Source organism: Rhinoderma darwinii, chromosome 5 (assembly GCF_050947455.1).
Source record: "Rhinoderma darwinii isolate aRhiDar2 chromosome 5, aRhiDar2.hap1, whole genome shotgun sequence".
Taxonomy (NCBI): Eukaryota; Metazoa; Chordata; class Amphibia; order Anura; family Rhinodermatidae; genus Rhinoderma; species Rhinoderma darwinii.
Genome location: NC_134691.1, coordinates 11,498,551 through 11,642,729, shown reverse-complemented (window position 1 = coordinate 11,642,729; position 144,179 = coordinate 11,498,551). Strand labels below are relative to the sequence as shown.

At 42.1% G+C, this 144,179-nt stretch overlaps 1 protein-coding gene across 1 annotated transcript; it reads left to right on the top strand.

The window, feature by feature from the left end:
- The first annotated feature begins 33,603 nt into the window (after nucleotides 1–33,603).
- On the top strand, nucleotides 33,604–107,742 carry KHDRBS3 (KH RNA binding domain containing, signal transduction associated 3). Its single transcript, XM_075827956.1, has 9 exons — nucleotides 33,604–33,902; nucleotides 74,127–74,254; nucleotides 75,460–75,576; nucleotides 75,893–76,039; nucleotides 89,345–89,484; nucleotides 90,223–90,406; nucleotides 97,278–97,360; nucleotides 104,738–104,796; nucleotides 107,102–107,742. The coding sequence occupies exons 1-9, from the start codon at nucleotides 33,818–33,820 to the stop codon at nucleotides 107,191–107,193; spliced, it is 1,035 nt and encodes a 344-aa protein (XP_075684071.1). The 5' UTR covers nucleotides 33,604–33,817; the 3' UTR covers nucleotides 107,194–107,742.
- The last annotated feature ends 36,437 nt before the right edge of the window (nucleotides 107,743–144,179 follow it).

The following is a 144,179-nucleotide window of genomic DNA, read 5'->3' as shown; positions in this document are numbered from 1 at the left end:
TCACCACTACAAAGAGAGAGATAGAGAGAAGAGACTCACGACTATAGAGAGAGAGAGAGAGAGAGAGAGAGACTCACCACTATAGAGAAAGAGAGAGCAGAGACTCATCACTATAGAGAGAGAGAGAGCAGAGACTCATCACTATAGAGTGAGAGAGAGGGCAGAGACTCACCACTATAGAGAGAGCAGAGATTCACTACTATAGAGAGAGAGAGAGCAGAGACTCAAACCTATAGAGAGAGAGCAGAGACTCACCACTATAGAGAGAGCAGAGACTCACCACTATAGAGACTCACCACTATAGAGACAGAGAGCAGAGACTCGCCACTATAGAGAGAGCAGAGACTCACCACTATAGAGAGAGCAGAGACTCACCACTAGAGAGAGAGAGAGAGAGAGCAGAGACTTACCAATAAATATAGAGAGAGCAGAGGCTCACCACTATAGAGAGAACAGAGACTCACCACTATAGAGAGAGAGAGAGAGAGAGCAGATACTCACCAATAGAGAGAGAGAGAGCAGGCTCACCACTATAGAGAGAGAGAGAGAGAAAGAGAGCAGAGACTCACCACTATAGAGAGAGAGCAGAGTCTCATCGCTATAGAGAGAGAGCAGAGACTCACCGCTATAGAGAGAGCAGAGACTCACCACTATAGAGAGAGAGACTCACCACTATAGAGAGAGAGAGAGAGAAAGAGACTCACCACTATAGAGAGAGCAGAGACTCACCACTATAGAGAGAGAGAACAAAGACTCACCACTATAGAGAGAGCAGAGTCTCACCACTATAGAGAGACTCACCACTATAGAGAGGAAGAGAGCAGAGACTCACCACTATGGGGAGAGAGAGAGAGAGAAAGAGAGAGACTCACCACTATATATATGGAGAGAGAGCAGAGACTCACCACTATAGAGAGAGAGAGAGCAGACTCGCCACTATAGAGAAAGAGACTCGCCACTATAGAGAGAGCAGAGACTCACCACTAGAGAGAGAGAGAGAGAGAGAGAGAGACTCACCTTTATAGAGAGCAGAGACTACCACTATAGAGAGTGCAGAGACTCAATACTTTAGAGAGAGCAGAGACTCACCACTATAGAGAGAGAGAGAGCAGAGACTCACCACTATAGAGAGAGCAGAGACTCACCACTATAGAGAGACTCACCACTAAAGAGAGAGAGCAGAGGTATCAGATCAGATATTTATGAGGTGTTAGAATCTGGTCAATTAAAATCTGGAGTTATGGAAAACGTGTTGACAGCACAACTCCTGCATGAATGCTGGAATAGTTTAAGAAATATGACTGGTCGAAATGGTTTTTTATCCTTTTCCCCGTTATGGCACAATCTTAATATAGAAGAATGTAAGGCTATCCCAGAGTTACCATTGTTAAAGCTTAGAGGGATTAGATATGTATTAGATATAATGGAAGAAGGAAAAATCAAAACATGGGAAAAATTATCAGTTGATTTTGACTTGACGGAGAAGGAAAGATTCTCCTATATCCAATTAAAGCACGCATTTGATAAATTTAAAGATGGCAATCCTCTCAATAAAGACCATATGGATGACTTCTACAAAAAACTGAGAAAATACAAATGTGAAAAAAAACCTCTCTCCAGGTTGTATAAATCCCTGATGGAAATAAAGTCAAGGAAAATAAAATTTAATTGTGTTATTAAATGGGAGAAGGAATTGAATAACGATTGTGTTCTTGATTGGAACATAATATTTCAAAATATTTCTAAAGTATCGATAAGCATGAACCATCAGCTTATTCAGTTCAATTTGATACATAGGCTTTACTATACGCCAGTCCTTTTGAGTAAGTTCTCGATTAATAAAGCTTCTAACTGCCCCAGATGTGGTGCAGCGGAAGCAAACTATTTGCACATGTTATGGAATTGTATTAAGATTGCTGATTACTGGGATAGAATTTTTAAAAACATTTTGGAAAAAATAGATCCAGATATAGTGTTTCAACCTCAACTGGTGTTGCTGGGTGATGATTACAAATTAAAAATTTCTAAGGAAAAAAAATGTGGATTAATAAAACTATTATTTATTGCAAAATTACTAAGAGTTAGAAAGTGGATATCTAGCTCCCCACCGGAGTTTAATGTTTGGGTAAATAATGTAAAAATTATAATGAAATATGAGAAAATCTATAATCAAGGCAAACACTGCAAAACCTATTGGGGGGAGTGGTAAGAATTTTTGTTCTTTTTGTTTTTTTTGTTTTACCAAAATCGGTCTTGAAAGGGTGGGGGGTGGGAGTAGGGGGAAAATGTAAAAATGTGCATAATTGTATTTTCTTTATTCCTTACTTGTATGGAATTTTATATTGTATTGAATAAAAAAAAAAAAAAAAAGAGAGAGAGCAGAGACTCACCACTAAAGAGAGAAAGAGAGAGAGAGCAGAGACTCACCACTATAGAGAGAGAGAGAGCAGAGACTCACCACTATAGAGAGAGCAGAGACTCACAACAATATATTGAGAGAGAGAGAGCCCAGAGACTCACCACTATAGAGAGAAAGAACAGAGACTCATCCCTATAGAGAGAGAAAGAGAGAGCAGAGACTCCCCACCATATGGAGAGAGAGAGCGAGCAGAGATTCACCACTATAGAGAGAGTGAGCAGAGACTCACCACTATAGAGAGAGCAGAGATTCACTACTAGAGAGAGAGAGAGAGAGAGAGCAGAGACTCAAACCTATAGAGAGAGAGCAGAGACTCACCACTATAGAGAGAGCAGAGACTTACCACTATAGAGACTCACCACTATAGAGACAGAGAGCAGAGACTCGCCACTATAGAGAGAGCAGATACTCGCCACTATAGAGAGAGCAGAGACTCACCACTAGAGAGAGAGAGAGAGCAGAGACTTACCAATAAATAGAGAGAGAGCAGAGGCTCACCACTATAGAGAGAACAGAGACTCACCACTATAGAGAGAGAGAGCAGATACTCACCAATAGAGAGAGAGAGCAGGCTCACCACTATAGAGAGAGAAAGAGAGCAGAGACTCACCACTATAGAGAGAGAGCAGAGTCTCACCACTGTAGAGAGAGAGCAGAGACTCACCGCTATAGAGAGAGCAGAGACTCACCACTATAGAGAGAGAGACCCACCACTATAGAGAGAGAGAGAGAAAGAGACTCACCACTATAGAGAGAGCAGAGACTCACCACTATAGAGAGAGAGAACAAAGACGCACCACTATAGAGAGAGCAGAGACTCACCACTATAGAGAGACTCACCACTATAGAGAGGAAGAGAGCAGAGACTCACCACTATGGGGAGAGAGAGAGAGAAAGAGAGAGACTCACCACTATATATATGGAGAGAGAGCAGAGACTCACCACTATAGAGAGAGAGAGAGAGAGAGCAGACTCGCCACTATAGAGAAAGAGACTCGCCACTATAGAGAGAGCAGAGACTCACCACTAGAGAGAGAGAGAGAGAGAGAGAGACTCACCACTATAGAGAGAGCAGAGACTCAATACTTTAGAGAGAGCAGAGACTCACCACTATAGAGAGAGAGAGAGAGCAGAGACTCACCACTATAGAGAGAGCAGAGACTCACCACTATAGAGAGACTCACCACTAAAGAGAGAGAGCAGAGACTCACCACTAAAGAGAGAGAGAGCAGAGACTCACCACTATAGAGAGAGAGAGAGAGCAGAGACTCACCACTATAGAGAGAGAGCAGAGACTCACAACTATATATATAGAGAGAGAGAGAGCCCAGAGACTCACCACTATAGAGAGAAAGAGCAGAGACTCATCCCTATAGAGAGAGAAAGAGAGAGCAGAGACTCCCCACCATATGGAGAGAGAGAGCGAGCAGAGATTCACCACTATAGAGAGAGTGATCAGAGACTCCCCACTAGAGAGAGAGAGAGAGCATAGACTCACCACTATAGAGAGAGAGACTCACCACTATAGAGAGACTCACCTCGATAGAGAGAGAGAAGACACCACTATAGAGAAGAAGAGAGCAGAGACTCACCACTATGGAGAGAGAGAGAGACTCACCACTATATATATGGAGAGAGAGCAGAGACTCACCACTATAGAGAGAGAGAGCAGACTCACCACTATAGAGAGATAGAGCAAAGACACAACTATAGAGAGAGCAAAGACTCACCACTAGAGAGAGAGAGTAGAGACTCACCACTATAGAGAGAGAGAGAGAACAGAGACTCACCACTGTAGAGGGAGAGCAGAGACTCACCACTATAGAGACTACAGAGAGAGAGCAGAGACTCACAACTATAGAGAGATAGAGAGAAGACTCACCACTATAGAGAGAGAGCAGAGACTCACCACTAAAGAGAGAGAGAGAGCAGAGACTCACCACTATAGAGAGAGAGCAGAGACTCACCACTATAGAGAGAGAGCAGAGACTCACCACTATAGAGAGAGAGCAGAGACTCACCACTATAGAGAGAGAGCAGAGACTCACCACTATAGAGAGATAGAGAGCAGAGACTCACCACTATATATATATATATAGAGAGAAAGGAGACTCACCACTATAGAGAGAGATACTCACCCCTATAGAGAGAAAGAAAGAGAAAGAGAAGAGACTCCCCACCATATGGAGAGACAGAGAGAGCGAGCAGAGACTCACCACTAGAGAGAGAGAGAGAGAGCGCAGACTCACCACTATAGAGAGAGAACAGAGACTCACCACTAGAGAGAGAAAGAGAGATAGCAGACTCACTACTATAGAGAGAGCAGAGACTCACCACTATAGAGAGAGAGAGAGGGAGAGAGAGCAGAGACTCACCACTATAGAGAGACTCACCACTATAGAGAGAGAGAGAGAGCAGAGACTCACCACTATAGAGAGACTCACCACTATAGAGAGAGAGCAGAGATTCACCACTATAGAGAGAGAGCAGAGACTCACCACTATAGAGAGAGAGCAGACTCACCACTATAGAGAGAGAGAGAGAGAGCAGAGACTCACCACTATAGAGAGACTCACCACCATAGAGAGAGAGCAGAGACCCACCACTATAGAGAGGAAGAGAGCAGAGACTCACCACTATAGAGAGAGAGAGCAGAGACTCACCACTACAAAGAGAGAGAGAGAGACTCACCACTATAGAGAAAGAGAGAGCAGAGACTCATCACTATAGGGAGAGAGAGAGCAGAGACTCATCACTATAGAGTGAGAGAGAGGGCAGAGACTCACCACTATAGAGAGAGAGCAGAGACTCACCACTACAAAGAGAGAGAGAGAGAGCAGAGACTCACCACTATAGAGAGAAAGAGAGAGAGAGAGAGACTCACCACTATAGAGAAAGAGAGAGCAGAGACTCATCACTATAGAGAGAGAGAGAGCAGAGACTCATCACTATAGAGTGAGAGAGAGGGCAGAGACTCACCACTATAGAGAGAGCAGAGATTCACTACTATAGAGAGAGAGAGAGAGAGAGAGAGAGAGAGAGCAGAGACTCAAACCTATAGAGAGAGAGCAGAGACTCACCACTATAGAGAGAGCAGAGACTCACCACTATAGAGACTCACCACTATAGAGACAGAGAGCAGAGACTCGCCACTATAGAGAGAGCAGAGACTCGCCACTATAGAGAGAGCAGGGACTCACCACTAGAGAGAGAGAGAGAGAGCAGAGACTTACCAATAAATATAGAGAGAGCAGAGGCTCACCACTATAGAGAGAGAGAGAGAGCAGAGACTCACCACTATAGAGAGACTCACCACTATAGAGAGAGAGCAGAGATTCACCACTATAGAGAGAGAGAGCAGAGACTCACCACTATAGAGAGAGAGCAGACTCACCACTATAGAGAGAGAGAGAGAGCAGAGACTCACCACTATAGAGAGACTCACCACCATAGAGAGAGAGCAGAGACTCACCACTATAGAGAGGAAGAGAGCAGAGACTCACCACTATAGAGAGAGAGAGCAGAGACTCACCACTACAAAGAGAGAGAGAGAGAGACTCACCACTATAGAGAAAGAGAGAGCAGAGACTCATCACTATAGGGAGAGAGAGAGCAGAGACTCATCACTATAGAGTGAGAGAGAGGGCAGAGACTCACCACTATAGAGAGAGAGCAGAGACTCACCAGTACAAAGAGAGAGAGAGAGCAGAGACTCACCACTATAGAGAGAGAGAGAGAGAGACTCACCACTATAGAGAAAGAGAGAGCAGAGACTCATCACTATAGAGAGAGAGAGCAGAGACTCATCACTATAGAGTGAGAGAGAGGGCAGAGACTCACCACTATAGAGAGAGCAGAGATTCACTACTATAGAGAGAGAGAGAGAGAGCAGAGACTCAAACCTATAGAGAGAGAGCAGAGACTCACCACTATAGAGAGAGCAGAGACTCACCACTATAGAGACTCACCACTATAGAGACAGAGAGCAGAGACTCGCCACTATAGAGAGAGCAGAGACTCGCCACTATAGAGAGAGCAGAGACTCACCACTAGAGAGAGAGAGAGAGAGAGCAGAGACTTACCAATAAATATAGAGAGAGCAGAGGCTCACCACTATAGAGAGAACAGAGACTCACCACTATAGAGAGAGAGAGAGCAGATACTCACCAATAGAGAGAGAGAGCAGGCTCACCACTATAGAGAGAGAGAGAGAAAGAGAGCAGAGACTCACCACTATAGAGAGAGAGCAGAGTCTCACCACTATAGAGAGAGAGCAGAGACTCACCGCTATAGAGAGAGCAGAGACTCACCACTATAGAGAGAGAGACTCACCACTAGAGAGAGAGAGAGAGAGAGAGAGAGAAAGAGACTCACCACTATAGAGAGAGCAGAGACTCACCACTATAGAGAGAGAGAACAAAGACTCACCACTATAGAGAGAGCAGAGACTCACCACTAAAGAGAGACTCACCACTATAGAGAGGAAGAGAGCAGAGACTCACCACTATGGGGAGAGAGAGAGAGAAAGAGACTCACCACTATATATATTTAGAGAGAGCAGAGACTCACCACTATAGAGAGAGAGAGAGAGAGCAGACTCGCCACTATAGAGAAAGAGACTCGCCACTATAGAGAGAGCAGAGACTCACCACTAGAGAGAGAGAGAGACTCACCACTATAGAGAGCAGAGACTACCACTATAGAGAGAGCAGAGACTCAATACTTTAGAGAGAGCAGAGACTCACCACTATAGAGAGAGAGAGAGAGCAGAGACTCACCACTATAGAGAGACTCACCACTAAAGAGAGAGAGCAGAGACTCACCACTAAAGAGAGAGAGAGAGCAGAGACTCACCACTATAGAGAGAGAGCAGAGACTCACCACTATAGAGAGAGAGCAGAGACTCACAACTATATATATAGAGAGAGAGAGCCCAGAGACTCACCACTATAGAGAGAAAGAGCAGAGACTCATCCCTATAGAGAGAGAAAGAGAGAGCAGAGACTCCCCACCATATGGAGAGAGAGAGCGAGCAGAGATTCACCACTATAGAGAGAGTGAGCAGAGACTCCCCACTAGAGAGAGACTCACCACTATAGAGAGACTCACCTCGATAGAGAGAGAGCAGAGACTCACCACTATAGAGACTATAGTGAGAGAGCAGAGACTCACAACTATAGAGAGATAGAGAGAAGACTCACCACTATAGAGAGAGAGCAGAGACTCACCACTAAAGAGAGATAGAGAGAGAGAGAGAGCAGAGACTCACCACTATAGAGAGAGAGCAGAGACTCACCACTATAGAGAGAGCAGAGACTCACCACTATGGAGAGAGAGAGCAGAGACTCACCACTACAAAGAGAGAGAGAGAGAGCAGAGACTCACGACTATAGAGAGAGAGAGAGAGACTCACCACTATAGAGAAAGAGAGAGCAGAGACTCATCACTATAGAGAGAGAGAGCAGAGACTCATCACTATAGAGTGAGAGAGAGGGCAGAGACTCACCACTACAAAGAGAGAGAGAGCAGAGACTCACGACTATAGAGAGAGAGAGAGAGAGACTCACCACTATAGAGAAAGAGAGAGCAGAGACTCATCACTATAGAGAGAGAGAGAGCAGAGACTCATCACTATAAAGTGAGAGAGAGGGCAGAGACTCACCACTATAGAGAGAGCAGAGATTCACCACTATAGAGAGAGAGAGAGAGAGAGCAGAGACTCAAACCTATAGAGAGAGAGCAGAGACTCACCACTATAGAGAGAGCAGAGACTCACCACTATAGAGACTCACCACTATAGAGACAGAGAGCAGAGACTCGCCACTATAGAGAGAGCAGAGACTCGCCACTATAGAGAGAGCAGAGACTCACCACGAGAGAGAGAGAGAGAGAGCAGAGACTTACCAATAAATATAGAGAGAGCAGAGGCTCACCACTATAGAGAGAACAGAGACTCACCACTATAGAGAGAGAGAGCAGATACTCACCAATAGAGAGAGAGAGCAGGCTCACCACTATAGAGAGAGAGCAGAGTCTCACCACTATAGAGAGAGAGCAGAGACTCACCGCTATAGAGAGAGCAGAGACTCACCACTATAGAGAGAGAGAGAAAGAGCAGAGACTCACCACTATAGAGAGACTCACCACTATAGAGAGAGAGAGAGAGCAGACTCACCACTATAGAGCGAGAGAGAGAGGGAGAAAGAGCAGAGACTCACCACTATAAAGAGAGAGCAGAAACTCACCACTATAGAGAAAGAGAGAGAGCAGAGACTCACCACTATAGAGAGAGACTCACCACTATATATAGAGAGAGCAGAGACTCGCCAATATAGAGAGAGCAGAGACTCACCACTATAGTGAGACTCACCCCTATAGAGAGAGAGGGAGCAGAGACTCACCACTATAAAGAGAGAGAGCAGAGACTCACCACTATAGAGAGAGCAGAGACTCACTACTATGGAGAGAGAGCAGAGACTCGCCACTATAGAGAGAGAGAGAAAGAGAGAAAAAAAGGGAGCAGAAACTCACCACTATAGTGAGAGGGAGATGTAGACTCACCACCATAGAGAGAAAAAGAGACAGAGCAGAGACTCACCACTATAGAGAAAACAGAGACTCACCACTATACAGAGAGAGACTCACCACTAGAGAGAGAGAGCAGAGGCTCGCCACTATAGAGAGAGCAGAGACTCACCACTATAGAGAGAGCAGAGACTCACCACTATAGAGAGAGAGCAGAGACTCACTTCTATAGACAAAGAGAGACTCACCACTATAGAGAAAGAGAGCAGAGACTCACCACTAAAGAAAGATAGGGAGAGCAGAGACTCACTACTATAGAGAGACTCACCACTATATATAAAGAGAGAGTCTCACCACTATAGAGAGAGCAGACACTCAATACTATAGAGAGAGAGCAGAAACTCACCACTATAGAGAGCAGAAACTCACCACTATAGAGTGAGAGAGAGCAGAGACTCACCACTATAGAGAGAGAGATAGCAGAGACTCACCACTATAGAGAGAGAGCAGAATCACCACTATAGAGAGAGAGAGAGCAGAGACTCCACACTATAGAGAGCGTGGGACCAGAGACTCACCACTATAGAGAGAGATAGAGTCACCACCATAGAGAGAGAGCAGAGACTCACCACTATAGAGAGGAAGAGAGCAGAGACTCACCACTATAGAGAGAGAGCAGAGACTCACCACTACAAAGAGAGAGAGAGAGAGAGAGAGACTCACCACTATAGAGAAAGAGAGAGAGCAGAGACTCATCACTATAGAGAGAGAGAGAGCAGAGACTCATCACTATAGAGTGAGAGAGAGGGCAGAGACTCACCACTATAGAGAGAGAGCAGAGACTCACCACTACAAAGAGAGAGAGAGCAGAGACTCACGACTATAGAGAGAGAGAGAGAGATAAACTCACCACTATAGAGAAAGAGAGAGCAGAGACTCATCACTATAGAGAGAGAGAGCAGAGACTCATCACTATAGAGTGAGAGAGAGGGCAGAGACTCACCACTATAGAGAGAGCAGAGATTCACTACTATAGAGAGAGAGAGAGAGCAGAGACTCAAACCTATAGAGAGAGAGCAGAGACTCACCACTATAGAGAGAGCAGAGACTCACCACTATAGAGACTCACCACTATAGAGACAGAGAGCAGAGACTCGCCACTATAGAGAGAGCAGAGACTCGCCACTATAGAGAGAGCAGAGACTCACCACTAGAGAGAGAGAGAGAGAGAGCAGATACTCACCAATAGAGAGAGAGAGAGCAGGCTCACCACTATAGAGAGAGAGAGAGAAAGAGAGCAGAGACTCACCACTATAGAGAGAGAGCAGAGTCTCACCGCTATAGAGAGAGAGCAGAGACTCACCGCTATAGAGAGAGCAGAGACTCACCACTATAGAGAGAGAGACTCACCACTATAGAGAGAGAGAGAGAGAAAGAGACTCACCACTATAGAGAGAGCAGAGACTCACCACTATAGAGAGAGACAACAAAGACTCACCACTATAGAGAGAGCAGAGTCTCACCACTATAGAGAGACTCACCACTATAGAGAGGAAGAGAGCAGAGACTCACAACTATGGGGAGAGAGAGAGAGAGAAAGAGAGAGACTCACCACTATATATATATGGAGAGAGAGCAGAGACTCACCACTATAGAGAGAGAGAGAGAGCAGACTCGCCACTATAGAGAAAGAGACTCGCCACTATAGAGAGAGCAGAGACTCACCACTAGAGAGAGAGAGAGAGAGAGACTCACCTTTATAGAGAGCAGAGACTACCACTATAGAGAGTGCAGAGACTCAATACTTTAGAGAGAGCAGAGACTCACCACGAGAGAGAGAGAGAGAGCAGAGACTCACCACTATAGAGAGAGCAGAGACTCACCATTATAGAGAGACTCACCACTAAAGAGAGAGAGCTGAGACACCACTATAGAGAAGAAGAGAGCAGAGACTCACCACTATGGAGAGAGAGAGAGAGACTCACCACTATATATATGGAGAGAGAGCAGAGACTCACCACTATAGAGAGAGAGAGAGCAGACTCACCACTATAGAGAGATAGAGCAAAGACACAACTATAGAGAGAGCAAAGACTCACCACTAGAGAGAGTAGAGACTCACCACTATAGAGAGAGAGCAGAGACTCACCACTATAGAGAGAGAGCAGAGACTCACCACTATAGAGACTATAGAGAGAGAGCAGAGACTCACAACTATAGAGAGATAGAGAGAAGACTCACCACTATAGAGAGAGAGCAGAGACTCACCACTAAAGAGAGAGAGAGCGCAGAGACTCACCACTATAGAGAGAGAGCAGAGACTCACCACTATAGAGAGAGAGAGCAGAGACTCACCACTATAGAGAGAGAGAGCAGAGACTCACCACTATAGAGAGATAGAGAGCAGAGACTCACCACTATATAGAGAGAGAGAGCAAAGAGACTCACCACTATAGAGAGAGATACTCACCCCTATAGAGAGAAAGAAAGAGAAAGAGAAGAGACTCCCCACCATATGGAGAGACAGAGAGAGCGAGCAGAGACTCACCACTAGAGAGAGAGAGAGAGCCCAGACTCACCACTATAGAGAGAGAGCAGAGACTCACCACTAGAGAGAGAAAGAGAGATAGCAGACTCACTACTATAGAGAGAGCAGAGACTCACCACTATAGAGAGAGAGAGGGAGAGAGAGCAGAGACTCACCACTATAGAGAGACTCACCACTATAGAGAGAGAGAGCAGAGACTCACCACTATAGAGAGACTCACCACTATAGAGAGAGAGCAGAGATTCACCACTATAGAGAGAGAGAGCAGAGACTCACCACTATAGAGAGAGAGAGCAGACTCACCACTATAGAGAGAGAGAGCAGAGACTCCACACTATAGAGAGTGAGAGACCAGAGACTCACCACTATAGAGAGAGAGAGTCACCACCATAGAGAGAGAGCAGAGACTCACCACTATAGAGAGGAAGAGAGCAGAGACTCACCACTATAGAGAGAGAGAGCAGAGACTCACCACTACAAAGAGAGAGAGAGAGACTCACCACTATAGAGAAAGAGAGAGCAGAGACTCATTACTATAGAGAGAGAGAGAGCAGAGACTCATCACTATAGAGTGAGAGAGAGGGCAGAGACTCACCACTATAGAGAGAGAGCAGAGACTCACCACTACAAAGAGAGAGAGAGAGCAGAGACTCACAACTATAGAGAGAGAGAGAGACTCACCACTATAGAGAAAGAGACAGCAGAGACTCATCACTATAGAGAGAGAGAGCAGAGACTCATCACTATAGAGTGAGAGAGAGGGCAGAGACTCACCACTATAGAGAGAGCAGAGATTCACTACTATAGAGAGAGAGAGAGAGAGAGAGCAGAGACTCAAATCTATAGAGAGAGAGCAGAGACTCACCACTATAGAGAGAACAGAGACTTACCACTATAGAGACTCACCACTATAGAGACAGAGAGCAGAGACTCGCCACTATAGAGAGAGCAGAGACTCGCCACTATAGAGAGAGCAGAGACTCACCACTAGATAGAGAGAGAGAGAGCAGAGACTTACCAATAAATATAGAGAGAGCAGAGGCTCACCACTATAGAGAGAACAGAGACTCACCACTATAGAGAGAGAGAGAGCAGATACTCACCAATAGAGAGAGAGAGAGCAGGCTCACCACTATAGAGAGAGAGAGAAAGAGAGCAGAGACTCACCACTATAGAGAGAGAGCAGAGTCTCACCACTATAGAGAGAGAGCAGAGACTCACCGCTATAGAGAGAGCAGAGACTCACCACTATAGAGTGAGAGACTCACCACTATAGAGAGAGAGAGAGAGAGAAAGAGACTCACCACTATAGAGAGAGCAGAGACTCACCACTATAGAGAGAGAGAGCAGAGACTCACCACTATAGAGAGAGCAGAGACTCACCACTATAGAGAGACTCACCACTATAGAGAGGAAGAGAGCAGAGACTCACCACTATGGGGAGAGAGAGAGAGAAAGAGAGAGACTCACCACTATATATATGGAGAGATAGCAGAGACTCACCACTATAGAGAGAGAGAGAGCAGACTCGACACTATAGAGAAAGAGACTCGCCACTATAGAGAGAGCAGAGACTCACCACTAGAGAGAGAGAGAGAGAGACTCACCACTATAGAGAGAGCAGAGACTCACCACTAGAGAGAGAGAGAGAGAGAAGAGACTACCACTATAGAGAGAGCAGAGACTCACCACTAGAGAGAGAGAGAGAGAGAGAGAAGAGACTACCACTATAGAGAGAGCAGAGACTCACCACTATAGAGAGAGAGAGAGCAGAGACTCACCACTATAGAGAGAGCAGAGACTCACCACTATAGAGAGACTCACCACTAAAGAGAGAGAGCAGAGACTCACCACTAAATAGAGAGAGAGTACAGAGACTCACCACTATAGAGAGAGAGAGAGAGAGCAGAGACTCACCACTATAGAGAGAGAGCAGAGACTCACAACTATATATATAGAGAGAGAGAGCCCAGAGACTCACCACTATAGAGAGAAAGAGCAGAGACTCATCCCTATAGAGAGAGAAAGAGAGAGCAGAGACTCCCCACCATATGGAGAGAGAGAGCGAGCAGAGATTCAGCACTATAGAGAGAGTGAGAGCAGACTCACCACTATAGAGAGATAGAGCAAAGACACAACTATAGAGAGAGCAAAGACTCACCACTAGAGAGAGAGTAGGGACTCACCACTATAGAGAGAGAGAGAGAGCAGAGACTCACCACTGTAGAGAGAGAGCAGAGACTCACCACTATAGAGACTATAGAGAGAGAGCAGAGACTCACAACTATAGAGAGATAGAGAGAAGACTCACCACTATAGAGAGAGAGCAGAGACTCACCACTAAAGAGAGAGAGAGAGCAGAGACTCACCACTATAGAGAGAGAGAGCAGAGACTCACCACTATAGAGAGAGAGCAGAGACTCACCACTATAGAGAGAGAGAGCAGAGACTCACCACTATAGAGAGATAGAGAGCAGAGACTCACCACTATATAGAGAGAGAGAGCAAAGAGACTCACCACTATAGAGAGAGATACTCACCCCTATAGAGAGAAAGAAAGAGAAAGAGAAGAGACTCCCCACCATATGGAGAGACAGAGAGAGCGAGCAGAGACTCACCACTAGAGAGAGAGAGAGAGCGCAGACTCAGCACAATAGAGAGAGAGAGAGCAGAGACTCACCAATAGAGAGAGAAAGAGAGATAGCAGACTCACTACTATAGAGAGAGCAGAGACTCACCACTATAGAGAGAGAGGGAGAGAGAGCAGAGACTCACCACTATAGAGAGACTCACCACTATAGAGAGAGAGAGAGCAGAGACTCACCACTATAGAGAGAGAGAGAGCAGAGACTCACCACTATAGAGAGAGCAGAGACTCACCACTACAGAGAGAGAGAGAGCAGAGACTCACCACTATAGAGAGAGCAGAGACTCACCACTATATAGAGACTCACCACTATAGAGAGAGAGAGAGAGTAGACTCACCACTATAGAGTGAGAGAGAGGGAGAAAGAGCAGAGACTCACCACTATAAAGAGAGAGCAGAAACTCACCACTATAGAGAGAGAGCAGAGACTCACCACTATAGAGAGAGACTCACCACTATATATAGAGAGAGCAGAGACTCGCCACTATAGAGAGAGCAGAGACTCACCACTATAGAGAGAGAGACTCACCACTATAGAGAGACTCACCACTATAGAGAGAGAGGGAGCAGAGACTCACCACTATAAAGAGAGAGAGAGAGCAAAGACTCACCACTATAGAGAGAGCAGAGACTCACCACTATGGAGAGAGAGCAGAGACTCACCACTAGAGAGAGAGAGAGAGAGGGTGCAGAGACTCACAAATATATATAGAGAGCAGAGACTCACCACTATAGAGAGAGTGAGCAGAGACTCACCACTATAGAGAGAAAGAGAGAGCAAAGACTCATCACTATAGAGAGAGCAGAGACTCACCACTAGAGAGAGAGAGAGAGAGCAGAAACTCACCACTATAGAGAGAGAACAGAGACTCACCACTACAGAGAGAACAGACTCACCACTATATATAGAGAGAGAGCAGACTCACCACTATAGAGAGAAAGAGAGAGCAAAGACACCACTATAGAGAGAGCAGATACTCACCACTAGAGAGAGAGGGCAGAGACTCACCACTATAAAAAGAGAGAGAGAGAGAGCAGAGACTCACCACTATAGAGAGACTCACCACTATAAAGAGAGAGCAGAGACTCACCACTAAAGAGAGAGCAGAAACTCTCCACTATAGAGAGAGAGCAGAGACTCACCACTATAGAGAGAGCAGAGACTCACCACTATAGAGAGAGAGAGCAGAGACTCACAAATATAGAGAGAGAGAGCAGAGCCTCACCACTATAGAGAGAGAGAGCACAGAGACTTACCACTATAGAGAGAGAGAGACTCACCCCTATAGAGAGAGAGAAATAGAAAGAGAGAGCAGAGACTCCCCACCATATGGAGAGAGAGAGTGAGCAGAGACTCACCACGAGAGAGAGCAGAGACTCACCACTATAGAGAGAGCAGAGACTCACCACTATAGAGAGAGAGAAAGAGCAGACTCACCACTATAGAGAGAGAGCAGAGACTCGCCACTATAGAGAGAGAGCAGAGACTCACCACTATAGAGAGAGCAGAAACTCACCACTATAGAGAGAGCAGAGACTCGCCACTATAGAGAGAGAGAGCAGAGACTCACCACTATAGAGAGATAGAGAGCAGAGACTCACCACTATATAGAGAGAGAGAGAGCAAAGAGACTCACCACTATAGAGAGAGATACTCACCCCTATAGAGAGAAAGAAAGAGAAAGAGAAGAGACTCCCCACCATATGGAGAGACAGAGAGAGCGATCAGAGACTCACCACTAGAGAGGGAGAGAGCGCAGACTCACCACAATAGAGAGAGAGCAGAGACTCACCAATAGAGAGAGAAAGAGAGATAGCAGACTCACTACTATAGAGAGAGTAGAGACACCACTATAGAGAGAGAGGGAGAGAGAGCAGAGACTCACCACTATAGAGAGACTCACCACTATAGAGAGAGAGAGAGAGAGAGAGATCAGAGACTCACCACTATAGAGAGACTCACCACTATAGAGAGAGAGAGCAGAGATTCACCACTATAGAGAGAGAGAGCAGAGACTCACCACTATAGAGAGAGCAGAGACTCACCACTATAGAGAGAGAGAGAGAGCAGAGACTCACCACTATAGAGAGAGCAGAGACTCACCACTATATAGAGACTCACCACTATAGAGAGAGAGAGAGAGAGAGTAGACTCACCACTATAGAGTGAGAGAGAGGGAGAAAGAGCAGAGACTCACCACTATAGAGAGAGACTCACCACTATATATAGAGAGAGCAGAGACTCGCCACTATAGAGAGAGCAGAGACTCACCACTATAGAGAGAGAGACTCACCACTATAGAGAGACTCACCACTATAGAGAGAGAGGGAGCAGAGACTCACCACTATAAAGAGAGAGAGAGAGCAGAGACTCACCACTATAGAGAGAGCAGAGACTCACCACTATGGAGAGAGAGCAGAGACTCACCACTAGAGAGAGAGAGAGAGGGTGCAGAGACTCACCACTATAGAGAGAGTAAGCAGAGACTCACCACTATAGAGAGAAAGAGAGAGCAAAGAATTATCACTATAGAGAGAGCAGAGACTCACCACTAGAGAGAGAGAGAGAGCAGAAACTCCCCACTATAGAGAGAGAACAGAGACTCACCACTACAGAGAGAACAGACTCACCACTATATATAGAGAGAGAGAGCAGACTCACCACTATAGAGAGAAAGAGAGAGCAAAGACACCACTATAGAGAGAGCAGATACTCACCACTAGAGAGAGAGGGCAGAGACTCACCACTATAAAAAGAGAGAGAGCAGAGACTCACCACTATAGAGAGACTCACCACTATAAAGAGAGAGCAGAGACTCACCACTAAAGAGAGAGCAGAGACTCTCCACTATAGAGAGAGAGCAGAGACTCACCACTATAGAGAGAACAGAGACTCACCACTATAGAGAGAGAGAGCAGAGACTCACAAATATAGAGAGAGAGAGAGCAGAGCCTCACCACTATAGAGAGAGAGAGCACAGAGACTCACCACTATAGAGAGAGAGAGAGACTCACCCCTATAGAGAGAGAGAAATAGAAAGAGAGAGCAGAGACTCCCCACCATATGGAGAGAGAGAGTGAGCAGAGACTCAGCATGAGAGAGAGCAGAGACTTACCACTATAGAGAGAGCAGAGACTCACCACTATAGAGAGAGAAAGAGCAGACTCACCACTATAGAGAGAGAGCAGAGACTCGCCACTATAGAGAGAGAGCAGAGACTCACCACTATAGAGAGAGCAGAAACTCACCACTATAGAGAGAGCAGAGACTCGCCACTATAGAGAAAGCAGAGACTCACCACTATAGAGACTCACCACTATATAGAGAGAGAGAGCAGAGACTCACCACTATAGAGAGAAGAAAAGAAGAAGAAGAAGAAGAGAGAGAGAGGGAGAGAGAGCAGAGACTCACCACTACAGAGAGAGAGAGAGCAGAAACTCACCACTATAGAGAGAGCAGAGACTCACCACTATAGAGAGAGACTCGCCACTATAGAGAGAGAGAGAGCACAGAGACTCACCACTCTAGTGAGAAAGCAGAGACTCACCACTATAGAGACTATAGAGAGAGAGCAGAGACTCACAAATATAGAGAGATAGAGAGAAGACTCACCACTATAGAGAGAGATCAGAGACTCACCACTAAAGAGAGAGAGAGAGAGAGCAGAGACTCACCACTATAGAGAGAGAGCAGAGACTCACCACTATAGAGAGAGAGCAGAGACTCACCACTATAGAGAGAGAGAGCAGAGACTCACCACTATAGAGAGATAGAGAGCAGAGACTCACCACTATATAGAGAGAGAGAGAGCAAAGAGACTCACCACTATAGAGAGAGATACTCACCCCTATAGAGAGAAAGAAAGAGAAAGAGAAGAGACTCCCCACCATATGGAGAGACAGAGAGAGCGAGCAGAGACTCACCACTAGAGAGAGAGAGAGAGAGAGCGCAGACTCACCACAATAGAGAGAGAGAGCAGAGACTCACCAATAGAGAGAGAAAGAGAGATAGCAGACTCACTACTATAGAGAGAGCAGAGACTCACCACTATAGAGAGAGAGGGAGAGAGAGCAGAGACTCACCACTATAGAGAGACTCACCACTATAGAGAGAGAGAGATCAGAGACTCACCACTATAGAGAGACTCACCACTATAGAGAGAGAGAGCAGAGATTCACCACTATAGAGAGAGAGAGAGCAGAGACTCACCACTATAGAGAGAGCAGAGACTCACCACTATAGAGAGAGAGAGAGCAGAGACTCACCACTATAGAGAGAGCAGAGACTCACCACTATATAGAGACTCACCACTATAGAGAGAGAGAGAGAGTAGACTCACCACTATAGAGTGAGAGAGAGGGAGAAAGAGCAGAGACTCACCACTATAGAGAGAGACTCACCACTATATATAGAGAGAGCAGAGACTCGCCACTATAGAGAGAGCAGAGACTCACCACTATAGAGAGAGAGACTCACCACTATAGAGAGACTCACCACTATAGAGAGAGAGGGAGCAGAGACTCACCACTATAAAGAGAGAGAGAGAGCAGAGACTCACCACTATAGAGAGAGCAGAGACTCACCACTATAGAGAGAGCAGAGACTCACCACTATGGAGAGAGAGCAGAGACTCACCACTAGAGAGAGAGAGAGAGGGTGCAGAGACTCACAAATATATATAGAGAGCAGAGACTCACCACTATAGAGAGAGTGAGCAGAGACTCACCACTATAGAGAGAAAGAGAGAGCAAAGAATTATCACTATAGAGAGAGCAGAGACTCACCACTAGAGAGAGAGAGAGAGCAGAAACTCACCACTATAGAGAGAGAACAGAGACTCACCACTACAGAGAGAACAGACTCACCACTATATAGAGAGAGAGAGAGCAGACTCACCACTATAGAGAGAAAGAGAGAGCAAAGACACCACTATAGAGAGAGCAGATACTCACCACTAGAGAGAGAGGGCAGAGACTCACCACTATAAAAAGAGAGAGAGCAGAGACTCACCACTATAGAGAGACTCACCACTATAAAGAGAGAGCAGAGACTCACCACTAAAGAGAGAGCAGAGACTCTCCACTATAGAGAGAGAGCAGAGACTCACCACTATAGAGAGAGCAGAGACTCACCACTATAGAGAGAGAGAGCAGAGACTCACAAATATATAGAGAGAGAGAGCAGAGCCTCACCACTATAGAGAGAGAGAGCACAGAGACTCACCACTATAGAGAGAGAGAGAGAGAGAGAGAGACTCACCCCTATAGAGAGAGAGAAATAGAAAGAGAGAGCAGAGACTCCCCACCATATGGAGAGAGAGAGTGAGCAGAGACTCACCACGAGAGAGAGCAGAGACTTACCACTATAGAGAGAGCAGAGACTCACCACTATAGAGAGAGAGAAAGAGCAGACTCACCACTATAGAGAGAGAGAGAGCAGAGACTCGCCACTATAGAGAGAGAGCAGAGACTCACCACTATAGAGAGAGCAGAAACTCACCACTATAGAGAGAGCAGAGACTCGCCACTATAGAGAAAGCAGAGACTCACCACTATAGAGACTCACCACTATATAGAGAGAGAGAGAGCAGAGACTCACCACTATAGAGAGAGAGAGGGAGAGAGAGCAGAGACTCACCACTATAGAGAGAGCAGAAACTCACCACTATAGAGAGCAGAGACTCGCCACTATAGAGAAAGCAGAGACTCACCACTATAGAGACTCACCGCTATAGAGAGAGAGCAGGGACTCACCACTATAGAGAGAGAGAGAGGGAGAGAGAGCAGAGACTCACCACTACAGAGAGAGAGCAGAGACTCACCACTATAGAGAGCAGAGACTCACCACTATAGAGAGAGACTCGCCACTATAGAGAGAGCGAGAGCAGAGACTCACCACTATAGAGAGAGCAGAGACTCACTACTCTAGAGAGAGAGAAAGACTCACCACTATAGAGAGACTCACCACTATAGAGAGAGAGGGAGCAGAGACTCACCACTATAGAGAGAGAGAGAGCAGAGACTCACTGCTATGGAGAGAGAGCAGAGACTCACCACTAGAGAGAGAGAGAGAGGGTGCAGAGACTTACAACTATATATAGAGAGGAGAGACTCACCACTTTAGAGAGAGAGAGAGCAGAGACTCACCACTAGAGAGAGAGAGAGAGAGGGTGCAGAGACTTACAACTATATATAGAGAGCAGAGACTCACCAATATAGAGAGTGCAGAGACTCACCACTATAGAGAGAGCAGAGACTCACCACTATAGAGAGAGAAAGAGACTCACCACTATAGAGAGATTCACCACCATAGAGAGAAAGAGCAGAGACTCACCACTATAGAGAGGAAGAGAGCAGAGACTCACCACTATGGGGAGAGAGAGAGAGAAAGAGAGAGACTCACCACTATATATATGGAGAGAGAGCAGAGACTCACCACTATAGAGAAAGAGAGAGAGTAGACTCACCACTATAGAGTGAGAGAGAGGGAGAAAGAGCAGAGACTCACCACTATAAAGAGAGAGCAGAAACTCACCACTATAGAGAGAGAGCAGAGACTCACCACTATAGAGAGAGCAGAGACTCAATACTTTAGAGAGAGCAGAGACTAACCACTATAGAGAGAGAGCAGAGACTCACCACTATAGAGAGAGCAGAGACTCACCACTATAGAGAGACTCACCACTAAAGAGAAAGAGAGCAGAGACTCACCACTAAAGAGAGAGAGCAGAGACTCACCACTATAGAGAGAGAGAGAGAGAGCAGAGACTCATCACTATAGAGAGAGCAGAGACTCACCACTATAGAGAGAGAGCAGAGACTCACAACTATAGAGAGAGAGAGCAGATACTCACCACTATAGAGAGAGAGCAGAGACTCACCACTATAGAGAGAGGGAGAGCCCAGAGTCTCACCACTATAGAGAGAGAAAGAGAGAGCAGAGACTCACTGCTATGGAGAGAGAGCAGAGACTTACCACTAGAGAGAGAGAGATAGAGAGAGGGTGCAGAGACTCACAACTATATATAGAGAGGATAGACTCACCACTATAGAGAGAGAGCAGAGACTACCCACTTGAGAGAGAGAGCAGAGACTCACCACTAGAGAGAGAGAGAGAGAGAGGGTGCAGAGACTCACAACAATATATAGAGAGGAGAGACTCACCACTATAGAGAGAAAGAGCAGAGATTCACCCCTATAGAGAGAGAAAGAGAGAGCAGAGACTCCCCACCATATGGAGAGAGAGAGAGCGAGCAGAGATTCACCACTATAGAGAGAGTGAGCAGAGACTCCCCACTAGAGAGAGAGAGGGCATAGACTCACCACTAGAGAGAGAGAGAGAGAGAGACTCACCACAATATTTATGGAGAGAGCAGAGACTCACCACTATGGAGAGAAAGAGAGAGAGACTCACTACTATATATATGGAGAGAGCAGAGACTCACCACTATGGAGCGAGAGAGAGATACTCACTACTATATATATGGAGATAGAGCAGAGACTCACCACAATAGAGAGAGAGCAGACTCACCACTATAGAGAGATAGAGCAAAGACACAATTATATAGAGAGAGCAGAAACTCACCACTAGAGAGAGAGAGAGAGAGAGAGAGAGAGACTCACCATATAGAGAGACTCACCACTATAGAGAGATAGGGAGCAGAGACTCACCACTATAAAGAGAGAGAGAGAGCAGAGACTCACCACTATAGAGAGAGAGAGCAGAGACTCACCACTAGAGAGAGAGTGAGAGAGAGGGTGCAGAGACTCACAACTATATATAGAGAGCAGAGACTCACCACTATAAAGAGAGAGAGAGCAGAAACTCCCCACTTGAGAGAGAGCAGAGATTCACCACTATAGAGAGAGAGAGAGTGCAGAGACTCCCAACTATATATAGAGAGCAGAGACTCACCACTATAGAGAGAGAGCAGAGACTCCCCACTTGAGAGAGAGAGAGAGAGAGAGAGCAAAGATTCACTACTATATATAGAGTGCAGAGACTCACCACTATAGAGAGTACAGAGACTCACCACTATAGAGAGATCAGAGACTCACCACTATAGAGAGAGAAAGAGACTCGCCACTATAGAGAGACTCACCACCATAGAGAGAGAGAGAGCAGAGACTCACCACTATAGAGAGTTAGAGAGCAGAGACTCACCACTATGGGGGGAGAGAGAGAGAGAGACTCACCACTATATATATGGAGAGAGAGCAGAGACTCACCACAATAGAGAGAGAGAGCAGACTCACCACTATAGAGAAAGAGAGAGCAAAGACTCACCACTATAGAGAGAGCAGAGACTCACCACTAGAGAGAGAGACTCACCACTATAGAGAGCAGAAACTCACCACTATAGAGAGAGCAGAGACTCAATACTTTAGAGAGAGCAGAGACTCACCACTATAGAGAGAGCAGAGACTCACCACTATAGAGACTCACCACTATAGAAAGAGAGCAGAGACTCACCACTAAAGAGAGAGAGAGCAGAGACTCACCACTATAGAGAGAGAGAGAGCAGAGACTCACCACTATAGAGAGAGAGAGAGAGCAGAGACTCACCACTATAGAGAGAGAGCAGAGACTCACCACTATAGAGAGAGAGAGAGAGAGAGCAGAGACTCATCACTATAGAGAGAGAGAGAGAGTGCAGAGACTCACCACTATAGAGAGAGAGCAGAGACTCACCACTATAGAGAGAGAAAGAGACTCACCAGTATAGAGAGATTCACCACCATAGAGAGAGAGCAGAGACTCACCACTATAGAGAGGAAGAGAGCAGAGACTCACCACTATGGAGAGAGAGAGAGAGAGAGAGACTCACCACTATATATATATATATATATATATATATATATATATATATATATATATATATATATATATATGGAAAGAGAGAAAGCAGAGACTCACCACTATAGAGAGAGAGAGAGAGAGAGAGAGAGCAGATTCACCACTATAGAGAAAAAAAGAGCAAAGACTCACCACTATAGATGGAGCAGAGACTCACCACGAGAGAGAGAGAGAGAGAGAGAGAGAGAGAGAGAGAGACTCACCACTATAGAGAACAGACACTACCACTATAGAGAGAACAGAGACTCAATACTTTAGAGAGAGCAGAGACGCGCCACTATAGAGAGAGAGCAGAGACTCACCACTATAGAGAGAGCAGAGACTCACCACTATAGAGAGACTCACCACTATAGAAAGAGAGCAGAGATTCACCACTAAAGAGATAGAGCAGAGACTCACCACTATAGAGAGAGCAGAGACTCACCACTAGAGAGAGAGCAGAGACTCACCACTAGAGAGAGAGAGCAGAGACTCACAACTATAGAGAGAGAGCAGAGACTCACCACTATAGAGAGAGAGTGAGACTCACCCCTATAGAGAGAGAGAGAAAGAGAGAGCAGAGACTCCCCACCATATGGAGAGAGAGAGCGAGCAGAGACTCACCACTAGAGAGAGAGAGAGAGAGAGTGCAGAGACTCATCACTATAGAGAGAGAGAGCAGAGACTCACCGCTATGGAGAGAGAGCAGAGACTCACCACTAGAGAGAGAGAGAGAGGGCGCAGAGACACAACTATATATAGAGAGCAGAGACTCACCACTATAGAGAGAGTGAGCAGATACTCCCCACTAGAGAGAGGGAGAGAGCTGAGACTCACCACTATAGAGAGAGAGAGACTCACCATTATAGAGAGACTCACCACCATAGAGAGAGAGAGAGCGAGAGAGAGAGCAGAGACTCACCACTATAGAGAAGAAGAGAGCAGAGACTCACCACTATGGAGAGAGAGAGACTCACCACTATATATATATGGAGAGAGAGCAGAGACTCACCGCTAACGAGAGAGAAAGCAGACTCACCACTATAGAGAGAAAGAGAGAGCAAAGACACCACTATAGAGAGAGCAGAGACTCACCACTAGAGAGAGAGAGATAGCAGACTCACTACTATAGAGAGAGCAGAGACTCACCACTATAGAGAGAGAGAGAGCGAGGGAGAGCAGAGACTCACCACTATAGAGAGAGAGAGAGCAGAAACTCACCACTATAAAGAGAGCAGAGACTCACCACTATAGAGAGAGACTCACCACTATAGAGAGAGAGAGAGAGAGCAGAGACTCGCCACTATAGAGAGAGCAGAGACTCACCACTATAGAGAGAGAGACTCACCACTATAGAGAGACTCACCACTATAGAGAGAGAGGGAGAAGAGACTCGCCACTATAAAGACAGAGAGAGCAGAGACTCACCACTATACAGAGAGCAGAGACTCACCACTAGAGAGAGAGAGAGAGAGCAGAAACTCCCCACTTGAGAGAGAGCAGAGATTCACCACTATAGAGAGAGAGTGCAGAGACTCACAACTATATATAGAGAGCAGAGATTCACCACTATAGAGAGAGAGAGCAGAGACTCCCCACTTGAGAGAGAGAGAGAGCAAAGATACACCACTATAGAGAGTGCAGAGACTCACTACTATAGAGAGTGCAGAGACTCACCACTATAGAGAGTGCAGAGACTCACCACTATAGAGAGAGCAGAGACTCACCACTATAGAGAGAGAAAGAGACTCACCACTATAGAGAGATTCACCACCATAGAGAGAGATAGCAGAGACTCACCACTATAGAGAGGAAGAGAGCAGAGACTCACCACTATGGGGGGAGAGAGAGAGAGACTCACCACTATATATATGGAGTTAGAGCAGAGACTCACCACTATAGAGAGAGAGCAGACTCACCACTATAGAGAAAGAGAGAGCAAAGACTCACCACTATAGAGAGAGCAGAGACTCACCACTAGAGAGAGAGAGAGACTCACCACTATAGAGAGCAGAGACTCACCACTATAGAGAGAGCAGAGACTCACCACTATAGAGAGAGAGCAGAGACTCACCGCTATAGAGAGAGCAGAGACTCACCACTATAGAGAGACTCACCACTATAGAAAGAGAGCAGAGACTCACCACTAAAGAGAGAGCAGAGACTCACCACTATAGAGAGAGAGAGAGAGCAGAGACTGATCACTATAGAGAGAGCATAGACTCACCACTATAGAGAGAGAGAGAGCAGAGACTCACCACTATAGAGAGAGCAGAGACTCACCACTATAGAGAGAGAGAGAGAGCAGAGACTCACCACTATAGAGAGAGAGCAGAGACTCACCACTATAGAGAGAGAGAGAGAGAGCAGAGACTCATCACTATAGAGAGAGAGAGAGAGAGAGAGAGTGCAGAGACTCACCACTATAGAGAGAGAGCAGAGACTCACCACTATAGAGAGAGAAAGAGACTCACCAGTATAGAGAGATTCACCACCATAGAGAGAGAGCAGAGACTCACCACTATAGAGAGGAAGAGAGCAGAGACTCACCACTATGGAGAGAGAGAGAGAGAGAGAGACTCACCACTATATATATATATATATATATATATATATATATATATATATATATATATATATATATATATATATATATATATATATATATGGAAAGAGAGAAAGCAGAGACTCACCACTATAGAGAGAGAGAGAGAGAGAGAGAGAGAGCAGATTCACCACTATAGAGAAAAAAAGAGCAAAGACTCACCACTATAGATAGAGCAGAGACTCACCACGAGAGAGAGAGAGAGAGAGAGAGAGAGAGACTCACCACTATAGAGAACAGACACTACCACTATAGAGAGAACAGAGACTCAATACTTTAGAGAGAGCAGAGACGCACCACTATAGAGAGAGAGCAGAGACTCACCACTATAGAGAGAGCAGAGACTCACCACTATAGAGAGACTCACCACTATAGAAAGAGAGCAGAGATTCACCACTAAAGAGATAGAGCAGAGACTCACCACTATAGAGAGAGCAGAGACTCACCACTAGAGAGAGAGCAGAGACTCACCACTAGAGAGAGAGAGCAGAGACTCACAACTATAGAGAGAGAGCAGAGACTCACCACTATAGAGAGAGAGTGAGACTCACCCCTATAGAGAGAGAGAGAAAGAGAGAGCAGAGACTCCCCACCATATGGAGAGAGAGAGCGAGCAGAGACTCACCACTAGAGAGAGAGAGAGAGAGAGTGCAGAGACTCATCACTATAGAGAGAGAGAGAGCAGAGACTCACCGCTATGGAGAGAGAGCAGAGACTCACCACTAGAGAGAGAGAGAGAGGGCGCAGAGACACAACTATATATAGAGAGCAGAGACTCACCACTATAGAGAGAGTGAGCAGATACTCCCCACTAGAGAGAGGGAGAGAGCTGAGACTCACCACTATAGAGAGAGAGAGACTCACCATTATAGAGAGACTCACCACCATAGAGAGAGAGAGAGCGAGAGAGAGAGCAGAGACTCACCACTATAGAGAAGAAGAGAGCAGAGACTCACCACTATGGAGAGAGAGAGACTCACCACTATATATATATGGAGAGAGAGCAGAGACTCACCGCTAACGAGAGAGAAAGCAGACTCACCACTATAGAGAGAAAGAGAGAGCAAAGACACCACTATAGAGAGAGCAAAGACTCACCACTAGAGAGAGAGAGATAGCAGACTCACTACTATAGAGAGAGCAGAGACTCACCACTATAGAGAGAGAGAGAGCGAGGGAGAGCAGAGACTCACCACTATAGAGAGAGAGAGCAGAAACTCACCACTATAAAGAGAGCAGAGACTCACCACTATAGAGAGAGACTCACCACTATAGAGAGAGAGAGAGAGAGAGAGCAGAGACTCGCCACTATAGAGAGAGCAGAGACTCACCACTATAGAGAGAGAGACTCACCACTATAGAGAGACTCACCACTATAGAGAGAGAGGGAGAAGAGACTCACCACTATAAAGACAGAGAGAGCAGAGACTCACCACTATACAGAGAGCAGAGACTCACCACTAGAGAGAGAGAGAGAGAGCAGAAACTCCCCACTTGAGAGAGAGCAGAGATTCACCACTATAGAGAGAGAGTGCAGAGACTCACAACTATATATAGAGAGCAGAGATTCACCACTATAGAGAGAGAGAGCAGAGACTCCCCACTTGAGAGAGAGAGAGAGAGAGCAAAGATACACCACTATAGAGAGTGCAGAGACTCACTACTATAGAGAGTGCAGAGACTCACCACTATAGAGAGTGCAGAGACTCACCACTATAGAGAGAGCAGAGACTCACCACTATAGAGAGAGAAAGAGACTCACCACTATAGAGAGATTCACCACCATAGAGAGAGAGAGCAGAGACTCACCACTATAGAGAGGAAGAGAGCAGAGACTCACCACTATGGGGGGAGAGAGAGAGAGACTCACCACTATATATATGGAGTTAGAGCAGAGACTCACCACTATAGAGAGAGAGCAGACTCACCACTATAGAGAAAGAGAGAGCAAAGACTCACCACTATAGAGAGAGCAGAGACTCACCACTAGAGAGAGAGAGAGACTCACCACTATAGAGAGCAGAGACTCACCACTATAGAGAGAGCAGAGACTCACCACTATAGAGAGAGAGCAGAGACTCACCGCTATAGAGAGAGCAGAGACTCACCACTATAGAGAGACTCACCACTATAGAAAGAGAGCAGAGACTCACCACTAAAGAGAGAGCAGAGACTCACCACTATAGAGAGAGAGAGAGAGCAGAGACTGATCACTATAGAGAGAGCATAGACTCACCACTATAGAGAGAGAGAGAGCAGAGACTCACCACTATAGAGAGAGCAGAGACTCACCACTATAGAGAGAGAGACTCACCACTATAGAGAGACTCACCACTATAGAGAGAGAGGGAGAAGAGACTCACCACTATAAAGAGAGAGAGAGCAGAGACTCACCACTATACAGAGAGCAGAGACTCACCACTAGAGAGAGAGAGAGAGAGAGCAGAAACTCCCCACTTGAGAGAGAGCAGAGATTCACCACTATAGAGAGAGAGTGCAGAGACTCACAACTATATATAGAGAGCAGAGATTCACCACTATAGAGAGAGAGAGCAGAGACTCCCCACTTGAGAGAGAGAGAGAGAGAGAGAGCAAAGATACACCACTATAGAGAGTGCAGAGACTCACTACTATAGAGAGTGCAGAGACTCACCACTATAGAGAGTGCAGAGACTCAACACTATAGAGAGAGCAGAGACTCACCACTATAGAGAGAGAAAGAGACTCACCACTATAGAGAGATTCACCACCATAGAGAGAGAGAGCAGAGACTCACCACTATAGAGAGGAAGAGAGCAGAGACTCACCACTATGGGGGGGGAGAGAGAGAGAGACTCACCACTATATATATGGAGTTAGAGCAGAGACTCACCACTATAGAGAGAGAGCAGACTCACCACTATAGAGAAAGAGAGAGCAAAGACTCACCACTATAGAGAGAGCAGAGACTCACCACTAGAGAGAGAGAGACTCACCACTATAGAGAGCAGAGACTCGCCACTATAGAGAGAGCAGAGACTCACCACTATAGAGAGAGAGCAGAGACTCACCGCTATAGAGAGAGCAGAGAGTCACCACTATAGAGAGACTCACCACTATAGAAAGAGAGCAGAGACTCACCACTAAAGAGAGAGCAGAGACTCACCACTATAGAGAGAGAGAGAGCAGAGACTGATCACTATAGAGAGAGCATAGACTCACCACTATAGAGAGAGAGAGAGCAGAGACTCACCACTATAGGGAGAGCAGAGACTCACCACTATAGAGAGAGAGAGAGTGAGCAGGGACTCACCACTATAGAGAGAGAGAGAGAGCAGAGACTGATCACTATAGAGAGAGAGCATAGACTCAACACTATAGAGAGAGAGAGCAGAGAATCACCACTATAGAGAGAGCAGAGACTCACCACTAGAGAGAGAGAGTGCAGAGACTCACAACTATATATAGAGAGCAGAGACTCACCACTATAGAGAGAGAGCAGAGACTCCCCACTTGAGAGAGAGAGAGAGAGCAAAGATTCACTACTATATATAGAGTCCAATGACTCACCACTATAGAGAGTGCAGACTCACCACTATAGAGAAAGAGACTCGCCACTATAGAGAGAGAGAGCAGAGACTCACCACTATAGAGAGAGAGCAGAGACTCACCACTATAGAGAGAGAGAGCAGAGACTCATCACTATAGAGAGAGAGTGCAGAGACTCACCACTATAGAGAGAGCAGAGACTCACCACTATAGAGAGAGAAAGAGACTCAGCACTATAGAGAGATTCACCACCATAGAGAGAGAGAGAGAGAGCAGAGACTCACCACTATAGAGAGGAAGAAAGCAGAGACTCACCACTATGGAGAGAGAGAGAGAGAGAGAGAGAGAGAGACTCACCACTATATATATATATGGAGAGAGAGAGAGCAGAGACTCACCACTATAGAGAGAGAGAGAGAGAGAGAGAGAGAGAGCAGATTCACCACTATAGAGAAAGAAAGAGCAAAAACTCACCACTATAGAGAGAGCAGAGACTCACCACTAGAGAGAGAGAGAGCGACTCACCACTATAGAGAGCAGAGACTACCACTATAGAGAGAACAGAGACTCAATACTTTAGAGAGAGCAGAAACTCACCACTATAGAGAGAGAGCAGAGACTCACCACTATAGAGAGAGCAGAGACTCACCACTATAGAGGGACTCACCACTATAGAAAGAGAGCAGAGACTCACCTCTAAAGAGAGAGAGAGCAGAGACTCACCACTATAGAGAGAGCAGAGACTCACCACTAGAGAGAGAGCAGAGACTCACCACTAGAGAGAGAGAGAGCAGAGACTTACAACTATAGAGAGAGCAGAGACTCACCACTATAGAGAGAGAGTGAGACTCACCCCTATAGAGAGAGAGAGAGAGAGAAAGAGAGAGCAGAGACTCCCCACCATATGGAGAGAGAGAGAGAGAGCGAGCAGAGACTCACCACTAGAGAGAGAGAGAGAGTGCAGAGACTAATCACTATAGAGAGAGAGAGAGAGCAGAGACCCACCGCTATGGAGAGAGAGCAGAGACTCACCACTAGAGAGAGAGAGAGAGAGAGAGGGCGCAGAGACACAACTATATATAGAGAGCAGAGACTCACCACTATAGAGAGAGTGAGCAGATACTCCCCACTAGAGAGAGGGAGAGAGCTGAGACTCACCACTATAAAGAGAGAGACTCACCATTATAGAGAGACTCACCACCATAGAGAGAGAGAGCGAGAGAGAGAGAGCAGAGACTCACCACTATAGAGAAGAAGAGAGCAGAGACTCACCACTATGGAGAGAGACTCACCACTATATATATGGAGAGAGAGCAGAGACTCACCACTAACGAGAGAGAAAGCAGACTCACCACTATAGAGAGAAAGAGAGAGCAAAGACACCACTATAGAGAGAGCAGAGACTCACCACTAGAGAGAGAGAGAGATAGCAGACTCACTACTATAGAGAGAGCAGAGACTCACCACTATAGAGAGAGAGAGAGAGAGGGAGAGCAGAGACTCACCACTATAGAGAGAGAGAGAGAGAGAGAGCAGAAACTCACCACTATAGAGAGAGCAGAGACTCACCACTATAGAGAGAGACTCACCACTATAGAGAGAGAGAGAGAGAGAGCAGAGACTCACCACTATAGAGAGAGCAGAGACTCACCACTATAGAGAGAGAGAGAGAGACTCACCACTATAGAGAGACTCACCACTATAGAGAGAGAGGGAGCAGAGACTCACCACTATAAAGAGAGAGAGAGAGAGCAGAGACTCACCACTATACAGAGAGCAGAGACTCACCACTAGAGAGAGAGAGTGAGAGAGAGGGCACAGAGACTAACAACTATATATAAAGAGCAGAGACTCACCACTGTAGAGAGAGAGAGCAGAAACTCCCCACTTGAGAGAGAGCAGAGATTCACCACTATAGAGAGAGAGTGCAGAGACTCATAACTATATATAGAGAGCAGAGACTCACCACTATAGAGAGAGAGCAGAGACTCCCCACTTGAGAGAGAGAGAGAGAGAGAGAGAGAGAGAGAGAGAGCAAAGATTCACCACTATAGAGAGTGCAGAGACTCACCACTATAGAGAGTGCAGACTCACCACTATAGAGAGTGCAGAGACTCACCACTATAGAGAGAGCAGAGACTCACCACTATAGAGAGAGAAAGAGAATCACCACTATAGAGAGATTCACCACCATAGAGAGAGAGCACCACTATAGAGAGGAAGAGAGCAGAGACTCACCACTATGGGGGGGAGAGAGAGAGAGAGACTCACCACTATATATATGGAGAGAGAGCAGAGACTCACCACTATAGAGAGAGAGAGAGAGAGAGCAGACTCACCACTATAGAGAAAGAGAGAGCAAATACTCACCACTATAGAGAGAGCAGAGACTCACCACTAGAGAGAGAGAGAGAGAGACTCACCACTATAGAGAGCAGAGACTCACCACTATAGAGAGAGCAGAGACTCACCACTATAGAGAGAGAGCAGAGATTCACCGCTATAGAGAGAGCAGAGACTCACCACTATAGAGATACTCACCACTATAGAAAGAGAGCAGAGACTCACCACTAAAGAGAGAGCAGAGACTCACAACTATATATAGAGAGAGCAGAGACTGATCACTATAGAGAGAGAGCATAGACTCACCACTATAGAGAGAGAGCAGAGACTCACCACTATAGGGAGAGCAGAGACTCACCACTATAGAGAGAGAGAGAGAGCAGAGACTCACCGCTATAGAGACAGAGAGAGAGAGAGAGAGAGCAAATTCACCACTATAGAGAAAGAAAGAGCAAAGACTCACCACTATAGAGAGAGCAGAGACTCACCACTAGAGAGAGAGAGAGAGAGAGAGAGAGAAACTCACCACTATAGAGAGCAGAGACTACCACTATAGAGAGAACAGAGACTCAATACTTTAGAGAGAGCAGAAACTCACCACTATAGAGAGAGGGAGAGCAAAGAGACTCACCACTATAGAGAGAGAGAGAGAGAGCAGAGACTCACCACTATAGAGAGAACAGACTCACCACTATAGAGAGAGAGAGCAGACTCACCACTATAGAGAGAGAGAGAGCAGAGACTCACCACTATAGAGAGAGCGAGAGGAGACTCACAACTATAGAGAGAGCACAGAGACTCGCCACTATAGAGAGAGAGAGCAGAGATTCACCACTATAAAGAGAGACTCACCACTATAGAGAGAGCAGAGACTCACCACTAGAGAGAGAGCAGAGACTCACCACTAGAGAGAGAGAGAGAGACTCACCACTATAGAAAGAGAGAGAAACTCACCACTATAGAGAGAGAGGGAGAGAGACTCACCACTATAGAGAGAGAGAGAGACTCACCACGAGAGAGGGAGCGTGAGAGAGAGAGAAGAGATTCACCACTAGAGAGAGACTCACCACTATAGAGAGAGAGAGAGAACAGAGACTCACCACTATAGAGAGAGAGAGGGAGAGCAGAGACTCACCACTATAGAGAGAACAGAGACTCACCACTATAGAGAGAGAGAGAGAGAGCAGACTCACCACTTTAAAGAGAGAGAGAGAAGACTCACCACTATAGAGAGAGAGAGAGAGCAGAGACTCACCACTATAGAGAGAAATCAGAGACTCACCACTATAGAGAGAGCGAGAGCGAGCGGAGACTCACAACTATAGAGAGAGAGAGAGCACAGAGACTCACCACTATAGAGAAAGAGAGAGAGAGCAGAGACTCACCACTATAGAGACTCACCACTATAGAGAGAGAGCAGAGACTCACCACTAGAGAGAGAGCAGAGACTCACCACTATAGAGAGAGAGCAGAGACTCACCACTAGAGAGAGACTCACCACTATAGAAAGAGAGAGAAACTCACCACTATAGAGAGGGAGAGAGAGAGAGAGACTCACCACTATAGAGAGAGAGGGAGAGAGAGACTCACCACTATAGAGAGAGAGGGAGAGAGAGACTCACCACTAGAGAGAGAGAGAGAGAGAGAGAGACTCACCACTATAGAGAGACTCACCACTATAGAGAGAGAGAGAGAGAGAGAACAGAGACTCACCACTATAGAGATAGCAGAGATTCATCTATAGAGTGAGAGAGAGCAGTGGTTCAGCGCTATAGAGAGAGCAGAGATTTAGCGTTATAGAGAGAGCAGATATTCAGCGTTATAGAGAGAGCAGAGATTTAGCGTTATAGAGAGAGCAGATATTCAGCGTTATAGAGAGAGCAGATATTCAGCGCTATAGAGAGAGCAGAGATTCAGCGTTACAGAGAGAGCAAGGATTCAGTGCTATAGCCAGCGGTAGTTCAGCACTATGGACAGCGGTTGGCGGATGGATACTACACAATGTTACTGTCACTATTGAGCGATGTTTTCTTCCGCCAATGAACAGACTCTTTCTCGCTACGTCTCCAATGTGGGCAGTGCTGACGGCGGAGGGATACGTCATGACCCGCCCCTGGGGAGGAGTTCTGGGCGGGTGATGCGGCAGTGTTTAAAGCGCAGTACAGACGGCTGTGCACATTCCTCGTCAGGTGGAGATAGTGGAGGTTGTGGATTGGCGCTGTGTGTGTATCCCTCCGCTTCTCCCCTGTGGAGCTCTATGACTGTCCAGTGTCCTGGTAGTAGTGCAAAGCCAAGGAACCTTCACGTCTTCCTCGCTGCGTATTATTCTCGTTGTCGGACTGTTGTCGCCCCTTCTGTTTCTTGGAATGGAGAAGTATCTGCCCCAACTGTTGGCTGAAAAAGACGCCTTGGACCCTTCTTTTAGCCACGCACTTCGGATGGTGACTGAAGGTGAGGACCACCCGACTCATGCAGGGACCAGCCGCAGGTTCATAAAGGGGGCGCAACCCCAAGGTTTAGGGGGGTTCATAGGCTTTGCAATAGGTGAAGTCTTCGGACCTGACATTGTTCTCCGTGCATGCTATCTCTGACGGGAGGGGGTCCATGTTATGGGGGTCCTAAAAGCTGAGACTAGGGGGCTGCTATCTGATGCGTCACCCATGTAGCCCTGGGGGTCACTGCCAGCAGGAGATGAAGTCCCTTGAGTTCTCTATATCTTATTATTGTCTCTAGGGTCTTCATCTTCTGGGGTCCTGACCACTTGTCTTGTGCTGAAATCTGTAACTTTGCCTCGATTGCTTACCCCTAATTTTTCTTTTTTTAGGGTCCTAATATCAATGGATATTTCTCTTGGGCTGTATTCACACTTGCAAGTTTTTGTTCAGGTTTTGTTGCAGTTTTTAAAACCAATCCCAGTAGTAGATCCTATTTCTCCAATTTGTATCTGACCTCTATACCCCCCCCCCCTTTCCTGGCTGCTTAAACGGCATTAAAAAAAACTCACCTAAACCTGCATGTGTGAATACAGACTTACATGATATCCTCCCCTGCCTGACCGGTCTTGTATTCAGCTTTATAAGATGTTCAATGCAATTATTCTGTATGGAGTTGAGCTCAATGCTAATCTTATATTCTCAATAGATCCTTATATTAAAATAAAGGCCACCCCATGTGCCCCCTCCTTATGTCATCCTTGTATTAGTGGGGTCTGGGGGGATCATTACATCATGGAGATCTGTAGATGGCTGGAACTCCTCCTCTTTTAGGTTTTACTTGGGTGGGGGATATTTAGTTTCTCCTGTGTGGGGGTGGCAGGGTTTCCTCTATAATATACGCTGTTAGTAGGGATTTCTTGTAAGTTGGCGCTGTCGTGTTCCCAGAGCGATCGCAAGGAGTCTGAGGCAGAGGGGGTTAACTTGTCCCTATGCCGGTCCCTCATTATTTTGCCCTTTATAATGGGTGCCAGTCAAGTAGGGTCCCTGTTTTTGTTACTATTATGACCTCTTGTGGAATATTTATTATTTTCTCCATACATACAATAGTAAAATTCCATGTGTGTATAGAAAAACATCATCTATATATCTTATATTTCCACTATGCAGCAGAGCTGAATTTGTCATGTAACTGTTTCTCTCCATTAAGACAACAGACACATTGTGATAACCCTTCATAATATGTTGAACAACAAACTCTGCTCTGCTATTTCCAGATCTATGAGGTCCCCACAGATCTATTGTGATGACATTGCACAATCTGCTGAATAACAAACTCGGCTCTACTATATCCAGATCTATGGTGTCCCCATTTATTAAGGGTTATTTAGGCCCGTCCCGATGGATGTGTGTGTATTATTGGTGTAGTGTTCGTCGCAGGAGCGGCATCGCATTGGTTTTGTTGGATTCTGATTTGATACAATGTTATGATCTCACCTTTATCAGCTCTGCGTTATCTGTATACAATGTATCTTCTCACTATAGAATGTATCGTTTTGTATGAATTGGGTTTTTGTAGACCAATCAGAAGCCAAGTTTTGGGTTAGTCATCTGGAATTTGTGTCCCCGCATGAGGTGATATAAGGTGCAGTGTCTGGTTTATTGTTTTCTTACAGTGGGGGTTTCTTGAGATGAAACGGTTTACCTAATGGTTGGTTTTATTTATTGAAGTTTCCTTAGGGTTATTTTCCATGCTTGTATTTTGTGACGTTAATCAGATGTAGTAGAGCTGAGTTTGTCATCTAACCTGAAGTGGCTTCTCTCGGAGGAAAGTTAATAAATGAGGTTTAATGTGACGATATAAAAAGAGGATGCATAGTGGTATAGCTGTGAGCTGCACAAATGTACCACATGACAAACTCTGCTCTACTATGTCAAAAATAACATTTTTATATGCCAGGCATGGAGATCTGGGTTAAGAGTTCGCTCATGATAAAACAACCGACCATTAGGTGGTGAACTGTGTCAAAGGCGGTTTACATGTGGTCCTATAGAAACCAAATGCATTGTGGTATCGATGTCAGCTGTTCCATTGTAGCAGCACTGAGTTTGTCATTTGGTAGAGCTTATAGCGATACCAAAATGTGTCCTCTTTTCTATAGGATCACATGTAAACCTTTATTAACACTGTTCACCTAACCGGTTGTGTTATTGTCTTAGATATTTTAGTTTCCTTCGGGTCAGGAATTCTCTATTCCTAGCATTTATGCCGTAAATCTGATGTAGTAGAGCAGAGTTTGTCATGTGGTTCATCTGTACAGATCAACGCAATACCTCAATGTATCCCTTTCTATAGGATCGCACATAATCCTAATTTATTAACGTTCCTCAGAGAGCAGCTCAATCGACTTAAATGACAAACTCCGCTCTGCTACATCTGTACTTTGGTAATTGTCATTCTTCACTTCATACCAGCAGTTTGTATTGAAACAAATTCCCTTTATCTGTCCAGCGACATGTTGCCTTTCCCGGTTTTATTATTTTATGTTCCTTCCAGCTCGTTTTATGGCGACGCCATTAGTTCGGATTGCGGCGTTCCGGTATTTGTAGCCGCTCTACAGTATCACAGATGGAGGGATTTTAACTATGCAAATGATGCGCCTCTTGCCAGTGGAAAACATCCCCCTCCGTATACTGTTTCCTCTGCTGTATTGTGTTGTGCTCTTGGCAAGTCACAAACCCTCTACGAGACTCCTGGTTCAGGCTTCCAAATGTGCCATGTTGTATTTTCCCTCTGTCTGCCTTGTCTCCCCTGACGTTCTCATCAAGACCAGTTTATCACAAGTTGGAAAGGCTAAATTGGCATTTGTTGCATAATTCACGCGGCCTCGCTCTCCTCCCAGTGCGGGGATTTGGCGGTTCTCAGGATTCGGTTATGATTCTTTAGCACCAGGTTCTGCCGTTCTCCACGACTTCTTATAAGGACAGATATTGATGTATGGGGGATGGTCTATTTAGCAGCAAATGCCGTGTGTGACAGGTGGGACCCCATCTAGAGGGAGGACGAGGGTTTCCTGATCTCAATCCTACAAGCCGAGGTGGCGCTCTACTGTACAGCCAAGTGGATGGACAGGTGGTCGCTTATTGAAGTCTATGGCAAATGTGGAAATGATCAGGCAGGTGAGCTGGGCTTCTTCCATAGCTCCCGTCTTTAGATTTTAGTCTCCTCTTGTATGTGGCCATCTCAAACGACTTTGGCTTGCAGAATGGTGGTCCGAAGATCTCCATTCTCCTGATCGGTGGCGGTCCTGGGAGGTGGACGGGCCGTAAATTGTGGCGATCCTGGGAGGTGGACGGGCCGTAAATGGTGGCGGTCCTGGGAGGTGGACGGGCCGTAAATGGTGGCGGTGCCGGCATGTGGACGGGCCGTAAATGGTGGCGGTCCCGGCAGGTGGCCGGGCCGTAAATGGTGGCGGTCCCAGAAGGTGGCCGGGCCATACACTTAAGTGGGAACACCCTTTTAATATAAGGGTTAAATGTAAGGAGATATTGACTTTTGGGGGTAGTCATACATTATTAATTGAAGTGGGGGGAGATTTACCTAATCGTGGGTAACTGCTATAGACTCCAATGGTGGTAGCTATTCGGACTCCTCCTGGTTGTGGACACCTTGACTTGCAAAATGGGGGTTATTGGATCCTATCTTTCCCAATAGGCGAGGGCCCCACTTATTACATGTTTATAGCATATCCTATTAATTGATTATCTTCAGATTATATATAAAATCGATTCCTTGCATGGACCATACCATAAATAGTTGATTTAGGACCCGTTGAGTAGGTCCACCTTTGCAACCATTTTCCCCACTTGCTCCAGTGAATCCAAAAATAAAGAAGCAGATTTATAAATGGTGTACAGTAAAAATATCCTACCGTTTTGTGTTTACAGCTCTTATGCAAACCTATGTGTCTCCAGGGTTACAGACTGCAAACATATCATATGCAATTGTGTAGTCATTTGTTACTCAACTTCCCTCTCCCGAGGTGGAGTAACCCAATGACTGCAGGAACAGTTTACACAGGGTTTGTGTGTGTGTGTGTGTGGTCTATAACTATTGAGACTCATAGGTTTTCATAGGAGCTGTATACACAACGGTAGATTTGAAAAGTTGCTTCAGCCTTCATATTAGATGCATTGGAGCAAGAAAATAAAGGTTGCAGCAGTATACGTGCCCTTTAGGGCTGTAATGCTGTATTCAGTTCATGAATTTTACATGGTTAGTTTTTTGGGGTTTTTTTTGATTGATTTGTCCCAATCCTTAGATCTTCAGTTTAACAGACGTTCCTACAGATAAACAAGACACCAAGAATATTCTCCTAACACTAATTCTCAGCAGTCCGTCTTCTCCACTCTGCTGCACAGCTGAATTCTGCACTCCCCCGAGATCTTGTGTGTGTGTGTATAAAGATAAAACCCGCTTCTAGGCTGCTATTAAACACCCCCCCCCCCCTCCATGAGTGTTACTTCTAGATTTCTTAAGGATTTAAGTTTGTAACTGCATCTTAACGGGTTGGATAGACATTTGTATTATAAACCGGAGTACCAATGTAGCAAATGACTCATTGGTGGGATTGTCACTAGTTCTGTAGGAAGAGAACCATTTGATATCAATAGGGATTATGCCAAACTCCGCTCTACTATATCTGTAAAAGTGTCCAATCTTCTTGACGCAATGCACACTATTCTATAATCCATATCGGTGATCAGTGCCCAAGCCAGTTCTCTTTAAAAAAATAAAATAAAAAATAATTTTAAAAAATAAAATATATATATATATATATATATATATATATATATATATTAGAATCTTAAAGGGGTTGCCTGATTTATGATTTGTCTAACATAAGTAACCCACCCCCCCCCCCCCCCCTTCCCATTCTGAACCCTCATTGTCCTCATTTTAGAGAAGAGCAGATACAAACAGCATATCTTGCCCTGGAGGACCCAGAACCTCTGCACTATATAGACAGCCTGTTGAGTCCTGTGACAATTGTGTAATACTTCATTTCACCTGTGGTGGCACTGCAGGGGAATTAAACACTTGCTGCCAGTTCAGCTGTGATTTGTAAGCTGATCGCTGAGTCCCAGGAGAAGGAAACCCTATGATGTGTAATATTGAGGGACCCTTCAACTACAAATGGATTGTCCAGGGACAGACTCCTTTAAGGAGTTAATAAGTATAACTAATGTATCATAATCAGATCTCCTGTATCAGGTTTTCTAGAATTGCTTACACCACAGAATAAGGAAGAATGTTTCATTGCAATGCATTATAGATATTTATCCTTCTATTCTTTTATTGGATCATCAATATCTGGCTAAAGATGGAACTTTTTATTTATTTTTTGGACTCCGTTTTGGTCTTTTAGTCCCTTTTTTCTCAAAGTAAATTTTTCTATCAAAGTTAATATTCATTAACCGTAATCTTAACTTTTTTAGCGTGCCCGTAATGTCAGCAGCGTGCATCGCAGCCAAGAACCGTATCGCCTCTACAAGTCACGTGGCTTGAAACCGCATTGCAGCACGGTGCTTGGCTGCGGCACGCTACCGGCACACAGCTATTATGTGTACAGCCAGTTTTTTTTTTTTTTTTTTTTTTTTAGGTCCAATGGACTGTGCTGATTTCTTAAATCTATCTTTATAGTGGTCAGTCAAGTTTTTCTGAAACAGAGATCCAAATCTCCTGACCCCTCAGAATACGTCATCCTACATGCCCATTATGGCAAAGAATTGCACTGTGTGACCGGTTTACCTTAATGTGGTGGTCTGCTGCACCTCCTGGATCTGGGGGTCCCCATTGCTGCTTTGTTGCATCGTGAAGGATCCTCCACCACAAAACGACATGCTTGATTGTCATGATGATGTCACCAAAGTTGTTGAATTGCTCCTACGGTGACATCACGTGAACTGGCACTGGACAATACATCACCGAGCTGTGATTACAGCATGACTGGGTCGGGGTAGCGTGGGGTCCAGGCGTGTGCCGACCAAACCAAGTTTTACAGTTCTTATGGTATTTAGTGTTCGAAACCCATACATTTGTAAATAGGGGAGATTCATCAATAGAGCCGTAGGATCAATGTTCCTTCTAAGTCAAGGCAACTCCTGAGCGTAGCAGGCAGGGAGCAGGGCAAGTTTCCATCTTGGGCAAGTATCCACGGACTGTCACCCTTATCTGCGGACTGTGCTCACATTATAAAGTATGGGAGCATGTAAATGCAAAAAATAGGGAAAGTTAAATTCTATATATATCTAGCACATTTTTTACTTCTTACTCACACCCTCATTTCTGAAACATATGTAAAATGTAAAAAAAAAACCAAACCATAGTGGATTAAGCTGTGCCGTGTTCTGCGTTTTACTTCTCCCCAATGCCTCCAGACAGTAGTGAGCTGTATTACAAGATGCAGACTCCATGATTCCGGCTTGTTCAGTCGGTGTCTTGGCACTTCCGCTGTTCTTGCTTATCGTTTTCCGTTGCAAATATCACCTAAAGATGAGAATTAATTCTACGCTAATCGGAATGGGCTTGAATTTCCCAAAAGTTTTGGCAAATTCCAAAACTTTTGATTTTTGTGGTGTGCTAATCATGGTAAAATGGGGACGCAGTCTACAGATTAGGAGTACATTACCTCGGGCGGGCTTTCCCATAATGCCTTGCAGGCAGCCTTCCCAAAATGAACTGCAGTTATCCCTCCTCCTATATGTTGCTAGAATATCATAACTGACGGCAGGGAGAATGCTAGAAGCCTGCAATATATAGTATAGTATACCTTCTCACTTTAACGAGAAAATCTCATCTCAAAGTGGGTTCTCCGGGACTTCAGATAGGCCATCAGTTGGGGGGGGGGGTCAGACCACTGAGATCTCTGCTGATCAGGACCGGCGTTAATGGGACCTAGCTGCAGTACCAGGCACTGCCACTGTGTAATGGATGTAGGGGATGTGACGTTTGCTGGGACGCCGCTGCTCCTTCATTGTGCTGATTGATAAGAATCCTAATAGGCCATCAATGTGAAACCCTCTTTAATGCCGATTTCTGTAAATTATTCACATACTGTAACTGCACCGTGATCTGTTATATCCCCTACCTAGCAGATCTTGCATCGAATTGTACCGTTTAAATTAATCACGTCATGTAGATCAAATATCTGCACTGTCCTTTAATCCCTAGTGTTTTACCGGATGTCTTTATTTCTTTTTTTGCACTTTTTTCTGAATATTACAGAGATTAGAATCTGATTGTGATATAACATGGGTGCTGCGCTGTTATAAGAGAGCAGAACTGTAATGCCCTATAGTGTAAACCTCTTACAATATGAGAGGCGGATATGAACAACCCCTTTATCCCACAATGATGAGCTGATCAGCTGTTCTCCCCGTGTACCTGTATCTAAAAAATCTAAGGGCCAACCACATAATGCATGGACAAACCAGGTTCCTCAAGAGGGAGCGCGGCCCTGTCAGCAGATCCTTGCTCCGGCTAATAGACGTTAGGTGGAGGTCCTGAATGTAGATTTCACAATGGGGCCCAAGAGCTTCTAGCTACTTCTATGATAAGAGGCACTGCATTGTGACCAGGGAAAGGATTCTTCTCTATTAGGTCTTTGAGAAATGAAACTTATGCCACGTTCAGTGGCATCCCCACCATAAATGGTTGGTAGGCAACTGATCTTGCGCCCAGCACTAAACTGCTTCGCCAGCTTGCCATTACCCTGTCCTAGTGGTATTCTTGCGGCTGATACTTGGGGGAGCAGACAGATTTATGCAACTTCCATAGAGTTCAATACTACCTGTATATTAATCTATATGCAGTTTGCTCCCCCTAGTGGTAACTGCAGCCAGCCAGAATTGATCAAATTAAACAAACAAGTTCCGCTATGCAATTACTATCAGGATTTGAATCTAATGACTCCTCCTGTGTCTCGGTCACTAGCTCGACCCTTTTGACTCCTCTAAAAAGTTGTTAAGCTGCACTGCTAAATCTATTGTCCAGGTTCTTTACTCCTTGACTTAATTGGTCTCACCCTTTTGGCTCCTACATAGTCCTGGCCCTTGCACATTTCCTTTCCAAACTATTCAGCTTCCTACATCAAAGCTAGTTCATTGCTGCCTTTTTACAACTTGTTGCTACTTATCTGTCTACCGAGTTTGGATTGTTTCCTGGCCACGTCTCTGCCTCATGCTACAACCTCTTGCTGCTTATCTATGTAGCAAACCTAGGCTGACTACTCTTGCTATTAGCACCTTCCTGCCTAATTTGTTTCCGCCACTGGACTCTGCTACAGACCTTGACAGATACATGATGAAATTAATCAGCACAGAAAACAGAATATTGCATTTTTAATTATATTTTCAGCCGCTTCATGGCATATAACCCTGGGATGGGTCCAGGAGAGCTCGTGTCCGCTGATCTTATGCTTCCTTCATTAACTTTAATGTCACATCAAGTGTTTCATGTGATAATTGGGGACAATTAGTAATCCATACATGACTTGCTTCTTCTGTACACAAAGTTCTTTCCCCCCCTTCTGTCCTATACACCTAACGAGCTTCAGGCCCCATTAGCTACTTAATGTTAAGTTTCCAAATGTTCTCCACTTGAGGGTTATGTATACACAAGTACAGTTCTGTTGGTTATTGCAGAGGTTTGTGCTGTATGTCTTAATGGGACTGCCATGCACAGCGGTTTGCATGATGAAGAAGAACCACTAGAAAAGTCAAAAGCTTCTTGTGTTCAAGAGATCTGACATTGCAATCATTCCTTTATAATTGGCTTGGCGGGAAGCGAGAACACTTTACATAAAATAAATGTCACTGGAAATCTAAAAATGTTTGACTAACAAGATGCTCAAGACTTTTTTTGCAGAGAAACTTCATAAATGAATGTGATAAAGAATTAGGATGATGTCATCGCAAGATCAAGAGTTATATCTGTGGTCACTAAGATGCACGATACGTCTGATCAAGTGTAAATTGGCTAAATTAAGGAGGATTTGACATTGCAAAGAACTATACTTTGCGTAAACTTTTTTTTTATTTTTTTTTTTTATTTTTATATGATGTAGGAAGCCATACAATTTTGTCATATATTTGGGTGTAACGTACTGCTTGCATATACCTGTTTTTCTTTGTGCCAGTGCAGTACACCCCTGTCTTTACACAGTTGAATGGTATATTCTATGAATGCTTCCTGCATGGTGCACCCATGGGCTAATTGAAAAGTACTTAATATGGTGCCATTCACATGACCTGCTATTGTCATGTCACCGGCACATGTCCAATCTCATATGACCTGGTCACGTGGAGGGAAATAGGACCAATGCCATGTTTCATCAACTGATAAAATGCACGAAATATAACAGCCGTGATGTCATCAGACAAAGTTCATGCCAAAAAGTGATCAGAATAATCTTGATTGGCTACGCGTTTCAACGCTGAGCCAGTGTCTTCCTCAGGGAATTGAAGATGATGGTTCAGCGTTGAAACGCATAGCCAATAAAGATTGTTCAGATCACTCTTTGGCATGATCTTTGATGACATCCGTTATTGTATTTCCCGCATTTTATCCATTGTTATATTTTGTGGTGACATAACGGTCTACTGGTGAGGGAATAGCTGCAGTTGTCATCTCCCATCCACTTAACTGCCTACACCAGTGTTGTGCCTGTGGTTGCACAATCTCTTCAGGTGACCATACCCGCTAAATTCGGTCCATTTTTTTTATTTTATTTTTTAACCTGGGTGACCTGCACCATGAGGCGCTGTACATCTTTTTTTCGTCTAGAATCGATGCCATGTTTAGTCCTATTCTATTAACCCAAAAAGAAGAAAGACCAATGCTACTAGAGTCGTAATAAAGTAACAAATTGTTTTGGATGCACAATACACAGGAAAAAGTATATTCCTTTGTTTACCTATTGTATTAACCCATGGGTGCATCCGGTATAGTTAAACACATGTCCCTTTTCATACAACCCCCCCCCCATACCTCCCAACCATCCGGTTCTTTGCAGGATTGTCCCACAACAAGTTGCAAAGTGGGCGGTTCTATTGCAAATTTGCATAAAAGTGGGTGTTTTCAGATGGATAGGAGGAAGACTTACATTTTGGGTGAATAGAGATGCAAATGTTGAGGTGAGGAACGGATGCCGTGTTTAGTCCCTTTCTACAAACACAAGTGCATACAGTGTAAACTGTATGGCCGCACACCATATGGGGGGGGGGGATGTGCCAACAGATGGTATCGCAGAGGTCGCTACCTAACATCAGGCCAGTCTTGCAGTCATGTAGCTATAGGAGTAAGGGTATGTTCACACGCTTAACAAAAAACGTCTGAAAAATACTGGGCTGATTTCAGAGAATACAGCCTCTGATTTTCAGGCGTTTTTGAAGCTGAGAATGAAATTTGGAGCTTTTCAGACGTTTTTTGAGGCGTTTTTCAAAAAACGCCTCGAAGTGACATGCTTCTTTTTACGCTCCGTTTTTTGACTGAAGCATAAAATAAAGGCTCGTGGGAATAGAACATCGTAAAACCCATTGAAAGCAAAGGGCAGATGTTTGTAGGCGTATTAGGGACATTTTTTTCAGGCGTAAAACGCCCGAATTACATCTGAAACCACTGCGTGTGAACATACCCTTAGAGTTAGCATACAGATACATCCAGTTTCTGGTGGCTGTGGGGGCACTGAAGGTCCCTCTACCACATAGCACACCAGTATATATAAATCTCTGCCACCATGCATGGTAATAAACTCATCAAACCTAAACGTCCACTTAAACAAATTGACTGAATTACATGGACTCGAGTAGGAGAGGAGGATGCCCAGCAAGATGAATGATCATATAAATCACAAGCTTCTCCTCAGTATATGTATTCCAGCCTTGCCAACTCTAAAGGGTTACTAACCTGGAAATGTGAATGACCTTGGGTACCTCATACAATTGGTTAGGTGTCCAGTCTTGACCCATCATGACGTCACATACCGCCCAGCTGCATTGTCATTACTCTTCTTGCTATGTCTACATTGAATTGATGGATCAGATTTCTTCTTACAGAACCATTAAATTCCCCGGACTTATAAACTTCAATGTTGGCCATACGTTTTTTTTTTTTTATTTTTTGTTTTTTTTTTTTAATCCAAATATTCTTTACCCGAGTCTTCAGACTTCAAGTTCCATAAAAAAATAACAATCTTCTATAAATCTGTGTAACGACCAGCAGGTTTGTGGACCCACCAAGCTACTCGGCCAGATTGGCGTAGGGCCAACTCTAAGGGCATTGTCAAAGCAGCCTCCCCGGTCTTCAACCTTTTTAACCTCTCTACAGGGATCTGGTCTTCACTGCGGGAAGACTGCCAGGTCACTACCTCTTGATGTAGTCCCAGCGGACTAGATGCTGGCCAAATAGAGACAGGTAGATGGTACCTTGGTGGTAGTAGGCTGATGCTGGATTGCTGGAGGAAGGGCTCAGGCCAGGGGAGGCGGAGAAGAGCACCGGCATCCCTGGGAAAGGAGACACCAGCAAAGATGCACAGTCCTGCGGCTGCCAGTAAGAGGGGGATACTGCAGACGTGAGAAACTGGGGTCTTAATCCATGTAGGCTTAGATCAGAGATCTCTTCCCCCCCCCCCCCCCCCAACCATTAAATGTGACTCCTATTTGGTATTGTGCCACATTGGCACTAAAAATTAAAGCCGATGTCTACAAAGTTTGGTCAAAATCAAATTATCTGTTCAATCGCCCGTCGCTCCAGAGCTGCTGATCTAGTGGTCCCCGCCGATCCTCGACTTGTCCTGCAATAATGATGTCATTGCAGGGAAGTCAACAAGGAGCGTTGGAGCATCGCATCAGTGGTACTGGAGTGGTGGGGGATTAAATAGGTGAGTAATGTTTTCTATTTTATGAACTTTCCTGATAGTTTTTATTATAAAAAAAAAGTCCTGGACAACCCCTTTAAAAATGTACTACTGTATAAAATGACCTGCTGGTGCTGAGGTTTAGTAATGGTGGTTTTATTGGTGCATGATATCTGTAGCTGTCAACAGTTGTGATTTATGAACGTTTTGTGCATGGTTTTTACTAGACTTTTTGAAGTTTTTGGTATGTCAATGAACATTTTCTCTCTCAAAAAAAGGGGTTGTCCCAGCTTTTAATTTGCAGTTCCCTGAAGGGCGCATGTGTCCCTCTGCTGCTATCCGATGTAATGCAAATATTGTATCATCTGGCATTGAATTGGGCATCCATGTAATTCATGGTTAATCCAAGTCCTTGAGGGAGAGCAACCCTTCTCAGTGACTGTCAACTCTGGCTACTAGAGGGGGTCCTGAACCCTAATAGGGCACATGATCAGCGGTCGTCATGATTCGACAAACCCTCTAAAGCGTTGGTGAGCAACATAATGCGGCATTCAGAAGTTGTGCAATCAAAATCGGTTTTATCATTTCAAGTCCTGGGGAGGGGCAATGAGCTCAGCAGAAATGACTAACAGAAATAAGCAGCAATTAGACATTTTTTAGTTACGTTTCCATGTGGCAAGATTTTTGTTTTTTAGATATTTTAGACGCCTGAAGTTGGCAAACTCTCCTTATAGCCAAATTGTATCACAGGACTCCGTGTTCTGGAAGGAAGCACTAATATTTAGGCAATAGTATGATAAAGTATGTTACCAGTGCATACAAATCATGGGTGGATTCTATTTCTAGGATGAAGTGACCTATTTCTGTCCTGCGCTCCTTTTTTTTTTTTTTTTTTTTTTTTTTTTTTTTTTGATAGAGCTTCAAATCCCCTGCCTCTCTAAGGCCGAATTCAGACTACCGTAGTATACGTCCACGTGACAGCCGTCACACGGACGATGCATATTTAAATGGGGCCGTTCGCACTAGAAAAATAGAACATATCCTATTTTATTGCGTTTTCACGGATCCCTTGATAGACTTGCGTCTATGGGGATCCGTGAAAACCAGACCCACATGGGTGCAACTCTGACGTGAAGAACGGAAGTTTTTCACTACAGAGTTTACACTCGTTTGTGTGAATCTGGCCTAAAACCGTTTCATCAAAATTCTGGCTGCCTACAGGCACCACTAGGGGGTGCTCACTAGATACAGATTTATACTACCACTGGGTTTAACCCCTAAGCACTGTAGTCATTTTATTTTTGCTATCTTTTTCCCAAATTCCATAATTTATTTATTTTTTATACAATTAATCCACACAGCATTTTGGACATATTCAGATATAAATAAATTAAGACCATAAGTCAACTTTACTTAAATTGGAAAAGTAGTCCTAGTGTAAACTTCTGACTGGGTCCAGCAATTTTTTTTTAATTTTTCTTTTTTAATATTGCGCTCAGTCAGCAAAATGATGGACATGAATTCAATAGTACAGTTTTTTTTTTTTTTGCCTTTTTTACACTTCACACAACCCAATGAAGATGACTGTGTCACACACGGTCACCCGCGGAGATCATGATTGTAAGTTTTTGTTTTTTTTTGTTTAATTTAACTGTAAAAAAAATTACATGTTGGGTTTTCCCATACTTGTACAATAATTTTATTTTCAATTACGGTAAACGGTGTAAAAAAATGTCTTGTACATTTTTTTTTAAAATAAAACGAATGTTTAATGTGGTAAAACAAACTTTGTGGATTTTTTTTATTTTTTATTTTTTTTTACTTCTCGAGATGCAACTTTTATGTAAACCGGATCCATTGCAGTTGTATCTCAAAAAGTTGCCAGGAAAGCCTATTCCACCAGGTCAGCAATAAAATATTCGTCATTAGGACCGTGCCAAAAGGGTTAAATCGCCCTATAAATATCGACCATTCTTGAAATCCATTGTTGCTTGAGATCAGACTTCACCAATATGATCATGCCAAAGAAGTTCTTTGTGATTGGATTATAAGGAGGATATCTTCTATCCCGAGAAGCTTTAGATGCTATAAATTTCAGGTTACTCTTGGGACGGAGACCCTCAGATACTGAAAACATACTCTACCATCTCATGATCATAAGGCTATGTTCACACGGCTTCGCAAAAGATGTCTTCAGATACAGACCTGCTTTCAAGGGAAAACTGCTGCTGATTTTCAGTTTTTTTTTTTTTTTTTTTTAAGCAACTCGCGTGTTTTACAGGTGTTTTTGGAGCGGTTTTTCTATAGTCAATCAGACATGGCTCGAAGTGATATGCACTTCTTTTTCGCGGGCGTTTTTTAAACAGCCGTGTAAAAAAACGGCACGTCAGAACAGAACTCAGTTTTTCCCATTGAAATCAATGGGTAGATGTTTGGAGGCGTTCTGCTTCCGTTTTTTATTTTATTTTTTGGCCCGGAAATAAGCAGTGTGCACGTACCCTTAGTCTTTTTAGCCAGCATTGTCCTGCTATACCTGATTCCCCCAAGTTGGAGTTTTCATCATTTTGGTCTAACACACCACAAGATTTCCTATGATTACAGGTGAATTTTCTGGGTTATCTTAACTGGTAAAAGTCAAGGTGCACCATGAAAACCAGTGCAGCCGAAGACCCATAACCAGCATTTGGTTTGGCTCTGGTTTCGGTAAATGCACATTTTCTCACTCCATGCTTCCATTCTTTCTGATGGGCTGTGCGTTGAGCCAATAAGAGGTCTCCCCTTGCTGCTCCCCCTTCCCTTTCTCCTCTTGCTGTAGTAGGTACGCTTAAGGGCTATGTATGCCTTTGAAAATGTGTCTGTTAAAATAAAACTGTATTCGTGTGACTGATGCAACTTTGTAATTAAGATTTATAAAAAATAATTTTAATTTTTTGAGATACAGCTGCTTTGTATCCTGTATACAGAGCAGCTGTATCTAGCGCTGAGACCTGTATCCATCAGGTCAGCGGGACTGACTGGTTCAGTGTCAGCGGATCCTGTGTGTGGTGGCACAACTTCATTCCCTACCTATCCGCCAGAGCTGAAAGCTGTACCAAACTTGTGTTTCTGCCCTGGAGGTTTGGTGGCATGCCAAGTATTAAGAGGAGCTAAAAGAAAACCAGAACCGGTCGCGTTGAAAACGAAGTCTGATCTGCAGGCAACATGTTAGAGCAGGAGGAGCTGAGCAGATTGATGTATCGTCTCCTGGAAAGAAAGTTTCAGTATAACTTGTAATTTATTCATTTAAACCTCTGATCGCTCTGCTCTTAGGAGTCCAGTGGGCAGTCCTACCTAGTGTTTGACAGCCATTGCAAAATATAAAAAAAAAGTGTTTTTTTTTTGTTTTTTTTTCCTTTGTTTAATAAGATCAGAAAAGTTAGGCTCTAGTAGCAACAATCTAGGGTCATTGATTAACAAGCACCTGGGATAGTGTACAGTCCTGGTCTGCCTGACCTAATTACGGTAGAATTGAGTGAGTGTGTTTATATTTTTTTTTTTTCAGCAATGTCCTCTTTGTTCACCTATCATTTGTTTGTGCTTTTATGTAAATGGATCAGATTCATTTCATTATTTATTTATGGGGGTCAATATATTTTCAGCACCCAATCTCCTGCTTCCTATTAGTCAACTTTCTGTCTACCTGCATCCACCACTAGGGGGAGCTGATTGAAGGCAGATCTATTGTTTTAATAGGAACTGTTTAAGTGTGCACCAAACTGGACATCTGCTATTCCTTTTATATGATAGAAGTGATGGAATATGAAGGACATTATCTGAAAAAGGCATTCCCCTTTTTTGCACCATAATATGGCAATGTGACAGTTTTGTGATTTAGTTACTAAGGCAACCGTATGGCATTCATACTCTTGTTTGTATCCATTGGTCCTTAAACACGAACATACAAAGTAACATTTTGTTTTTTCACTTTGCATGTTTTTTATTCCTTAACTTTATTTAGACCTTGTGATACAATAAACGTCATCACTTCAGTTATAAATCTTTATCTGTTTTGTCGACTTCATGTATCAACGTTATGTTTGGACCTCGAGCCATATTGTTTAAAGAATATTGTTGTAGGACTTGTATTCAGAGAATGCCGTGTTTTATATAATCTATAGATTCAAACCCATTGATCCAGTAGAATGTATTATCGTTTCCACTGTTCATAAAACTCTAGACCTCGCTGGTCCTGGCGGATACAATGAACGGACTTTGTAAGCCCGCTGTGTCCCAATGAATCACTGTTAATATGATCCTAAATTAATTACAAATGATACATAATATCCAGTATGACAGATCATGTAATGTAGCCTTTAGAATTCTAATACATCTTAGTAAATTGATTGCTGATCCTTTAGGCTACTAGTAAGTCTCCAGCAGTGGAAACTGGAAGGTATGTTGTTAATCTACGAAGATTAATTTCTCCAATATAGAAAATTAAATATGATTTAAAGGCTACTTTAATTTTAAATGCGTTGTCCACGATTAGAGAAACCTTGCTGCTTCTAGAAACAGCTCTACATCGGTCCATGGATTGTTTGATATTCCAGGTCCGCTCTAAAGAGTGAATGGGGCTGAGCTGCAGTACCACGCACCACCTGTGAACAGGTGTGGCACTGTTTATGAAAGGCTGCTGTGTATTTATAATCCTAGACATCTCCTTTTAAGATTGGAGTTCCCAAAGAAGGTACAAATGATCAGGTTTTTTTTTTTTTCTTTCCCCTCAATTTTTTACAAATATTTAATCGGTTTTCAAAGTTTGGGTTGACAAAAGCAGACCTGCAGAGCTCTAACACCGGGCCTATTGAGATCCACAAGTTATAATGCAAAAGACCATTTTGTCATTGTGCTCCTCTTATGATGGGCGATTGTGTTGGGTTTTAAAAGATGTAGAAAAAAAACCCCAAGTAGTTCCAAAGAAGTCCGATCCTAAATTAAGCGATGGCTAGGATGCAGTCTATTGAGTATCCTATCAAAACACTATTAAAAGCACTTGCACCTCTTGCACACAAAGTTCGGTCCGTGAAAAATGATCCGTTTGTCAGCTGGATTGCCTGGCCCAACCGCGGTACAGGCGAACAGGACTCCTAGCATCATTAATGTCTACGTTTTTCACGGCCCGAACTTGGTTGTGTGCAAGAGGTGTAACCCATCTTCATTCCATCCTCGAGGCAATCCAATTTTTCATAGCTTTGTTTTTTTATTTCCTTACCAAAACGTTATTTTTTATAAAAAAAAAAAAAAAAAAAAAATTGGATGGTAAATTACTAACAAATGATTATGGAGTAAACAATTTATATTTTATTTACCATTCAATTTTTTTTTATTTTTTTTTGTAAAAAAAATATTTATTTTGTTAAGAAAATAAAATAAATTGAATTGTAAATAAAGAATTGTTTCCTCTATGAACATGTTGATTGGTTCCACTGTCTGCTTCACCCGCATTTGATACATTGTCTTTTCTGACTGCTGTTATGGGAAATCTTTACATAATACATGAACAGTGATTGTGTCTTCATTTAAACGGTCAATCCAAACAGGACTGGGAATTTTAGGGCCTGTTAAAAGGTGACATTGTGTAACTTACTGAAAAATGGCCTTTGTTATGTCACAGATCTACTGAAACCTTCATATGCTTCTCTACCTCCAAGCAAGACCGACTTACATCCCGAGGAAGGTCTCAAATCAGACACACTTGACAGAGCTCAAGATACTTCTGAGACCCAGCAGCCGCCCCTAATCAAGCACGCTGCGAAAATGCTACTCACGCTGCTGGATTCCATTACAGGTGACCGTTCACATACAGCGCACGTTCCTCACACATCTGATCATTGTATGCCAGGACCACCGGAGAGTCACACCAGTCTGGAAAGATATCACTTCATAATGACATGTTACTGTATGTGAAGGATAAATCACCCTGAGTAGAACACATTGATAGATTCTCCGGATCCATAGGCTTTTTATTTTGTTTTTTTGTTTTTTTTAAATATATTTACGGTAGATATTACACAGTTTACATAGGTGGTGCATGTTTAGACTTCAATAAAATTAATTTGACCAAAATAACATTTTTGTTGATGGACAGACGATCATTAGATAGATCGACATTAGATCATTAGATAGATCGACCTTAGATAGATCGACATACATTAGATAATATATATTAAAAAAAAAATAATAATTTGGTTTGACTGACTTCTTAGGGTATGTTCACACGACAGCGTCCGTAACGGCTGAAATTACGGGGCTGTTTCAGCCTGAAAACATCCCCGTAATTTCAGCCATAACGGCATGTGCAGGCGCTTGAACGCCGCGTCCATTACGGCCGTAATTGGCGCTGCTTTTCATTGGAGTCAATGAATAACTGCTCCAATTACTGCCAAAGAAGTGACAGGTCACTTCTTTGACGCGGGCGTCTATTTACGCGCCGTCATTTGACAGCGGCGCGTAAATATACGCCTCGTGTGAACAGACAAACATCAGCCCATTGCTTTCAATGGGCAGATGTTTGTCAGCGCTATCGAGGCGCTATTTTCTGACGTAATTCGGGGCAAAAACGCCCGAATTACGTCCATAATTAGTGCGTGTGAACACACCCTTAGGGCTTGTCCACACGTAACGGAGAGCTTCTGCAGCAATTCTGTTGAAAGTATCAGACTTTCCGCAGCAGCAAGAGACACCATTACCTGCATCTTTTTTTTTTTTTAACTACTGAAAATGGTGCAGATTTTGTTGTTTTTCACAATGTTGGGGGATGGTGACCTCTCCTCCTGAAAAACGCAGCAATTCTGTCCACTTTCCGCTATAGGAATTGACTTACGGTGGTACGAAAAATACGCACCGCAGTTCAATTTCTGCTCTGAATTTTTATGCAGCGTGTGGATCAGATTTGTTAAACCTCCTCCACTACGTTGCTACTGTATTCCGTTGTGTATTTTCCATCTGCAATTCCGGCAAAATACGCAGCAATTCCGCTATGTGTGGACAAGCCCTTAGACATGCCCACTGTCCCCTAACCAGAGCCATTGTGTCCTGAGGGTCCCATAGTAACAACTTCTTCTTAGACCTCAGATCTCCTCCTTACCAGACCCATTCTGTGTCCCAAGCAACTGGTTGTATAAAGCTCCTGATAGGATCATTGCAAACATAGAAGCCAAGGGCATTTATTCTATGTACAAAGGCATCAAAATTAGACCATCGTAAGCTCCACATGATATATTAGAAGAAAACCAGGGTGTTTGTACCATAAAGGCAGCCCATGCGGCTGCTATTTGGCACACCGAGGTACCAATCCCAGGTTGGCCTAATTTTTAATGGGTGAGAACCTGTGCAGGGTCACTACTCCAGACCCTACAATGTTAGTAACCTATGTATTTTGGAAAGGAGATTGGGCGGGAGGGGACATATCAAGTTCACCCGTCTCAGATGGTTAGGAGTGAGGTGGTGCCCACTAGCACCAGAAGGGGGTCCCATTCTAAACTTTTATGTAGCTCCCTTCCCTATATCTAGAGTAGACTTATTGATTGCACCATTTTGAGCAAAACAGCTTTGTCACTTTTTAGGCTGATTGGTCTTATATACAGTAGAGTCCTCTAGATTGGTGGAGTATAAAGGTCCTCTTACACAGCCAGTTCTGGGCCGTGTAAACAAGCGCCGATCAACAAGGCAGCTTGTTGATGGGCGCTCGTTTGCTCCCTTCACAAGGAGCTAGTCTTGGGACGAGCGGTCGTTACTCCGCTCGCTCATCCCCATACATTAACATGTCGGCAGCGCGGTGCTGCTAGCGATGATGATTTTCATTTTTAAAACTACAATCCGCAGATGAATGAGCGTTGACTCGTTTATCTGCTGATCGCTGCCCTGTTTACACCTGGCAATTATCGGCAATGAGCCTTCTATGAATGAGGGTTTGTCCAATAATTGGCCCGTGTAAAAGGGCCTTAAACCTCAAGGGTCATTGTAGATTGTGGACTTTTTTTTGCTAGACCGTCTATTCGATGTTTTTGTTTTTCGGACTTCACTGATTGCTTGAAAAGTTGGACCAAAAAGCTCCCAATTGATGAATAAGATGAGCATTTCTATGTTTTACAAATTGTGCATTTGAGCTGTATAACTTCTTGATGTGCTCGCATTCCTCATCGCCTGACTTTGACCTATAATACACATATTTGGTTTGTTGTGACTTGTTGGACCGTATCCTAAATAATTGACAGTATGGAAGCTGTTCGATGGAGTATAACCAATTCATAGCAAACCGAAGTCAAGGGTATTTATTTTATGGATGAAGGCATCAAACTTATACTGGTAGAAGATCCAATGCTTTATTAGAAGAAGGCAAGAGTGATAGTACCATAGAAACCTCTTGGGACTTATTCACACTAACGTTGAAATACGGCCATGTGACGGCCGTTAAAATAACTTCTGTCACACGGACCCATGTATTTCAATGGGCCCGTTCACATGGCAGTTGCTGTGAGGGGTCCATTGAAATATAGAACATTCTTTCATTTTTCACGGATCCCTCCATAGATTCAAGTCTATTGGGATCCACACGGGTAGAACGGACGTCGAAAACAGCCATTTTTTATGTCTGTTTCCCCACGTGTATTAGCCCATATGATTGCTATCAGGCACCTGTAAAGAACCAGACCCACCATGTGTCCTGAGGATCCCAGAGTAATTGTTGGACATGCCCATAGTACTCATCAGACGCAACATATGTCCCAAGGAACCAATAGAATGAAGCGGAGTTCACACGTTGCATATTTGGTTCTCACCCTTTGCATTGCAAGAGGTAGTCTGACAAATTTGCGAAGAGTGAACTTAGCCGTAGGCATATATCTGAAGGCATCAAAATGAGACTATGGTAAGGTCTACATGATATATTAGAAGAGAACCGGAGTAGATGTACCCTAGAAGGAGCCCATGTGGCTGCTATTGGGCACCTGGAGAGGGGCTTATCCTAGGTGGCCCTAATTTTAACAGGTGAGAACCTGATCAGGGATCCCTACTTCACGGTGTGGCAGGTCACACCTCAAACATAGAAAGGAGATGGGGGGGGGGTAAAAAAGCTGAAAAGTCCTCCTGTTTCAGGTGATTAAGGGTGTGGTGGCATCAACCAGCACCGGAAGAGAGCCCCATTTTAATATTGAGATAGATATATAATGAGAAAAAGAATAAAGCAGCACAGCGACCGCAGTGGGTGCAGGCCTCCTAGGTAGAGGCTAGGAACCCTTGTTAGGCCTTATTTACACCAGCGTAGTTCGTGTCGCACGGACCTGTGTAAGGCAATGGGGACATTCAGACACTCAGTTTTTCATGCAGTGTGTCCGCTGTGTCAAATTCACAACATGTCCTATCCTTGAGCATTTTTTGCCCATCACACACTCATTGAAGTCATTCGGTGCATGAAAATCACACACCGCACACGGATGCAGTTTTGTGTGCTGCACGTGATTCGCGCAACAATAGATCAAGAAATGTAGGGAAAAATAAAACCACCGCCTTAATTTCTCTTTCTAAACCTCAACCGCATGTCATAAGGATGCCATATGCGTGAAAATCATGCAATCACGCACCAAACACTGACACACGGAACTGCAATGTGCAAAAAGACGCACACGTTCGTGAGAATTTCGCCTTAATGAAATCCCAAAAAAAATGAAGAGGCAGCACTGCAAGGAAATTGGTGAAAAAAATGTGCTGTTTATTCACCCCAGGCAGGCAACGTTTCGATCCGTCTCTATGGGATCCTTGAAAAGCTCTTCATTTTTTGGGGATTATATATAATATATATATTCCTCCTCTACAGCCATGAAAGAGAATAAAAAGTAAATCAATGCAGATGTAGCTATGACATAAATTTGTTGGCAATGCGCCCACAAACTTTTTTTTTTTTTTTTTTTTTTTTTTTTCTTTTCTTCATGGTCCTAACTTTGTTGCCAAGATATTTTCGAGCACTCAAATCATTGATCACACCATTTTGATCAGAAAAGCTTTGTCACTTTTTGGGTTCCTCGGTCTGATTATATAGTAGTCATCCAGGTTGTACAGTGTAAGGGTATGTTCACACTGCCTATTTTCGGCAGTTTTTCGGGCCAAAAACTTGGAAGCAGAATGCCTCCAAACATCTGCCCATTGATTTGGAGTGGGAAAAACGGTGTAATGTGCCGACGGGCCGTTCGTTTTGAAAAACGGCCGCTTTAAGAAAAAAAACAAAAAAAAACTGCCGTGAAAGTAGTGCATGTCACTTCTTGGGATGTTTTGGAGCCGTTTTTCATAGACTCCATTGAAAACCGCTCCAAAAACGGCTGCAAAAAAACGCAAGTTGCTCAAAAATCGTCTGAAAATCAGGAGCTGATTTCCCTTGAAAACAGCTCCATATTTTGAGACGCGTTTGCGTGTGAACAGAGCCTTAGCCTCAATAAGGTGGAGATCAATGTACAGTCGGTTTTGGACTTTGTTGCCAGTCGGTCTATCTCGCTGTAAGTTGCGTTTTCCGTACTTCAATGGTGTTTTTTTTGGCGTTGGGCAAAAAGTTCCTAATTGAATAAAATGAGAATTTCTGAGTTTTATTTACTCCATAGGCTATGTTCACACGGGGCATTTTGCCGAGTTTTTTGACGCGGAAACCGCGTCGCAAAACTCGGCAGAAACGGCCCGAGAACGCCTCCCATTGATTTCAATGGTCGGCGTCTTTTTCCCGCGAGCAGTAAAACTGCCTCGCGGGAAAAAGAAGCGACATGCCCCATCTTCGGGCGCTTCCGCCTCCGACCTCCCATTGACTTCAATGGGAGGCAGGAGAAAGCGTATATCTCGCTGTTTTATGCCCGCGGCGCTCAATGGCCGCGGGCTAAAAACGGCGCGATAATTGCCGCGAAAATCGGCGTGCAGGGAGAGGAAAATCTGCCTCAAAGTTCCAAACGGAATTTTGAGGCAGATATTCCTCCCCCAAAATACTCCGTGTGAACATAGCCTTACTGTTCTCACCCATGAAGATCCCTCGGTTGATAATCCTTCACTTTGATCTCCGCCTCAATTAATAATTTTTATATTTAATGACCAACATTTTGAGTTATCCGTCCTACCAGGTGATCACAACCTTTAAATAGTTCATACAGAAATTGAGACTAGATGCCATTCGTTTTTTTTTTTAATGAGTAGAGTCTGAACAGAACTAATCTCTATTGGGTCATTACTCCACCTAATCACGACTATTTTTCAATTCAAATCCGGGCAGATTTCTAATTGGTGGTTCTCTGGAGCTTGGTAATTGCACAATGTCTGGTCTTCTTGCTGTACGACTAATAGTCCGGACTCTGCAATTAAGGGAGAAATGTAGTTTAACCCTTCAGGCTGATGAGACCAAAAAAATCCATTATTCAATCATTAAGTATCCAGAATTTTGTTTTCACTGAGACATTGAAGACTTTTTTTGTAATATATTTTGCTACATCCATTATATATATATTTAGTACAGCATTTTCTAAGAGGAAGACTGGTGTCCTGCTTAAATTATGTAGCCAGTTGCTCTCTATTTTTAACAGCCTACATCTATACAAAGGCATAACTTTACGTTCCTGGGACCCAATACAAAATCTGTAACGGGGCCCCCCCATCTATCATGTGCCATATTTAGTACTGGTCTACTCAAATGGGGGAAAGAGCATTTTAGTCCCCTCAGACTTCAGGGCCCAAGTGTGACTGCATCTTCGGCACCCCCTATAGTTATGCCCCTGCATCTATATAGAAGTTCAGTTAATATGCCCACTTGTGCAGAAAAATCTACTTTGTAATATACTTTGTGTTTGACTTTTTTTTTATTTATTATTTTTTAAGCTGCCTTGTTACGAAAATGCAGCCTCATGCAACTGTAATGAACTTGCTGTGTAAAACTGCTGCTTATTTTTATTTTTTATTTTTTTAATGACTTTTCATTGCCTTTTGTTGTGTTATCCGTCAAGATAAAGATGGCTACATCCATAGATTTACATTGTCGTTTGCTCCTTTCACAAGGAGCTAGTATGGTGACGAGGGCTCGTTAGTCTGATCGCTCTACCCAATACATTTCTATCATGTGGGCAGCACGTCTCCCGGTTTACACTGGGCGGTGCTGCCGACCACTATAAAAGTTTATGCATTTAAAGCCAATCAGCCGATTGAATTTAATTGACCGAATTTCATCGGTTGCTCGTTCATCGGATGTTCGTTGCCCTGTTCACACAGGGCAATGATCTGGAACGAGTGTTCCGTGACTCCTTTTTTTGGCCGGTGTAAAAGGGCTTTTTTTTTTTTTTTTTAACAGTCTGAGCATCAATGCTCTGGGACCCGCATCGATCTATAGCGGTGGTCTCCCGACCTCGGTCCTGCTGGCTGAGGCAGCTGCTGCATCCAAGCACAGAATGAATTGAGTGGTGGCCATGCCTGTCCCAGAGCTGGGACCCGCGTCTATCAGATATTAATGGCGTACCCAGTGAATGTAATGAGTGTCCAAGGTGGGGCTGCCCCTTCAACGTAAGCGTAGATGTCCCTGCCTAGCTGAAGGAGCCGTTCTGTGCTGTGCAGACGATGGCTATAGATCACAAGTAAACAAACTATTGGGGGTCGGGGGCTAATTGCAGAGCAGCTCCTCGCTAGGCCACTTTCACACTGAAATACTAAAGCAAAATACTGCAAAGCCGGGAGAGAGACAAAGAAAAGTATCATAATAAGAATTGTAGCACTTCCCATGTTTTGGATACATTCCTGGTTTACAAATACTGCTGCAAAATACAGAAGATGACCAAACCTTAAACGCCATAATATAAAGGATCCTACCATGTAGAATGTTCCATCCATATATACCATGGCCCTATAGTCACTGGCACTGTTAAATAGGCAAACATATACCCAACTTAACTGGAAAGACCATAGGGGAAAAAAAACATAGAAAGAAAAATGGTGGAGATGAGGGAGGGGATTATGAGAGTGGGTGTAAAATTGCATCTTCAGAGGGTTTACAAAGTCTGGGTGAAATAGAAGTGATGACCAAACCTTATTGAACAAGGATATAGCCTTTTTGGAATTGGTACACTTGGTTTTCTGGAAGGTTATTGGTTACAAGTTCTGGCATCGGAGGCGTTCTATACAGTATAACGTTACTCCAGTCATCTATCTGATAGCTGGGACATCACTTTGCGCCCGACGTGCTTTACTCATGAGACATAACATGGCTTGTTCACACTAATACGCCCTTATTGTCATCTGCCTTTTTTATTCTTCAAAAAGTCAGAGAAACTGATTAAATAAATCTGTCTTTGTGAAACCTTTTTTTAAAGCAAACCACAATTTAGGACAGATGTCTCCTTTTCGCTCTGGTAATGTTGTATGTAAAATCTGTCAACTGTGGATTTGGACCCTGGGTATTAATGGAGCGATGGATTGAATAATCTGGGTCCATCACTCCTGTCTGGCCGGGCTGCCTTAAAGTCAACGGGAACTGATGCCCCTCAAAGTCCTTCCTATTGCACTACTTGTATAACGCTTACAAAATATGGAGATCATTGTGTTTAGTGAATTATGAGGAAACTTTTGAAGACCTGATGAGAAATATTATTGAATTTATGGGATTTCTATCTTCATATTGATTGATACCATATTGTTGTCCTAAGTCTAGTAAGTGCGGTGTGTACATTTTAGGCTGGATTCACACCAAGTTTTTGTTGCAGATTTTCCAGCCAAATCCAGAAGTGGATTCCAAAGGTATGGGAAATATGGAAGACCTTCTACTTCTCCTGGTTCCACCTTTTGGCTTAAATCAGCATCAAATACTTGATGTGTTTTTCCAGCCTAATGGGAGATGAGTGATGGGATGAAGTGCTCGATAGAATGTTAATTATTCTCCTTTAGTTATAGATGTTGCATTTTTAATTGGGAATATAATGATGGTCTCATTAAATGGTAAAAAAAATATATAGTTTGATATTTTTATTTGTATTTAGTTTGACTGTGAGATGTTGAGGAATATTTAAAGGGGTATTCCCATCTCCAATATTTACAGCTTATCCACAGTGTGTCATAAAGGTCTGATGGGTGTGGCTCTCTATCTAGAGGACAAGGGTCCCCCAAGCCCACATTCCACCTAAAGTGTGGTGGTTGCCGTCAGACGCATCCAGGCATAGAATGAAGGAGAGGAGAGGTAGCTTCGCATTGTTCATTCTCTGCCTGAATATGGCATACATTTCTGAGACGGGAATATCACTTTAATCTATACTACTAAATTCATACCAGGGGCACAATGAGCTAAAAAAAAAAGTTTTCTTGTAATACCTTTCTTATGGAACTCTTTAATGGTAGAGAAGAGCAAATTGATTCTACACAAATTGAATTTGGTCCGAATTTGTTGCTTTTATGTTGAATTGCTTTTTTAAGAGCCAATCACAAATATTTTAGGTTATTAAAAATAGCTACTATTGGATGGAAGTTTCTCCGTCCGTTCAGTTATTTTGTATTATGATTTTGTTGCCTCCTGGAGGAAGTGCTAATGGAACTACTCCTCCCATCTTTCTTTACATCAGGAGAGTGATAAACCGTCGAACTTGAGATTGGACGGTGCCATCACCATTCCTCCCTAGATAACCCCAGTGGTGTAACTATCGAAGATATAGAGGTTGAGGGGGGTCTAAAAGGTCTCTGCCCTGCATGAATCAACCCCTACTATTAATGATCCATGGTTCCAAATGATTTTGGAAAAAAAGATCACTCTCTTGGTAGAAGGCGCTCCTGCGCTTGTATGAACCATTCAAGCCTGATGAAGACCTTAGTCCGAGGTCGAAATGCGTAGCTTCTTGGACCACCATTGAGACATATGCTGTCTTACTATGCGTGTTTTAAAGAAATACATTTCCACTTCCTTTGATACTCTGAACCAAATTCCCACTCGAGGCAATCGTTCATATAATCGTAGGAGTGCCTTATACCAAGAAATTATTATTTTATTTTTTTTCAAAATCATTTGGAACCTCTTCACATAGACTCCCGCTGATTCTCCAGCCGCCGGTGCTCTCTGAGGGCCAGCAGACTGGAGCATCAAGGCGCCATACGTTTGCTGGTCGAGTTGTGCCGACCACCTAGCACAACTCCAAAATGTGAGTGTATTTCGCACATACACTTCATTGCCATCACTGACCACCCTGTTTTCTGCAGCATCACCCCAGAGGAGCGCTCTGTCCCCCCCACCCCCTCCAATATCATGGTCATATTAATGATGCATGATATTTGGAGGGCCTGGTGTAAAAAAAAAAATTTGCATTTGGGCTCCAGGGCTTCACATTACGCCTCTAGATAACCACCCTTCCCCCTTCACTGTGCGGTGTGTTGGCGGTCTACACTCTATTCCTTTTGTGTCTTATCTGAGGCCGTGAAATAGACTTGACGTTCTGTCATTAATCCTCCGCTTGCCGGTCATATTGAAGTGATGACATTCATTTCACGGTAGGCTTTGAAACAAGATGCTGTTTTTAGATCAATCTGAAGTGCAGCTTTTTCAGCCCCTAGATTTCCGCACATTAAAATATTTTGCTTAGTTCATTTTACTTTGGTTTTATTTTTGAGATTTTCATTTGTTCGAAACGTGTCCCTGATTTTTGGCTAAAAACTGAGGTTGGGAATCCTGGCTTATATTGGATAATTTCAGAAATATTGGACTTAAAATTCCTATGTGCAAGTCCCTTTAATATTGAGACAGAATTCTTCTGCTTGGGAAAACTATTAGGCTGTGTTCACACAGGGCGGATATGCTGTTTAATAGCACACAGCGGATCCACCCTGTGCGCCGCAGGGAATACCGGGTGAAAAACTGCACCAAACTGTAGTGTCGTTTTTCACATGGAATGTCCGCTGCAGAAAACTGCAGACCGGACTCCTGGGATGAAAATTTCTGAGTTGCATTATTTTTGTGGCGGGATCGCTGCGAACCCTCTGCAAAAAAACTCAACTATTTGTTGCGGGATTTACCTCCCCATAGAACTCAATGGGGGAAAACCAGCAACAAATAAGCGGCGTTTACACAAATACAATTGACATAATGCGAAATAAATTTCTGCATCGCAGGTAATTTTCTGAACGCTTTTCCGCTCGATATTTACGCAGCGCGTGGATTAGATTTGTTTTCTCATCCACTTTGCTGCTACTGTGTTTGCTGCAAATTTTCCGCTACGAATTCCATTGCAGAAAAACCGCAGTATTTATGCAACGTGTGAACTGACCCTTACGGTGATTTTGAAATGATTTTTCTTCTCTGCAAGCAATTTTTGGTTATTTAACTGATCTCATTGCTTTTAATGGAGGTTCAGAGGTGGCAAACACTTCAAAATAGGGCATGATACTTTATTTTTTTTTTTTTTCTGCAGCGGAATAAACTGGGGGAAAAGTTTTTACCTCCTATAGTGGGAGATTTGGGTCATTTCTGAGTGCTGTTTCCATATCAAAACCTGTGTGAACAGGGCCTTAAGGCCGGGTTCCCACATAGTGTAAACACTGCAGAATTTCCGCAACGGAATTCTGTGTGGAAATTCCGCAGCATTTACAGTAGCAGCAAAGTGGATGAGATTTAGTAAATCTCATGCCCACGCTGCGGAGAAACCCGGTGTAAACGTTAATAACTTGACATACGGTGTGGAATTTAATTCTGCAGCATGTCAATTTATGCTGCGTTTTTCTGTTCATTTCCCATTACGGGTTTTCCACATAGAATTCAATGGGGATGCAAAACCCACAACAGAAAGCCAAGTATTGCGGCTTTTGCGACGTAATCAGAGTTGACGCCGCAAAAAAAAATGCAACGCCAGAAAATCATACTTGCCCAGAAAGCCCTCCTTCCTGCAGTCTGACCTCCTGGCATGACGTTGCGTTCCATGTGACCGCTGCAGCCAATCACAGGCTGCAGCATCACATGGCCTGAAACTTCATCCAGAGAGGCCGGAGCGGACGTCAGAGGGAAGGGGGTAAGTATGTACAGATTTCTTCCACAGTGGAATTTCTGTTCGAAAAATGTGGTGGTATTTTTTTTTTTTTTTTTCGGACTGAATGTCCTGGGGATTCCAGGTTGAACACGCTTCGAGTTTTTTGCGCAGCGTATATTCGTCCCATGGGAACCCGGCCCTAAGAGGTTTTCCGACCATAGCATATACTAGGGATATGAAAATCCCTTGCTAAGCCTCATTGCACTTGTGGCCCAACTGACCAGACTGAAGGCCGATGTGCAGTAGAAAGCCAAAAATACATTTTAAAGGGGATTCATTTAGACTCGAGAAAATGTCTGCTTCTCCTAGACACAGCTCCTCCACAGGCTGCATCTTGTATTGCAGCCTTGGCTTATTTGCAATACCAGGTAGAGTGGTGCTGTGTTTGAAACCCCCAATCTCCTACAACCCCGAATGCATTGGGTTCACCAGACTCTGCTACATGCCAGACCATGATTGCCCAGCTTACTTCTGAATATTTCAGTAATGAAACATTCGGTAGTAAGCGGCTTATACAAATATAAAGTATATCCAGCATTACATTGTACTTTGTTTAGCCGTGACAGCGAGTCTTATCATGAAGACTAAATTGATTAACCTAGATTACAATCCCAGTGCGGCTGGATCCCGTCCTATTAATGTACAGCAGATAGAAAGTATTTTATGCTTCTAATTCCCTTGATCTCCTCTGTAGTCCATGCATGGTTTTCTATAGACAAATTCAATGTCCCTTGTTTCTTAATGCACCGTCATAGACCATCTGTAAAGGTGCCGAGGATTGACCATGGTAATGCCCCATCACAGATTAATGCCAATGTTTTTGCAGATGAAACATCTGTATTTTAGGGTTTTAATCTTAACCTTAATCCTACATTTTACTTATAGTAAAGCCTCCCGTGTACTAAACCGACCTAGTGGGACAGACTGTAATCTGAGGATTAGTACAACACAAATCCCGCCACCCTCAACCTTCAAAATCTGATTACAGATCTGACGGTCACTTGTTCAAAAAGTAATTCTAATGTCATAGAATACAATGTGTTTTGTTTGTAAAACCTCCAGGAGGGTTAGATAATATGGGGGACCTCCGTCTAAGATGTAACGTGGCTCGTCTTTTCCAATATAAAAGTTTTTATTCATGGTTTAATAAAGCAAAACAAATATTAGGACGGACTCTTAGGGTATGTGCACACACACTAATTACGTCTGTAATTGACGGACGTATTTCGGCCGCAAGTCCCGGACCGAACACAGTGCAGGGAGCCGGGCTCCTAGCATCATACTTATGTACGATGCTAGGAGTCCCTGCCTCTTTGCAGGACAACTGTCCCGTACTGTAATCATGTTTTCAGTACGGGACAGTAGTTCCACGGAGAGGCAGGGACTCCTAGTATCGTACATAACTATGATGCTAGGAGCCCGGCTCCCTGCACTGTGTTTGGTCCGGGACTTGCGGCCGAAATACGTCCGTCAATTACGGACGTAATTAGTGTGTGTGCACATACCCTAAGAGGACTGCATAGTTTTAAAGGAAATGCACATCTTTCTTTTTATATACTGATACAGATCTTATTTTATGTTTCTATTGAGGGCGGTCGTCTTGCCTGAGATTTGCTTTACGGCAGGCAATTGGACATTAGAAAATTTAAGGAGGAAAATTGGCCCATTGACTTCTATGGGAGAGTGTAGTGAGCATGCTCTGACTGCATGTAGGGGGGGGGGGGGGTAGGAGCGGAGCTGCCTCATCACCTATTCCTAAAGGGTCTTTCCTATTTTATTATATGATGGCGTATGGCTACAATATACCATCACTATGTTCATGGACCCCCATCCTCTGGGACACTCACAAACCTGACTATGAAGGAGTCGCAGTTTTGATGGTGCTCCCAGCCAAGGAACTGCTTTCTGACCCTATTAAAGTGCAGTAATACCCTGTAAAGTGTGTGGCCGGGGTGGCATTTTGCATGGTTTAAGTGAATGCCCACTGTGTTAAATAATTTCCCCATCCCCTTTATTCTTAGGTTCGTTTGGGGGCCCAGGGACTGCACTCCCAACTATTATAATATCCTAGCCATGGACCATCACTTTTTGAATGGGAATAACTCTTCAACAACTGCCCCCTGTCTTTTTGATGGTGTGTGGGTTCAAGTCCCGAGTCTACAACATCTTTTGATGTTGCTGCTTTAAAGCTCCTACTTCTTCAATCGAGCCGGAGCAAGACGGGTCGACTGTCACCGCTGGGGACCATGAGGAGAACATAGAAATGTTTTATAACTGCATAAGTCTTCTCTTTTGAAGCCTACATAAGGCCCAATGAGCGCTTTGTATTGGATCTGGTGATCGCTGGGTACCCTGGCAATGCCCCAATTAGTGGGAAACTAAAAATAAAGCACTAAAATGAGTGCAAATGTCCCCTAGAGGTCTTGACCTCTTCGGAGACAAATTGTTACAAAATATATACATATATAAGTGAAAAAGTATATATGAAATAAAGGAAGAAAATAAAACCCATTTGTTGCCATAGCTGCCCCGTTCCCCCAAGACTCTACACATGTTAGTGATCTTTAACATGACTTTATTCATTAAAGAGAACCGGTCATCTGCCCAAAAATCTGCAGCTGAGATCATAGTCAGATTGCAGGCGCCTCACAGATTCTGGTACTTCATTTGTTTTCTTCTAGCCCCCACCGTTGCTGAGATATCGGGGCTGTTGGTTTTGGTGTCGGATATGCAAATATGGCCTTTGACTGTCAAGTGGGCGGGGTAACACCTGTCGCTTCATAAGGGGTAACCGTCCACTTGACTGTCAAAGGCCTCATTTGTGTATCGGACGCTAGAACTAACGGCCCTGGTATCTCAGGAACGGTGGCGGCTAGGAAAAAAAAAAGCATCAGAATCTATGGTGTCCGCTGCAGTTTTTTAGGCAGGTGACAGGTCCTCCTTCAAATACACAGTACCAAGAAACTTTTACATGACTTGAGTCTAGATTTGGAGTGCTACATCTGTACGGATGTATCAAAACGTCCCGAAACCAGATGGGAAACCCATTTTAAAATCGATCCTTCATATTTTTAAATTGTTACTAAAATATAAAGAACTGTAAATTAAAAAAAATATGAAACTATTAAATAACCCTACGTGTCACAGATAAGTTAGGACCATTAAACCAACACTTGGCTAAAAAATGACCGTAACACTGGTCATTAATGGGTTAATTAGTGTGATCCTTTGTCTGACTCCAGCCATTCAATAGAGTCGTTACCGTTCATGTAATTCCACCCTCTGATATTGAGATGATTGCGGACTCCGTTTACACCGCACATGCTGAAAAGTGTTTTTGACTATATACTTGGTGATTATAATCATATTTTAAACTTTTTTTTTTATTTTTTTTTTTTATATATAAACACTTGATGTAGAACAATAGGTTCTTTTCTGATACGTTCAGTTTTAAGATACGCTGTAAATTTGTAGGTTTAGTAATTTTACAGGATTTCCTCTTTAACAGTCGCTATGTGTAACAGAGATGAATTAGTTTGTGATTGCCTTGTCGTCATTTTTCTCTAGCATTGAGATTTGTATTGCAATTTATTTGTTTTTGGCAATTTTGTTACAAACTTGTGTCAACACTCCTACACGCTGCTCTTTTTCATCGTATTTGATAAAAATCCTATTTTTATATATATATTTTTTTCTTCTATTTGCTTAACAATTTTCACGGATCTCCTAGTTTTCTTCGATCTCTTGGCCAGCTCGAGACTTTTCTCCAGTTGTATATATTTCAACTATAGCTCCCCCTGTGGCCTAATTGTGTCAGGCCCTATCCAAAGGGGAGTCCACTAACAGACTTCTAAAGCAGACCCATCACCCCTCCGGACATGTCCATTTTAGTAAATAATTGTACTCCCCATGAAACCATTCTGGAACTTATTTTCTTAGAACTCTGCGTTCTGTCATTCCTCTGTTATTCCTCCTTGAAATGTATGAATAATTTTACACCTAGGTGTTACCATTCCCCTTGTTAAATGGGGTGTGTCCCTACAGTCTCACTGTCAGTCTGTGTAGGGACACACCCAACTGGTAACACTAAGGCCTCATGCACACGACCGTGTTCGGTCCGTGATATACGGTCCGCATGTCGGCCGCTTGTCCCGGACCGTACAAAGTACAGGGAGCCGGGCTCCTAGCATCATACTTATCTATGACGCTAGGTGTCACTGCCTATCCACGTAACTACTGTCACACACTAAAACATGATTACAGTACGGGACAGTAGTTCCGCGGACAGGCAGTGACCCCTATCGTCATAGATAAGTGTGATGCTAGGAGCCCGACTCCCTGCACTGTGTTCGGTCCGGGACATGCAGCCGACATGCGGACCGTATATCACGGACCGAACACGGTCGTGTGCATGGGGCCTAAGGCTGGGTTCACACGACCTATTTACGGACGTAATTCGGGCATTTTAACCCCGAATTACGTCCGAAAATACGGCTCCAAAGCGTCGACACACCTGCCCATTCATTTGAATGGGTTTTACGATGTACTGTGCCGACGGTCATTTTTTTTTTTACGCACCGCTGTCAAAAGAACGTCAAAGTGCATGTCACTGAAAACCGCTCCGTAATTTCAGCCGTAACGGAGGCTGCCGTGTGAACATACCCTTAATTGTCAAATAATTCTTACATTTCTAGGAGGAATAACAGAGGAACGACAATGTAGAATTTTAAAGAAAATATATTTTCCAGAATATTTCATGGGGATAGCAAGTATTTTTAGCAAATTATAATATAATATTATTTGACACCTGGGTGTTACCAGTTTGGACAGTGTGTGGGGACACACCCCTAACTGGTAACAACACCCAGTTGTCAAATAATATTATTGGTCTAAGCCACTTACATATAAATTCAGGCTCCATTGCATTTACCACGCCTGTGTGAGGCTGCTTCACTGGTTTGACTTTTTTATTTTTTGTATTTTTTTTTTTATTTTATTCGTTCAGATTACATGTGAGGTGCGTGCATACATACATACACATATATATATATATATATATATACATACATACATACATTCACATGTTGGGTGATTCACCTCATTGTGGCTATCCATATGCATTCTTTTTTTTTTTTCGTTACCATTGCTCATGTCACCTTTATTAGGATCTTGTATCTTATGTGAGTGTTTTCATATTAATGGAGTTTTGACTGGTTTAGAGTTGTATCCATATCCTTTTATTCTGTTCTCTTAAATTCATCTAATAAAATGTATATTTTATATTTCCAATAGTCTGCTCCGTGTAAATTTGTGGATTTCTTGACTCCTTTTTTCGAGTAGGTTAAATGTGTGTGGAGTTTTTCTAAACCACTTTTCTAATATTCAAGGACCATTGTCTAAGTTACTCTCTTTAAGACCAGTAGTCTCCAACCTGTGACTCTCTCTCCTGGTGTAGTATGACTACAGTTTCCAGCTGGCTGTCCGGCATGCAAGGAGTTATAGTTTGGCAGAGACGTAGCTAGGTTCTCCAGCACCCGGGGCAGAGATTCAGTTTGGCGCACCCCCCCCCCCAATCTTTCCCGACATCTCCTTCCCCCTCGCCATGTTTGTTTTCCCTAACAAACAATGAGTTTTTTTTTGTTTTTTTTCCCCACATTTTTTTAAATGTAACTCTAGCATGAAGCCATTTGTACGTTTTACAAGCAATATAGTTCTATATACAGCACCAGAACCAAGCTCATTACTTGTATACAGCACCAGAACTAAGAACCGTACATAAATACAGCCCCAGAAACAAGCTTTGTACATATATATATATATATATATATATATATATATATATATATATATATATATTAGTGCCAGAACCAAGCTCAGTACATATATACAGCCCCTCAGAGGCAGCAGGCAGGCGTCATGGACGGTGCACTCCTGGCGCCCACCTTCCCTCTTAGTTGAGCCCGGGGCAACAGTTATGATTCAGTTTCCAAATCCTACTCGTCATGTTAAGTGTATTAGCATTCATACTTGATTCTTCACGTGGTTGTCTAAGATTTAACAAATGATAAGTTGTGAGTGTGTGTGACTTGTGCAAACAGATCAAAAATAAGAATTTTTAGAAACGCAGTCACTATGACCATTACAGCATATTTAATATTCCCTAACAGAACTATACCAATGAGTGTAATTGCACCCCCTAAACATCCCCCGCAAATAAAATAAAAAAAAAAAGCAAACTGCTACATAGGGCTGAAAGCACTTCCCGATTCTGTGTAGTCGCATAGAGTATCACATGATCCCTTTTGACCAGTCAGTAGCTCTGAAAAGAATCATGTGATTTCAATCTCATATATGAAGAGGGCTTGAGTTTGCACATGTGTGAATGGGGCCTAAGAAGTCCATTAAACAACTATAAAAAAAAATATCTGTAATATGGTCCACAATTACGGACCCGCCCAATTCTATTGGCCGCAGACACCTGTCCATATCGCTACAGATAGGTGTCCGGGCCGTAGAACCGTGCCGGGAATTATGGAGCTTGTCCTACTTGTTTTTTACGGGCCGTGCTCCCATACTTTGTATGGGAGCACGGCCCGAAAATGCAGCCGCGGGCCGTGATTACGGGCACAGCCGTGTGCATGAGGCCAAAAAGTGTAATTTCACTTTATCAACCGTTTTTGTCTCTCCCAAATGCATTTAAAATTTAAAAAAAAAAGCAATTTGTATTTAGTGTTGATTAGAAATGGCCTACCGTTTTGTGCATGCAGTCCCTATGCAGGCCTATGTCTTAAGTACAGAATACAAGCAAGTCCTGTATGTAGTCTAATTCTGCCGTCAAGTTAAATTTCTAATTTTTTTTCAAGATCTGTTTAATGTAAATAAACAAGTGCTCCCATTCGCTGATGGCAAGCAGAGATCTTAAAAATGGTACAGTCTACGTTAGAAATTTCGTAGACTGTTTTATTTATACAATACAAAACTGGAAAACCTGTCTAATGTCACAATTTGCTCTACCAAATGGCAAAGTCCTCTTTTTATTACGTTGACAAACCCAGCTCTGCTACATGTGCGTATCTACTAAATGTAGACTGAAAAATGGGCTTCAGACTAGAAGAAATCTATACTAGATGTTAAGGCTTTAGGTTAAATCTCCGCATGTCTCCAGTTCCGCTCCGCTGAATGCAGTAATGTAACTTCGCTGGTAATCAATGAAAACAAATCCCACTCTGCGTTTGGGGAATAAAATGTAAATTAAGTTCAGTTCAGAGTTTGTTACCCTGTTACTAGATTATTATTTAATAAAACCTGCTGTCAAACTAAAATTGTTTCCTAATACCTGGTTTATGACTGGTCGAATACAATCAAGAACACGTTCGTAGCTACTAGGGTATAAGTGGCCCCTTGGGTGATGGTCACGTTGGGCCTTTTGTCAAGGTTGTGGAGTCCGCTGGGCAAAATATACGGTGGGGCCAACATGCTCCATTAGCAGTGTGGCCAACTTAACCTGGCTATATGTATTAAATAATGGTCACATCCCTCTAATATCACCAGGACCTGTTTTTATTTACCGTACGTGGGACGCCCGATGATTCCCGATGGCTGTGGTTTGGGGAAACCAGGACTGAGCGTGTTTAACTTCTGATCTTTTATTGCCTTAGGGACTAGGGATAAGCAGATGCCAGACACCTCCAACTCTGCTTATCTCCAAGGTAACAAACCTGAATGTAAGGCCCATGGATTCCTCCTGGCACATAGGGGTTCCCAAGTTGAAGACCCCTGTCTGTGATGTCCATAGGGGTTGCCCCATCAGCGTCTATGAAGTCTCATTTCGTTTAATTTTACACTACACCTAGCAGGACCTAATCCTTCAACCTTTAAAGGGGCTGGCCCATGAAAAACATTAACTACTTACCCACAGGATAGGTGATGATAAATGTATGATCAGTGGCGGATTAAAGAGGCTCTGTCACCAGATTTTGCAGCCCCTATCTGCTATTGCAGCAGATCGGCGCTGCAATGTAGATTACAGTAACGTTTTTATTTTTAAAAAACAAGCATTTTTGGCCAAGTTATGACCATTTTTGTAATTATGCAAATGAGGCTTGCAAAAGTCCAAGTGGGCGTGTATTAGGTGCGTACATTGGGGCGTTTTTAATACTTTCACTAGCTGGGCGCTCTGAAGAGAAGTAACATCCTCTTCTCTTCAGAACGCTCAGCTTCTGACAGTGCAGATCTGTGACGTCACTCACAGGTCCTGCATCGTGACGGCCACATCGGCACCAGAGGCTACAGTTGATTCTGCAGCAGCAGCATTTTAATACCAAAATGTTGTCCAACTGAGAAGTATGTCCAGTATCTGCCCTCAATGCTTGGTCGGGGCTCCGACTCTGCATGAATTACTGCATCAATGGAGGCGATCAGCCTTTGGCACTGCTGAGCTGTTATGGAAGCCCAGGTTGCTTTGATATTGGCCTTCAGCTCATCTGCATTGTTGGGTCTCGTGTCTCATCTTCCTCTTTATAATACTCAGTAGATTCTCTATGGGGTTTAGGTCAGGCGAGTTTGCTGGCCAATCAGGCGCAGTGATACTGTGGTTATTACACCAGGTATTGGTACTTTGGGCAGGTGCCAAGTCGTGCTGGAAAATGAAATCAGCATCTCCATAAAGCTGTCAGAGGGAAGCATGAAGTGCTGGGAAATGTCCTGCTAGACGCTGCGCTGACTCTGGACTTGATGTAACACAGTGGACCAACACCAACAGATGACACGGCTCCCCAAGCAATCACTGACTGAAGGAAGAGCGGAGAGGCGTCAAGTGTGAAGTTTCCACAGACTCTGGGACCTTCATTTCCCAATTTGCATAATTTACTTTCATCTCAAAACAGGACTGTGGAAACTGAGCCACAGAACAGTCCTTGTAAAGCCTTAGGAAACCTTTGCAGTGTTTTGTGTTGATTTGCTGATTAGTCACACCATGAGTCTACAATCTTCAGCTTTTACCCAATATTCTAACTTTCTGAGCGACCTACATTTTGGGTTTTCATTCGCTCTTAGACATAATCATCAACATTAAATGATTAAGAGTTAATGAAAACAATCCTGGAAATAGATCACTCTGTGTGTGTGTGTGTGTGTAATGAATCTATATAATATGAGCTTCACTTTTTGAAGTGAAATACTGAAATTAACTTTTTGATCTGCTAATTAATTGAGAAGGACTAGTATGTGTGTGTTAATATATATATATATATTTTTTTTCCTCTGCAGTTTGTTTTTTATCTTATGGCTTCCAGTTCACTTATTGCAGGACTTTTAGGTTGTATGTTGGTCTGCAGGAAAGAATAAATAATTCAAACACAAATGTAGCAAAGGCAACACCAACAGTAGATGGTAATTAAATGTGAACAAACAGAATTGTAGGGGCAAGACAGAAAAAAAACATTCTACCAGGTCAGCGTGATCTAAAATCTGCTTTCCATAGAGTATATAACACAATATTCTGAACATGAATCTTACTTAGAAGTTAGGACTTTAAACACAATGTCGAAAAAAGAGAAACATTTCCTAATCATAGACAACCCCTTTAGGAGAGTCTGTGGCTGGTATTGCAGCTCTGCCGTGATACGGTACTGTTTCTGGGGGAGGGGTACAAACTTTTTTCTGATCATTGACCGACCCTTCTAATATCCTTCCTCCCAGGAAATTAGCAACAACACGCCTTCTCCCGAACCTGTGTCTGGTTTAAAGCAGCTGGCTACAGCAGAAGCCCCACTCCGTCGATAAGCCCCCCCCCCCATCTCAGATGTAAGGAAGTAGGAGGAAATGTAGAAATTTGACAATATAGGTATTAGACTGGAATAAGGCCTTTTTCAGACAGGCGAACACCATTGACCATTTTTTTTTGTTATTTTTTTGTTTACTTTTATTTAGTTCTAGTTTTTCTTTAAATTGAAGGTTCAGATTTCCTGTTCAGGATCCTCATCTCTTGTCCATAGTGGATCGCCGTTATAAAGAGCGTCTCCCTCTGGAAAACCATTGTTGTATTAGACAAAACATTAGTATGAATGGGCACTGTGTAATACTTCATTCAATCTGTGGTGGCGCTGCAGGGAAATTTAGCAGTTACTGTTAAGTTTCCCCACAGATTACAGCTGATCACTGAGTGTCCCAGCAGGGGGAGACTTTGTGATTCGTTTATTGTCAAATAACCTTTCTAACCAGGAAGGAATGTCCAAAGCCGAGAACCTCCTTTTTAAGTTGGTGTCATTTTCCAAGCCTTGAAGTTCCACATACACTTTCCATTTTTTTTTTTTTTTTTTTTTTTTTTTTTTTTTTTTTTTTTTTTTATTCAATAATTCTAAATACATAGGAAAAAATGAGACTCACTATAGATTTTGATTAATTAGTCTACTGTATTTCCCCAGTTGTATATGAAGTAATAGGAAAGGAGATTTTTAAAATGGTACAAGTGTAATGCCTATTTCGTGTTTTTTTTTTTTTCCTACTTTTTTTTAAAGGTTTCTAACTCGTAGAATAACTGTTCTGCGCTATTGATTCCGTCAGAAAAACGAAAACCTGCTGGAACGGTGACGAACGGAAACCATTAACAAGGTTTCCGTCACCATTAATATCAATGGTGACAAACGGAAAATGTGGTTTTTCACTTTCCGTTGCGGGGTTCACCCGACGGAAACCTCAGACGGAACCCCGGAACAGAAAGCGAACTGTGATGTGAACAGGCCCTAATAGGAAAACTGGTCTTGTTGGCCATACCAATACTCTACCAACCAGAGCATTGTAAGAAAAAAAGATGAGCTCTGATTGGTTGATTTATACAAGTTAGGCAGTATTTCTTTTGGTCTGTTTAGATTAAATGGGCCCAATATCTTTGTGCCTAAAAATAATTTATTTTATTCTATTTCTTGCGATGTCCGAACCTCCTTCTCCGATGTGTCTTCACCTCCGTAGCACAATGGCGTGCCGTACATTTACACAACTGGGTCAGCTGTGACATGCCATACATACGGCGTACGTACTAGAAATTTGCTGCAGGGTCAAGTATACGACTCGTAACATTGCCAAGATGAACAAGACCATGTGGACCATTACACTGGCTGTGCAGGAGTGGCATCAAATTTTGACTTGATATTTTGACATAATTGGGGCACAAGGGGCATTGTTCTTAGGGGTAAAATCTTTAATATGTTATAAAAAAAAAAATATCTAGATCTCTGAAAACAAATCATTTTGTAAAACTGAAAAGCAATATTTCCTATTTTACAGAAATTGAAAAGATTCAGAAGGAGGAAGACAACGATGACGGCACCGAAGACCAGTATATAGATGTAGTGATCAACAAGAACATGAAGCTGGCACAGAAAGTTCTAATCCCTATTAAACAGTTTCCCAAAGTAAGTCCTATTTCAAATCACATCAATGTTCTAATGGATTTTCTTCCGCTGTGGTGATAGGTGCACCAAGATCAAGCGTTTTGAACATCGTGTCGGAAGATATCGGGTTTATAGACCACCTATAACAAAATTGTTTTAGTGGTGTAGAAATTTTTGGGACAAGATGCAGTACTCAGTTGTGACATATCTGATTCTACTCCCATGCATCAGAAATAAAAAAAAGCAAATGGAATTCTAAATCTTACCAAAAGGCACCCCCCCCCCCCCACCCTGGGTTGTATTTTGGTATAGCTGTATTAAACTGAACATGGCTGAGCTGCAATACTACACGATCTATGGACAGTGGTGGCACTTTTTGCAAGAAAGCAGCAAACATTTTTTTTTTTTCTATTTCTGGACAACCCCTTTAAGACCACCAACATATTTTAGCTTTAATCAAGAGGTGCATCCAAAAAACTACACCCCGCTTTACTTCCATGATGTGATATTTGGTTTGTCCAAAAAGGACAATCCCATTATAAATTTAAATATTGCCTGAATTAGATTACTTTTGCTATTTTTATTTTTTTTATCTTTTTAGATGGTTTTATATTTTCTGAAGCCTTTCCAATATAGATTTAATGTTTTTATTGACTTGAATATTCTAACAGATAAAATGACGGCATTCAAAATGGCTGGATGTTTATACAGTGACAAATGGCATTGAGGGTAATAAATGTAGCAATAAATTATGTAGGCTTGATCTGAGGTTTGAGAATTTTTTTTTTTTTTTTTTTTTTTTTTTTTTTTTTTAAATAAACCTTAGTAAATGTAACAAGCATAAAATGTAAGTGCAATCCTGGGAAACAAAAGAAAATCCAACTTTTGGACAGTTAGGAGCTCTACCCAAAGCTTAACCTACCTGAACTGCACCATTGAAGACATTCTGCACTGCTCTCTAGGCCGACCGATGTGAGCTACGTTTTTATTTTTTTAATGGCTATGGTAAAATCCTGATCTGCACGTGACAGAAATATCCTATTTGTAGCCTAGAAGACCATTTTTGTTCATGTAAGCTAATCTTTGGTGGAACGTAGCGCTCCATGACTCTGTCCGAAAGTGGAGTTTTCCTTTTTTGCCTATAATATGTATATGCATTGTATGTATGAATTATTTTAACTGTAGCTGTTAAACCAACTTGTGTTATTTCTTTTTGCTTTGTATAGTTTAACTTTGTGGGAAAACTCCTGGGACCACGAGGCAATTCCTTGAAAAGATTACAAGAAGACACGCTAACCAAAATGTCCATATTGGGGAAAGGATCCATGAGGGATAAAGCTAAGGTAATTCCTGAAAGTTTCCATAAACATATGTATCTGGGTGTTTAGAAGCTTTCCATAGTTAATACACTTCATGTCAAAGTCTGCAGCTAAGGGGGTGCTGGTGGGGCATGTGTCCTCTGTGCCAGGGGGAGCCGGCAAGCCACTTTGTATGGGCCACAGACCAGGGTATTTCGAGACCGTGACAGGACAAACTTAAGTCTTCAAAATGAGTGAAGAAAGACCTAGCTATGACTGTTTGTTAATACTCCTACCATAACTAAACTTCCCCCCATGTTTTATGAGCCGCGAGGATAATGCTGCCTCTTATAAACTACAGGAAGAAGAGCTGAGAAAAAGTGGAGAAGCAAAATACTTTCATCTAAATGATGACCTCCACGTTCTTATTGAGGTCTTCGCTCCTCCAGCAGAAGCTTATGCCAGAATGGGGCACGCCTTGGAAGAAATTAAGAAGTTTCTTATTCCCGTGAGTGTCTTTGTAGTGTTTTATGTACCTTGAGGTTTTTGTGTGGAGTTTCTTTAAAATTTTTAGCAAGTTTATGCAAAGTTTCGAGTTGATCTTCATGTTTGTGTCTAGTTTGTGGCTAACTTTGTAATACCTGGTTGCTGGAAACAGGAGGCTCTTTGCAGCAACTCTCTGCTCGGGACCACCCTTCGTGTTGTTTACATGCTGTAGTAGGTCAAAGGTGATGGAGTGGTCCAAGTGGGACAACCTTTTTAAGTGTGTAATGTGGAAGAGGGGTAAGCTAGGGGCCACCAGGGAGGAAATTTAATTTTATTGAAAATCTTTGCTTAATCAAAAATGTATATAGACTCTGGCACGTAGAAATAAAATTAAGCCATCCACTGAACTTTTTGCTGAGGTCAATGAATACCCATCCTACTAGTCTGCAGGGGTGCAACTTTTTAACTCCTTTTGAGAGTGCACAGCTTAGAGGGAGCAGTGAACACCACAAAAAAAAAAGATCCAACTTTTCCCTTTTCGGCAGAGGGAACCTTTCCCTTTTAGAAATTTTGTGTTTGCCGCCATATGCTTTAGATCTTAGTTCTATCTTGCCAAATGGACGTTTCGAGCGATGTATGGCCATCTTTATACCAACAAACAGGCTGCATTGCTCAGGAAGATCTCTTTGAATGATAACCTAAAAAGAATAACCATTGCCCTTCCGTATTATTGAATCGAAGGTATAATTCTCCCATTTTTGAAAACTTTGATTTATGAATAAGACCGTATAGTATGCGGACCTCCAATGATGTTACATGTACAAGTATTTTATTCTGCACGATCTCAAACTACTTTATGATTGGTTCTTGTAGTAGGTCTGTGAGTAGAATTAATACTGACTCGTAAGTCTGTGGAATTTGCATAATCTATCTAAGATAATTTGATATAAGCTCTTGTTCACTTCGCTTGCAGTTGAGCGTTAGACTGGTTCCTACCCAGGTGGATCCGGTGGAGCCCCTGCTGTGATCGCTACTTTGAAGACTTGATTCTGATTTAGCATGTGAAGAAAAGTTTTTAACCACAAAATTTACGTTGCAATTTACTTAATAATATTTTAGCGACTGTTGTATTATATACCAACTCTGATCGTGAGAGTTAACGAAGGCTTTCAATCTAGTGGCCAAGTGAGGTCGGGCAAATCCAAATCGACTTTTTGACAAGCTCCAAAAGCCAGGAAGTTTTCAGACCGACTTCATTTCATCTTGACAGAGCCACTGGTTTGAGTAGCAAAAAATATATTTGACAGGTTGGTTTGGTCTGTAATGAAATTGATTCTTCTGTATGACAATCTCAGCGTTTATCTTAGGAGTTTAAGTTCTTTAAATTTTATACTGGTCTTGGGCTTCATTCAAATTACGTTCCCGAGCGGCGTTTGTCATGTACGTCTGGAAAGCTCACGATGTGCACTATAAACATGTCCACAAGGCTCCATTAGCCTGAAAGAAGGTAAAAATAATCTCCTTTTGGCCCCTGTCAAGCTGGTATGTTGGTATCCTCCTTTTTTTTTTTTTTTTTTTTTAAACACCCCCCCCCCCCCCTCCAGGAATGGAATACTGTAGTAGACTGTTATTCCATCCTAAGGGATCCTGCAAAAAAAGTATGCCATGCCGCACTCTTGGGTATCTGTCCATTTACGGAGCTTTCCAATGTACGCATTTAATATATACCTGTGATGGTTATGTCACTGGAGCTTCTTGCACAGGGACGCAGGCAGTACCGGTACCCTCAGGAAGCACTCCAGCCCTGGGGAAGCGCCTGACATTTGTCCACAAATGCACAATGATGTCAGGAGCTTCCACAGGGCTGGTGTCCCCGGGCAGATGAAGAATGAGAGTGCTCTGCTCGGGAACGTAATTTGGTGCATTTAATTTTAGTTTAGTGAGGTGCAAACATCTGATCTTAAAATAAACACTTACTGTCTTGAAAAAAAAAAGGGGCATGGCTTATTGGGGATGGGGTGCTGCTTAAAATGCATAATTGTGCATCAAATAAAAAGTAAGTTAACCTAGAGTTTGTCTAAGGCTGGGTTCACACCTGCATTGGTGTTTTTCTGTCAGGAGTAGAAAGGGAATAACTGAAGCATCAGTTCCGCTGCAGAACAGACACCGCCGGCGGAACCCATTGACTTTAATAGGTTTCATCGACTTTGTCAGGGTGTCTGTGATATTTACCGGAGACCATAGCGCAGCATCTAGCGCTATTGTCTCCAGTAATCTCGGCCGGGTCTGCGACAAAGGCCCCTAACAGAGCCTCCAACGCAGATGTGAATGAAGCCTTAGGAAGAGAAAGTTTGTTGCATAATGCGACAAATTGATCATACAGCATGTGTAACTGTGACAGACCAAGGAGTCTGAAAGTGCACCAAATTTAAGTTAATACTGTCTAAATATTAGATACATTCAGTAAGATTTACTAATCAATCAGTCACGATCTGTGGGTATGTGGACCCACTGGGCCATACCGCCTTGGCGGTATAGCAGCTAGCCAACAGGATACGAAGTCTAGTTCGGATAAGGGTAACTTCAGACCACAGCGAAGATAGGCACGGATGGGACCTTGGCAGCAGGCAGACACCAGGCGTGGTGTAACAAGGAAGGCGTAGTACACAGCACAACACGACGCCAACTCAAAACGTCACTAAATCAAGATAGCACAGGATACAGGTAGCAGGAACGAGAACACTGGGAACTGGAAAATACTTAAAAGAGTCCATAGGTATATGACAACAACACTCAGGCAATGCAGGGAGGGGCAGGGCCCTTCTTATAGTCCTGGGTGATCATGGCTAATTTGGTCTCAAATTCAGGTGCGAGCGCTGGCCCTTTAAGACTGGGTACAGAGCAGGGTGAAGCGGAAGTGAGCGCTGGTGTCTCCTGAGGAGGAGATGCGGGTACCACGAGGATCGGTGTTAGGCCTAATTATTTTTATTAATGACCTTGTGCAAGGGATTGATAGCAAGGTGTCCGTTTTTGTTGATACAAAGTATCTACAAAGACTTAGATAAGCTGGCAGCATGGGCAAAAACATGGCAGATGCAATTTAATGTTGATAAATGTAAAGTAATGCACTTAGGAAGCAATAATAGCATTAATTCATATATATTAAATGGAATAAAACTGGAGATAACGGAACAAGAGAAGGACCTGGGTATTCTGGTTACAAATAAGCTAAGCAGCAGCACTCAATGTCAGGCAGCAGCTGCAAAAGCAAATCGGATTTTAGGGTGAATAAAAAAAAAAGAAAAAAAGAACATGTTATTTAAATGTAATATTACCACTCTATAAATCCCTTGTGAGGCCACGTCTTGATTAAGGAATTACATTTTGGGTTCCAAATTGTAAATGGATGTAGGAGAACTGGAGAGGGCTCAAGGGCGTGCAACGAGATTATTAAATGGTATGGGAGGTGTCGTTTACAATGAGACTAAAGAAATTGGGCTTGTTCAGCTGGGGAAAAAAGTCATTTTAGAGGATCTTATTTACACGTATAAATGTGTGGTCAATACAGAGATCTAGCACATGATCTGTTCCTTCCAAGGACTCTACAAAGAACCAGGGGACATTCCCTGCGTGTTGAAGAAAGACGGTTCAGACATCAATATAGGATGTTTACAGTTAGAGTGGTCAAGCTATGGAATGTCTGACTTCAAGAGGTAGCAATGGCAGATACTGTGTTGGCATTTAAAAAAAGACTATTTACTGACCAATGGCATTGAAGGTTATTAGTAAAGCAAAGGAAGACGTGTAATTGATTGAGAGGCTGAACTTGATGGACCTGTCCTGTCCTTTTTTTTTTTTTTTTTTTTTCTTCTTAACCTATAACTCCAAAAATATCCACATCGCAGACCCATCTCAAGCATCTATTTCACATAACTTGTAATACTTTTTTTTATTTTTTTTTTAAAAGCGCATCCAGGTCACTACATTTTTCAACAAATTGACCATCACCGTATCTTCTGGCAGAGAAATCCAGTGTGTCACTGCTCTTAGGGTATGGTCACACGGCAGCCTCCGTTACGGCTGAAATTACGGAACTGTTTTCAGGACGTAATTGGAGCTGTTTTTCCATGGAGTCAATGGAAAACTGCTCCAATTACGTCTCGAAGTGACAGGCACTTCTTTGACGCGGGCGTCTTTTTTACACGCCATCTTTTGACAGCGGCGCGTAATGAAAATGACCGTTGGCACAGTACATCGTAAAGCCCATTCAAATGAATGGGCAGATGTTTGCCGACGATTTGGAGCCGTATTTTCGGACGTAATTCGGGGCTAAAACGCCCGATTTACGTCCATAAATAGTGTGTGTGAACCCAGCCTAACGTTAAAGAATCCCTTTCTAATGATGGTTAAAACCTTCCCTCTAGACATGTTGGAAGCATCCTAAAACATAAGTTGTTACTGTTAGGGTATGTTCACACTGCTTATTTTCGGCCCAAAAATTGGAAGCAGAACGCCGCCAGACATCTGCCCATTGATTTCAGTCTAGTGGCTGGTACAGGAGCTCTGTCTGCGCCACCAGCAGGGGGTGCCATCTATAATATAAATCTGACATCCCGCTGTAATGGCCGGGATAAGAGGTAATTCATTTAACCCCTTAAATACCATAGTCAATCGCTATTGCGGCATCAAAGTTGCTAAAGAGGGAAGGGGCAACACAATTGCGGTGAGCCGATGGGTTGCCAAGGAAGTCGGGGTGCCTAACCAAGCCAGCATTTGGCCATGGCTATTTTCCTATTATAATTGCCTATTAGTTTATTACTGACAGGCAATAATTTGGTGTATTGAGGCTACCAAAGCATTATGTTAGCGATCAAATCACATTGTAAAGTAAAACAATAAAATAAAATTCCATAAGTGGTTTCCTTTTGCAAAAAAATAAATCCTAAACATATTTGCTATTGCCACGATCTTAACAACCCACATAGTAAAGTTAACAATTAGGCATGGTGAATGGTAATTAAAAAAAAAAAAAAGAGAACATGCAGGGCCCCCCCCCCCTGGAAAAATAGTCCTTTTGTACCCCAAAACTGTCATTGTATTTTGCGCCGATGTGACCTTATTAGTTATAGGAGTCGTTATTTTTCACAGTTATGGCTTTAGGAATGCAGCTATAAAAACAATTTTTTTTCCATTAAAAGTGCTTTCATTCTGCAAAGGTAGAAAAACATTTTAAAAAAAAAACCCCAGAATGAACCATAGAATATAGTTAACAAATTATTTATGCCTCATGGTGAATGGCATAAATGTGAAATTCTATTCCCTCGCCCAAAAAAGATTTAAAATTTAATAAATTTTTATATATACCTCCAAAATGGTTCCATTGAAAAATACAACTCATCCAGCAAAAAAAACAAGCCCCCATACAGGTATGAGGATGGAAAAAATTAAGTTGAGGCTCTATAAATGCGGTGATACAAAAACAAATCCTGCAGTCCTTTTTAAGGTCGATCACACCGTTTTGGTGCAGTTTTTGGAGCCAAACTCAGGAGTGGACACAAAGGAAAGGAGATGCATCAGTCTTTTTTCTTTATACCTTTTCTTCCTTTTTAGATCCACATTTGGCTTCAACTGAACCAAAAACGGAGTGTGATCCTAGCCTAATGCCAAAATCGGCTCCGTCCTCAAGAGGTTAATCAACTGTTTATAGGATCCAATCTTCATCTAGTTTGACCAAAAACAAAAAATGTACGTGATTGGAAGCTGGTTTATTAACAATGTGACACAGGCTCTTTGTACAGAAATGGGTATATATAATAGCCAATGCTAAAAGTGTGGTAAAGGGGTATGAGAATAGAAAACCAGGTCTGCTATTTTTTTTTTTTTTTTTTAAGAAACCGCCCCACATCGTCTATGGGCTACGTCTGGTATTGTGGCATTTTCTCATCGGAAACAACCCCTTTCAGAATGCGGACCTAGGGCGATCAACTGATCGACCTGGGTCCCGCTCCCGATCATTAATTTCCCTTCCAGTAGCCGCTACAGGGGAAATGTACAATACTATTACCTATTGGACATTTAGATGAATGGTCTTCGTTGTAGTATGTGGGTGACTCGAGTCTGCCAGAACGGGAGTCGCTCGTTTTTAGTGGCTCTCCATTCTGGTTTATAGAGGGGGTCCCGAGCAAAGGATCCCCACCCCCTCCTCTGATATGGACTTGTATGGTCTTCACCAGAGAATTCCTTTTTTAAGTGAATGGGGCTGAGCTGCAATACCAGATATGATCATTGCACAAGAGTGGGACATTTTATTTTTATTTACAGTGAAGGAAATAAGTATTTGATCCCTTGCTGTGTTTGCCCACTGTCAAAGACATGAACAGTCTAGAATTTTTAGGCTTGGTTAATTTTACCAGTGAGAGATAGATTATATATAAAAAAAAAAAAAAGAAAATCACATTGTCAAAATTATATATATTTATTTGCATTGTGCACAGAGAAATAAGTATTTTATCCCCTACCAACCATTAAGAGTTCAGCCTCCTCCAGACCAGTTACACGCTCCAAATCAACTTGGTGCCTGCATTAAAGACAGCTGTCTTACATGGTCACCTGTATAAAAGACTCCTGTCCACAGACTCAATTAATCAGTCTGACTCTAACCTCTACAACATGGGCAAGACCAAAGAGCTTTCTAAGGATGTCAGGGACAAGATCATAGACCTGCACAAGTCTGGAATGGGCTACAAAACCATAAGTAAGACGCTGGGTGAGAAGGAGACAACTGTTGGTGCAATAGTAAGAAAATGGAAGACATACAAAATGACTGTCAATCGACATCGATCTGGGGCTCCATCCAAAATCTCACCTTGTGGGGTATCCTTGATCCTGAGGAAGGTGAGAGCTCAGCCGAAAACTACACGGAGGGAACTCGTTAATGATCTCAAGACAGCTGGGACCACAGTCACCAAGAAAACCATTGGTAACACATTACGCCGTAATGGATTAAAATCCTGCAGTGCCCGCAAGGTCCCCCTGCTCAAGAAGGCACATGTACAGGCCCGTCTGAAGTTTGCAAATTAACATCTGGATGATTCTGAGAGTGATTGGGAGAAGGTGCTGTGGTCAGATGAGACAAAAATTGAGCTCTTTGGCATTAACTCAACTCGCCGTGTTTGGAGGAAGAGAAATGCTGCCTATGACCCAAAGAACACCGTCCCCACTGTCGAGCATGGAGGTGTAAACATTACGTTTTGGGGGTGTTTCTCTGCTAAGGGCACAGGACTACTTCACCGCATCAATGGGAGAATGGATGGAGCCATGTACCGTCAAATCCTGAGTGACAACCTCCACCAGGACATTAAAAATGGCTCGTGGCTGGGTCTTCCAGCACGACAATGACCCGAAACATACAGCCAAGGCAACAAAGGAGTGGCTCAAAAAGAAGCACATTAATGTCATGGAGTGGCCTAGCCAGTCTCCAGACCTTAATCCCATCGAAAACTTATGGAGGGAGCTGAAGATCCGAGTTGTCAAGCGACAGCCTCGAAATCGTAATGATTTACAGATGATCTGCAAAGAGGAGTGGGCCAAAATTCCATCTAACATGTGTGCAAACCTCATCAACTACAAAAAACGTCTGACTGCTGTGCTTGCCAACAAGGGTTTTGCCACCAAGTATTAAGTCTTGTTTGCTAAAGGGATCAAATACTTATTTATCTGTGCACTGCAAATAAATATATATAATTGTGACTGATTTTCAGTTTTTAAAAAAAAATATAATCTATCTCTCACTGGTAAAATTAACCTAGTGTAATGATGGGGGTAGGGAGACGGACAAGTGAGCCCTAATCTACCCGCCACTCTGTCCCTGCCTACTTGCAATGACCCGCCCTAGGCGACGGGGTACAACTGGGCGGCGGTCCCTACGCTCAGTAAGTGCACGTGACAAACAGACAAGGGTACACAAAGCTAAGGGAAATGGGGCAGTTGCCCACGGCAACACCGTGAGCAACAAGAGAGGTGAACGAGCAGAGTCAAACCAGGAGTGTATGAGGTACCAAACGCAGAGCAGGAGAGTAGTCAGTAAGCCAGGGTCAGTATGGAGCAGGATCAAATAGTAGAAGCTGTAGCTGGGCCAGGAAACCACACGAGAAGAATCACAAGTAAAGGAGGAACAGGAAAGGCAGGTATAAATAGACAGAGGGCGGGAGCTAGCTCCGTCTGGCCAGGCTGCGATAGGCTCTCCCACTCCTAAGCCTGCAATCCTGAGTGGTGGAAGATGGAGTAGTCTCAGAGACATAGACTCAGGTGCAGACTGATTACCTATGGGCATATCCACAGAAGTTGTGCCTGGCAGATCCTTTACAGTACCCCCTCTTTTATGAGGGGCCACCGGACCCTTTCTAAGTGGACCTGGTTTATTGGGGAAACTAAGGTGGAACTTCCTGACCAATACCCCAGCGTGAACATCCCGGGCGGGTACCCAAGTCCTCTCCTCAGGCCCGTATCCTCTCCAATAAACCAGGTACTGGATGGAGCCTTGGAACATCTTGCTGTCCACAATCTTGGCCTCCTCGAATTCCACCCCCTCAGGGGTGAGAACGGGAACAGGAGGTTTCCTCGAGGGAGCCAAGGATGGGGAGCAGCGTTTAAGGAGGGAGGCATGAAACACGTCGTGTATTCGAAAAGATGGGGGCAACTCCAGTTGGAAGGAGACAGGATTGAGGACTTCAATGACATTATACGGCCCAATAAACCGGGGAGAAAACTTCTTGGACGGGGCGCAAGTTCCTAGACGATAACCACACCAGATCCCCGACCATAAACAAGGGGTTAGCAGAACGTCTTCTATCAGCCTGAGTTTTTTGTATACTCTGGGACGCCTCTAGGTTCTTCTGAACCTGGGCCCAGACTGTGCACAGTTCCCAATGAACGACCTCTACCTCGGGATTGTTGGAACTACCAGGTGAAACTGAGGAGAACCGTGGATTAAACCCAAAGCTCCGTCTGGCCAGTCAGTAAGCCAGGGTCAGTATGGAGCAGGATCAAATAGTAGAAGCTGTAGCTGGGCCAGGAAACAACACGAGAAGAATCACAAGCAAAGGAGGAACAGGAAAGGCAGGTATAAATAGACAGAGGGCGGGAGCTAGCTCCGTCTGGCCAGGCTGCGATAGGCTCTCCCACTCCTAAGCCTGCCATCCTGAGGGGTGGAAGATGGAGTCCAGTCTCAGAGACAGACTCAGGTGCAGACTGATTACCTATGGGCGTATCCACAGAAGTTGTTCCTGGCAGATCCTTTACACCTTGCCTAAAAATTCTAGACTGTTCATGTCTTTGACAGTGGGCAAGCTTACAAAATCAGCAAGGGATCAAATACTTATTTCCTTCACTGTATATATAATATATTTAAAAAAAATTATAATTTCATACAAATTATTTTCGGCAGAGTATAAAACGCTGGAAACATTTTCATGCATGCTCAAACTCTGACTGTTTAATACCCTATCTAACCTAATGTGCATTTTTCACATGGTTACAATTGTCCCGGTAACATTCCTTGTCTCGCTGCTGAAAAAGGATAAGCTAAAATGAATGATTCAAGGACAGAACATTTCCCCTACTACGACAGAATGAAAATTTATCATTCAATGCTCAGTTGTCCTTGAAACATCAGATCACCTTACAGTACCCGGCTTCTTGAAATATTTATTTTTTTTTTCTTAATGCGTATAATAATAATAATAACAAAATCCATCATACCCTTCTTTTTTTTTTTTTTTTTTTTTTTTTTTTTTTTTTATATACCTTATTCAACATCCATTACTTATTATTCCAGTTCTGTCCTCCTCCACGATGAGGATCATAGAGTTCAATGTTTTCTTCTGATAGATTTTAGTTGTTTTTGTTCCTATTCTATCCTTCTGTATGATCCTACCTATAAGTGAATAACAGATCAGGTTGTAGTAAGTCGTGTTCATGAATTAGCGGCACGCCAAGCCACAATACTTGGATTGCCTACTGTATGTCTATGTTCTGGTGTATGGGGCCTCTGTACCGAGTCATGCTACAGATGTGACCTCCCATAGAAGCAAAGTAGGGGAGAAGATCTGTGTAATATGGCATCTGATTAAACATTGGGTTATATGGGATTCATGAAATTGGTGCCATAAGATATAAATTCGGGCCCTATGGACTTCTATTGATGTTGTATTTGGGCTTCTCACCAGTTGTATGGAGCCGTAATCTGGCCAACTGCATGAAGCCTTCGTAATGTGTACCTTGGGGACATGTGGTCCAGGTCCGTTTTTGTGATCAGACTAATCGAAACCAGGCTACCTATCTTTAATAGTAAACCAAAGCTATATGACACAAGATCTAAACTATCAACTTAGCCTACGTGTTTAATAGGCCTTTTCATGTGGCAAAAATAAATGGAGAAAAATATAAGGCGTGGTTAGAAAGATGTCCGTCAAATCAACCAGGTGGGAGGGGATCTTGGTTTACCATTGTTGATCCAAAGAACGGCAGAAATATAAGGTATGAGGCAATGTGCCCTAAAGGAAGAAATAAATTATTGGCCTCATGTAGCAGTCAAACTGGATCAACACACAGGAACCGGTGGAGATTTGTGAACCAAGATTCTCATTGCGTGTCCCGTGTGTGTGTGTGTGTGTGTGTGTGTGTGTGTGTGTGTGTGTGTGTTTGTTTGAACAGCACATTCCAACAAAACGTGTATACAGGTGCAAGAACACCTGTAACTGCAAATTTATACAGCACACAAGAAAATAGCGACCGCACACTGCGAACACTAATGTCACCTAAGCCACAAAATATAAATAAATATGCATTACTGCTAAATCTACTTACAATAGGGAGGTTCTTAGCGCACATTTTGACATATATATATATATATATATATATTAGTATGTATTAGTCCTTCTCAATTAATTAGAATGTCATCAAAAAGTTAATTTATTTCAGTAATTCAATTCATATATTCTATAGATTCATTACACACAGAGGGATCTATTTCCAGCATTTTCTTTTAATGTTGACTATAGAGATGAGCGAACTTATGAAAAGTTCGGTTCGGCTGGTTCGCCGAATTTCACGAAAGTTCGATTCGGACCGAACTAGTTCTGACCGAACCTGTAATTTCCGTGTGCCGAGCATGGTACTGCGCGCGGAAAATAAAATTAATGTAATAAAAAAAAATACGTTCATACTTGCATTCCTCCTGTCCGGCCTCCAGCGATGACGTTTCATCCATGTCGCCGCTGCAGCCAATCACAGGCTGTAGTGGCGGTCACGCACGTCACGTGACCGCCTCTGCAACCAATCACAGGCTGCCGCGGCCGCTGTGGCCAATCGCAGGCTGCCGCTGCCGCGTCAGGAAAAAGGTCGGACTGGAGGAAGAAGTGGGACTCGTCACCAAGACAACGACCGGGTACGTATGAAATGCTTTTTATTTTATTTTTAATCAGCAGCCTCTTTTCTCTATCAGTGATTGATAGAGACAAGTGGCTGCCGATTTAGTATAATATTTTTGTAATGTTTTTTTCTGCCCGCCCGGGTTCGGTCAAAACGTGTTCGGCCGAACCCGGTGAAGTTCGGATTCGCTACGAACCGAACTTTTCGCGATGTTCGGACCGAAACCGGGTTCGGTTGTCCCGGTTCGCTCATCTCTAGTTGACTATTGTGGTAACCGTTAATGCAAACCCAAAGTTTAGTCTCAGAAAATTATAATATTATATAAGCCCTATTTCAAAAAAGATTTTTAATACCGACATGTTGGTCTACTGAAAAGTATGTCCAGTATCTGCCCTCAATACTTGGTCGGGGCTCCTTTTGCATGAATTACTGCATCAATGCAGCGTTGCATGGAGGGGATCAGCCTGTGGCACTGCTGAGGAGTGATCAATGCGGCGTGGCATGGAGGTGATCAGCCTGTGGCACAGCGGCGGTGTTATGGAAGCCCAGGTTGCTTTGATAGTGGCCTTCAGCTGTCTGCATTGTTGGGTCTGGTGTCATCTTCCTCTTGATGATTTTCTATGGGGTTTAGGTCAGGCGAGTTTGCTGGCCAATCAAGCGCAGTGATCCTGTGGTTATTTACACCCGGTATTGGTACTTTTTGGCAGTGTGGGCAGGTGCCGAGTCCTGCTGGAAAATGAAATCCGCATCTCCATAAAGCTTGTCAGCAGAGGGAAGCATGAAGTGCTGGGAAATGTCCTGCTAGACGCTGCGCTGACTCTGGACTTGATATAACACAGTGACCAACACCAGCAGATGACACGGCCCCCAAACCATCACTGACTGCGGAATCTTCACACTGGACCGCAAGACACTTGGATTGATGCCTTTCCACTCTTCCTCCAGACTCTGGAACCGAGATGTCCAAATCAAATGCAAAATTGACTCATCTGAAAACAGGATTTTGGTCTGTTGCTCAGTGGTCCAGTCATTTTTCTCCTTGGCCCAGGTAAGACGCTTCTGACATGGTCTCAAGGAATGCAGCAGTTTTCTCCCATGTTCTGGATACGTCTGTGTGCGGCGGCTCTTGAAGCACTGACTCCAGCCGCAGGCCACTCCTTGTGAAACTGCCCCAGATTCTTGAATGGCCTTTTTCTTAAATCCTTTCAAGGCTGTGGTTATCCCTGTTGCTTGTGCCCCTTTTTTGACCACACTTTTTTTTTCCTTCATCAACTTTTCATTAATTTTCTTGGATACAGCACTCTGCTAACGAAGCTGGCTGTTCACAATGTCCTTTTGTGACTTCCCCCTCCTTGTGGAGGGTGTCAATGACTTTCTTCTGGAAAACTTAAGTCAGCAGTCTTCCCCATGATTGTGTAGCCTACTGAACCAGGCTGTTGGTCCATTTTAAAGGCTTAGGAAACCTTTGCAGGTGTTGTTGATTTGCTGATTTAGTGTCACACTATGACTTTACGATCTTTAACTTTTACCCAATATTCTAATTTTCTGAGACTAAATTTTGGGTTTTCATTAACTGTTACCATAATCCTCAACATTAAAAGAAAAAAATGCTGGAAATTGATCACTCCGTGTAATGAATCTGTATAATATGCGTTTCACTTTTTGAATTTAATTACTGGAATGGATTAACTTTTTTTTTATCTCCTAATTCATTGAGAAGTGTGTGTGTGTGTGTAAAATATATATATATATATGCATTTTCATTGTATTTTAATGTGAAATTGAAATGTTGAGTTCAAGTGCCATGTTGACACTTTATAGATGTCCTGTTGTACAATTCGGGAAGTAGGGTTTACATTTGGTTAACGCTGTTACTACTTTACTCTTGCATACATAGGATTACAATGATGAAATCCGACAAGCACAGCTGGAAGAACTTACATATTTAAATGGTGGCTCTGAAAATGCTGAAGTCCCGGTAGTCCGCGGCAAGCAGTCAGTCCGTGCCCGTGGAGCACCCGTCACAGCGTTGTCCAGGTAATTTTTTTTTTTTTTTCTATTGACAATTTTATTATAAGCAGGGTCAATTCTAGAGGAATAGTCATTATAGTTAACAACTAAGGATGTTGTGTCTACTGCAATATTAATCAGAATGTAGCCTGCAAACTAACAAGGCCTAATTAGTACCTCCACCGGAATATGTTTGGTCTCGTTGAGATTGGTGCTTGCACGCTGGCTCAATTTACGCAGAGGTCTCTATTGTATGTAAATTGAAAGCCAGCATTTATATTTAATATTGTCACATTGTTGTTTTACAAGAATCTGTATACTGGCACACCGAGGCTAGCAATTCTTAGTGCATTTCCACCTCTTCACATTATGTATTAGGTCCAAAATTATGTACTGGCTGCTGCCACCTCTAGAGGGAGCTCAGGCGCTTACTGCATACGGTTTATACATTGAACTCTGTAATAACACCAAATGCAGTGAGCTCCCTCTAGTGGTGACTGCAGACAGTCAAAAGTTTATAATTGACTGTGAAAGGGATTTGGAACTCTATATAGCACAGAGCTCTGTTTTTCTGATACAAAAATATATAGTATAATTTCAGTATGATATACCGTAGCCATTGTTTTATAAATTGTATGATTGCTCGTGTGGATACCATTCAGTCACCGCACATTAGGCGGTATATTAAAACACTAAGCCATTTAGTTTAATTGTGATTTGTATAGATGTCCTGTATAGATCACACTAATCTTTCTTTTGTTACAGGGGTCGTGGAGGGGTACCACCACCATCGGTAGGGGTACCAAGAGGAGCCCAAGCTCCCAGAGGTGTAACCCCAGCAAGGGTGCCATCCACAAGAGCAAGAGGACTTGCCACAAGAGCAAGGGGGATACCCCCTCCAGCAGGATATCGACCCCCACCACCAGCACAGGACACTTATGGTGAATATGTAAGTATTATTCTTCACTTTGTAATAATTGCCTTATATCCATCCAAATTTTTACTATTACTGCTCAGGTGGGAATATATTAAAAGGTTTATACCAGTTTTCTGACGTATTTTCGCCAATGTACCCGATAGTTGTGCTTCAATTTGCAACTTTTCACTTCTTTCACCCCTTGAAAAGGGGCAAGAAAGGGTGGTTGGTTTTAGTGGTATGGGGCGGGCCTCCGACAGTGACCAATTAATAATTTATGCTCGAAACTGGCATAAATTATAGTGCAAATCTACACCTTCTCATAGCATACATTTGCATTTGTCGCACGGACGGCCAAAGATGAGCCACATTTATTAAGCTGTGCACCTCTCAATAAATTTGGCGTGATTCCTGCCAGCATAAATTTGTTTGACTAGCGTTTGAAACGCCAGTCTTGATATATTCCCCCCCCAAAGTGCTTAACTTAACATTTCTATATCTTTAAGAATGTGTCACTCTGTTACATGTCTAGTTATGGCTACTGTACAGATGTAGCAGAGCTGTGGTTATCATTTGGCGCAACTCATTGTGATATCAGAATGTCTTATCTACTACATCATCCTAAAGGTGATGCTTAAGATCAGAAAAATCTCAGGAATAACATCATTCTAGTCCATGAGCTACGTCCGGTATTACATCTTGGCTATGTTCACTTGAATGGTGCAATACCAGCACAAACCATTGACGAGAGTGGCGCTGTTCCTGGGTAAACTAGCATTTTTTTTTATTTTTTTTTCTGATTGCAAACCACCTCTTAACTGAAAGTCTCTGCTATATCTGAACCTGAAACTTCTGCAGTGCGTTGATGTCATTGGTTGCCTGGTCTTCACCAAAAATGTAGTTTTTGGGTATTAGGTAGAATTATTCTTTGATACTTTTTTGGTGACTGCGTTATACTAGAAACTGAACTGACATTAGCTGCTTCAGACTGGTGCTTGGTTACACACCTCTCATCTTGAGCTTGAGTAGAATTATTAAACCTCTTGAAAGGTCCCGAAGTACAGGAGCTAAATCCTTTAAGGGGTTGACTCCTCAAAACAAACTCCTCAAATGGCTATACATTTTCCTTAATAGTCAACAATCTTAATACAGGTCCACCTGATTGGGAGATGCTCCTACTTAGTGGCTCTCTGCTCTTGCTCATAGTCGGGATTCCTAAGTGAAGACTTGACTGACTTCCCCATAAATGGTTAATGCTTCCTGTCCTATTTAAGGGGTAAGATTATTTAAAGAAAGGACTTAAGGAAACTTAAGTCCTATCTTTAAGTCTTTACCTCCCTACATATCTCACATCTAAATGCTAGCAGATGTTAAGTTATGGAGACTTCGGGCAATGTTCACTGGGAAAATATGCAAATGTGAAGAAGCTGCCTCTAAAGTACCGGTTTCCCTGTCAATCAATGTCTCATTCCAGAGGGAATCTTAGAACATGATTTGAGAAACTGGAGATGCCTCTTATAGCTAGTCGGAGCCCTGCTGTGTGCTAATGAGGCCCAAAAGACCGAAACATATTGCCCACAGATGGAGACTTCTGGTTGACTAATACCCAATTGTGTTTGAAGACTTCTCCTGGAGAGAGACATTGACAGATCACCCGTGTAGTCAATGCCACACTGCACAAGAAGTCTTAGAACATGATTTGGGTGTTAAGCGACCGGATAACTATATCTAATGGGATAAGGGCAATAAATGAAATAAAATCTAACATTATGTATATTTAAAAAAATAAAAAATAAAATTTGCTTGTATAGTTAACCCCAAACCTTCAAAAAGCTACATTAATAAATTCAGTTTGTGTCGTCTTCTATTTGTGTACCTTTAGGAAATCTGCCTAACCGTTTGGGGCTCGCGGTGCACAAGTCCAGGCAAAAATGGCGTGAGCTGGCCGCCTTTTTTTTTTTAGAGATTAGAATAGATCACATAACCTTAGGCAGTCTTCCCGATAATATTTAGCAGACAGCTTTCCCAAAATGCACAGCAGTTATCCTTCCACCTATATATGTTGCTGTCACTTTGACACTACTAATACTGACTTTACGTTAAAGGGCATGAAAGGGGTTGGATACAGTCCTAGACCACCTCAGAGTCCGATATGGGTTTTCAGGGCAATCGGGGCACTTGCAGTTTGCGGTTAATTTATTCTGCCTTGATTGGACTTCCAATTCGGCCAAATCTGACTCGAAACAAACAGTCCCATCTCATTACCATTACCCTCCTTGATCCTGAGTCTGGTCCTCTTCGACTCTGGGTGCAGCGCCGGGTCCTGACTCCGTACAGCATAATGTCCTGATTCTGAATGGCGTCCGGAACCAGTGCTGCGCCTGGAAGTGAAGACCCGACTAAGGAGCAAATAGGATAAATACATGAATGGATACTTTCTTCTAAGCTACTGTATCTAAGCTTATCATCCGTGATACTGTCTGCTGAGGGACTAATTAATCAGCGGACAGCATAGGTTCACCCCCACCAATAATCAACTAGTTCCTTGCCGTGCAACCTGGTGGCTGGTTTACCCTAAAACGAGCTGACCCTACGCCGCTGGTCCACCTGATGTAGTGGAGATCTATCTGAGCTGTGAGGCACGGGGACTAGTTGATTAGTTGGGGCACCGCACGCTCTTTATTTAATTATTTACTGGTTTATTCTATATCAGAGCATAGTGAATGGTAAACGTTTTATGCCATTCAGATATTTTCTTTGCCTATGCCGTACCGTACAATTCTCACAACATTGGGGATGTTTGAAGGGCAGGAATTTATCCACTGTTAAACATTGCCCTGGGTCCCAAAAAGCCGAAGGATGGCCCTGGAGGTACATCAGAAGCCCCAATCATGAATGGGAGCCCTATTACAGCTCCATAAATATGACTGTGTGCATTAGGCAGTAAGGGAACTTTTTTGGACCCACTAAACCCCCAGCCTGCCGTTTTTCAGCTTTGTTTTTGAGGTGGGCAGGTTTGTAACACTAAACCTAACGTTTAGGGTATGTGCACACAACCTATTTTCAGACTTAATTCGGGCGTTTTACGCCTCGCATTACGCCTGAAAAGACGGCTCCAATACGTCGGCAAACATCTGCCCATTGCTTGCAATGGGTCTTACGATGTTCTGTGCAGACGAGCTGTCATTTTACACGTCACTGTCAAAAAAGGCGCGTAAAATTACGCCCGCGGCAAAGGTGCAGGACACTTCTTGGGGCGTAATTGGAGCCGTTTTTCTTTGACTCCAATGAAAACCAGCTCCAATTACACTACTGTTCAAAAGTTTGGGGTCACCCAGACAATTTTGTGTTTTCCATGAAAACTCACACTTATATTTATCAAATGTGTTGCAAAATGACTAGAAAATATAGTCAAGACATTGACATGGTTAGAAATTATTTTTATTTGAAATAATAATTTTCTCTTTCAAACTTTGCTTTCGTCTTGGAATGCTCCATTTACAGCAATTCCAGCATTGCAGACCTTTGGCATTCTAGCTGTTAATTTGCTGAGGTAATCGGGAGAAATTTCACCCCATGCTTCCAGAAGGCCCTCCCACAAGTTGGATTGGCTTGATGGGCACTTCTTGCGTACCATACGGTCAAGCTGCTCCCACAACAGCTCTATGGGGTTGAGATCTGGTGACTGCGCTGGCCACTCCATTACAGATAGAATACCAGCTGCCGGCTTCTTCCCTAAATAGTTCTTGCATAATTTGGATGTGTGCTTTGGGTCATTGTCCTGTTGTAGGATGAAATTGGCTCCAATCAAGCGCTGTCCACAGGGTATGGCGTTGCAAAATGGTGTGATGGCCTTCCTTATTCAAAATCCCTTTTACCTTGTACAAATCTCCCACTTTACCAGCACCAAAGCAACCCCAGACCATCACATGACCTCCACCATGCTTGACAGATGGCGTCAGGCACTCTTCCAGCATCTCTTCAGTTGTTCTGCGTCTCACAAATGTTCTTCTGTGTGATCCAAACACCTCAAACTTCGATTTGTCTGTCCATAACACTTTTTTCCAATCTTCCTCTGTCCAATGTCTGTGTGCTTTTGCCCATATTAATCTTTTCCTTTTATTAGCCAGTCTCAGATATGGCTTTTTTTTGCCACTCTGCCCTGAAGGCCAGCATCCCGGAGTCGCCTCTTCACTGTAGACGTTGACACTGGAATTTTGTGGGTACTATTTAATGAAGTTTCCAGTTGAGGACCTGTGAGGCGTCTATTTCTCAAACTAGAGACTCTAATGTACTTGTCTTGTTGCTCAGTTGTGCAGCGGGGCCTCCCACTTCTCTTTCTACTCTGGTTAGAGCCTGTTTGTGCTGTCTTCTGAAGGGAGTAGTACACACTGTTGTAGGAAATCTTCAGTTTCTTGGCAATTTCTCGCATGGAATAGCCTTCATTTCTAAGAACAAGAATAGACTGTCGAGTTTCACATGAAAGCTCTCTTTTTCTAGCCATTTGGAGAGTTTAATCGAACCCACAAATGTAATGCTCCAGATTCTCAACTAGCTCAAAGGAAGGTCCGTTTTATAGCTCCTCTAAACAGCAAAACTAACATAATTGCACAAGGGTTTTCAAGTGTTTTCTAATCATCCATTAGCCTTCTAACACAGTTAGCAAACACAATGTACCATTAGAACACTGGAGTGATGGTTGCTGGAAATGGGCCTCTACACACCTATGTAGATATTGCATTAAAAACCAGACGTTTGCAGCTACAATAGTCATTTACCACATTAACAATGTATAGAGTGTATTTCTGATTAATTTAATGTTATCTTCATTGAAAAAAACTGTGCTTTTCTTGCAAAAATAAGGAAGTTTCTAAGTGACCCTAAACTTTTGAACGGCAGTGTACGTCCTTAAAAGACGCCGCAAAAAACACGTGCACTTGTAAAAACGTCTGAATGTTTTCTACTATTTGGCGTTGCCGTGTGAACATACCCTTAGGGAATAGTTAGTAAAGTAAATTACAACCTACAGAGAGTAGACCGGGAGCAGCGTTGCACACATGACCGTGCGAGGACAGTATACTGCACATGTGTAGTGAATCGAGGTGTACTGTCCTCTGCTTGTTGTTCCTGATGATGATGATGATACCAGACTCCCTTTGGTAAGTTGTAATTTACCCTACCCAAAAATTTCGACTTTTCAGGAAAATTTAGTAGACCGGTTTGGAACATTAAACCCCAATGGCATAACGGCATGCCGGTGGTTTAGTGGCTCCAAACCTACGGACAGGTTCCCTTTTTGAAATAACTTTTTAAAACTCCACCAATGCCTGTAATTTGTTCTTATGTTGATCATGTGTCATGATTATGCTGAAGATCTGCCTAATCTATTGGAAGGACATTGTGACCATTAGTTTTTCTGTGAAATGAGCAGACAGACCATGTATGATGAGGTGTGACGTTTATATAGATATTGAATGGCAGGGAACGTCTGCACCTGCTGCCCCATTCCTCCGTGTATGTTATCCTTTATGTATGTTTGGCCTGTTGACTTGTTTTTTTTTTTTTTCTTCTTCTTCATGGGTCCAAAATAGCCTCCACTTTACTCCCCCTCTCCATAAGGGACCTAGGGAGAAGAAACCCTTCTTATTAGACATGCCGAGGGATATTGAAACCACTGGTTACAGACTAAAATAGAAGCAGCTTACAAGGTTACAAACTTGTTTGTATAAATGAAATATAAAAGTAACAATCCACCCGTACTGATATTTCCTTCTAGTAATTACGATTTAATAAAAGGAAATAAAAAAACTCTATTACAGTAAAATTAATATATATTCTCACCCTAAATAAATATTTGCTAGATAAGAGTTAAAGGAAGATGCAATTTAAGTAGAGGTCTGTTTTTATATACGGTTTAAAAGGGTTCAGTCTGTGAGCCCCTATTGCCTTAAATGGGACAAATACAGCTCCAAAATACCTAATTTTCAAATCTGCAAGTTTACAAAGTTTTTGAGATTAATTTTAGTATTTTTCCATAAAATAGGAGACCCATCCCCTGGACCTGGCTCACACCTACATAACCTCCCAATTGTTAGAGAATATGGCATTGATCTTGCAAGATTTCACCCCCCCCCCCCACCATTCTTCCCCCTACCAAGTAACAAAGACACCGTAGCCCTCAATCTGATTCCTTGCATGCTAACTTTTTTCAGAACTTAACAGGTTCATACCTCCATAATTAGTACAGAAAGTATATTAGAATTTTTTTTTTTTTATGCATCCTTTTAAACCCTTTTAAGAAAATGATCCATATACGATAGTGACAAATAAAATGTCAGCAGAATGTGATCCCGTTTACAAACACAATCCTTTATTTAAACATTTTCTGCAGATACTTTTTATATCCTGAACTTTATTTCCATTTTATTAAAGAATAACCTGAAGTAACTCTCTCCCACGCTGTTTTTTTATTTATTTTTTTTGGTTTTTTTTGTAGTCCTGTTTTGAGGCGAGCCAAGTTGAGTATTACTAAGGAGGTCACGGTAATAAACAAGAAACTTGGTATCCGCGGGGAGTTGTTATATCCGAATGAAGGAAATGAAAATGACTCCTTTGTCACTGTTTGTTTAAATTCAGCTCTTGTATGTAGCAGGGGCGACCTCTGCTGTGAATGAATAAATAAAAAAAAATATATATCATGGGCTTGGCCATGGGGTTGCAAAGGTAGCATGCACACCCAGGTCCTGGGGCCTAAAGACACCTCTGCCACATTACACCAGTTTTGTAAATGGCACTTAGAAGGTGGGGGGGTCCTGTTACAGATTTTTTTCATTTGAGCCCAGTTAAGGCTCTGATTTAATTTTAGATTCGTTGTCATTCTATAAATGTTTCTCTTTAATTCTAGGATTACGATGATGGTTATGGAACAGCATATGATGAGCAAAGCTATGATTCTTACGACAACAACTATAATTCACAAGTACAGAGGTAAGTGGAGCTGGCGCCGGGCTGTTCTAGTATTTCCTGACGAGTGGGCAGTTTTTGGTTATGGAGGAATTTGTTTTCAATAACCGTTTCTTTGCAAGCGTTGACGTTCATTATCATAATGAGAACATATTCCAACCTGCTTTCCGAGCACTTTCCCTTATAGCTGCGGTGCTCCTGGGACTTTTCTTCGCTATTGAACTGTGGCATTCATTGGAGGAAAAAAAATAATCTGTGTTAGAAAACCGATTCCCACTGTTAGCTGTTTTTGGTGTGTGTGTGTGTGTGTGTGTTTTTCTTTTCTTCTTAAATTGGCTCATGTTTGACTTGGGAAAATCCACATTTAAAGGAATCCTAAAATTAAATATGAATGATAAAAATAAAAAACTACTTCAGATAAATAGACTCTAGGTTGAGAACCCCTGGCCAGAATATGCATGTAGTGCTCGTGTCCTTAGTCCTCCAATTATAATTTCTTGTGGCAAAAGAAAATGGGTTGGCTCTCGTGATCGTAGCAGATATCAGATTACAGGTACCTGAAACATTGGGGCAAGTTTACTCTTCAAAATCTGTTAAAATTTTGGGTTAAATTTAACCAGGTTTCTGGTACACGTAGCATGCGGCACAATTAACAATTTGACGCTGTACCCAAAAGGGGCGTGGTTTAGCGGAAAGGGGGTGTGGCTCATATGGGCTAAAATTGCACAAAATTGACTTAAACTAACCCAACCAAGTGGTAGTATAAGGAAGAGAATAGTCTAGCATGTCTAGGAAGAGGCGTCAAATTTCTGAGTGTGCCACTGAAAAATGTGGAACCTCTTCGGACTGCCTGGTTTATGTTTACACGGTCTTAGACTGTATTAGTAAATCTGTCCCATTCTGTATATTTCCCATAGGTCTTTTTATTCTGTAAACCAGTCTAAGGAACTATGGTTGTACGCACCCGTTCTGCTGTCCCCGCTTAAGAATAGGAGTTTAATTTAACAATACAACAGATTTGGTTTTTGTTATACTTTGTTTTTTTTCTTAAAGACCATAGCCTAAAAAACCTAAATTTTATTCTGAGGCTCGTGTTTGAGATTTGGGACTGTTGTATTTTAAAGTAACCCTTCTCAAAAATAGTGGAGTACCTCCAATAACATGTAGGGGGTGTAGAAACGTAAAACTTAGATGCTTGAGTATTTTGCCCCCCCCCACCACAACTTTTTGCCCACCACTATCAATTCACGAAGTGAAATGTTTGCCCTGTTACAAAAGGGAATTGCTACTACTAATATTGCTTATTTGGAAATGCAACATGAAGGTGTCTGGCATGGGCTATCTAGAGGGGGGACCACCCTAACAAGAATTTGAAATCTCGCTTACTAGTCTTAAAGCAAGACTTGATGGAACATGTCAGGTTTACGTTTTCATGGGGAAGAGGGATGCAGCCACCCTGCGCTGAGTGACACTACTTTCGCTCTATTGACTCGGCAGCTGAAGATACCATGTTGTCTACATAGGCGAGGCAATTTTAAAGGGGGTTTTCCACTTTCTGACGACTGACGATCATATACTGATGACCTATCTGGTGGATGATCGGTGCATGTCAGACACCCGGACCCTGCACTGATCTGCCACCCGGCTACCTCCATGCACTGGATCTTTGTAACGGTATGCAGTAGTTGGAGCTGAAAGCAGATTGCTTCGACCACTGCATAGCGGCCATTCGGCAGAACTGCAGCTCAGCCACTATTCTTTGACCGTAGCCATCTGCTTCCGGCAATATCATCTGGTGCCCGGAGGCAGCCGGAGTGGCGGATCAGTGCGAGGTGCTGGTGTCGGACGTGCACGAATCCTATACTGATGCACTATCGGGTGGATAGGTCATCGGTTGTCAAAGTAGAAAACCCTGTTTTAAGATAATTTATTATTAAAAGGAACTTCACCATATTCCTTCATACAACTACATTTATTTATGGAGACTAACATTGTAAGTCCATTATACGACTTATCCTGTAATGATCCTGAAGTAAAGTGTGTATTCTACTCCAGAGCTGCACTCGCAATTCTGCTTGTTGCTATTGGAAACCAACAAGGTTGTTGACAGCCCCTAATAGCTTAGCTCATATAACCGTTTCATTATGCAGCACCAATTGTCCCCCTATTTGCATGGACTGCTGGGAGCTGCATTCACAATTCTGCTGGAGTGAAATACAGATGGTAACGTAGGATCAGTACAAAATAAACAATATAATGTAGTTACAAAGGGACCCCACTTTACCTTTAGATTTATTCTACATAAACTGTACAATTTTTAATGCAGTATTTTTAAGTGCCTCCATATTCAATGTGTTGAACTGTGTTGGGACTCGATAGTTCGAGAACACTGTGCGGGATAAAACATTAGGACCGAGCGCGTTTTAGTTACTTTTGAAGTTAATAAATGAGGTTCGCAAGTCTGAAAGGCAAAATTACTGTAATTGGTTACTTTACATAGCATCTCATTTAGAGCATTTCAATCTATTAGACACCAAGTGGGGCACGGACGATTGGGACGTTACCCAAGAGCTTGAGCCCGTGGTCAGTTATAGTAGAGCCTGGAAGTGTTAAGTGCTCCTTAAATGCAAGTCATCAACCCAAGTCAAGTGTATTATGGTGCTAGTGGTGGATAAGGGAGGGGCCCATGACCTTAACCCCACTTTGTGTTGGACCACAAAAACTTGAGGTTTTTCCCCATACTTTGTAAGCCATTACTTCCGATATTATAACTACATCTATTTTGAGCCTTGCTTTTGCGGATAAATTAGTGTTTTGTTTGTTTTTTGTGTTTTTTTGCATTATTTGGGTATATATGAATTTGTTTAATATATATATTTAATTTCTTTGAATGACTGACTGCTTTAAAAAAAAAAGTGTTTCCGCGATAGTGTACCGTGTAAAAAAATAAAAATTAAAAAACGATTTACCTTAAAGAGGCTCTGTCACCAGATTATAAGTGCCCTATCTTCTGCATAATGTGATCGGTGCTGTAATGTAAATTACAATAGTGTTTTTTTAATTAGAAAAACGATCATTTTTGATGGAGTTATGACCTATTTTAGCTTTATGCTAATGACTTTCCTCTTAGACAACTGGGCGTGTTTTACTGGTTGACAAAGTGGGCGCTGTACAGAGGAGTGTATGACGCTGACCAATCAGTGTCACACACTTCTCCCCATTCGTTTAGCACATCGTGATCTTACTAGATCATGATGTGCAGTAACATACTCGCACATTAACGTTACTGACGTGTCCTGAGAGTTAATAGACATCACCTCCAACCAGGACGGGATGTCTAATCACAAGCCCGACACTTCCGTAATGTTTGTGTGGGACTTAGAGCACATCACATCGAGATCACGCTGGGCTATGATTTACAGCGTAATCTCGCGAGATCTCGCTGTGCTGTGCTGTAAATCCCACACAAACGTTACCGAAGTGTCAGAATTGTGAATAGACATCACGTCCTGGCTGGTAGTGATGTCTATTTACTGTCAGGACACTTCAGTAACGTTAATGTGTGTATGTGGCTGCACATAGTGATCTAGTAAGATCACTATGCGCAGAGTAAATGAATGGGGAGAAGTGTATGACGCTGCTTGGTCAAAAAGTAAAACACGCCCAGTTGTCTCTTAAAGTCATTAGCATAAAGCTAAAATAGGTCATAATTCCGTCAAAAATGATTGTTTTTCTAAATAAACGCTGCTGTAATCTACATTACAGCGCCGATCATATTATGTAGAAGATAGGCCACTTATAATGTGGTGACAGAGCCTCTTTTAAGTGATTAACTTATTGCATGAGTGTTTTCGTGTATGAGAGTATCTAATAAAAGTTCACACATAATATACATATTAAATAAAAAAATATATCCAATTAAACAAATGGTTTTTATATATTTTGATAGTCCCATAATGGGACTTTTTTCTTTTTATCATACTTCCCTGACATTACATTGGGGTCTGTGCATATACAATGAACAGACCGCCTACTGGAGCATACCGTAGTATGCACTGGCAGGCGTGCGCACTAGATGGACCTGGGGGCCTTTTTTAGTATACCGTTGGCATACGATCGCTAGCATCAGCAAATTATATGCGGCAGTAGCAGCGGTCATTTTTCACAAAGGGCACCACCCTATGGCAGCACCGAGAATGCTACCGATCTCGGTGCTGAAGTTTTAAATGCTTGAATCCGGAGTGTTCTCTGATCATGGCCAATGCTGCGGCAGAGTGACGCTCGATCACCTGTGCCCGCGAGACCGCTATCATGTACATGTACATGTGGATGCGATAATATAAGATCTATAATTTTGTGCAGGAAGACTTTAAATGCCCGGTCTTTGAGAACTGTTCGAGTTGATGCCCCTTTAAAAATCCTTTTATTCGAATATCTTGTAGCAAGGCTTTAAAGCTGTCAAATGCTAGAGAACAAAGGTTTCTTAACGTATTTCAACATTAGATTGTCTGGTGCAGAATATTTACTACCTTAAGATATAAAGTCTGCCGTACGGCCACTTCTGATTGATTTACTTCTAATTTATGTAAGCCGTATGGACCTCCGTAACCAAACAGAAGTGTTTGTCTCTAGTTTCCGTTTTATGTTTTCTAGAAGATTTATATTGGCTGGTTTGAAAAATTGCTACACAAATATGAAACCCACTAGAGCTCTGCACTACATCATTTGGATTTAGCATTGCCATCTGCTTAATAGCAGTAAAATGGCTACAGAGGCACTTCTAATCGGCCATTCTCGGACCCGACAGATGCTGTGGAATTAAGATGTCAAGGCAAGAGTCCTGTCATGAGGATGTAGGTTATTCTAAAAAGCAGTAAAAAAAAGCTGAATTCCTTAACTGTCCACGTCATGAATGTGACCCTCCAGTCTTAGGACAAAATTATAAATGTGATGGTGTATATGGAGTACTATTACCTGGTACCCTCTAATTGCCTCCCACTGCAGTGGATCTGCCGTTTTAGGGTCCCCTCTGTGTTGTCTCAAAATGGCCACAGAGCTTCAGACTAAGACACTCACTCTGGTCACGGATTGGACAGAACTGTCCTTGTGAGCAGCTCTGGCCAATCAGACTACAGGGGAGTGTCTCCGACTCCAAGTCTAAGCAGCACTGCAGCCATTTTGGGACAGTGCAGAGGGGACCCTAAAACGGTGGTTCAATGGCGGAGGGCATCAGATATTATTAATCCATATACACCATCATATTAAAGCTCTCTCGGGACCGGAGGGTCGCTTTAAAAGGGGTTTTCCACCACAACAACTTATTTGATCGCTAGGAATCGCGAGAAGAATCAAAATTAAGAGATTGGGGGTCCCCACTGTTCAGTCAGGGGACATGGCTCTCCTGTTCACTTGATCCTTGCTTTGGTAGCATAACCCCTTTAACCAGTTTGACTCTTGATACTGGCTTTGTGTGTGTGTGTGGATCTATAATTCCGTATGTTGGACACTGATGTAGAGATGGGCATACATAGCTGCTATCGAACACTTGGAGAGATCGGGTCCAGTCTGGTTGGACCAATCACCTTTGTTATGTTGCAAATAAATGTGCAGGGCTCCCCTCTTCAAAGTAGTTGGAATTTTTGCCTCAAGGGTCCTTCAATTTGGGTGGCCGGGAAACGACCTTCAGTCCTGGGTCGCAAAACCTTGCATCATAATGGGAGGCCCAGTTTCTACAAGTGTAGATATACAGTATGCGATTTATAATAATCTGGTTGTAAACTTATGTACCTGCAGGGAAGCTGCAGGTCGCAAGTAAAGCGGTCAACAGATATTGCAGTCCAAGCTGATTGTTTGGCGTGATGCATTTTGATAGCGTAAGTTATATCTAGAACTGCTAGTAAATATAATAGGGGAAATTGGGCCTGTTATAGTGGCAAGTTTGACTGTTCGTGTTGTGCTGGGTCTAGTATCCATCTGGTAATCATGATTGATGTAAATAAATAAAAGCTTGAACATTTCCATCACAAAATGACGGCTGTTGATATAGAGTTAGCCCTTTTTTTTCAGCTATAACCGCTTCCACTCTTCTGGGAAGACTTTACAGAAGATTGGAGTGTCTGTTGGATTTGGTGCCCATTAGTCAGATTCTGATGTTGGAGGAGAGGGTCTGGCTTGCAATCTGTGTTCTAGTTAATCTCAAATGTGTTGGATGGGTTTAAGGGTTAGGTCTCTGAACCCACTCTAGTTCCTCCACACCGAACTCCTCATCCAATGTCTTTATGGAGCTCGCTGTAGGCACTGGGCCACAGTTATGCTGAAACAGGAAACGGCCAACCCCCAAACTGCTGCCACAAAATTGGAAGCAACAATTGTGCAAAATGGGGATAAAGGAACACTATTCCATATTGTATGGTCTTGCCGATCTTTGTCCCCTTTATGGCAGTCAATATTTCGGCTGATTTCTCAAATTTTCCGACAGTCAGTTCACCTCTACCCCTTCCTAGCATTACTATTTTTAGGGGTAACTAATTCACCCAGCGCTGGGAGAGTGGTTTCTGCACGTTGGCCAATCTATTTGGAAGGCTATCACACAGAAAAGAGTAGATAGCCCTGCTTTGTGAGAAATCATCTCCATGATTTATATCACTTCTTCCTATGAAAAGATGATTCCTAAATGCCCTCAATACACAGGAATGGTGAAGCTGGTTGGTTCTTCCAGAAAATAGTCTTCTCCTAACCGATCGATCTACTTGATCATTTAAAAAAAAAATTGTCTCTTCTTTTTGGTCTTTAATCTTAACAATATTATTTTTATATCCGTCTCGTTGTACATTGTCATTCATCCTGGGACTGCATTTCATCTTACTTTGATTCCATGCCTTCATTCCAGTCAGCATAAACTATGTATGTATGCGTTTGCAGACATCGTAGGATATGTACTCGATAGGTCTTGACATCAGAGATCGATATTCACCGGTGCCTTATCCTTACCTCAATATAATACTTCTTATGACTGTTTTATGATTCTTGTGTGGATAAAAAGCTTTCAATAAAAATTTAAGGAGTACAAATTAAATCCATCCTAAATTCATACAGATTTGGTATTCTCAAATTTAATTTGTTTATTCATCTAATCAAGCTGCTTCTCCTTTAAGCTTGGTGACTGTTTTGAAAGGTTTCTTTGAATAAAATATATCCAAGTTCACACAGTACAGTTTTTTTGGTTCAGTTTCTGGGTTTCCACTCCCCCCCCCCCCCCCTTCTGTTTAGGATTCGCTTCTGGTTTTGATACATTAGAACAAAAATATACATTCAAAAACTGCACCAAAGTTGTGTGAACAAGGCCTAATGCTGTGTTCTGATCTATATGGAGTGCTTGATTTGTTGTTTTCTTCCTTTTAGCACGGGGGATTATTATGATTATGGACACGGGATTGAAGAAGACTCCTATGACTCCTATGGTGAGTAGATGCAAAATACAAATTTTTGGTCCAAATGCCAGTAGGGACGTTATCAGTGGGCGCTGTGGATTTTTTGTGGAAGTCAAAAATAAAGCAAAAGCAGCCGATTTCTTGAATAACTTTCATCTTGTTGGTTAAGCATCAATTCCACAATTTCTAAAAGCATAATCAAATATGAAAATAGTATTTTCAGTGCCAACTATAGGTGACTACTCTGTCATTTGTCTGACTCGTCATTGACTTCGACCCGTCAATGAGCTAGGTGCAGTTTGAGACCTTCCTCCAAACATGTGAGTCTTAAAAAAAAAACGAAAAAAGTTTTCCCATATTCTGAGTGAATAGACATTTAAGCCCCAACCCTTCTTCCCAGGAAAGCCTCCCCAAAAACTGTAAGTGCCTCCTTTTTTTTTTTTTTTTTTTTTTTATTCACCTTTGCATTAGCCATGGCCGCTCTTAAGGTCCAGTGCACTAGTGAAGCATGATGGCATTTCACACAGCCAAACAGGACCCTACTTTGGACTGTTGAGGGGCAACAACTGAACAAACTGTCTAGAGACCAGTTTCTCTGGTTTGACTAATAACCAAACCACGTATAGAGGCTATTTAAGTGTCCCTATCGTGATCTCTGTGGCTGCATCTCCCGGAATACGCGCCTACAACAGGTGATGCTGAATCAGACAAGACTGTCCGGTTGCGAAGTCCGTATGATGCCTGAAGCCGGTCCTGCAGAGCTCCGGGAGGGACATTCAGCTACACATACTGATTGTGACCCTTCAAGGGGTCAATATTGTCTTCCATGAAAGCCTCCGATAGGTGGCACTGGAGTCTTGTTTTCTTCTGTTTTGCATACGTTTTTCACACTTGCGCATGAAGTTCCGGATACAATAGCTTTTTGATTTTTCTTTCCATAGGTTATTTGCTTTTGTTCCATATTTGATATTTGTTCCATTATCTTGTTAAAGCTTTAGAAAGTTTTTGCTGGTTTTTGTAATGTTTCTTATAGCAGTGGAGATTGACTAATATATAGACTGGATGTAAATAGGCTGTATGTTTTGACCACCGAAGCAGATGACGAAGGCCTTATTCACACGAACGTGTCTGTTTTGCGCGCGTAAAAAACGCAACATTTTTCTTGCGTTGCAGTTCAGTGTGACATCCGTGTAGGGTTCGCGCTTGCGTTTTTTTTTTACACGCGGACACGCTGCGTGAAAAACACAATGTCTGAATGGCCCCATTGAATTTCATACGTCCGCGTGACGTCCGTTTTAACGTGCGTAACAGACGTGAAATACGCTCCTGTGGATAAGGCCTAAGGCAACTAGGATTCGGAAGGGCAGTGGATAACAAAATAAAAAAATATTTTAGTTAATTTGATCTAGTTGTTTATTTTTTTGTTTGCTACGCCTCTTTCTCATAGAAATTACTGAGGGAATATTAGTAGGGCATAGCAATGCTTGGCACTGGACATCCACTTTTAACTTTAGGATACAGAACAGAATTAATCAAGGTGAACTATTTTTCACCAATATAGATATATATAATTACCTCAAGCAAATTCATAAAATTCAGTAAATGGACTATGCATGAGCGGCTAAGGTCAGTCACAGAAGTCACTGCCTCCTTGTTTATAGAATGACCTTGTATAGTTTATTTATGTAACAAAAATATACGTTGGTTTTTCTTTGTTTTTTGTCAATTTCAGCCCTTTTCACAAAGCTAAAAGTTGCTTTATCCACACAAAAGAATAATGTATACATAACACGAACTGTTCCCCCAAAGACATAATTGTGAAGACTGTATGGATTTGTAGGATTATATAGGACAACAGTCTTTTTTTATTTTTTTTTGTAGTTTGTGCAAATCTACAGTGAAGTGTTAACACCATATTTTTTTCACTCGTGGTGTTTTTTTTTTTTTTTTTTAAATATTAAAACCATAAGAAAACTATTTTGGGGATATTTACTGTTATTTTTATATTTTCTTAGTGGTTGTCTCGTTAATGAGAGATTCTATGAGAGCAGAAATTCCAAAGTCCAAGCAGCTCCCATACTGGGTGGGGGGGGGGGGTGTCATCTCATTAAAGTATTACACGAGCTAGTGATATTTCCCAAGCAAACACAGCTGATTGCTAGAGGTCCCAGGTCCTGTTTTTAGAAAAAAAAATTACATAAAATCTGATTATGATCGTTGAGATTAATATTTTGTACCAGTGTTTTTTTTTTGTTTTTGTTTTTTTTAAATCTAAAATAATAAACTACCACTATATAATAAATTATGCAATATTTTTAATGTAATTTTTTTTAAGGACAAGAAGATTGGTCAAATTCCAGACACAAGGCTGCTTCCACAAGAGCCACAAAAGGAGCCTACAGAGATCAACCATATGCAAGATACTGATTGTACAGTCTGACGTGAAATATGCCCTCTTCTCCAGCCCTGTTTACTGTTCAAAGTAATTTTTTTTTCTATGAACGCTCATTACCTTTTTATTAAAACCGTTCTAAACGTGAATGAATGGATGGACTGAAACGAAACTTTCTTTAATTTTTTTTTTTTTTTTTTTTTTTTTGATCATTGAAAGACCAAATGAACAAAACAATTGTAAACCAACCTTGTTATATACAGTAGTCTGTATTGGAAATTAGGTGGTCAAAAGGATGAATTTAACTTTTAACTAGTGTTAAACCAGTTAGATCGACTAAACATGTTAATCCATTCGTTAACCTAATCGTAACCTTTTATTTTAAAGGGTTTTGACAAACTTTAAGTTCTATCCGCTTTATTTTAACGATTTGCTACTTTTTCTCTTGTAAATCTGCATAAATGAAAAAAAAAAAACACAAATGGAAATAATGTGGTATCTTTTTGTAACGAGTCTTGAAATGTACTGTAGTGTTGAGCAAAGTTTACTGTTGCTTAATACTAATAAACTTTTTGAAAGAAAAAGTGTGTGTGAAACGGTAATTTTATGCGCCATTCTTGTAAAAAAATAAAATAAATAGTGGTAAACAGGGAATATTTTTAACTTTTATATTTCTAAAAGGTTCACACTAAACACTGTAGAAATTGTCTTAAAAATTTGTATAAAATTAAAACATACATTCACGTCATCACTTTAGCTTTAAAGGCTGTATAAATGGTATTGATCTGCTTAAGGACCAGATTAAAACGATGCAAACCAAATAATGTATTTTAAAATGGTTTTAAATTTAGATTTTGAGTTTTCTGGTAAAATGTGAGTTTTCATTTTGTTGAGCATTTTTTCACTAGTGCAACTTTGAAGTTTATAAGAATTTTGGTTCCTTTAATGAGATCTTCGTACCGTGATGGGAGCAATTAGCACAAAGCTTTTAAAGACTTTCTGACATGACTAATTGAGGTCGCTTTCATCCGTGGCAGAGGATGTGTAACCCTTTAAACGATCTTCATTTGCAAAGGTAAATCAATCAAATAAGATTTTAATATTTATTAATTTCTATTTAATATAAACCATAAAAAGCAGGTACACTGCCAACTAGAAAGTTTTCATTTTTTTATTTTATTTTTGCTTTAAGTCCCCTAAATGACCATTTTAAACTTTTAATTTTTTATCTAATTACATTAAAAAAATCTCCGTTCTCCTTTAAAATCATCTGTAAAATTTCATAACTAGCTGTTTGAAAATTTATTTTGTTCATAAACTTTAGCAATCAACAGAGTTAAAGTTAAATTCTAAATTTACTAATTCTAGTTTTTGTAATCTTGGCAAAAAAATATTATTTATATAGGATTTTTGTTTTTAATTTTGTAATACGTTTTAATACATTTATTTTTTCCCCAGGAAGCAGGTAAAATATATAGAAGAACAGGACAAATGAATGGGCCTTTTGAATTTTAGGTAAGTGTGTCTTGCATCATTCAAATTATTAATCCGTATTTGATTTATTTATTTTTGTATTTTTTTTTTTTTTAATGGAATTTTTTAAATTTAGATTGTGGTTTGGTATGTTTTATTTTTGTTCGGTTAATTGGCCGAACGTTGTCGATCATAGTTTAATCCATTATATTGGTGCCCATAAAGGAAGACCTATATAAAATAAAAAAAATCCTATCTGCACTTTGCTAATAGGTATATTTCCTATTACAGAACAAATGTTTCCTCCTATACATGACAATTTAAGGCCACTTTCACACTGCAGTATTTTGATCCATAATTTTCTTCAGTATTTGTAAGCCAAAACTAGGAGTAGAATCTAAATGGAAGAGGTGCAAATTTTTAGATTCAACTTTTTCGTCCTTTGGACCCACTTCTGGTTCTGGCTTCCAAATGCTGATGCAAAATATTGTCGTAAAAGTGGCCAAAGTCTGAAATAGGAATCTATTTTAAAGAGCCTTTCCCATCTCTTAAAGTGACGGCATAGCGCTCCTTCAGAGTTTTCCCTGTACAGCAGCACTTCTGGCCACCTGCTGTGCAGAGACTTCAACAAAGCCCCACTCACTTTGCTTGACCCCCCACTGATCAGAAAGTGATGGCATATCCGATCGGTATTCTTTCACTGCATGAGACTTGAATACCTCTTTAAAGTGTTTGACTACATGGTCTAATATGGGGGACATATGGTTTGATTATGAAAATTTACCCATTGGCAAAACCCTGGAAAGTAACTTTTTAAAGACCTGCTCATTGGTAGTGAGAACACTTGAGAGGTGAAGTGGCAAGCTGTTAAAGAAAACCACCAGAAGGAAAACATTGTGGCATATATACGAATATTGGTATCAGAGCTGGACTATCCGACCAAAGTACCAGAAGATCATCGGTGGACTCTTGTTTAACACCGTAATAACCCCCTCCTACAATAGAACTCTAAAAATCCTAAAAACTTAGGAGCCTGTCACTTGCCAGTGGGGTCTATATCTATCTTATGGGCTGATTCATAAATAACTTATTAGACCTTATTGATGTCCTATGTATACAATGATAACCATAAAGCTTATGAGAAAATAAAGATATGCACATGTCTTCTATAGATGGAGGGTAGACCTTCAGAACCAGTCTGATACTAGCCGGTCTAAAATTGTGCTGTAACATTTGCTGCTTTCCTCAACACAGCGCTTGCCAATTGAGGAATACAGCAGAGCCCACTTGCCGCTCCTCTGTTAAATATTCTCTAAGTTGTATGACACTATTCCATATAGTTACATAGTATGGTTGAAAAAAGCCACATGTCCATCAAGTTCAACCATCAAGCTGATATTTTTTCATTCTAGGAACTTATCTAATCTACTGTCCCTGCTGTGACGGCTCCTGTGGTGACTATTCCATATATTCAGTTCTCAAAGTAAAGAAGACTTGTCGCCTCCTCAGATTGAACCTTTTTTCTCCAGACTGAGGGAGTGCCCCCTTGTTTTTTGATGGGGTTTTTTATGGAACAGGATTTCACCATATTTTTGTATGTACCATTCATATATTTATATAAATTAATCATGTCCCCCCTTAGTCGTCTCTTTTCAAGACTAAATAGGTTTAATTCTATTAATCTTTCCTCATAACTTAGATTCTCCATGCCCCTTATTATCTTCGTTGCTCTTCATTGTATTTTTTCCAACTCCAGGTCATCCTTTCTATGAACTGGAGCCCAGAACTGAACTGCATATTCTAGATGAGGCCTCACTAATGCTTTGAAAAGTGGTAACATTACATCCCTGTCCCGCGAGTCCATGCCTCTTTTAATACACGATAATATCTTGCTGGCCTTTGAAGCAGCTGATTGACACTGCATGCTGCTATTTAGTTTATGATCTATGAGTACACCCAGATCCTTCTCAACAAGTGACTCCCCCCAGTGTAGCTCCCCCTAGGACATATGATGCTGCAGGTTGTTAGTACCCAGGTGTATAACTTTGCATTTATCTACATTAAACCTCCTTTGCCAAGTGGATGCCCAAATATGCAGTGTGTCCAAATCAGCTTGCAATTCATATACATCTTCCATAGACTGATCATTACTACATAGCTTGGTGTCATCTGCAAAAATAGAAATGGTACTATTAATCCCATCCTCTATATCATTAATAAATAAGTTGAATAATAGTGGTCCCAGCACTGAACCCTGGGGTCACCACTTATAACCGGGGACCGTTCAGAGTAGGAATCATTGACCACAACTCTCTGGATACGGTCCTTGAGCCAATTCTCAATCCAATTACAAACTATACTTTCTAAACCTATAGTCCTTAATTTACCCATTAGACGTCTGCAAAGGCATTTGACACTGTCCCTCAGTCCAAAAATACTATATCCACACCAGCCCCTGTGTCTAGGCTTCTGCTCACCTCTTCATAAAAATAAATCCAGTTGGTTTGACAACTTCTGTCCTTAGTAAAACCGTGCTGGCTGTCGCTTGTAATACAATTTTTTTTATTTATTTATTTTTGTCACATAATCCTGTATATAGCCCCTCAAACCTCTTCCCCACGATGGATGTTAACCTTACTGATCTATAATTACCAGGGGAAGACCTAGAGACCTTTTTGAAAATAAGCACCACATTTGCCTTGCGCCAGTCCCTTGGCACTATACCAGTCACCAGAGAATCTCTAAATATTATGAAGAGGGGGACAGAAATAACTGAACTAAGCTCTTTTAGAACTCTGGGGTGTAACCCATCTGGTCCCGGGGCCTTGTATACATTTATTTAACTTAGCTTGGACCTTATCTACATTCAGCCAATTCAGTATATCAACTGATATATTAACAGCACTGGCACCGGCTACATCAGCTGCTCTTCTGAAAGAGCTGAAGAACCCATTTAGTAACTCTGCCTGCTCTTGATCCCCTATGACCAACTCCCCATTACCACTATCTAGGGGTCCTACATGTTCAGACCTTGGCTTTTTTGCATTTATATACTTGAATCATTTTTTGGGATTTGTTTTACTATCCTTGGCTACCTGCCTTTCATTTTGTATTTTTGTTGATCTCATTGCTTTTTTGTAGATTTTATTAGCTCTGTAGCTCTTTATAATTTACGAAGGCTACAGCTGTACCCTCAGATTTGTATTTTTCAAATGCCCTTTTTTTTGTCATGTATTGCCCTTTTTACAGAAGGTGTAAGCCATGTGGGGTATACTTGTTACCTATAGGAATACATTTTGCACTGCAATTATACAAAGTGGATTTTAAGATTTCCCATTTTATCATTTGTACCATTATTTGAAATCCGTTTTTCCCAGTCTATATCCTGAATTGCCGCCCTCCTCCTGGGGAAATTGCCTTCTTAAAATTAAGTGTTTTTGCCCTCCCAGCCTGTGATTGTTTTTTACAGTAAAGGTAAAATATAACTATATTGTGATCACTGTTACCGAGGTTTTCACGAACATTGATGTTCCCAACAAGCTCTGCATTATTAGAAATGACCAGATCCAACAGAGCTTCACCTCCAGTCGGGTCTTCCTCACTTGGGTCGAAACGTCGCTGTTTATGGTGGAATAAAGATACTCCTTTTGATACTTTGATACCTGTGTGTGTGCTGCGGTTTTTCTATTTACCTATGCAGACATACACCACCGCCTTTCCTATTTGTCCTGTCTTTCCACAACAGTGTAAATTCCTGTAGATTTACAGCCCAGTCATGTGAAGAGTCCAGCCATGTTTCAGCAACACCAACTATATCTATCTATATTTTCTTCCAGTATCAAGGCCTCCAGCTCCCCCATTTTGCTTGCTAGACTTCTGGCATTTGTGAACATACACTTTAACTAGCATTTCATATTGCTACGTTTGGTATCAGAAATGTGATTATTTGGCATTATTTGGGCATTTTTATTTTCATTGCTGTTTTGTAACAAAAGTATCTCCTTATCCTGTTGTCTAGTCCTTTCCCCACAGTCTATTTCTCCCCCCATGATATAGTCTGACCCCTCTCTAACCTAACTACCCCTTTATTTTCTACATTGACCTCCCTCTTCTGGCCTATTTTAAATACTCCGCCACCCCAGCTAGAATTCTCTCCCCCAGCACAGCGGATCCCCTTCCATTTAGGTGCAAATCATCTACAGAATTCAGTTTGTACTCCAATGAAAAGTCAGCCCAGTGCTCTAGGAACCCAAATCCTTCTCCTCTACACCAAGACTTGAGCCATGCATTTAACTCCCTGAGCTCCCGCTGTCTTTCCTGTGATGCGCATGGCACAGGCAGTATTCCTGGGAATACAATTTTGGAGGTTCTTCCCTTCAGCTTGTAGCCTAGTTCTTTAAAATTATTATTAAGGCTCCTCCACCTACCATTTATTCTGTCATTGGTACCCACATGGACCACGACAGCTGAATCATCACCAGCCCTACCCAGTAATTTATCCACCCGTTCCACCACATGCCGAACCCTGGCACCAGGGAGACAGCAAACCATTCGGTTGAGGTGGTCTTGGCGACAAATTATTCTATCTGTCTTCCTGATTACAGAATCCCCTACAACTACCAATTTTCTTGCCTTACCTGCATTACCATCCCGCCGACTACTAGCTGGTCTGTTCTCCCGGCTCTTAGGTAGATCAGTATCCACTAGGGCTGCCATTTCTGAGACCGAACCCCTCGCATCATCAGCCATCTTGGCAATTTTGCTTGGAATAACAAACAGGATTGGCCTTCCTTTTCTTGGACCCCTTTCTACTGCCCCTAACTACATTAACCCGGCTACTTGCCTGATCCTGCTGACTCATGTCTTTACCCTCCAGGTCTACCCCACTAACTGCTTGCTCAGTGAGCAGCATGCTCCGCTCAAGATTGTTCATCGCCCTCCGTGTTGCATTTTGCTCCTCCAGATCTCTAAAAGAGCTTCCAGGTGAACAAGATGCTCACATGTGCCACAGAGGTATTCAACCTGGAACTCCGGCTCCAGTCGCGGATACATATGGCAAACTGCACTGAAGAAAACCTCCAATCTTGCTGTTACAAAAAAACAGTGAACAATTCAAAAAGTAAAAGAGAAGAGTACTTACAGGGACTTTACTCCTCTTTTCAACTCCAGTTTAATAACTCCATTTATATCACAAGCCACTTAATCCATCTAGCCCAAAACATACACTATTTAGATGCTATTTTTTTCCTACATTCATGAAAAATTTGAAGACATTACAACTATTTTAAGCCATTCTTTTCAATGCAATAACTCCAACTCGTGTAACAAAAAAATAAAATGTTCCAGTATTGGGAGCCATCAGCACTCATCAACATAGCACCAAAAAAACATTTTCATAGTAAATCTCAGTCTCTCATGCCTTTGGCAAACTGTTGCCAAAAAGTTGTATAAGCTGACTGGTAAAGCAATTGGCCACTGGTGTTGTGTGCACCCTTTAGTAAGAGTCCTGATTTTTGGTGGCCCTCCCACTAGCAACTTCCTTACACGGTCACTCAGGTTTTGAGGACCGCCTGCTCTAGATTTATTCAGTGTCATATTCTTTCCATGGGCTAATGCATATCTGTACACTGTGGGATTTTGGTTCATTATTTTGTCTTCATGGTCTTTTTTTTTTTTTTTTGCCGGAAAGGTAATTGGCAGTTGGACGTACTGCAGTCATTACTAAATCTAAAATATGACTTCTATAACCATTTAACTACCTCCATGATTTAGGTGTCATAGTAATGGGTCGAATAGTTAACAATTTAGTTCTTCTAGGGAAGAATAGTAGTGTGGAAAAGTAAGAACCCACATGTATAGTATTTTTTTACTTTTTAACATGTGGACATATCCGTACATGATGATCGTTCAAACATTATACACTAACAAATTGACTGGCAAATTTGTGAATATTTTATTACATTATTGCATTTTCTTCTATCTTCTGGACAATATACCTGGTATTGGCTCCTTAGACAGTTATAATTTGTTTCTGGCAACTAGTCTCTAAAATCGACCTGAGAATTTTTTCCCCAATCCTCTATAGAGAAATGTTTCAGCTGTGTTTTGAGAGATTTCTTCCATGCATAGTCCATTTTACACCATGGCAATTTTGTCAGATTGCAATAGAATTCTTTTAAAATCATATCCAGATGGTACCGCACTGTTTTAAAGCCACTGAAGGAAATGATCTCTGATAAATATTGGAGGGTTCTAGGAGAACCTGCTACTTACTGTATTTTTCAGACTATAAGATGCACCCAGGTTTTAGACAACAGAAAATAGGAAAAAAATTCCTATTTTACATCCTTTACAAAGAAACTATTGGTTAAATAAAATAAGTTGTTTGGTTTCACCACATTCTGAGAGCCATAACTTGTATTTTTCCATCGTTTTGAATGGGGTGAGGGCTTAGTTTTTGTGGGACGAGCTGTAGTTTTTATTAGCACCATTTTTTTGGTACATACGATTATTTTATTTTTTTTAATTCTTTTTAGCGCTATGGTGACCAAAAGATAAATTCTGGGGTTTTAAATATTTTTTCTTTTACACCATTCACTCAATGCTATATTGTAATAGTTTGGACTTTTACAGACGCAGCCAACAATTTTTTTTTATTTTTTTTTTTACTTTGTGCTTGGGGAAAAAAGGGGAAAAAGTTTTTTTTTTTTTTTTTTTAACTTGACATTTTTTTTTACCCTCCTGAAAATGTATCTAACTTTTTTATTTTGGGGCCCCCTAATCCCAGTTCTGTCTTACCTGGCTGTGCTGTCTCCCGGACATTTCCTAGTTACATGGTCGAGTTACGCTGTTTCTGTAACTGGCTGAGCTAAGCGGTTTCCGTAACTCCCATAGTAGTAAATGGCAGTTACAGAAGCAGCGTAGCATGCTACGCTGTTTCCGTAACTACTATTCAGTTCTATGGGAGTAACGGAAACTGCGTAGCTCAGAGAGTTACACGGTTTCCGTAACTCGACCATGTAACTAGGAAATGTCCGGGAGACAGCACAGCCAGGTAAGACAGAACTGGGTTTAGGGGGCCCCCGTCCCAGAGGTGGGACCTGCATCTATCTGACATTTGACATATCCTGTTAATATATATTCAGGAAAACGGCAGCACAGCCACAAAAAAATTTTCTGTGTGAAAGGACAACTCCCCAAACATGGGTGGTGCACGCAGCAAAGAATCCCAGGTCCAAGGGAGACCATCAATATGCAATCCAAACAGCACTCCAGATAATCCAAAGAAGTGTGTTTGATTCATTCACGAAGCATAAAAACACTTGCAACATTTCAACCCATGAATGGGTCTTTATCAAGCATGCTGGATAAAGACCCATTCATGGGTTGAAACGTTGAAAGTGTTTTATTCTTGGTGAATAAATCAAATACACTTATTTTGGATTATCTTGAGCGCTGCAGTTCCTTTCTTTGATTGCATATATGTTATAAATGTCCTTCTTGAGATAACCACTATAAATGCTGCGGTCGCTACTGACCGCGGCATTTAAGTAGTTAAATGGCCAGGAACAGCGCCATCTCTGTTCCTGGCTGTTAGGGCAGCGTGTCAGAAGCTGACACCTGCAGTGTATGGAGCAGGTTCAGCACATGAGCCCGCTCCATATATCCTCCCCTCCCCACTCCATGATGTGCTGGCACATCACGGGTCGGGAAGGAGTTAAGTAAGGAGCGGGTAGGCGGCTCCCTTGACTGCCGACTATAAGACGCAGGGACTTTTTAGCAAGATTTATTCTTGCTCAAAACTGCGTCCTATAGTCCAAAAAATATGGTATATATTTGGTGGCGCTGTACGAACAGTAAGACTCTTTGGTTAGAGTTCACAACTTATTCCAAAAATATGCTCACTTAGTAAAGCTCCCATACCAATAATGCTACTTTGAAACATTTGCCTCCTGCCCACACCGAAATACACCCTAACATGGTTTCAGAAACTTTCATTGGCAGCTAAGACTCTGGAATCAACACCCCCCCCCCCCCCCTTAGTAGCCCAATTGCTCCATAAGATTGCTCACATTTTTCAAATGGAAGAATTTTTGGCATACTGAAACACATACAATGTTAAAATCTCACATTGTCAACAACTGTTTCATATTTTAACCTATTTGGTCCCCACCCTCTCTCAGTATTCCATTAGAAGTAACGTAATGAAACCGTACAAATTGCACAAACAAAGGCACAAATAGTGTGATTGTCAAGAGCTGGACAGTCTGTGGATTACAGTATTCTAAACCCTTGATTGACGCCTGATGTTAGTGTACTCCTGTTTATTCCTTTAATAAAAAGATCATTTGAAAATAAATATCTTCAGGGTCGTAACTAGAGTCCTACAGCCCCAGGGCAAATTTTGCACCTGCCTCCCCCCCCCTCACTTTTTGCCCTAATGTGCGAGGCTAATATTACCAATGATACCACTATACAAGGGACAAAAAATACCACCATACTATGACCACATATTACTACTACATAGTGACTGAATAATGCCACTATACTGTTACTGAATAAAAAACACTATACAAAGACCAATTTTACCACCATACAGTGGTGATACCAGTTCTACACCGGTGCTCTGCACACAATCTAGGTGAATACAGTACAGTTACATCAAGTGACTCACAGGTGACGCCTTCACATGTTAGGGTCATTCACTTCCCTTTTCTTCATCCAGGCCAAAGTGCCCATGATTACTTCTTCCAGCAATGACTTGTCTCTGCAGAATTTACAACAGAGCTCCTTGATTTTCCAGCATCCTCCCTTTATTCTGACAAAGAAATTGTGCCCCCACATAGTAGTTAGGCCTCTCCTCCATTAAGGCCTCATGCACACGACCGTAGCCATGTTCACGGCCGTGATTTTCGAGTCGGCCAGCAGCGGAGTGTCACCCGCAAATCGTGGGCAGTGCACATGGCCGCGTCCATTATTTCCTATGAGCCTGGACCGCAGAACACGGCCGTAATAAGACTTGCCCGTTCTTTCTGCGGTCTGGGCCATGCACGGACCGTGGAAACCACGGTCGTGTGCATGGCCCCATAGGAATGAATGGGGCCGCAATTCTCCCGTGGATTTTCAGGGGAATTGCGGCCGCAAAAGCACGTTCATGTGCATGGGGGCTAATAGTACCCATGCACACTAGTACCCATACCCACTTTGTATCAATAAGTGGCCCGTGGAATGAATGATGGTCAATGTTTAGTGATCTTTTTTTTAAATCTTTCCAGACTCCTAGGCATCTTTAGTCTTCTTTTTTTTTTTTTTTTTTTTCTGAAGGCCCTTAACGGTTTCGTTTAGTCCATATCTCACAAAATATATTGTCAAGCCACTCAACCATCTTTTTATTAATGCAAAGCGCTGTCAATTTATTTATGGTTTGTGTACATCTCAGATTAAAGTTCCATTTTAAGTATACACCGCACATCACTTGGGATAACGAAAGAGAAGGCTTTTTATGAATTCCGTTTTTGAGAATATATCGTAAAATTTCCCACGAGGCAGTCTGGCTGCTGCATTATTTTCTATTACGCCAATGACATTTATTTCATTTTTTCCATTAAGGCTGCAGTAGTAAGTTCTTGTGTCATCTCTTAAAAGCTTCAGTGCACTACTCACATGCTATAGACCGTTCTAGGCTCTGTCAAAAAGTCCTATTAGGGTTCATCAATTATTTTTTTATTATGCATTCCTTCATTCATTCATTTATTTTTATTTTTTTAATTTATACATATAGTATACATAAAGTATATACTATATGTTTGACAATATACACAAGGGGCAAACTGCATAGACCTAGTAGTATTTTTCTGCTGTTAAATTCTGTTTCTATAATTTCGCTTTACAACACATTAGTGCGGCCTCATCTGGAATATGCAGTTCAATTCTGGGCATCGCTTTATAGCAAGGATGCCCTGGAGACGGAAAATGTACAAGGAAGAGCAACTAAAGCCGGAGTCACACGACCATCTGGAAAAACTGATGCAATGGACCGTTAATGTCTTTGTTGCCACAGATTTGCGTCCGTATATCTGTTTTTTTTTTCTCATCTGGCTGACCTCCGTTTTTCGCGTTTGTAAAAGGAAAAAATTAAGAGGCCTATTATGCCACAATTTTTTTGGTCCCAAGCCTCTGAAGACACCGAAGGACGATCACATGATCGCACACACCATTTTCTATTACATTACCGCATATAGGGAGCTTTGTCTGATTCCACTGCTTTGTTGGATCAGTTTTGGGCTTTGTATAGCTGCTGATCTTGTCTTCCGAACCTGTGGAAAGTGTTCGGTTGGCTCGGCTCATCTCTCGCCGAATTTGGCCAGCAATGTGGGATCTACGTGGAGCCAACATGCTTCAGCAGAGTCTCCTGATGACACAGACCTCTTTTCCACACCAGTGTTAGGGTATATTCACACGGCTTATTTTCGGGCCGTAAACGGCCGAAAAATCGGAAGCAAAATGCCTCCAAACATCTGCCCATTGATTTCAATGGGAAATACGGCGTTCTGTTCCGACGGAACAATTTTTTTACTCAGCCGTTTTGAAAAAACACCACGTAAAAAGATGCCCCGTGAAAAGCGTGTTTCGCTTCTTGAGCTGTTTTTGGAGCAGTTTTTCATTGACTCTCTAGAAAAACAGCTCAAAAAACGCAGTGAACAATGCGAGCTTGCTTAAAAAATGGCTGAAAATCAGGTGCTTTTTTCCCTTGAAAACAGCTTCGTATATTCAGACGTTTTTTGCTAAGCGTGTGAACAGAGCCTTATACAGTTTTCTGGATTCACTTTCTGGCAATGGTTCAGTCAAAAATTGATCACACACTGATGGCTTTACATATGATTTCCTTTTTTTTTTTCTTTTTTTTTCTTGTTCTCACTACTATAGACTTAAATGGTTGTCTGATCTGAAAAAAGTTGACCAGAACTCGGATTGGACAAACTAAATAGCCCATTTGATGCAAATGGGTCAGGGTACTGTCAGAAATGTTTGTGTGAATAAGGCCTAAAGGTTAGGAGCAAAGATTAGAAGAATTAGACTTCTTTAGTCTTGAAGAGAAGTTTTAAGTTTGGACATGATAAATCTGTGTGTGTATGCCCGCATATATGTGTGTGTGTGTGTATATATATATATATATATATATATATATATAATACATCCCATACTAAATCTATTAACTCTTCCATGGTGTCATTTATCACACTGATCTAGCTTGAGTGAGGTACCATCTCGAAAGAAACTGCAAAGCAAATGAAGAGGTCACCTCTCTTATGCAGAAAATATGCTCTCAGTATGACACCCTTATCAATGCTGCTTTTCCGTTTGCCTCCCACCCGTGCCAACGAATGTACACCTAAACATTGTTCTATATGATTTCATCAGCAGCTAAGAACCGATCCATCACCCTCGCTAGCCCAAATGCAACATAAAATTGATGAAATATTTAGGGCTTGGAAAATACGCAGCAGACTACAGTAGCAGCAAAGTGGGTGAGATTAAACAACTCTTATCCACGCGCTGCATAAAAATTTCGACCTGAAATTGACCTGCAGTTCGTATTTTTCGGACCACATCATGTTCATTCCTGCTGCGGAAAGTGGACTGAATTGCTGAATTTTTCAGAGGAGATGTCACCATCAGTGGCGTAGCTATAGGGGTCGCAGCGGTCGCAACTGCGACCGGGCCCCGTAGCTAGGGGGGCCCGCAGGCCCCCCTCACCACACTAGCGCTGCAATGATTTCTCTGCATTGCTGGTCCCTGCTGGGGTACAAAAGAGACCCGGTGGCAGCTCGACTGTCAGAGTCATAGCGTGGAGGGAGAACAAGAGGGTGTTGTAAGATGGGTGGATTCATCTATCAATAATTTTCCGAGACCCAGCTCCGCCCACTGTGCTGTCCACCCAATCAGCTCACTTCTTGCTGTTTGCCTCTTCCTTGTGACCTGTGCAAGGGAAAGGAATGGCTACAGTAAGAAGATCGTGTGCTGCTGCTCCTCCCCGGCAGTACGAGCCGCAGTGTCCACTGTTACAGAGCTCAGGAATCCTGACTACTGCTGCTCTCTGACCCCTACACCAGATGTAAGTAGCAACTATTAACCCCTTCACTGTGTGTCATGCTGAGCTGTCACACCTCAGGGCTGACTATCTATCTCTCATATCCATCCATCTTTATCTACTTATCTCCATTTATCAATATCTATCTATATCATATCTATTTTCTATCTATCTAGAAATATATATATATATATATATAAAAATAAACACACACATACATACACTGGCGTAACTGTAGGGGTCGCAGCGGTTGCAATTGCGGTCGGGCCCCGAAGCCAGAGGGGCCCACAGCCCCCCACACCACATCAATAAAAAGTTACTATAGTAACTCGGGCCGCGGGCCCCTGTTACTATAGTAACAGACTGTACTTACCTTCCTGGTTCCGGATCGTAGCGGAGGTCCTGACGTCACAGCGCTATGCGCCGCGCACAACATCGAGAGGACAGGACTTCCGCCGCGGCTGAAGAGGAAGGTAAGATTAGTTGCCCTGACTGGCGGGGTCCGACTCCTGGGACCCGCCAATCAGCTGTTGTGAAGGGGCCGCAGCACTCGTACGAGAGCTGCTCCCCTTCATTCCTGTCACTTCATTCCGGTCACACTGTGAATCCGTGTCGGCGATTCACAGTGTGAGCGAGTAGTGAAAAGAAGGGGAAGCAGCTCTCGTACGAGTGCTGCGGCCCCTTCACAACAGCTGATTGGCGGGTCCCGGGAGACGGACGCCGGACACCATCTATTGATGGCCTATCCTGAGGACAGGTGATCAATGTTTAGGGACTGCACAACCCCTTTAAGCCTACGATGTAGCAGGCTTAGGGGGCCCATGAGACAGGATCACAGATTGTGTGATGCTGTCTGCTGGGCCCTGTATCTAAGACAATCACATGGTAGGCTTAGATACATGGCCCATGTGTGATCCTGTCTGTGGGACCCTGTATCTAAGCCTACCACACTGTTGGCTTAGATACAGGGCCCCGGCACACAGTAATATTATACTGTATAACATTACTGTCTGCTGGACCCTGTATCTAAGCCTACCTTGTGGTAGGCTCAGATACAGGGTCCCACAGACAGTATCACACATGGGCCCTGTATCTAAGCCTAACACGTGTTACTAATCGTTTTTTTGGTGTGTTTTCTTACAGGTTCGGTCGTTGGACTACGTCGGATTCCAGGACTACTTCGATGACGGCTTTTTTTTTTATTATCAATAAAATGGTTAACGAGGGCTGTGTGTGTTTTTTTTAATTTCAATAAAATATTTTTTCTATGTCTTTGTGTGTTTTTTTAAACTATATTATTACCGCCTTAGTAATGGCCGCCGGCTGATTGACAGCGTCCATTACTAAGGCGGGGCTTATTCTTAGCTGGTGCAGAGGCTAACACTAACCCCCATTATTACCCCGGTACCCACCGCCACCAGGGGTGCTGGGAAGATCCGGGTACGATCCAGTACCTGACCATCTGTAGTGATGGTCGGCCACTGGGGTGGCCGCAGGCTGGTTTTATCAGGAGGGGAAAGGCCAAAAACAGTGGCCCTTCCTACCCTGGTAATGCTAGGCTGCTGCTGCTTTATTGTATCTGGCTGGTTATGAAAAATGGGTGGGACCTAACGTCATTTAAAATTTTTTTTAAAATAATTGGAAAGAACGATGTGGGGTCCCCCCCCAATTTTCATAACCAGCCAGATACAACACAGCAGCAGCAGGCAGCATTACCAGGGTGGGAAGGCCACTGTTTTTGGCCTTCCCCAGCCTAATACTACCAGCCTGCGGCCACCCCGGTGCCTGCCCGTCACTACAGATGGACGGGTACTGGTTCGTACCCGGCTCTTCCCAGTACTCCTGGTGGCGGTGGGTAAAGGGGTACTAATGAGGGTTAGTGTAGCCTATGCACCGGCTAACATTAAGCCTCGCCTTAGTAATGGAGGTTGTCAATCAGACAGCGGCCATTACTAAGGCGGTGATAATAAAGTTTAAAAAGATACAAGCACATAGAAAAAATATTTTATTGAAATAAAAAAACACAACCCTCATTAACCATTTTATTGAGAATAAAAAACACGCCGTCATTGAAGTCCTCGAATCCGAAGTCCAACAACCGAACCTGTAAAAAAACACAAACACACAAAAATAATGAGTAACACATAAAGAAGCAAAATTATTATTCTTAGCTATCCTGGGTCCAGCGCTGGAGCCGCAATGTCAGCGAGCTGGGCCCTGTATCTAATCCTATCATGTGTGATACTGTCTGCTGGGCCCTGTATCTAATCCAATCATGTGTGATACTGTCTGCTGGGCCCTGTATCTAATCGTATCATGTGTGATACTGTCTGCTGAGCCACTGTGTCTAATCCTATCATGTGTGATACTGCCTTCTGAGCCACTGTATCTAATCCTATCATGTGTGGTACTGTCTGCTGAGCCACTCTATCTAATCCTATCATGTGTGGTACTGTCTGCTGAGCCACTGTATCTAATCCTATCCTTAGTGTATAGGGTCGTAGTGCTATAGATATGCTATGCTGTCTCCTATACACAAACTTTTTTTTTTGGGGCGGACACATGTATTGGGGCTATTTCCCCTGACATTTTAAGCCCTGAGGGTATGTTCACACGGCAGCGTCCGTTACGGCTGAAATTACGGTGCTGTTTTCAGGAGAAAACAGCACCGTAATTTCAGCCGTCATGGCATGTGCTGGCGTCTTTCGCTGCGTCCATTACGGACGTAATTGGAGCTGTTTTTCTATGGAGTCCATGGAAAACGGCTCCATTTACGTCTGAAGAAGTGACAGGCACTTATTTGACGCGGGCGTCTTTTTTACGCGCCGCCTTTTGACAGCGGCGCGTAAAAAAAAAAATGACCGTCGGCACAAAACATCGTAAGACCCATTCAAGTGAATGGGCAGATGTTTTCCAACGCTTTTGAGCCGCATTTTCGGACGTAATTCAATGCTAAAACGCCCGAATTACGTCTGTAAATAGGGTGTGGGAACCCAGCCTTAGTGACGCCCCGGCTGCTAGTGCTGCATTGTTGGGTCACTTACGAGACCCAGCGATGCAGCTGAAAGCTGCGGACCGTCGGCCATGAGGAGTTTGCGGTGGGGGGGGGGCCCAGTAAGAATTTTTGCATCGGGGCCCGTGAGCCTTTAGCTACGCCCCTGGTCATCATCTTCCAATGTTGAGGAGAAAACGCGGCAAAATACGCACCATCTTCTGCAGTCCAAAACACCGGAAAAGGTGCATTTTTTTGCTGCATCGGAAAAACTGCTATGTTCAACGGAATTACTGCAGACCTTTTCTGCAGCAATTCTGCTACGTGTAGACAAGCCCTGGTATGGTTTATTGGCCTGAAAAATGTGGATTCCTGCTTCTTCGGGAATACATACTGAAATATATAGACCTAATGTTACTCTGAAAATCTTTGACGACGAGACGCGTTAAATATCCCCCCCATATTTCTTAGTATTACACTATTTTTGTGAGTTATTTGTACTACAGTTGCAAGAAAGTGCCTGAACCCTTTGGAAATATCTTGAATTCTGTATTGATTACTAATGTATCTATATAACGGACTAAGATCTCAATTAGACCAAACAAACTGTTGCGGTCATGTCTATTATGGAGCACATAGTGTAAACATCCACCGTGCAGGAAGAAAACCGAAGTGAACCTCTGTTGACCTCTCCAAGAGCTAATTGGCAAAAGGTGTTTCAATTGAGGAGAGGAGATGGTGTGCCTTAATTAAATGGGCAAAGCACCTGTGAAACCCACACTTTCAAAGTCTGGTTACTGACAAATTTGTTCTTCTTAAAGATTGGTTAGTGTAAACAATGCCTTGATGAAAACCACTTTAAAAAGACGTGTTATAGAGATGCATACAGTTAAAAGGCTATAGAAGCATTGATAATAAAAACTTGGGTGTACTTCAATCCACGGTTAGAAAAATTGTCGACAAATGAGGAAAATCTTGGACTGTTGCTACTCTCTAGTGGAGGGCGTCATGTTAAGATCATTTCAAGAAGGCAACTGGCAATCCCGAAAAAAGTGAGGACCCAAGGTTGACAGTAAAATACCGACTTAAGTCTCTAAGAACTGCTAAAACCTCTGTTCATGTGTCCCCTTCTATAAAAACTTGAGACAAGCCACAATGTTTTACTTGGACCACCCAGATGTTCCACAATTAGATGATCAAATTTCCCGATATTTTGTTCGATCGAACCTGCAGTCTGATTCGCTTCAGTCCAAATAAATAAATGAATGGTTCAAAAAATATCCTTTTGGTGGCTCTATTAGATATATACAAAACAATGAGTGACTTCTGTTTCAGAAGGCAGCGGCACGCTATTGGCACAAGAATTAATATTATGGTAGATTTGTGAACGATGCGATACTCCTTGGTAATTTACAAATTAATGTGTGAATTGTATAGCTGCAGCAGCACTCACTCACAGCAATGGCAGCCTGTCCTACCTAACAAACACACTGACACTAACTCCTATGTTTCTCAAATCTATATCTGTCAAATTTATTAAAAATCTAACTATCCTCTTCTCCTTACTATAAAACACATTCACTGACTAATCCACTAACTGTTTTAGTATCTCACCCTTTCTGACATTCTCCTCTCTGTATCCCCACAAAGCAGCAGCATTTCCTGGTTGGGCTGTTTATAGTGGCTATGATTTCTGTATGTCCTCCACTGATCAGTGACTCACACCTATGCCGCTCATGAGGGGCTGTGCCAGAGGGAGTGCTCACTGCAAGGAATTATGGGGAAGCCCACCAGCGCGCACCTGTGTTCATGTGATAATTCTGTCTTCTGCTCTGTAGAATGGAGGCCGCCATTTTGAGGGATTTGTGCAGTACGAATCTCTTACGTTTTGGCAACGTCATACCGTGCTATTTGTGTCGAATCTATTCGCTAATTTCTATCCACAGTGCATGTGGGAAAATGTTCTATGGACAGATGAGACAAAAGTGCAACTTTTTAGCACAAATTCACAACTCTGTCTAAAACTGACGATATTAGAAAAATCGGCCCCAGTGGGCGATGTAACCCGACTGACCCAAAGTACTCAAGTAAATGAACTAAAGAATGGCTGAAAAAGCAGAATTTTTGTGTTTTGTAATGGCCAAGTCAGAGTCCTGACCTTAACCCTATCAAGATGCTGTGGCATGACCTGAAGACGGCTGTACACGCACGACATCCCAAAAATGTTCATGACCAAACATATTTGCGGAGTGGAATGATCCACATTTCCTCCTCCTGGTTGTGCAAATCTTATTTGCAGCTACAGGAAATGTCTACTTGCTGCTAAAGGGGGATATGCAGGTTATTAAATTCAAGGGTTCACTTTTTTCCCCTGCACAGTGGATGTTCACTCGATGTGTTCAATATAACACATTAACCGTGCAACTGTTTGTGTGTTAGTTTGTCTAGAATTATGGCTTTGAGAGCAAAAACAATCAGACCACATTCTATTAATGCAGAAATCCCCCAAAATTCCGAAGTGGGTCACTTTTTTATTTTATTTATTTTTTCCTTTCCATCTATAGCGTTTTTTCTGAAGGCCCTTTTGTAGTGTGTGGGTGTTTTTTGTTTTGTCGTCGTCCCACCCCCCAATATATTATCAAGCCACTTAACCCATTTTTATTAAAGGAGTTTTGTCATAATGATTTTCATCTATCCAAAAGATATGTGATAAATGACTGATCGGTGGGGGTCCAACCGCTGAGCCCCACACTGATTCAGAGAATGACGGTCCCGTAGTACCCTATGTGAATGAAGAGGGACTGTGCATGCTCGGCCATCGCTCCACTCGCTTTCTATAGGGCTGTCGGAGATGGCCTCATAGAAAGTGAGTGGAGCGATGGCCATGCATGCGCAGTCCCTCTTCACTCACATAAGGCACTACAGGATCGTCCTCTGAATCCGTGTGGGTTCCAGCGGTTGGACCCCCATCGATCAGTCATTTATCACATATCTTGTGGAGAGGTGAAAATTTCTGAGAACCCCCATTAATGCAAAACACTAAATGTTTTTATGGTTTTGTATACATCTCCGATTAAAATTTAATTCGAAGTTTACACTGCACAGCACTTTAGATAACGAAAGTTCTGGTTTTTTGTTTTAGTTTATGAATTGAGTTTTGAGAATAGATCTCCATTAAACATTCCTAAATTTGGCTAAAGTACAGAACTTCAGAGCTAGTAGATACCATTTTTTCACAAGGGCTGGAAATTAACAAGGTTCCCAGAAATTTTCTGGCCTGAAGACTGACCTTTTATCACATTAAGGGTATGTTCACACGCACTGTTTTTTTCAGACGTAATTCGGGCGTTTTACGCCTCGAATTACGGCTGAAAAAAACTGCTCCATTACGCCTACAAACATCTGCCCATTGCTTTCAATGGGTTTTTACAATGTTCTGTTACCACGAGGTGTAATTTTACGCGTCGCTGTCAAAAGACGGCGCGTAAAAAGTTGCCCGCATCAAAGAAGTGCATGTCACTTCTTGGGACGTTTTTGCAGCCGTTTTTCATTGACTCCATAGAAAAAACGCTCCATTAACGTCCGCAAAATACGCCACAAAAAACGCGAGTACTTGCAAAAACGTCTGAAAATCAGGAGCGGTTTCCAGGCGAAAACAGCTCTGTCATTTCAGACGTATTTTGCTACTGCGTGTGAACCTACTCTTATATTCCAAAAATTTCCAGACCACTGGACACCTAAAATAACATTTTTGGGCCTGGTTTTTGACGGATGACCATTGAGAAATCCATTCAAATCTAGTGCAGTTAAAGGAATTAAAAAGCTGAAAATATCCTACTCTAGTCTTAGTATAATAAAATATATAAGATATTTTCATATTTATTTATTTTTTGTATCTCGGAAACGGCTCTGATGTATTTTTTGTAAGATAATTCCGAAGTTTAACCAGGGAAAAATATGATGGGGATAGTTCCAATGTGTTTTTTTTTTTTTTCTTTTTTTTTTTTTTTTTTTAATCTATATACAGGTTTATATTTTTGCTGGCTTAATTTAATCTTCCCGGCTATGATGTAGTTTAATGAGACCTCATGAAAACACGTCTTGCTTTGGAAGGGTTAGGTTCTTGTGTGCTTTTGATGTAGCATGAAAGTAACCTTGTGTCATATTTTCATTGAGTTCCATTGAATGTGTGCATATATTACCAGAATGCCGAGTAAATTACCTGTGCAAATTCAAGGCCTTTCAACTTCTTCCCCTTTCTACCTTTTTGAACGCAGTTATTTGTAATTAAAATGTTTCACGAAGTATAAATGTTCCAACAGAATTATACATTGATTTCTTGAAGACACTAGTAAATGCAGTACTGAGAAGATTTCTCCTATATTGGTCATACTGGCTCATTTTTGCAGAATTACTTTAGTTCATATCTAAACATTTTTTGTGTGTGAACGGTTTGTTTCCGGTCCAGCCACAGAATCTAGACTTTGCGAAGTCCATCTAATAGTTTTGCGTTGCTACGTAGCCATTAAATGTAGGGTCGCTTGGCCCTTTGCACCATTGTCTTGGTGTAATACTGATTTATTTTTCATCTTGATCTTAAAGTTCCCCTTTAAACGCTATGTATACCTTTTTCATAGCAAATGTTTTACTAAATTAATGTATTTTTTATTTTTATGAACCTTTCAAAATCGTTTCTATTAAATTTGTTTCACATTTTAAGATACCGCTTCGATGTATATTTCTGTCTCAGCTGATTCCGTCAGTTCAGCTGAACTGACTGCTCGGCTGATCGGGTCCTGCGTATCTCTGACACACATGATCCAGCTAATATCGATTTTCAGAACTTGGATGTGATCGATATTTGCTGGATCCTTTGTCACAGACAAGCCGTCAGTTCAGCTGAATTGACGGAATCGGCTAAGTTAGAATGATTTTGAAAGATCCTTAAAAACGCAATATATTTGATAAAAAATTGCTTACATAGCATTTAAGTGTTTTCTAGTACAGTGGAGAATTCATGGGTCTTTCATTAATGGCAAGTTGGGCGTACGGAGCACAGTCCTCTTGCACAAGGACTCTACAGTTCAGTATTACGGAGCCAGAACCGTAAGGACTCTGTACAAGATGTCTCTGCTTTTACTTGTTTGAAGTTTTCTAAAGTAACGTGTTAATTGCTACTTTGTCTTCTATATGACGTTATAGACTGTAATGTTGTTGTACGGATACATATTTCAGCCTCCATTGTCTAATATGGCAGAAATACAGTACAGCTCATTAATGGGAAATCCCCCCCCCCCCCCTGGCAATGCATCGGCAAAAATACGCTTACATTTTGCTGACCTCCACTGGTTGGCCCAGGTCATAATGCAGTAATTTGCCCTGAGGGTATGTTGGTATGCACCAGACTTGTTGCACAAATCTCTTTTATTCATCTGAATGGGGTTGTTTCTGTAGCATGTGCATGGATATCCGCAAACCCCATTCAGATTATTGGGACAGTCACAGAAATGCCTTCAACAAACCTGCTGGGTTTGAATGTACCCTAAATGTCCACAAGACCACCTTAAATGGTTGTCCATGATGACCATCCACAGGATAGGTCATCAGTATATGATCGGTGTGGGTCCGACACCTGGACCCCACACTGATCAGCTGTTACGGCTGCCTCCTGGCACCAAATGTTATGCATTGGCTGTTTTTCAAAACTGGAATTCTGCTCCTATTCACTATAGCTATACTGTGACCGGAGCCATCTGCCATCAAATCATCTTTTCTTTTTTTTTTTTCCATTTTTGATTGCTATATACAGGATAGCTCGGCTCCATAACACATGATTACCTATTGCTTGTTAATCTATCCAAATGGGTTTCTTTTATATTAAACTACTACTTTTGCGTAGTCATGTGATAAGGGCTACAGGGGGGCTTAAGGTGCTACTGAGCCAATTAAACCCACAGACCATTCACAGCAGGACTCCGTTATGCACTTAAAGGGAACCGGTCAGCCGTTTTGAGGCCTCAAAACTGCCCACAGGGTGATATAAGGGAGAGTGATGGGCGTTGTGAACAAAAATATATATATATATATTTTTTTTTTCCCAGTCATGTAATTGAATGTCCATGAAAAAAGGTACGATTAAAATGCCCTCCCCTATATCACCCAGTTAGCAATTTTGAGACCTCTTCCAATTAAAGGGAACCTGTCAGTAGTGTTAACAGACTTGTCAACAGCAATTTGGTGCAACCAGATTGCGTGTTTTTTTTTTTTTTTCATAAATACACGGTTTTGATGCGACAACCCCTTCTCTTAATAAGGACCCACTGAAAAACCGCTTTTATCAGTGGAGGAAGTAGTCTGCCACTCGTTTCTGCTGCAGTGGCCACTGCAGGAAAAATGTGGCATTACATGGTGCCCATTCAAAACTATATAATACATGGTTCTCCAGTCCTCCACTCTTTTCAGTGGCTTTCAGCTCTAGCTAATAAAGGATGGCCCCCTGAATAATAAGGCATATGGACAGGGGTTTTCTTTAAAAAAAAAAAAAAAAGATTTTAATATCCATTTTAGAAATGTTCGATTTTATGCTGTCTCTATAGCTTATTTAAAGTTTTTTTGGGGGGTTTTTAATCGGACTATATATTTTTCATTATATTGGAATGAAGACAATACTTTTGAATGTTGAACACTTCTGTCATCTCAGCTGGTAGACATTGAAGGCACTGGCTCGATCAGTGATGAAAAATAAATTTTAACCATATCCAGGTCCGATGTATTACTAGAGTTTTATATATATATTTATTTCTATGTTATGCATTAAGGATAGTGCTAATGAATCTGGGCCATTCATACTAATCTCCTTCCCACAATCCCGTTGCCTCCTAACCGAGTTCGACTTTTAATCTGAATGAGGCGACCGGTTCATGTTATAATGCAGTAGCTGGGGTGGGGGGGGGGCAAAGCCTACTGGGAAGATCATTAGGTGACATCAGTGACGGGGGTTAATTAAAAATGAATGGATTGTAACTTACGACAAATTTGAGCTTTTTGTCCTTCGTTAAAATGCAATTAAAATCAATAGAATGCAAGAACAGATCAATTCCTATGATATATTTGATTTAATTTCGTACAATTTGTATAGGAAAATGTTAAAAAAAAAAAAAATAGGGTTTACAAGACTTAACTGTTTTTGCTAATTTATACAGTAGATTATTAAAATCCAATTGTACGGAGCATGATCAGTTTGGTCAGACCTGAATAAATCCTGGTGCGCGATATTGAATGATAAAATAAAATCGAATTGTTGATACCAAAAGTTGTCATTTTTTTGTCATTCATCACCTGAAGTCTTCTCTCAATGTGTTGTGCTGTAGAATACGAACTAATTGTCCTTCTGGTCAACCATTTCAGACTTTCGAGAGCTCGACACTTGTATTCTTCTATAGAACGACTGATGGTCTCTAAAACTCTCTCTCCTTATGTGGTCACTGCTTTATGTCACACCGTCAGTGCTGAAAACATCCGGGAAATTGAAATCGAAATTTGTGGCTGTTTCTATATCACTTTACTTTCAGAAGTTCTAGACTTAGGCCCTGTTCACACTGAGTTTTTTGACGCAGAAACTCGTCAAACGCCCGAAAATGGCTCCCATTGATTTCAATGGGAGTTGAACGAGTTTTTTTTACCGTGAGTAAAAAAAAAACAACGCGTCGCGGTAAAAAGAAGCGACATGACCCATCTTGAGGCGATTTCCGCCTCCAAAACCCCATTTAAATCAGTCAGAAGGGGTAAAAAAAAAACACCTTGACGAGTGTTTTGACGAGTTTGTCAAACCACTGTGCTAAAAACGTCTGGAGCAGTTTTTTCAGGAGGAATTTTCCTCCTGCAAAAAACTCTGTGTGAACACAGCCTTAAAGAGGTTTTCCAAGACTTAATCCCCAGGATAGGCAATCAATGTTTGATTGGTGGGAGTCCCATCTATATGGTCCCAAGATGTTCTGTCACTCTGGTCTAAGTCATGTCAGGGATTGCAGCTTAGCTCCATTGCAGTAAATTGCGATACCAGGCTTTGCCAAAAGACCAGAGGGGTGCTAAAAATAAATAAATATAGGAATTCAGAGTTAATAGATGGGAATTGTCACCCCCCCCCCACCACCACAATCAGGACCCCAATATATTTGCCGTAGTAAATACTGAAAAGAGCAACTTTCCCTGGATGACCTGGCACATTGGTATATTACAGACAACCATTTAATTTCAATAAGCTCTGTAATACTTCATTTTTCCTGTGGTGGTGCTGCAGGAAAATTAAACACTCGCTGCCAGGTTCTCCCAGCGATGACAGCTGATCACGGAGTATAAGTAGCAGGGCACTTTGTGGTCAGCTCATCTTTGGGATACTCTTCTAACAAAAAGGCTTTGTCCAACCCCTTTAATGTTTATTGCTTCCTTTATCGGACTTGTAAAAGTGTTTTAAAACCGATGCAAATGTGATCAAACCAAAAATAATCTGTTCTCGCCTCTTTCTCCCAGCCCTGATGCTTCAGCGGTTCTCCCGGTCTTCGTTTACAAGAGGCCAGCATATGACCGATGCAGCCAATCCGAGGGCTTAGTGGTCACATGCTGTATTCCTGGCACCATGGCGGCAATCACTTAGCAGGAATGCGGTATATGACCACTGAGCCATCTGATTGGCCGCAGCTTTCTTATGCTGGCCGCTTGTAGACGAAGATGAGGAGGAATGCCAGAGCATCAGCGCTGGATCGGTGGGGGAAAAAGGTAAGGACTGATTATTATTTTAGTTTTATCACACTCGCAGCTGTGTTGATTTCTGATTTTGGATATATTGACAGGCATATAATGCTCTATTTAAGCGTATCTGAACGAACCTTAATTTTAGGAGTTTTAAGCATTTTTTTATTTTATTTTTACGTGGTCTTTATAGAATAATTTACAAATGTGTTTTTTTTTTTTATGTTGCAGGTCTTCTCATTCTACAGACTGCTCAGATGGCTGCCGAGCTGCTCCGTATTCACCAATGTGCCTACAAGACTACATTGCTTGGGAACGATGCGTCATAATTTATTTTCTTTCCTGTAGAAAAGATTTTCCGAACAGTAAATTATCAATGATAAGTCTACAAATGGTTTGTGTTCTAAAAACCAATAAATTATTTCTCCTCTGTTTCCATTTGGCAACAAAACGTCTGGTTTTTGGTCGATTTTTGCGTTTTATAACCTCGTCATCCCGAGTCTGTTGTCCGATCCATATCCTACTATATGAAGACCATATTCCTTTAAAGTATCTCAGACATAGAATCGTTTTGGAATGTGTCACATAAAGAAGGGGATTTAAAATTATTTTTAAAAAAAATAGTCTTTCAGAAAAAAATACACCCAAAAATTAGTCATTCAATTGGCCCAGATCAAAAACAGCTGAAGTGAAAACAGGCCAAGATGCAGCTACATGTTGAAATCAAAGTTTGAAGATACCAGTAATTATAATTTTGCTATTTTTTTTGAAGGATGCTATCCTTTTTTATTCTTTGGCTTTTTATTTATTTTTTTTTTTTTTTTTAGACAAAATTTTTATTGAAGGTTTTTAAAATTATACAAAAATAGACAAACAACATTTTTGGAATTTTACAAGGTATAGGAGATCATTGCCTTTTTAATACAAAACGAAACCAAAGTCCTATTCCACGGCCCAATAAGGGCCATGAAAACGAATACTGATCAACGAGACAGCTCGTTTATTGGCGCTAGTTTGCTCCTTACACAAAGATTATTCACATTGATTAGGTATGGGGACTAGCGCTTGTTTTTCCGATCGCTCATTACTCTGATCGCTCTACCCCATACGTTTCTATCATGTCGGTAGCACGTCTCCCTGTTTATACAGGGAGATGTGCTACCGACAACGATGATATTTATGCTACCGACAACGAGTAGATCAACCGATGAACGCTCGTTCATTGGCTGATCGTTGCCCTGATGATCGGGAACGAGCATTCGTATGAACGCTCGTGTACCCGATCGTTGGCCATGTAATAGGACCTATAGGCTTGAACTAGAGTGACTAGGACATTATCTTGTCACAAAGCATTAGTACAACCTCATCTAGAATATGCAGTTCAGTTCCGGGCACCAAAAGAATTACATGTATTTCGTTTTGAAAAGAGACATCTAAGGGGAGAACATGATAAATGTATACAACTTGACTACAAAAATATACTGTAAAAAGCTGTTCTATATACAGTATAATCTCCTCAGCAGACAAGGGGGCACTCCCTCCGGCTGGAAGAAAAAAAAGGTTCAGTCTCCAGAGGCGATATGGCTTCTTTACTGTAAGAGCGGGGAATCTGTGGAATAGTCACCACAGGAGATGGGCCAAGCAAAAACAGTTGATGGCTTCAAGAAAACCTTAGATTGTAGTGTAGCATGTTAAATAATAATGCTCAAACTGGATCAATATTCATTTTTTTATTTTATTTTTTTTATTTCATTTTAGGACACTAGCTCATGCCTTGTAGAGGTTTTTTTTTTTGTTGTGTTTTTTTCGCCTTCCTCTTGGTCAATAGTGGGAAACTTAAGATCTGATCTCCACCCTGCTCCCTCCTTCCTTTCATCCACGTCCTCTACCTCTTCTTGATTGACCTATATGTTTTTGTTTTAACCATACTGTGTAATATGTCCGAATATCTTTTTTCTTTTTTTTTCTTGTACACACCCAAGATAAGTCCTAGTGCTGTGCTAACTGAAGAGATAAAAATTATATTTTCTATTTGTCCAAAATCTTAATCTCTAGGATTCTATGAAAATCTCTTGCCCTAATCCATGTAACCACCTGCAGAAACCTATTAAAAGCAAAGACATCCCCCTAACCTTATTATATTGATATATACTTACATATTCTTTACCTGGGGAATTTGGGGTCCAGGACTCTTAACTGTAACAGATGTTTCTCACTTTCTTCAGGGACATTTCTTACTGTCTTTATTGAAAATGTCATCTGTCGCTAGCCCTGAAAGTTGGGCAGAATGGGACACAATGTTCTTTAATCTGAAAATCGGAGAATGAATTCCTACATTCGCACATTATCAAGCCAAATTTCGAATCTTAACAGCAACTAGTAGTTTTTGTATTTTAGAAATGGTAAAGAAAAGGAATATTTGGAAAAATCAAAAAAACCTATCGTAAAGGCATCTCAACCATCAGATGATCTCTAAAGGTCTGGATTCTGGTACCCCTGTCGCTCAGCTGATATTGCCAAGGAAGTTGGGATGCTGGCGACACATTTCCCTACAGCATCCACTGCATTTAAATTAGGCGATCGTGTAAATCGTGGTGGGCGGAGTCTGCAAGATTGAGCTCTGCTTTGGTAGTGGCCTTCTTAGATGCCCTAATAGGGCATATGGAAAAGGGGTTATTTTAATGAGACTACTCCTTTAATTTTCTTTTGACAGGGGTCTAGTCCTGTTATTTAGGTAACCATAAGAAAACTTATTAGCGTGTAATAGTATTCAAAGTTCTGAAGGTGGTGACCATAAGTTGAACCTTTTATATTACCTTGGATTTATTTTAATACTCGTAGTTTGAACAAACTCTCGACTCGTCATAATGACGTAGAAAGTCTATGAGCGCATCGTCAGGATGAAGACCCACACACAGACTTTTTATAGGAGCCCGTTTCCAGACATTCCAGGTATGCCAATCGCAGCCAATCAGGCAAAGAACTTTTGGCCATTTGATTTAGTGATCGCTGGGGGTCTCGGCGCGATGACATGTCAAGTTTGCTCAAACGACAGTCACTCGCTAACTAGGTCCTATGCACACGACCATGCCCGTAATTACGACCCATAATTACGGGCGCGGATGGCCCTCCGTATTTACGGGCCGTTCTCCCATTATAAAATAAAAAAAAAAAGGACATGTCCTATTTTTTTTTTTCTTGCCAAGCTTCTACAGCATGGAAACCTTCCCTTAAATATATGGGAAGGTGTCCGTCGGTCATAGAAAGGAAGGACCCGTAATTACATGCGATTTTTACAGTCGTGTGCATGGAGGTTGAATCTGAGGATCTCAAGGCAGACCAAAAAGAAACCAATTTAAATCTTCCTCAAATTTTTTTGTTACAAAAGAAAAAAAAAAGTATTCGAAAGGGGAGGATCTTCCTACTTATAGGATCTTTTTTTTTTTCTAATAAGAATGGATACAATGATGGAGTATGTTCTCTTTTTAGTCCATTTTAAGGGAATAGAGGGGGGTCCCCCGTTTGTCAATTTCCAGGAGCAGAAAGTCGCTACAAAGATCTGTTTCTCTGGAGGACCCATCATGTGCATGCATTACACGGACGGCCCATTGATTACACTGAGAACTGTGTAATGCTTAATCACACAGATAACAGGTGATCGCTGGGGCAAACTGCTGTGGGACACCTTTCGGTCAACTTATTTTTGGGGAACCCTTCTAACAAAAATACATTATGTAAAGTGGACAACTCCCTTAAATCTGACTTTCTCCTTTCTACTGCTGCACATGAATAGCGGAACAGTTTTAGCATTAAGTCTGTAGCGCAAATGTTAGAATAAGTCATCAGCACATCCATAAGACGACTAAACGTGTAACGCCAACGATGTAGAGGAGACTGCCGTGTTTTGTTTTTTCGCTCACATCCAGCTCGTAGTATTCCCATAGGAGATTGTTATCCTAATCATTGATTTCCTACTTATTGTTCCTGCACGCTGATGCTCACTTAATCAGTCCCACGTGAATACTTTTTAATTACGTGTTCCGTTTAATTAAAATGATTAACTTTGAGGTGCAGCCATTATAGTCTTCGTGTTCACTTTCACGTTTGTGCTCATGTGATATTTATTAGACTTGTCAGAATGAAGATTTTTAGGGAATTTGCATTTTTAGGTTAATATATATTTATATGAATGACAAAATGTGTGTTGTGGGGTAAATTACGTGACTGACCAAATTAGTTTTAATACATTAATAGAGCAGAAACAAGCACCTGATATGACTTTGGCCCTAAAGTCGTTGTCCAGATCTTTTTTTTTTTCCCCCAAAAAAAACAGCACCACAATTGCCCACAGGTTGTGTATGGTATTGCAGCCCAGTTCCATTAATTTTAATGGAGTTAAGCTGCAATACCAGACATATCCATGGACATGTGTGACACAATTTTATTAAATAAGCAGGCACGTCTTTTTCCACCCTGGACAACCCCTTTTAAGGTTTTTTTTTCTTTTCTATAATTTAAATATTGTGGACCTATCCCCTGGGATCCCTACCAATCAAACATTGATGGTCTAGCCTAAGGATAAACAATCAATATTTAAGTTTTACCCATCAAGCCATCACAGGATTTACATGTCTCATGTTACAGAAAACATAATCAAAGGTTTGAGAAGGGAACCTTTTCTACCTCAACAAATAAAATTTATGGAAACCGTGCATCTAGCAGAGTAGCCATAGGAGAAAAAATGGGTTTTAGGCACATCCAGGGTTTTGGTGCCTTAGGGGGCTTTAATGCTTCTCTGCTAAATAAGAGGACAAAAGGGACAGTACATAGGCGATGACATGTTGAACTACAATGTTGTAAAGATGTGTCCACCCTTACCCTTGCTTGAATCTGTTTAAGCACTCCAATCTATCATGAAACAAATTCAATGCAATATGACATGCTAGCAAAAACACTGGGTGGACACACATATAGCATAGACATCTCATGACAGAGTATCGCAAAATCATGTTGTTTTTTGTTGTTTTTTCTATAAAGCTGGTCATTTCACGCCACACATCTCCGGATATGTTGAGATAAGAGGAAAGGTAAGGAAGGGACAGATTTGTAACTTTAAACAGGTATATCTTGACCTCTTATTAGTGTTTCATGTTGGTGGCGCACCACCTCAGCCCTAAAGCCCCTACCTATGGGCTATGTAAGCATTCACAGGGATCCGCCTTGCCACAATCATGTTATTAAGCAAGTGATAGGAAATAGCCAGAGGCTAGTGCCATGTTTCTCTTCTACAAAGTATGATGTGGGGATGGGGTATCAAATATCAAGCTGTCCTTCTGCTGTATGGGTGATGACCGGAGCCAGAATAAGAAGGCCTGTTTCTGAATCTCACTATGGCGTCCCTTTTGCTTACAATAATCAATGGATACTACAATTCTTCCTTACCTTTCTGCTTCTCTCAACATATCCTGAGATGTGTGGCGTGAGATGACCAGCTTAAAAAAAAAACATGATTTTTGTGATACTGTCATGAGATGTCTGTGTGGCCTCCCAGTGGATGTGATGTGAATTGCAGTCTGTCAAGAGTTTCGCTAGCATGTCGCGATATTGTATTGAATGTGTTTCATGATAAATTGGAGTTCTCAACCAAATTCAAGCAGAGATAATTGTGAACACATCCACAGATCCTACATATTACAATATTATTTCACATACTGGCATTTGATGGTTGGCACATACTGGCATACAAATTGTAAGTCTGTAAATTTTGTCTCTCTGGGCTGTTTTTAAGTCAAACAAATATCTCATTCTGCGGCAGTTTTATGAAGCCATCAACATGGGCCATTTCAAAAAGAAGACAAGGCACGAAGATACAGTAAATATAGACACGTAGAATATCAGACCTGAAAGGGAAGATCTTATTCTATGCATCTCCTTCAGTCAACATTCCTTCCTCGCTTGTGAAGCGCATTTCTCCAGTGCCGTCTGTTGTGATAACAATGTTTTCATTTAAGGCGAGGGACTGAGAGACTGGTGTTAACGTAAGTGTTGGCAGACAAATTGACAAGATTCACAAATCACAAGCTAACAGAAAGTGGTTGTGGGATAAGACTGGTCGTTCATGAGCATTAAATCTTGGAATTAGTTAAAATTCTTAATTAAAGTTAATTAAAAGATTGACGACGAGCATCTCTGAATCCTCTTCTGGCAAAGCTGACTATTCCGGAATGCTCTGTCTAGGAAAGTGATCAATTGCAAATCAAAGAAATTAAAGCACTATGCGGCTAACCAGCTGTATATACTAAACTGCAAAACTCCTTATTCATTGTACTAAGAACGCTTCCTCTTCAAATGCATTTTTTCATGAAGACCACACACTTTCCTTAAAACGTATTAGGGCATATGGATATCCTAAATGGAGGTACCCCACTTAGGACACCCCTCTGAGTCAGAGCAAAGAATTACCCTCAAAGAGTGTTTCTCGTTGTGTTGACCCAGCCCAACCAAATATTAGATGGTGATCCATTCTTGTGAATAAGCAGCATGCAATACTACATTTCCCCTGCAGGGGCAGAAGGTGGGCCAGATCGGCAGCTGATCATTGGGTCGATTTCACATTAAAATGGGTTTGGCTTCATAGACACCCAATTAAAACATAAAAAAGCAAAAACCAACCACTAAGAATCCTTCTCTGTCAAATTGGATAGAAAGTTAATCAGCTCTGTATGATTCTGGGAGAGCTGGCTGACCAGCAATATGGCCACCGTTGCACCTGTCAAATGGGTTGTCACACTTTTCCAGGCTCATTAAGGAATAATTTATCTAGTCACTGAATAATAAATTTCTGTTTGATCATTCCACTGGTTCTTTCTTTATAGCCCATGGTCTTACCTCATTCGGGTTACCTGCTTTTTAAGAAAAATTTCCCAATGATTCCTGACCTGGTACCTTTTCCTGTGGTGATTGGGGCAACCTTTGAAGAACCTTCTACAAGATTTGTGTCCTCTAATAAAGAACATGTGGAGCATAACATATGGTTTGGCTCTGCGGCACTGGGTGAAGGATAAAATGGCAGGAATTGTAAAAAACTGGCAAGCTGAGGGTGGTCATATTGTCCAGGGGAGTTGGGTCCGGTTAAAGTTTGCTTAGAATGACCCTTTCGGTTAATAAATTTGCCATTTGTGGAACTGGGCATCAACCCAGGCAGCTGAAATGGTGGCCATGTTGGTTGTCACCTAGCTTTTCCCGGAAGTAATAGATATAAAAAAGAAACAAATAATATATTACATTATTTAATACAAGAGGGCAAGTAAAACACCGATATTTGCAGAGTTTTTTTTTTTGTTTAGAAACCAAAGGTGATGCCGTGCACTAGCAGTCGACAGCTCCAACCGTCAGTTGTTTGGAAGCTGAAGATCCATAAATTATGCAGAAGATTAGAAGAATCTAAGGATCCACCAGAATGTCCCATCTTGCGGATCTTTCAAAAAACACCCCCCCCCCCCCCCGACTAGTATCTATGTCCTAAACTATTAACTCTTGGTTTTGGTGGTGTTGATGGTTCGACAGAGAAAAGTCAGGACTTCCGGACTTCTGTGTTTGATATCCTTCTGGGAAATGTCTGCTTTCAAGTCATGATCTATAGATATAGATAAGAGCAAGATGGTGGCCAGTGGCTGCCATTCAAAAAATAAGTCATGCACGTGACTGTATTTGCGATTTGTATCACACAGAACACGAATACGATGTGTTTGCATTACAATGGGGCCAAACGGCAATTTATTTTTAGGTGTTTTTTTTTTTTTCAATTAATATTATTATTATTCTTATTATTATTATTTAAGTTGACCAAACACTAATTGGTTCCCTTTGATATTATTATAATCCACAGCACCACTTATTTTTAATTGGTCAAGAAAAGGCAGACAAGAAGAGCAGAAGTGCGCTGATATGACATTTGTAGGATCCACAGCCCTTAATCCTATCATAGCTCATGCATCCTGATTCTGAATCTAAAGCAAACAAGCAATGTAAGCTGATAATAAGCACAAGTGTCATCGGGCCGGTTAGACGTTAATTTAGGGAACAAATACAGGACATTATTTGAGATCTTTAATAATACGATGACGCTCTGACATTTGAAACCATTTACAATCCTTCTATTGTGATCAGTGAATATAATTCATCCAGCATATGGAGATGTGTAATGGATGTAGGATGTGTCTCCTTGCTAAAGATCAGGATTTGACAATAAAACTCATCATTCCAAAAATTTTATTATTTTCTATTATTATTCTGATTTGAAATCATAAATTTTTTTCAATGTTTCGTTTTCGTTTGTTGTGATCTAAACAAGATCAAAATTCACTGGTCATTAATTTCCTAATGTACTATTATAGCTGTTGGGGCTCCAAATCTGTGCAACACTTTTTTTTTTTGGTGGAAATGATGCTGTATAGTGTGTTTGAGGGATTTAATAAAGGGTAACTAAGCTTTTAAAAACTTTTGACATGTCTTAGTGACATGTCAAAGGTTTTGATCAGTGGGGGTCCGAGCAGTGAGGACCCCACCGATCCCTAAAACGAGGAAGCGCTCGGGTGAGCACCGTGCTGCTTCATTATTGACTGGCTTTCCTCGGAAAGCTAAGCGAGCGGTGTACGGACTCTTAGACTTTCTATTTAGCCCGTACACCGCTCCGAGGAAAGCTGATCAGAAAAAAAAATTCTGCCGTTTTGTTTTAGCGATCGGTGGAATTTCTCCGTGCTCGGACCCCCACCGCTCAAAGCTTCTAACATGTCACTATGACATGTCAAAAGTTTTTAAAAGTTTAGCTACACTTTAAGTTTTAATTTACTTTAGAATTCCTGTGTGCCACATGTGCCAGTTTTTATGATTCATGTTCGCCAATTGGGTGTGGTTGTGGGTCGAATTTTGGACCTTTTTAGATGACCTGGATGGTAAATTACCAGTTTAAAGTCTTCGGTTATTAGTGGTTTAATTCATTCATCTCAAAATTCAACCAGTCAAGTTGAAGAATCTGTGGATGGATTTGGTTTGGTTTGGATTTCAGCGACCGTACAAGAGAATTGCAGATAAAAGTTGTTTAATACAGAATATACAAATGTACAATAGAGCAAATTTGTCTTTGAAGCAACTTATCATCTGAGGAACATTGAATTCCATATTTCTTAAGAACTCTTACACATTTTCCAACAACGAGTAGCTACTCTGTATTCCTCAATAGACGTGTGCCATTTTGGAGAATGTATGACACGTATGGAGAAGATCACTTATAGATACTATCTAATTTTCTAACCACATTAGAATATACCACAACTATAGCCGTTCCTTGACTACCTAAAACAATCCTTCAAGGTATAATCACCTTCCAATATATTTTCTCCATTCATCAACTATTTATAGGATAGGTTATAAATATCAGATTGGTGGAGGTCCAAACCTAAGGACCCCCACTGATGGCTAGAAGGGCAGAACCCAGTTTCTAGTCTCTCCTCCCCTGCACATCCGTGCTCGGGAAGAGTTGTATGGAGCCGTAGTTGAGCATCTGCGTTTCCACCCCATGCAAAACTATGGGAGGTAAGAAAATAGCCAAGTGGAGGAAAAGTGATGCATGATAAATGAATTGTCCTGTGGTCCCCGCCAATCTTTGTTTACTTTTCACAAGCGATAACATGCCATACGAGCACGGGACCGCTGCAGCCAATCATTGACCTCAACAGCCATATTCCGCATCCACAGTAATCTCCATTGAGGCCACTGATAGGCTGCAATGGTCACGTGCTGGTGCGCCATTTTTTGAGTGCTGTATAAATTTGCAGTCACAGGTGTTCTTGCACCTGTATACACGTTTTGTTTCATTTTGCTGGAAGGTGCTGTTCAAACTTTTGTGTTGTTTATGTGATTCATATACAGTTAGGTCCAGAATTATTTGGGCAGTGACACAATCTTCATTATGTGGGCTCTGCTGCCACCACATGCAGCCCATTAAATAGCTTTAGATATAATTATCCAATTACCTTTGGTCCCTTTGATCAAGAGGCAGCTACATATTAAAGAGCTGTAATTCCTAAACCCTTCCTCGAATTATGAAGTGAATACCCACAAATGAAAGCTGAGAGTCTTCACTTTAAGCCCATATTGAAGATATAACTGTATATTCAATATGTTTTAATAAACAGCTAAAATGCCAAAACTTCTGTCACTGTCCAAATAATTCTTGACCTAACTGTATGTGGGGTTAGTGACTGCCTCCATTTTTTGATCTTGCTCTCCTCCTATTCTGCCCTGGGTAATTTGACTGCTGGTTTCTACCATCCCCAGATATATGTAGGCTTAGTCCCAGTTCTGGGTGTATGTGCAGTGTAGGTTCCCACCTTAGAGGTCGCCTTGTCATGGCAGGGGGGCTCACACAATTTGATCAAAATTTGCACTAAGAACCTCTCTATTGTTAGTAGTTTTAGCAGTAACGCATATTTTATTTATATTTAGTGGCTTAGGCGGCATTAGTGTTCGCAGTGTGCTGATGCCATTTTTTGTATGCTGGTGCGGCATGTTATCGATCCTGAAAAGTTAAATAGGAGCGTGTGGGACTACTGGAGCATTGGTGCTGGTGAGGCAGGGCATTAAACAGGTGAATACAATTTTATTTATTTTTTTATAATATTTGCTACTGCAAGTTTTTTTTTTTTTTTTTTTTTTTAAACCCTCAGACAACTCTTTTAATGGCTGGGATACCCCTTTAATTAAAAGAAAAAAAAAATACAAATCCATGTTGCGATTGTCCATATTCCAGATTTGCATTCCTGACCTAGAACTTGATACCTGCAAATGGTAGTTATAAGACCAGGCTGTTACGAAACATTTATTTCTCATATTCTTTCATAAATTCAAATATTATAATTTCGAGGCTGTGGCCAACAGCGAAGGCTGATCCAGCAGCAGCAAAATCTAATTTAAAAATATCCTGGGAGTACTTTCAGCATTTTAATTTTTAATATAAGTGAATAAAAAAAGTGAAGACACTCTTGATATGGCTGTGAGACCGGCAAGAATTCTCAGCTCACCTTGCTCTGAAATTTTAATGTCGACTTGCAGGGACATTCGAAATGATGACAAGGTAATTTCTTGGAAAGAAAAACTGGATTAAGTAGAAAATGACTTATCGGAGTAGGCAAATTGCTTTGGATAGAAAATTCCAAACAAAGTTATTCGGCATATTGGGAAAGCAACAGAGTCCTCAGCCAGCTGTCAGAAAACTGTTTGCAAGCGGGAGATTAGTTTTCAATGAAACTGTAACAGAACTGACTTATAATCACATCTCGATGATGAAAAACGCAGCACAAAACGTATTACCTTCTTCTCTCCTTCCCGGGGAAGGATACAGACAATTCACGAATCTAGACAATTCTGACAGTTTACATGTATATAATTAATGGCTTATTCCATAATGTCAGTATCCAAACCGTAGACAGGCAATAGGTACCTTGTTATTAGACTCTCTCTGCTAAATTATACATTGCCCACACAAGTAATTATTTTATTATAGGAAATTGACTCTACAAAAAAAGTCTAATCCTTTTTCCCCTTCATTGTGACTTTTCTTCCAGCTGTGAAATGCTATTCTAAAGGAGAAATAGACTTTGAAACTGTCTTTAGGAATTATATCGGCTGTAATAAGGCTTTATCAAATCCTTCATTAC

Bases quoted from the DNA above. Each gene is read 5' to 3' on its own strand.
- KHDRBS3 (XM_075827956.1), top strand. From the start codon at position 33,818: ATGGAGAAGTATCTGCCCCAACTGTTGGCTGAAAAAGACGCCTTGGAC. The intron at 89,485-90,222 runs GTAATTTTTTTT...CTTTTGTTACAG, and splicing joins CCCGTCACAGCGTTGTCCAG to GGGTCGTGGAGGGGTACCAC. The intron at 104,797-107,101 runs GTGAGTAGATGC...ATTTTTTTTAAG, and splicing joins AGACTCCTATGACTCCTATG to GACAAGAAGATTGGTCAAAT.